Source organism: Schistocerca nitens, chromosome 7 (assembly GCF_023898315.1).
Source record: "Schistocerca nitens isolate TAMUIC-IGC-003100 chromosome 7, iqSchNite1.1, whole genome shotgun sequence".
NCBI lineage: Eukaryota > Metazoa > Arthropoda > Insecta > Orthoptera > Acrididae > Schistocerca > Schistocerca nitens.
In genome coordinates this window covers 370,423,783-370,567,961 of record NC_064620.1, presented here as the reverse complement: position 1 = coordinate 370,567,961, position 144,179 = coordinate 370,423,783, and the positions used below count along the sequence as shown (strand labels likewise).

Sequence of the window (144,179 nt, the reverse complement as noted above, 5' to 3'; positions counted from 1 at the left end):
AACCAAAAAACAATTTTTTTACCGCTTTCAATACAACCGCTGCCATAAAATCCACCGTTCCCAGTTTACAAACATTTCTTGTGTAACCTCGTGAATACTATTTCACAGCTTCAGTTCCTTTCACCTATTAAACAACCATTTCGGCTAGTTCTAACAACTTTAGCTTTATTTCCATTCCCGTTTTTCCCACATCACCGATCATTTTTTAGCAGCTTCCCACAGGTCTTAACGTTATTATTTCTTCATCAGACAATTGTTAGCCTCATTTTCATAATCTGCCACCACATAACCAGTCCGTTTAATACATTTACATGCAGTTTTTTCGAAATTTTCCCGAATTTCTCTACCCTTTAAAAAGGCATTTACATATGTCTGCCTGAGTCTGTATATGTGTGGATGGATATGTGTGTGTGTGCGAGTGTATACCTGTCCTTTTTTCCCCCTAAGGTAAGTCTTTCTGCTCCCGGAATTGGAATGACTCCTTACCCTCTCCCTTAAAACCCACATCCTTTCATCTTCCCCTCTCCTTCCCTCTTTCCTGATGAAGCAATCTTGGGTTGCGAAAGCTTGAATATTTGTGGGTGTGTTTTTGTGTGTTTTTTATTGTGTCTATCAACATACCAGCGCTTTCTTGTTTGGTAAGTTACAGAATCTTTGTTTTTTTATATATATTTTTCTCACGTGGAATGTTTCCCTGGACCGATTTCAACCAAATTTGGAATAAAAATAGCACACTTCACGAATATGAGCATCCTGGGTGTCAGAACCTCCGACCTTGCATAGGAGTAAAAATGTGGACAAAATGTGGTTTTTTCAGCTCCTGTCATGTAGGCTGCCATGCATGACAGGCATTTTGTGGGAGTAGTATCAGTCTGTTTCATTGTTTTGCAGGGGTTACATTTGCAGATGGGCATGGCTGGGGAAGGTTGAAATGGACAAAGGTGGAGATGGACAGAGAAAGGTGAGCAGGAGGGAATGGAGAGGGAGAGATGGAGGCAGAAAGGGATGGACAGAGACAAGAAAGCATCAGGGGATGAACAGAGAGAGGGGAGCTGCAGGGTATGGACAGAGAGACGGACAGAAGGGGATAGATAGTGGGGGGGGGGGGGGCACAAGGAGAGGACAGGCAGAGGAGGTGGATAAGATGGATAGTGAGAGGGGAGAGGAGAAGCTGGATAGGGAGAGTGAGGCAGGAGGAGACAGATACGGAGACAAGGCAGAAGGAGATGAATAGGGTGAGGCTGAAAAGGAGAAGGTGTAGAGAGAGGGGATAGGAGGAAACTGAGAGACTGGGGCAGGAGGAGATGGCCACAGAGAGATGGGGAAGAGGAGATGGATAAAGAGAAAGAGGTAGGAGGAGGTAATAGTCATGGAGAGGTGGGAGGATGAGATGGACTGTTGGGGAGCAGGAGGGTACGGACAGAGAGAGTGAGAGTAGGAAATGGACAGAGACGGGGTGGAGGAGATGGGCAGAGACATAGGGAGAGAGTGTGGAAGGAGACAGGCACTGAGTGGGATGAGGAGGAGATTGGCAGAGATGGTTTGAATAAATGGATAGAGAGGGAGAATAGAATGGACATAGAGGAGACAGGAATGAGGAAATGCGGGCTGGTTCCCCTTATTCTGCCTCAGTTACACTATGTCAGCGACTTCTGTACAAACACTTTCTCCACGTACGCGTACATAATAATTACTCTACCCCACAAACATAGGACTACACTCATCTGGTGTGAGATGTTTGCATATTTCATGACAAAACATTTATTTATTCATCAATATTCATGTTGTCCCCTCCAAAGTAATCCCCCTCAGATACAATACACTTGTGCCAATGCTTATTCCAATCCTTGAAACACTTCTCATAAGCACTTTTTGGTACAGTCTTGAGTACTTCCAGCAATGCAGTTTTTGTTTCCTCAATCACTGAAAATCTTCATCCATTCATAGGTCTTTTCAGTTTTGGGAACTGGAGAAAGTCGCAGCGGGCCAAATCTAGTGAATATGGTGGCTAAGGCATGATTGTCATGTTTTTTTTTTTGGCCAAAAAATCTCTCACAACCAACAATGGATGAGCAGGTGCATCGTTGTGATGCAAAAGCCATGAACTGTTTTTCCACAATTCTGGATGTTTTTCACACATTGCTTCTCACAAATGGTGCATAACATCAAGGTAATACCCCTTATTGACCGTACATCCTTGAGGCAAAATTTCATGATGCACTACATCATGGTAATTGAAAAAAAAAAAAAACAGTCAGCAAAACTTTGACACTTGATCGAACTTGGTGTGTATTTTTTGGTCTTGGCTGTCCAGGATGCTTCCATTTGGATGATTGGGCTTTGGTTTCGATGCCATAACCATAAACCCATGTTGTGTCATCAGCTATGACCCTTTTGAGCAAATCGGGATCATCATTCATGACATTCAAGAGTTCCTGAGTGATGCTCATGTGACGGTTCTCCTGTTAAAAATTGAGAAATTTTGGAGCAAAGTTTGCTGACACACGTCTCACACTCAAAACATCCAAAAAATTTACATAACACAAACCGACCAATACGCCATCCTCTTAGGTAATTCGACAATTTTCCTACACAATTTTCTTCACAGCTTCATCATTATCATCTGTTGTTGATGAGCTGGGGCATCCAGAGCAAGTTTCGTCATTGGCATCTACTTGGCCATCTTCGAAGAGCTTTCACCAGTTTTAAACTTTTTTGTTTTACTTAGAGCAGACTCACCATATGCCACTGTCAACATTTCAAGTGTTTTAGAGCACTTGATTCCATTCTTCATGCAAGATTTGATGCAAATTCTTTGCTCCATTTTATATTATAATCAAAAATTGCCGAGCACACTAAAACACGTCTAACCTTTCTATCTGTCAAAAACAAATGAAGTATGCTGTACAATTAAAACTGTGAACATATGTTCATGACATGTGTACCAAAATAAAAAAAAAAAAGATCAATAACTGAAAGTACGTTTCTCACACAATTTGAGAAGTCACCTTACTTTCTGAACGTCCCTCATATACAGCAAGTCCATAATTAAAGTTCCAGTTTCAAAATGCTCAGAATGACCTAAAAATTGAACAGCATATTATTGACACATGGAGAAACATCATGGAACAAAGAAATTTAACGAAAATTTGACCAATAGATAGAGCTGTAAGCATCAGAATATGCACACCAACAGACGCATGGCACATAGTTGTTCCTCAGTTTGTGTCTGAGACACCCAACATGACCATCACCGTGAAGGATCATAAACCACTGGTAAATATCTTTTACAAGAATTATGACTGTGTGCCAGTAGCTCTGCATAAGTGCCTGACACTCAAAGCTATGAAAAAAGGCATTGGCCTGGAGAAAATGATTACAAAATTCAAGAAGACAGGCTCTTTTGAAGTGAAATGTAGCAGAGGGAGGAAAGCAGCTGATCGAATGTCCATCAAAGATGTGACCACAGCATTGTAGGAGGGGTTGAACAGTAGTGTGCAAACATGCGGTGCACAGGGAATCACCCAAATGCTAACCATGCCTTCAAGTTCAGTGCGTAAAACTCTACGTAACATCCTGCATCACTGTGCATACAAAATCACTAATGTTCAGGAGTTGTTTCCTACTGACTTGCCAGCAAGACAAACGTTTGCCCTGGAATTTCCTGCTTGAATGGAAGTAGACAGTGAATGGCCATGGAATGTTCTGTGGACAGACAAAGCCCATTTCGATCTCCTAGTACATGTCAATATGAAGAACTGCAGAATACGGGCAATGGAAAATCCACATGTACATCAACTCATATCATTTTATTCTGCAAAGGGGACTGTGTAGTGTTGGTTGACAGCATCATTTATCATAGGGCCATATTTTTTCAAGGAGATGAACCTGTACCTTCACTGGTAAATGTTGTGAGAGTCTTTTGTGTACCAACATCATTCCAACCCTTCAACAGCGTAGCTGTGAGGATGGGATCATTTTTACACAAGATGGGGCTCCTCTGCATGTTGCACAGTCAGTGAAGCAGCTGCTGCAGAAGCATTTTGGAAATGCTAGAAATATCAGCCATCATTTCCTGGTCATCCATACCACCAGACTGTAATCCCTGTGATTTCTGGCTGTGGGGTTATCTGGAAGATTTTGTGTTCCATGCTTGAATTATGAATGTAGCTGAATAGAAGGTACACATTGTGCAGCACATTCTGAATGTGACCCTTTATTCTGATCTGTTGTGGAACATGCTGTTTCTCAGTTTCAATTTGTTGCAGAAAATGGTGGACAGCATATTGAACAAATCTTGCACCAGTCTCACAACAATTAGAAGCATATGTCATTTTGGTTTTTAAGTGGTTTTTGGCCCCATAAAGTTAACAACTGATGTTATTTTGCTTTTTATGTTGTTTTTGGCCTCAGGACTGTAGTGATCCTAATCCTTGAATGAGAGATATGACATCCTTAAATACACATGTCAGAGAAAAGATATTAGTGACTGAGAGTAGCTGATAAGTGGTAAGCATGCCACTTTTGGGAAGTGTTTTAATCATAGGAGCTGATACCACAGTTAAAATGCACTGACTGTAAGAAAATGAGTAGTAGCCAAACAAGCCTACCTGTTGAAGTGGTCATATGAGTTCCATGGAGTGTGCTGTGTGCAAGAAATAACTCCATGAAATCTAAAAACATGCATGAAACCTAAAATTTGAAATGTCAAAGATAACAAATGTACTGCAATTGTTAATTATCAAACTGAATATCAGATCTAAAAACAAAGATGATGTGACTTACCAAACAAAAGCGCTGGCAGGTCGATAGACACACAAACAAATGCAAACATACACACAAAATTCTAGCTTTCACAACCAACGGTTGCTTCGTCAGGAAAGAGGGGAGGAAAGGGAAAGACGAAAGGATGTGGTTTTAAGGGAGAGGGTAAGGAGTCATTCCAATCCCGGGAGCAGAAAGACTTACCTTAGGGGGAAAAAAGGATGGGTATACACTCGCACACACACCCATATCCATCCACACATATACAGACACAAGAAGACGTATTCAAAGACAAAGAGTTTGGGCAGAGATGTCAGTCGAGGCAGAAGTGCAGAGGCAAAGATGTTGTTGAATGACAGGTGAGGTATGAGTGGCGGCAACTTGAAATTAGCAGAGATTGAGGCCTGGTGGGTAACGGGAAGAGAGGATATATATTGAAGAGTTTAACTCTTTGTCTTTGAATATGTCTGCTTGTGTCTGTATATGTGTGGATGGATATGTGTGTGTGTGTGCGAGTGTATACCCGTCCTTTTTTCCCCCTAAGGTAAGTCTTTCCGCTCCCGGGATTGGAATGACTCCTTACCCTCTCCCTTAAAACCCACATCCTTTCGTCTTTCCCTTTCCTGACGAAGCAACCGTTGGTTGCGAAAGCTAGAATTTTGTGTGTATGTTTGTGTTTGTTTGTGTGTCTATCAACCTGCCAGCGCTTTCGTTTGGTAAGTCACATCATCTTTGTTTTTAGATATATTTTTCCCACGTGGAATGTTTCCCTCTATTATATTCATATCATTAATTTGAATATCAGATCTGTTATGTACATAGTACAGAGAGGAGATATGAGTTGGTAGTTGTCCTCATTTATCATGTATTGAGTTGTAATTTGGAAGATAATACAAGAAGGTGTATTGAATCTCATTTCTTATTTGTGTGGTGGAGTGAATGAGAATGAGAAGTTAATTTTCAGCAGCTTTATATGCAGCCCGTTGGGAGGTAAAGTCTGAGCCAAGTTGAAAGAAGAAGGCACACAGATCCAGGGCACAGACTAGCTGGAGCCTGATTAATAATACATAATAGTGACCAAATATTCAGTAAGCAATGTTCATTGTATGTAAAAGCAATGTTCAGGTGGCAAATTATTGGAGTGTTTGGTGCATGCAGTGTGTAACAAACCACTCTGCAGCTGAAGCCAAACTGAAACACTTCAGGACAAGTAAAAACCAATTTTTCCCATCTGATGTTGTATGATCTTGCCATGATGGATAGGCTTACCTATGTAACAGTGCTACAACTTTTAACTGCCAAAATTACACAGCTATGCACACTGAACAGTACAGATGGTGTAGTGTGCCATTATATTGTGATTCATCTGTCATTTGTAGCCAACCAGATTTACATCAAGACACTTACAGTGCCATCTATTGGTAAAATTATTGTTCTTTTTTTACATGACATTTCTTGCTGCTTCAATAATATGATCTTCAAATTTGATGTCATTCTGAGCATCATTTTGAAACTGAAAAGTTAAGTATGGACACCCTGTATATGTAAAGCAGATTTTAAGTGTTTATGTCCTGGATCTCCTCCCAAATCCCTGGATTGATTTCATCCTAATTTTGCACACAAACAGCAAACTCTGTGAATATCAGCACTGTGTGGTCAATAGCCTCATAACTCCAATAGGTGTGGAGATACAGGCAAACACATGCTAATAGGGGCAGTGGGGCAGGAGATGGTGGACAGATATAGTGAGGCAGAAATGAATCATTGGAGAAAGAGGAGATGGAGGAGGGGGACACAGAGTGGGGTCAGGGGATAGAGAGCAGGTGGGAGGAAGAGAGGGGGAGGTAGGGAGGGACAGAGGGGGAGACGGAGAGAGAGGAGATGGACAAAGAAAGAGCGGAGGAGGAGGAAATGGTCAAGAAGAGATGGGGAAGGAGGAGTATATGGGCAGAGAAGGGAGGGAAGGGAGAGGAGGAGATAGACAGAGAGAGAGGGGGATTAGGAGATGGGCAGAGAGATGTGGAGGAGTAGATGGGCAGAGAGGTGGGTCAGAAGAGAGATGTGGAGAGAGGAGAGATGAGTAGATGGGTAGAAAGAGGCAAGGAGGAGATGGGCAGAGAGGGCACTGACAAGATGTTAATTGAGAGAGGGAGTGAAGAGAAAAGGTACTGACAGAGAGATGGAGAAAGGACAAATAAGAGTGGGAGGCTGAGATGTACAAAGAGATATGGGGAGCAAGAGACAGACACAGACCACAGAGAAAGCAACATATGCTGTGAGGAAAAAGCTAGTAGAGAGAGAGAGAGAGAGAGAGAGAGAGAGAGAGAGAGAGAGAGAGAGAGACAGAGAGAGAGAGAGCGAGAGAGAGAGAGAGAGAGAGAGGAGGATGTGTGATGTTATGATGTATGTTTGTCTGTCCCAAAACCCCTGGATCAATTTCAATCAAAGTTCATGAGTATCAGCTTTGTGGGAGTCAGTACCTCCTATCTCCCCCCATAGAAGTGAAGATATGTCCAAAATGCAGTTTTTTCGGCTCCTACCATATAGGCTGCCACACATGACAGGCAAATTCTATTGGCATAGTATTGGCCTCTTTATTGACCTGCTTTCCTGGGCTACATGTGTGAATGGTCACAGTTCGGGTAAGGATGAGATGGACAGGGGAGGGTACAAAGAGAGAGATGGTGGATGAGGAGATGGAGATGAAAGAGAGAGGGAGGGGGGGTTGATGGACAGAGTGAGTGTGGAGGACGAGATGGGCAGGAAAATGGGGTGGAGGAAATGGACAAAGAAAGGACTGACAAGGGGATGAATAGAGGGAAGGGGGAAGGGAAGTACAGAGAGATATGGATAGAGAGAGGGGATGGAGGACATGGACCAAGAGAAGGAGATGGGCAGGTAGAGGTGAGAGCAAAGGGAAAGGAGGAGATGTGTACAGCATGTCAGGAGCAAGAGATGGTTTTCCATCCCCTAACGTGTAGGCTGCCCTGCATAAGATGTGTGTTGTGAGAGTAGTATCAGCCCACTTTATCAACCTGTTTTGCACGGGCTACATGTGCATTAGCACAGCTGGGCGAAGGTTGAGATGGATAGGGGTAGGGATGGACAAAGAGAGGAGTAGGCATGGGCAGTTAGGGAGAGAGGAGGAGGATGATGTGAACAGGGAGAGGAGGGAGGAGGAGATGGATAGTGAGATGGGAAGGATAAGATAGAGAGTGAGAGGAGGAGATGGGCAGAGAGCTAGGGAGGAGACTTACACAGAGAGAGGGAGGAGTAATAAACAGATAGAGAGGGGAGGAGAAGGCAGAGAGAGAGGGGGGGATGAGCAAGGATGGCGAGGAGCACATGGACAGAGAGATGGGAGGAGGAAAAATGCAAGAGGCAGGTGGAAGGTGTAGAGTGGTAGTGAGCAGCTGGAAAAGGAAGAGAGGGAGGAGAAGATGAACAGAGAGAGGGGGAGGAGGATGTGGGTAGAGGGAGGGAGAAGAAGATATGGTTGGCAGTAGAGGCTGGTGAGGAGATGGACAGAGAGGGGAAGGAGGAGAAGATCAAGGGACAGAGATTGTGGGAAGAAGGAGATATACAGATAGGGGTGGGAGGATGTAGTGAACAGAGAAACAGGTGAAGAAGTGGACACAGAGATTGAGGAGGAGGAGATATGTGCTTCATGTATTTATTGAACATGTATGCAGTGAAGCTGCAGGAATAGGCTAGTATATTACTGTTTTATTCTAATAAATTAACAAAGTTCTTTTACAAAAATTCCTCGTATATAAAGAAGGACAACATGAATGGTCACAGGTTTGTTTGAGTCATGCGAGAGCTTTAGTGAGTTGCTTAAGAACATGACCTAGAAGGTGCTTGAAGATAAACATCAAATATCCAAGAAAGCAAATTTGTAAAGATTTATAAACCAGTTTTAAGTGATAAGTCAAGGAATATATTACAACCCCTACATAGTATTTTGGTAGGGACCACTAGGACGAGATTGCAGTAGTTACAGCATGCACAGAGGCATTTAAGCACTCATTCTTTCCACACACAAATGAAATGGAAATAAGCCCTAGTAAGTGGGAATTGTCCTCTGCCTGGCACTTCATAGTTGTTTGCAGAGTACATATGTAGATGCAGTGTAGATGAAGATAGACACAGCTATATTTTTTCATTATTATTACTATTATTTCATCTCCCCCACCCCATATGGGTTGTCAGCAGATACAATCTGCTGCTCTTCTGCTACAGAGAATGACAATTTTAAAAACATAATATAAAAGCTCAGCATGGTGGGTGACAAAAATAAATGTTTTGTACAATAAAAATAAATATTGTCAGTTGCATAAGTTAAAATATAAAAGGTTGATTTGGTAATTAATTAAAATATAGACACAGATGAAAGGAAAATGAGTGTCGCACATGAATATATAAAAACATATCTAAAAACAAAGATGATGTGACTTACCGAACGAAAGTGCTGGCAGGTCGACAGACACACAAACAAACACACGAAATTCAAGCTTTCGCAACAAACTGTTGCTTCATCGGGAAAGAGGAAAGGAGAGGGAAAGATGAAAGGATGTGGGTTTTAAGGGAGAGGGTAAGGAGTCATTCCAATCCCGGGAGCGGAAAGACTTACCTTGGGGGAAAAAAGGACAGGTATACACTCGCACACACACACATATCCATCCACACATACACAGACACAAGCAGACATTTGTAAAGGCAAAGAGTTTGGGCAGAGATGTCAGTCAAGGCGGAAGTAGAGGCAAAGATGTTGTTGAAAGACAGGTGAGGTATGAGCGGTGGCAAATTGAAATTACCGGAGATTGAGGCCTGGCGGATAACGAGAAGAGAGGATATACTGAAGGGCAAGTTCCCATCTCCGGAGTTCTGACAGGTTGGTGTTAGTGGCAAGTATCCAGATAACCCGGACGGTGTAACACTGTGCCAAGATGTGCTGGCCGTGCACCAAGGCATGTTTAGCCACAGGGTGATCCTCATTACCAACAAACACTGTCTGCCTGTGTCCATTCATGTGAATGGACAGTTTGTTGCTGGTCATTCCCACATAGAAAGCTTCACAGTGTAGGCAGGTCAGCTGGTAAATCACGTGGGTGCTTTCACACGTGGCTCTGCCTTTGATCGTGTACACCTTCCGGGTTACAGGACTGGAGTAGGTGGTAGTGGGAGGGTGCATGGGACAGGTTTTACACCGGGGGCGGCTACAAGGGTAGGAGCCAGAGGGTAGGGAAGGAGGTTTGGGGATTTCATAGGGATGAACTAACAGGTTACGAAGGTTAGGTGGACAGCGGAAAGACACTCTTGGTGGAGTGGGGAGGATTTCATGAAGGATGGATCTCATTTCAGGGCAGGATTTGAGGAAGTCGTATCCCTCTTGGAGAGCCACATTCAGAGTCTGATCCAGTCCCGGAAAGTATCCTGTCACAAGTGGGGCAATTTTGGGGTTCTTCTGTGGGAGGTTCTGGGTTTGAGGAGATGAGGAAGTGGCTCTGGTTATTTGCTTCTGTACCAGGTCGGGAGGGTAGTTGCGGGATGCGAAAGCTGTTTTCAGGTTGTAGGTGTAATGGTTCAGGGATTCCGGGCTGGAGCAGATTCGTTTGCCACGTAGACCTAGGCTGTAGGTAAGGGACCGTTTGATGTGGAATGGGTGGCAGCTGTCATAATGGAGGTACTGTTGCTTGTTGATGGGTTTGATGTGGACGGACGTGTGAAGCTGGTCATTGGACAGGTGGAGGTAAACGTCAAGGAAAGTGGCATGGGATTTGGAGTAGGACCAGGTGAATCTGATGGAGCCAAAGGAGTTGAGGTTGGAGAGGAAATTCTGGAGTTCTTCTTCACTGTGAGTCCAGATCATGAAGATGTCATCAATAAATCTGTACCTAACTTTGGGTTGTCAGGCCTGGGTAACCAAGAAGGCTTCCTCTAAGCGACCCATGAATAGGTTGGCGTATGAGGGGGCCATCCTGGTCCCCATGGCTGTTCCCTTTAATTGTTGGTATGTCTGGCCTTCGAAAGTGAAGAAGTTGTGGGTCAGGATGAAGCTGGCTAAGGTAATGAGGAAAGAGGTTTTAGGTGTGGTGGCAGGTGATCGGCGTGAAAGGAAGTGCTCCATTGCAGCGAGGCCCTGGACATGCGGAATATTTGTGTATAAGGAAGTGGCATCAATGGTTACAAGGATGGTTTCCAGGGGTAACAGACTGGGTAGGGATTCCAGGCGTTCGAGAAAGTGGTTGGTGTCTTTGATGAAGGATGGGAGACTGCATGTAATGGGTTGAAGGTGTTGATCTACATAGGCAGAGATACGTTCTGTGGGGGCTTGGTAGCCAGCTACAATGGGACGGCCGGGATGATTGGGTTTGTGAATTTTGGGAAGAAGGTAGAAGGTAGGGGTGCGGGGTGTTGGTGGGGTCAGGAGGTTGATGGAGTCAGGTGAAAGGTTTTGTAGGGGGCCTAAGGTTCTGAGGATTCCTTGAAGCTCCACCTGGACATCAGGAGTGGGATTACCTTGGCAAGCTTTGTATGTAGTGTTGTCTGAAAGCTGACGCAGTCCCTCAGTCACATACTCCCGACGATCAAGTACCATGGTCGTGGAACCCTTGTCCGCCGGAAGAACGATGATGGATCGGTCAGCCTTCAGATCACGGATAGCCTGGGCTTTAGCAGTGGTGATGTTGGGAGTCGGATTGAGGTTTTTTAAGAAGGATTGAGAGGCAAGGCTGGAAGTCAGAAATTCCTGGAAGGTTTGGAGAGGGTGATTTTGAGGAAGAGTGGGTGGGTCCCGCTGTGACGGAGGACGGAACTGTTCCATGCAGGGTTCAATTTGGATAGTGTCTTGGGGAGTTGGCCCATTAGGAGTAGGATTAGGATCATTTTTCTTCGTGGCAAAGTGATATTTCCAGCAGAGAGTACGGGTGTAGGACAGTAAATCTTTGACAAGGGCTGTTTGGTTGAATCTCGGAGTGGGGCTGAAGGTAAGGCCTTTGGATAGGACAGAGGTTTCAGATTGGGAGAGAGGTTTGGAAAAATGGTTAACTACTGAATTAGGGTGTTGTGGTACCAGATTCTTCCCCCATGAACCATGGACCTTGCCGTTGGTGGGGAGGCTAGTGTGCCTCAGCGATACAGATGGCCATACCGTAGGTGCAACCACAACGGAGGGGTATCTGTTGAGAGGCCAGACAAACATGTGGTTCCTGAAGAGGGGCAGCAGCCTTTTCAGTAGTTGCAGGGGCAACAGTCTGGATGATTGACTGATCTGGCCTTGTAACATGAACCAAAATGGCCTTGCTGTGCTGGTACTGCGAACGGCTGAAAGCAAGGGGAAACTACAGCCGTAATTTTTCCCGAGGACATGCAGATTTACTGTATGATTAAATGATGATGGCGTCCTCTTGGGTAAAATATTCCGGAGGTAAAATAGTCCCCCATTCGGATCTCCGGGTGGGGACTACTCAAGAGGACGTCGTTATCAGGAGAAAGAAAACTGGCATTCTACAGATCGGAGCGTGGAATGTCAGATCCCTTAATCGGGCAGGTAGGTTAGAAAATTTAAAAAGGGAAATGGATAGGTTAAAGTTAGATATAGTGGGAATTAGTGAAGTTCGGTGGCAGGAGGAACAAGACTTTTGGTCAGGTGATTACAGGGTTATAAATACAAATGCAGGAGTAGGTTTAATAATGAATAAAAAAATAGGAGTGCGGGTTAGCTACTACAAACAGCAAAGTGAACACATTATTGTGGCCAAGATAGACACAAAGCCCATGCCTACTACAGTAGTACAAGTTTATATGCCAACTAGCTCTGCAGATGATGAAGAAATTGATGAAATGTATGACGAGATAAAAGAAATTATTCAGGTAGTGAAGCGAGATGAAAATTTAATAGTCATGGGTGACTGGAATTCGTCAGTAGGAAAAGGGAGAGAAGGAAACATAATAGGTGAATATGGATTGGGGGGAAGAAATGAAAGAGGAAGCTGCCTTGTAGAATTTTGCACAGAGCATAACTTAATCATAGCTAACACTTGGTTCAAGAATCATAAAAGAAGGTTCTATACCTGGAAGAATCCTGGAGATACTAAAAGGTATCAGATAGATTATATAATGGTAAGACAGAGATTTAGGAACCAGGTTTTAAATTGTAAGACATTTCCAGGGGCAGATAGGGATTCTGACCACAATCTCTTGGTTATGAACTGCAGATTGAAACCGAAGAAACTGCAAAAAGGTGGGAATTTAAGGAGATGGGACCTGGATAAACTGAAAGAACCAGAGGTTGTAAACAGTTTCAGGGAGAGCATAAGGGAACAATTGACAGGAATGGGGGAAAGAAATACAGTAGAAGAAGAATGGGTAGCTCTGAGGGATGAAGTAGTGAAAGCAGCAGACCATCAAGTAGGTAAAAAGACGAGGGCTAATAGAAATCCTTGGGTAACAGAAGAAATATTGAATTTAATTGATGAAAGGAGAAAATATAAAAATGCAGTAAATGAAGTAGGCAAAAGGGAATACAAACGTCTCAAAAAAGAGATCGACAGAAAGTGAAAAATGGCTAAGCAGGGATGGCTAGAGGACAAATGTGCGGATGTAGAGGCTTGTCTCACTAGGGGTAAGATATATACTGCCTACAGGAAAATTAAAGAGACCTTTGGAGAGAAGAGAACCACTTGTATGAATATCAAGAGCTCAGATGGAAACCCAGTTCTAAGCAAAGAAGGGAAGGCAGAAAGGTGGAAGGAGTATATAGAAGGTTTATACAAGGGCGATGTACTTGAGGACAATATTATGGAAATGGAAGAGGATGTAGATGAAGATGAAATGGGAGATAAGATACTGCGTGAAGAGTTTGACAGAGCACTGAAAGACCTGAGTCGAAACAAGGCCCCGGGAGTAGACAACATTCCATTAGAACTACTGATGGCCTTGGGAGGGCCAGTCCTGACAAAACTCTACCATCTGGTGAGCAAGATGTATGAGACAGGCGAAATACCCACAGACTTCAAGAAGAATATAATAATTCCAATACCAAAGAAAGCAGGTGTTGACAGATGTGAAAATTACCAAACTATCAGTTTAATAAGTCACAGCTGCAAAATACTAACGCGAATTCTTTACAGACGAATGGAAAAACTCGTAGAAGCAGACCTCGGGGAAGATCAGTTTGGATTCCGTAGAAAAACTGGAACACGTGAGGCATTACTAACCTTACGACTTATCTTAGAAGAAAGATTAAGAAAAGGCAAACCTACGTTTCTAGCATTTGTAGACTTAGAGAAAGCTTTTGACAACGTTAACTGGAATACTCTCTTTCAAATTCTGAAGGTGGCAGGGGTAAAATACAGGGAGCGAAAGGCTATTTATAATTTGTACAGAAACCAGATGGCAGTTATAAGAGTCGAGGGGCATGAAAGGGAAGCAGTGGTTGGGAAAGGAGTGAGACAGGGTTGTAGCCTCTCCCTGATGTTATTCAATCTGTACATTGAGCAAGCAGTAAAGGAAACAAAAGAAAAATTCGGAGTAGGTATTAAAATTCATGGAGAAGAAGTAAAAACTTTGAGGTTCGCCGATGACATTGTAATTTTGTCAGAGACAGCAAAGAACTTGGAAGAGCAGTTGAACGGAATGGACAGTGTCTTGAAAGGAGGATATAAGATGAACATCAACAAAAGCAAAACGAGGATAATGGAATGTAGTCAAATTAAAATGGGTGATGCTGAGGGGATTAGATTAGGAAATGAGACACTTAAAGTAGTAAAGGAGTTTTGCTATTTAGGGAGTAAAATAACTGATGATGGTCGAAGTAGAGAGGATATAAAATGTAGACTGGCAATGGCAAGGAAATCGTTTCTGAAGAAGAGAAATTTGTTAACATCGAGTATAGATTTAAGTGTCAGGAAGTCGTTTCTGAAAGTATTTGTATGGAGTGTAGCGATGTATGGAAGTGAAACATGGACGACAAATAGTTTGGACAAGTAGAGAATAGAAGCATTTGAAATGTGGTACTATAGAAGAATGCTGAAGATTAGATGGGTAGATCACATAACTAATGAGGAGGTATTGAATAGGATTGGGGAGAAGAGAAGTTTGTGGCACAACTTGACTAGAAGAAGGGATCGGTTGGTAGGACATGTTTTGAGGCATCAAGGGATCACAAATTTAGCATTGGAGGGCAGCGCGGAGGGTAAAAATCGTAGAGGGAGACCAAGAGATCAATACACTAAGCAGATTCAGAAGGATGTAGGTTGCAGTAGGTACTGGTAGATGAAGAAGCTTGCACAGGATAGAGTAGCATGGATAGCTGCATCAAACCAGTCTCAGGACTGAAGACCACAACAACAACAACAACGTATCTGTTATGATGAAATATTGAAGAAGTGTCGACGGCTTCCCACAGGTTTTAACGTCATTATTTCTTTGTCAGACTATTGTTAGCCTCATTTTCACAATCTGCCACCACTAAACCACTCCTTTTAATACATTTACACGCAGTTTTTTCGAAAATTTCCCGAATTGCTCCAACCTTTAACGCGTTTTGGCGGCAACACAACCACATAACCTTTGTGCACATCGTTGTCTACCAACCCAAGTTCACCACAGGATCAACATAGCCCAGCTATAACCAACACCTTTTCGCCTTTTTTCACACCAGATTTCCAGTTGCTTTCTAGTTCACCTTATCTCTCACCATATATTTTTATTTTCATTTTAATTTCAGCCTGATGTTACACTTTCCACCTTCTAGTACCATGTCACCCTCACAACATCCCCACAACGACCCCATTAAGGTTTATTCACATTCCCTCTGCAAACATGCCTTCGCCCTAGCCAGATTACACTACCATATTCTATTTTCTCAGGCTTGTCTGACATTTGGCATTACCCCCAAAGGCCTCACACTTAAAGTTCCCATCTCTGGCTGTAATCCTTCTTTCCATCAGTCCCTATACCAGTTCCAAACTGAACAATCCATTGCCCTCATCCACCTAATCCTTCACCTACACATCAACTCAGCCAATGAACACACCCGTCAACTCCTATCCTTAATAAAAGTCCTCAATCTTTCCTCTCCCACATCCACACAGACTGTTCAGAGCATCCTCCTACAGGCTAATCGCAAATTAGAACAGCATGCCACCCTCCCCCTCAAAAAACTATCCAATCTCCTGGTTTCCCACCTCCGGAAAGGCAACTCACTCACCCTTCACAAACTTTCCAGCAAACCTCAACCTCCTCTCATTGCACACAGACCCAGTCTCTCCCATCTACTCAATCTCCCACTTCCAGCTCCACTCCCCCCAAAACCTCAAAATTCCAATCAACACAATCTGGTACCACAACACCCTAATTCAGTAGTTAACCTTTCCTCCAAACCTCTCTCCCAATCCGAAACCTCTGTCCTATCCAAAGGCCTTACCTTCAGCCCCACTCCGAGATTCCACCAAACAGCCCTTGTCAAAGATTTACTGTCCTACACCCGTACTCTCTGCTGGAAATATCACTTTGCCACGGAGAAAAATGATCCTAATCCTACTCCTAATGGGCCAACTCCCCAAGACACTATCCAAATTGAACCCTGCATGGAACAGTTCCGTCCTCCGTCACAGCGGGACCCACCCACTCTTCCTCAAAATCACCCTCTCCAAACCTTCCAGGAATTTCTGACTTCCAGCCTTGCCTCTCAATCCTTCTTAAAAAACCTCAATCCTACTCCCAATTTCACCACTGCTGAAGCCCAGGCTATCCGTGATCTGAAGGCTGACCAATCCATCATCGTTCTTCCGGCGGACAAGGGTTCCACGATCGTGGTACTTGATCGTCGGGAGTATGTGACTGAGGGACTGCGTCAGCTTTCAGACAACACTACATACAAAGCTTGCCAAGGTAATCCCACTCCTGATGTCCAGGTGGAGCTTCAAGGAATCCTCAGAACCTTAGGCCCCCTACAAAACCTTTCACCTGACTCCATCAACCTCCTGACCCCACCAACACCCCGCACCCCTACCTTCTACCTTCTTCCCAAAATTCACAAACCCAATCATCCCGGCCGTCCCATTGTAGCTGGCTACCAAGCCCCCACAGAACGTATCTCTGCCTACGTAGATCAACACCTTCAACCCATTACATGCAGTCTCCCATCCTTCATCAAAGACACCAACCACTTTCTCGAACGCCTGGAATCCCTACCCAGTCTGTTACCCCCGGAAACCATCCTTGTAACCATTGATGCCACTTCCTTATACACAAATATTCCGCATGTCCAGGGCCTCGCTGCAATGGAGCACTTCCTTTCACGCCGATCACCTGCCACCACACCTAAAACCTCTTTCCTCATTACCTTAGCCAGCTTCATCCTGACCTACAACTTCTTCACTTTCGAAGGCCAGACATACCAACAATTAAAGGGAACAGCCATGGGGACCAGGATGGCCCCCTCGTACGCCAACCTATTCATGGGTCGCTTAGAGGAAGCCTTCTTGGTTACCCAGGCCTGACAACCCAAAGTTAGGTACAGATTTATTGATGACATCTTCATGATCTGGACTCACAGTGAAGAAGAACTCCAGAATTTCCTCTCAAACCTCAACTCCTTTGGCTCCATCAGATTCACCTGGTCCTACTCCAAATCCCATGCCACTTTCCTTGACGTTTACCTCCACCTGTCCAATGACCAGCTTCACACGTCCGTCCACATCAAACCCACCAACAAGCAACAGTACCTCCATTATGACAGCTGCCACCCATTCCACATCAAACGGTCCCTTACCTACAGCCTAGGTCTTCGTGGCAAACGAATCTGCTCCAGCCTGGAATCACTGAACCATTACACCAACAACCTGACAACAGCTTTCGCATCCCGCAACTACCCTCCCGACCTGATACAGAAGCAAATAACCAGAGCCACTTCCTCATCTCCTCAAACCCAGAACTTCCCACAGAAGAACCCCAAAATTGCCCCACTTGTGACAGGATACTTTCTGGGACTGGATCAGACTCTGAATGTGGCTCTCCAAGAGGGATACAACTTCCTCAAATCCTGCCCTGAAATGAGATCCATCCTTCATGAAATCCTCCCCACTCCACCAAGAGTGTCTTTCCGCCGTCCACCTAACCTTCGTAACCTGTTAGTTCATCCCTATGAAATCCCCAAACCTCCTTCCCTACCCTCTGGCTCCTACCCTTGTAACCGCCCCCGGTGTAAAACCTGTCCCATGCACCCTCCCACCACCACCTACTCCAGTCCTGTAACCCGGAAGGTGTACACGATCAAAGGCAGAGCCACGTGTGAAAGCACCCACGTGATTTACCAGCTGACCTGCCTACACTGTGAAGCTTTCTATGTGGGAATGACCAGCAACAAACTGTCCATTCACATGAATGGACACAGGCAGACAGTGTTTGTTGGTAATGAGGATCACCCTGTGGCTAAACATGCCTTGGTGCACGGCCAGCACATCTTGGCACAGTGTTACACCGTCCGGGTTATCTGGATACTTGCCACTAACACCAACCTGTCAGAACTCCGGAGATGGGAACTTGCCCTTCAGTATATCCTCTCTTCTCGTTATCCGCCAGGCCTCAATCTCCGGTAATTTCAATTTGCCACCGCTCATACCTCACCTGTCTTTCAACAACATCTTTGCCTCTACTTCCGCCTCGACTGACATCTCTGCCCAAACTCTTTGCCTTTACAAATGTCTGCTTGTGTCTGTGTATGTGCGGATGGATATGTGTGTGTGTGCGAGTGTATACCTGTCCTTTTTTCCCCCAAGGTAAGTCTTTCCGCTCCCAGGATTGGAATGACTCCTTACCCTCTCCCTTAAAACCCACATCCTTTCATCTTTCCCTCTCCTTTCCTCTTTCCCGATGAAGCAACAGTTTGTTGCGAAAGCTTGAATTTCGTGTGTTTGTTTGTGTGTCTGTCGACCTGCCAGCACTTTCGTTCGGTAAGTCACATCATCTTTGTTTTTAGATATATTTTTCCCACGTGGTATGTTTCCCTCTATTATATTCGTATCATAAATATATAAAAACAATTACATAGTTGCATAAGGTAAAAAGGTAAAGGATGATGTGTTGAGTGATTAAAACAGATACACAAATGAGTAAAGAGATGAAGTATGTCATGGGAATGTAGCATTTAAAGGTAGTGCTTAGGAGTGGTTATTGCGGGTGGATGTTTGGAGGAGGGACTGGGAAAGAGTGGAGAGGGGTGTGGTTCCAAACCAAGACTTAGGAAATGGTTGGAGAGGATTGCAGGGGAAGGGAGGCCCAACAAGAGGACAGTGGTTGGGAGCTCCTAGATCTGGTAGGATGAGTATATATCAGGGCAGATTTCATCACTGGGTAAGGGAAGGTGAATAAAGTTTCACTGGGAGAAGGTGCAAAGGGTTTGGAAGCGTAATGCTGGAGGAATGTGGTGGTAGATGTGTGGCAGAATAGCAGGATCAGTGATAAGGGGCAAAACTAGGGAGTGGATAATGTGGAAGATTAGGCTGGGGAATTTTATAAATTGGTAGAGGATGCAAGCGGAGGAAGGTAAATGGATCCAAAAGGCTAGGTGGAGAGCATGGCATTCAAGGATCTGTAGGACTTGGTAGAAGGAAATAGGAGCAGAAGTCCATGCCATTCTTGCATAGCAGTGGATGGGTCAGATTAAGGATTTATAGGTGTGGAGTATTGTGGAAGGTTGCAGTCCCAATGTTTGGCTAGTCAGTACTTTTAGTAATGTTAGAGCCAAAAACTTCTAGCATAAGAAATACCCCTCATTCAGCTAATGGCATTGTCAAAGAGGGCAGAGGAGGCAACAGAGATTCAGGGCACTCTCTTCCCCTTGGGGTGAGAAACTGTCCCTAAAGGCAGAAGAATCAGTAATGCTCAACAGCATGAAGATGCAGAAGATAATGGAAACCACCACATTAAAAACACAGATTGCATATCCACAGTACAAGTGGCCTGTAACTGAAAAAAGTGTCATGATGATCTCTCCATTGACAACAGATTCCGGTCTGGTTCCTCATTCAGATTTCTGGAAAGGGACTGCCAATGGGGAGGTGACCATGACAAAAACACTGAGTAACCAACAAAAGGATAGCATCCTATGAGTCAAGGCATGGAATGTCAGAAGTTCGAACATGGTAGAAAAGCTACAAAATCTGAAAAAGGAAATGCTAAGGCTAAATTTAGATAGTGGGGGTCAATGAGGTGAAATAAAATGAAGACAAGGATTTCTGGTCTGATGTCTATAGGGTAGTATCAACAACAGCAGAAAATGGTATAATGGGAGTAGGATTCATTATGAATAAAAAGGTAAGCCAGAAAGTGTGTTACTGTGTACAGTTCAGTCACAGGGTTGTTCTCATTAGAATCAACAGCAAACCAGTACTGACAACAATGGTTCAGGTACACATGCTGACATTGCAAGCTGAAGATGAAGAGATAGAGAAACTATATGAGGATATTGAATGGATAATTCAGTATGTAAAGGAAGATGAAAATGTAATAGTCATGGGGGATTGGAATCCGGTTGTAGGGGAAGAAGTAGAAGGAAGGATTGTGAGAGAATATGGGCTTGGTGCTAGGAATGAGATAAAAGAAAGACTAATTAAGTTGTGCAATAAATTTCAGCTAGTAATAGTGAATTTTCTTCAAGAATCACAAGAGGAGGAGGTACCGGTATGCTTGGAAAAGGCTGGAAGATATGTGAACATTTCAGTTACATTACATCATGATAGGCAGAGATTCCGAAACTAGATATTGGATTGTAAGGTACACCATGACCAGTTATAGACTTAGATCACAATTTAGTAGTGATGAAGAGTAGGCTGAAGTTTAAGAGACAAATCAGGAAGAATCAACACACAAGGAAGTGGGATGCAGAAGTACTAAGGAATGAAGAAATACATTTTAAGTTCTCTGAGGCTATAATTAATGTGATGAATAGCTCAGTAGCCAGTTCAGTTGAAGAGGAGTGGACATCTCTAAAAAGTGCAATCACAGAAGTAGGAAAGAGAAACATAGATACAAAGAAGGTAATAGCAAAGAAATCCTGGGTAACAAAAGAAATAGTTCAGGTGATCAATGAAAGAATGAAATACAAAAATTCAGGAATACAGATATACAAGTCACTTAGGAATGAAGAAAATAGGAAGAGCAGGGAAGCTAAGGTGAAATGGATGCACGAAAAATGTGAAGAAATCAAAAATGAGATGGTTGTTGGAAAGACTGATTCAGCATATGGAAAAGTCAAAATAACCTTCAGTGAAATTAAAAGCATGAGAGGTAACATTAAGAGTGGAATGGAATTCGATTGTTAAATGTGTGAGAGAGCAAGTAGGTGGAAAAAGGTATACTGAAGGCCTCTATGAGGGTAAAACTTGTCTGATCACATGATAGAAGAAGAAACAGGAGTCAATATTGAAGAGCTAGGGGATCTAGTATCAGAATCAGAATTTAAAAGAGTTTTGAAAGACTTAAGATCAAATAAGGCAGAAAGGATGGATAACATTCTGAGAGAATTTCTAAAATCGTTGGGTGAAGTGGCAACAAAATGACTATTCACATTGGTGTGTGGAATATGTGAGTCTGGTGATATACCATCTGACTTTCAGACAAGCATCATCCACACAATTCCAAACATTGTAAGAGCTGAAAAGTGTGAGAATTATCATACAATTAGCTTAACAACTCTTTCATCCTAGTTGCTGACAAGAATAATACACTGAAGAATGGAAAATAAAACTGAAGGCATGTTACATGACCATCATGACTTTACAAAAAATAAAGGCACCAGAGAGACAATTCTGACATTTCAGTTGATAATGGAAGCCAAACAAAAAAATTGGAGATATGTTCATAGGATTTCTCAATTTGGAAAAAGTGTTCGACAATGTTGAATGGTGCAAGCTGTTCACAATTCCGAGAAAAATAGTGATAAACTATAGGGAAAGACAGATAATATACAAAATGTACCAGAGCCAAGAGGCATTAATAAGACTGGAAGACCAAGAATGATGTGCTTTGATTAAAAAGGGTATAAGACAAGGATGTAGCCTTTCATCCCCACCATTTGATCTACACATCGAAGAAGCAACATTGGAAATAAAAGAAAGGTTCAGGAGTGGAATCAAAATTCATGGTGAAATGATATCAGTGATAAGATTCACTAATAACACTGCTGTCCTCAGTGAAAATGAAGAAGAATTACAGTATCTGCTGAATGGAATGAACAGTCTAATGAGTACAGAATATGGACTGAGAGTAAATTGAAGTAAGAGGAAAGTAATGAGAACAGCAAGAAACTTAATGTCAGGATTGCTGATCATGAAGTAGATGAAGTTAAGAAATTCTGCTACCTAGGCAGCAAAATAATCCATGACAGATGGAGCAAGTAGGACACAAAAAGAGACTATCACTGGTGAAAAGGGCATCTTTGGCCAAGAAAGTCTACTAGTATCATTCCAATCCCGGGAGCGGAAAGATTTACCTTAGGGGGAAAAAAGGAAAAAAGGAAAAAAGGACGGGTATACACTCGCACACACACACACATATCCATCCACACATATACAGACACAAGCAGACATATGTATGCGAGTGTATACCCGTCCTTTTTTCCTTTTTTTTCCTTTTTTCCCCCTAAGGTAAGTCTTTCCGCTCCCGGGATTGGAATGACTCCTTACCCTCTCCCTTAAAACCCACATCCTTTCGTCTTTCCCTCTCCTTCCCTCTTCCCTGAGGAGGCAACAGTTTGTTGCGAAAGCTTGAATTTTGTGTGTATGTTTGTGTTTGTTTGTGTGTCTATCGACGTGCCAGCGCTTTCGTTTCGTAAGTCACATCATCTTTGTTTTTAGATATATTTTTCCCACGTGGAATGTTTCCCTCTATTAATTTAATTATATAAAAATTTATACAGTAAATTCTTTGAGCAGTGATACAGAAAAAAATGATACATATTTTGTTAGAATCATTAAAGCACTATGGAAAAACAAATACAGAGCACACACATATACAGAGCCCAAGTTAAATAACATTTTTAGTCATGTTATGTCAACTTGCATTATATAATATTAAAATTTTACAATTTATTTATTTAAAAATTCATCTGGACTGTAAAAAGCTTTTTCTAACAGAAATATTTTTAGTGCTTTCTTAAACTTACCCTTGTTATGAATCTCGGTCTTTATTTCAGGAGGAAGAGCATTGAAGAGTTTTGTTCCAGGGTAGTGGACACCCTTTTGTGCCAAGCTCAAATTTCTATGCTTGTTGTGTATGTCATTCTTCCTCCTTGTGTTATGCTCTTGATAATTACTGTTTGGTTGAAATATCTCTATATTTTTACAAACAAAACACATGAGAGAAAAAATATATTGGTATGTAGTTGTGTATTTTTAAGTTTTCAAAAGCTATTTCTACATGGGTCTCTTGGGTGCAACCTGCATATAACTCTTAAAGCTTGCTTCTGAGCTATGAACACTTTCCTTGCTAATGGCTGGTTGCCCCAAAAAATAATGCCATATTCAACGAGTGAGTGATAATAGCCGTAGTATGCCACTTTTGCAGTGTTAGGTTCAACACATGTAGTGACAACCCGTAAAGCATACGTAGCAGAGCTAAGCCTCTTACAGAGATCAATAATATGTGAAGACCAGTTCATTTTCTTGTCAATGTGCACTCCAAGAAATTTTGTTGTTTCCATTCTTTCTATTGGCTGATTACCACATGTCACACTTATCTCTCTCTCTCTCTCTCTCTTTCTTTTCTCTCTTTTTTTATTTTTTTATTTTACAGAACTGAATAAAGCTGGTCTTATTGGAATTTAATGAGAGACCATTCACCTTGAACCAATTAACCACATCTGAGAGTATGTGATTAATGGATTCCTCAAGATTACTATCTGTTCTACTGCTCATAAAAATTGTGGTGTCATCAACAAACAATGTAAATTTACATGGCAGGTTTGTACATGATGGGAGATCATTTATAAAAATCAGGAATAATAGTGGTCCAAGAATTGAGCCCTGAAGCACTACACATGTAATGGAACTCCAGTCAGAATGTGAGGAAACTTCACATACTCCATCTGAGCTCTTCAAGACAACTTTTTTGTCTTGGAGATATGACTGAAGCCAATTGTCTGCAACACCACTTATTCCTACTAATTTTGCTTTTGCAAGAGATTCTAGTGATCAACACAGTCAAACGCTTTAGACAAATCACATAAGATACCAAGTGCTAGCATTTTTCATTAAGGGTTTCTAGGACTTCATTTGCAAGTGCATAGATTGCATCTTCTGTTGTATGGCTCTTTTGAAATAAAATTGGGTCTTGCTGAGGACTCCATTCGTCATGAGATGATCAGTAATTCTTACATGTATTAGCTTTTCTAGAATTTTAGAGTAAGCTGTCAGCAAAGAGATAGGTCAATAGTTATTTGGTTCCATTTTATCACCCTTTTTGTACAGGGGCTTCACAATGACATACTTAAGTCTATAGGGAACAACACCTTTCTGAAGAGCAGCATTGAAAATATGACAGTGAATGTCCCTTATTCACACACAAGAATATTTCAATAAATTAATACAAATATTATCAACCCTTGCAGAGTTCTTAATTTTTAGAGGCATGATGATTTTTTGAATTTCACCTACAGTGACAGGTTTAAGGTACAAGTGGTTGTTGGGTCGTATAGCAGTTGTAGAACTGAAACATACCACTTAATTGATTGAATACTTTATTGTTGCTAGAAATAGCTACACGAAGTGACACATTAAAAATCCACAGTCGCTTGATTCAACAACATGGTGAACACTAACACTAACCTACACAATTTTTCCAATGAAGTTAGTTCAAAGATGAGTTGGTCGATTGCTTGCGGTCGATAACCTCCACATACACTTCTGAAATTGTGTTTGAATATACAGCTTGACAAAGAGTTACAGCTTCATCAACAATGGGCTTGCAACCAATCTGTTGAGTTACTAATAGGAAGTGTTTATTAAAAATCTCAGCCACACTTTTGGGGTTATCTACTAGGGTACCTTCATACCCGATTTTATTTTCATCTTCTTTGATTGTTGTATCTCTTCCTGTTTCTTTTTTTACAATGCTCCAAATTGTTTTTATTTTATTATTAGAGTTATCTATTTTCTTCTCATGATAAAGGGCTTTTGATTTCTGTATTAGTTTCTTTAAAATTTTACAGTATAATCTATAGTGTTCCCTTTTTTCTACATCTTTAGATAATCTTATTGCACCATAAGTTTCCCTTTTGGTGTTACATGACTGTTTTATACCTTTTGTAATCCAAGGCTTACATACAGAACTGGAAGCACTGTTTCTGACCCATTTCTTTGGAAATATTTCTTCAAAAAGAGCACAGAATTCATTTATAAAATAGTTAAATTTAGTATCAACATTATCAAGGCTACATACTAAAGACCAACTGACAAGCAGTGAGACACTGTGTGAAATCTGGAACAGAAGAGAATAGAGGCATTTGAGAGGTGGCGCTACAGAAGAATATTGAAAATTAGGCGGACTGATAAAGTAAGGAATGAGAAGGTTCTGTGTAGAATTGGTGAGGAAAGGAATCTATGGAAAACACTGATAACAAGAAGGGACAAGATGGTAGAACATCTGTTAAGACAGGATAACTTCCATGGTACTATAGGAAGCTTAGAGGGTAAAAATTGCAAAGGAAATCAGAAATTGCAATACACCCAGCAAATAGTCAAGGACGTAAGTTGCAAGAGCTAATCTGAGATGAAGACATTGGCACAGGAGAGGAATTCATGGCAGGTCACATCAAACCAGTCGGAAGACTGATGACTGAAAAGAAGTCTACTTTGGACTTCCTTTTGAATGGTTAGTAGATGGGACTTCCTTGTTAGTTGGAAATCAAGTGTATGAGGTATTTTAGTGTATTAGTGAACTGGATAGGATGGTTGTAAACAGTAAGGTAAAAATTGTGGGGGTGGAAGCTGCAGGTTGTTTTGCCTATAATTATTGCCTGGGTTTTGTTAGTGTTGATTTTGCCACTGGTGGCACTAGAAGGTGAACTGATTGAGATGGAGCTGGAGGCATTGTTGGTATTTCTGGAGGTTAGGGTAGAGGGCAATGAAGGCAGTGTAATCAGCACACCAGAGGAGATGAATGGAAGGAGGGGGCTTTGATACATCAGCAGTGTAGAGGACATACAGTGAAGTGAGAGAATAGAACCTTGGGGAACACCTGTGGTGGGATGGAAGATATGGGAGTTGGTATTGCTGATGATGCCATAAGAGTGGCAATTAGAGAGAAAGGATGTGTTGACATGCACATAATTTATGGTAAGTGCATAGGTCTGAAGCTTAAAGAGGAACCTGGAATGCCGTACATAGTCATAAGCTATCTCAAGATCTAGGGAGAAATAATGGTGGATTTGCGCTGTTGATTTGGTGAGATGAGTAAGGTACACGAATTGGTCATTGAAGGAGAAATTGGGATGAAAGCCACATTGATGGACAGGAACGGGTAGCCATAGTTGAAGGTGTTTATGGATACGCCAGGATAAGGTGAATGCAAAAACCTTGCTAAACATAGGGATGAGGTTGATGGGATGGTAGGAGGAGCTGTCAGTGGCAGGTTTATTATGTTTGAAGAAGAGGAGGATCCAAGAGCCTTTCCACAGATTAGGATACAAAGCCTTGTGTAGGATTATATCACAAAGGACAGCTAGGATTTCCAGACAGGAGAGGGGGCATTCTTTCAGGTGTCTGTGGGCTATGCAGTTGTGACTGGGAGCTGTGTTGCGTTTGTGATGGAGTTTCTGTAGAATGTTTCATGTTTTTATTGGAGTATTGAGTTCTGCCAGTGGGATCTTGTAAGGTATTGGAAACTAGGAGCGAGGGGTGGGGGTTGGGGGCGAGGAGAGGTATTTTTATGTTCATGGACTGCCAAAAATAAGGAGTAATCAAAGTTGAGGGGCGTCTGGAATGGTGAAGGTGTCAGACAGGTAGGACGCAAAATGGTTGGCTTTGCTTAGGTTGTCAGGGAGAGGGTGATTATCATGCAGGAGCTGGCAGGAGGGAGCAGGGTTGTTGCCAGTAAAACAGTGAAATCACTTCCAGTATTGTGAATTGTGTGAATTGTGTTTTATTCATCTCATGATGTACATTTGCAATCCATTTGGTTTGCATACAGGAGACATGTCAAAAATTTATAATACAGTCACAATGATTTTTGCATTAATAAATAATTGCACTACAATAAATAATAACACTATAAAGAATATTTCTTGGAATATGTAACACATTTTATCCAGCTCAAATTTCCAGTTTGTTCTGCATGAATTCATCCACTGAGTAATAACAGTTCAGTGTCAGTAGCTCACATAGCTTTCTTTTACGTGACCTAAATTCATCTGCATCAACTTGTTCCCTTTTAATTTATTACAAATTTTCATTCCCACATATTGAGGTCCCTGGGCATACAGTCTGAGGCAGTGGGTGGACAGCATAAAATTTTCTTTGTTTCTAGTACCATGTGACTAGACAAAATGGTTTCCCTCAAATAATCCATGTCTGGTGTACAAAAATATAATAATCTCATATATGTATAAGGATGGCAGAGTTATATTTTAAGTTTTCTAAATAATGGTTGACATGATTCTCTGCGATTTGCAGTGCACATATTTTGAATGATTCTTTTTCTGTATTTTTAGTATCTGCACTATGTTTATCAAATGGAATGTGGTGTGTTATGGCGTTTGACAAGGTCTGATGCCAAAAGGTGACATCATGGTGAATATCATTGGGGTGTTGGAAGGATACAGGATGGCTTCTGAGTTGGGTAGCAATTAATTCCCTGCAGGCATCCAGTTTGGTATGGGAGTAGTCCTGAATGTGTTTGGGAGAAGCAGGAGGAGTGGGTGCACAGGTAGGGCACGTGCTGAGGGGGGTGGTGAGTAGGACAGTGGGATGATCACTTCCAGTCGGGTTCGGAACTGCTGTAGTAATGTGCTCAAGGAGGTTAGGAGAGGTGAGGTTAACATCAGCAGTGGAACTGCTTTTAGGTGGGTTTGCAGTGGGAGAAGAACTATATCACCATGGAGGGATTCAGTAAACTGATGTCACTGCTGGAGTTCAGCACGGAACTAGCTATGTATGTTAAAGGTTGAGAAGGCAATGTCTATGTGGGTGAGGAAGTCATATGGAATAGGATGCTGTGGTGAGATAAAAAAGGGTGGCGCAGTTAACAGTTATGGTTTTGAACAACGGAAACTCCAGCTTGGAATATCAACAATGCAAGAAAAAGATAAATTGCTACTTACCCTAAAGATAACACATTCAGTTGCAGACAGGAAGAACTAAAAGACACTTACACATTAGCTTTTTGCCACAGCCTTCATCAGAAAAAGAAAGAGAAACACACGCCATTCATTCACACAGGCAAGCTCACCTCATGCCCACATGACCACCAACTCCTGTAGCTCAGAAGCTCAGATTGGTCTTCCTTTTTCTGATGAAGGCTGTGGCCAAAAGCTAATATGTAAGTGTATTTCAATTGTGCCTGTCTGCAACTTAATATATCATCTTAATGGTAAGTAGCAATCTATCTTTTTCTTACATTGTTAGATTGTTAGTTACGGTTTTGAGGAAGAGATTGAGAATAAGGTGTTTGGTAGGATTGTTGTAGAAGGGTTGTGGCTGAACAGGGATGTTTTTGTGGTGACCAACAGCAGATCCATCTCAGGTCATGGGGAGTGGTTTATCTGTTCACTGGAGGATATATGGTAAGGAGTGGATAGTATGATGAGAATGGAGGAAGGTTTCATTCAGGATGAAAGCATCAATGTGGTGTTGGGAGAGGGTGTGCATGAAGAGATGTTTGTTCACTGAAAAGGAGCAGATACTGTGGAAGAGGATATTATACTGCTGTATCACCATGATTTAGGGAGAGAAAGGGTGGTGGGAATGGGTGGCTAGGGTGGGTTTAAACTAGGATGTCCAGACAGGTGAAAAGAAAGTGGACCCAGTTGCAGGAATAGAGATGGCTTGTGTGTTGAGGTGAAAGACAGAGTGGGCAGCCAGGGAGATTTTGGTGAAGGGTGTGTGGTCGCTGGGAAGGGTTGGTGTTTTGAAGAACTGTGGTCATAAAATGATTGATGTCTTCAGCTGTGGTAGGTGGGCAGAGGGAGTTGTTGGGGTGGAGGGGGTTGTCGATAGGGTCGATACGAACTGTCAGCTCAGATCTGGAGGCTGAAGGTTTAGTCTTGCACTTGGAAGAATAGGTTGGATGGGTTAGGATTCAGGTTTTACATGAGGGTGAGGAAGTGATTTAGGACATTGCTTGAAGGAATGGCGGGATTTACAATGGGTGCATATGGGATGGTTTTTACAGACAATAGTTAGGTGGTCATTTATCATTAGGCATCTTTTGCAGCAGTAGACATGAGAATGGGATTTGGATGGTTCAATGGTGAGTAACTATTTGTAGATCAAGGCCCCAAGGTGGAGAACGTGTTCAGTTGTGGATGGGGATTCAGTGAAGATGTGGATTTTGAAGGTTGGCCCAGAATCATTAAAGATACAGAGTGCTTTCTGAACATTGGCACAGTATTGTGGTTAGTAATGCAATGATACCAATGTATTATCAGATTGAGAAAAACCAATATAAGGTTAACATTTGTACAAGACATCTACTAGAGCTGCGATTTTCAAACTGTGTGTTGCAGCTCCCAGGCATGTCACAGTTTTATGGTAGAGGCATTGTGATGGTTTCTTGAAAATAATAATTGTTATTTTCTTTCTAAGTGAAGAAAGATTGTTTGTGCTATTAGTGATGTCTAATGAGCTGCCAATTAAGTGTTGTTACTATGGCAGAGTGACAGATGATGGTATGCGACATATTTGTTTTCATTCAGTAACAGTCACTCCGAATGTCACTTTTGTTGAGTGCAGACTATTTTTGACTGTTGTTTGTCTTCTGTGATGTCATTTGCTAGCATGTACATGAATGTAAGTACAAAATGTGAAATTTCAAATGTATCATGCAGTTCTAAAAACATGAACAGATGAAAAGGCAGGATGTATGAAACAGTTACTTAAATTTTGTTTTTCATGTACTACTGTTGGAAATTAATGACCAGATTGTGACATTTGTTTCAGAATGCTAGTTACTGAAAGCATGCTTCCTATTAAAATGAAACAACATTTCAAGTAAAAACACAGAATTTTGGTAAACAAATCATGAGAATATTTTTCCCACACATTAAAAGAAATGACAGAACAAGAAGAACTTTCACTAAACAAGCTATGATTCCTATAATGGCTCTTCTTTCATCTGACAAAAAATTGTCTACCTTGTAGTAAAGAGCAAGAAACCTTATGGCTTATGCCCATGGACAATGTGGGTGTGGTGTGTCACCATGCGAGCATGATACATGTGCAGCACACATTCTCTTATTCCCAAACATGACTGAAGATAATGACAGCTGGAGTTCAAGTTTGTAGCCACATTAGTATCATTTGCACTGTTGTAATTATTATAGTATGATAGTGCAATAAATACTTATGACGCAGTATACAATGCGCATAGTTTTTTCCCTGTGCAAGCAGCTTGTACTTCATGTTCCACTTCCTTCTGAGTGCAAATGTATTGTTCCAGCTTTGTTCAGAAACTGAAGGCAGATACACATGATCAGATGATACCAGCAGGTGACAGAAAATTGACTGACCCTCTGCAGTTCAATAGAGGTACAACACAATGACAGAGAAAGAAATAAGGAATAACCATTTCACTGCATAATACTGTAATGAGTACTGTAATGCTGCAATGTAATACAACACATAATATGGCAACAATTGCAAGCCATATGAGATGTATCAAATTTTGTGGTTCAGTTCAGTAGAAAACTGTGAAGGCGGAAGGGGAATGGGGGAGGACAGTAAATGGCTCACAAAAAGAATTAAATATGGTACCATTCTCATCCATTTAATTTCCTGCTCACAGGTACAGAACAGACATAAATTAATAAGCAAAGAACCTTCTTTCTTTTTATTAAACAGCTGTTAACTTAATACATGTTAGCTTATTGAGAAATGTGATGTTCGGAGATGGCCTGCCACACTCGCACTGGCAGACCATTGTCAGCAAAAACTGATGCAAACATTGAAAAAATCAGTAAACTTGTTCGACACTTTCCTTGTCAACTCCTGTTAACTCAGACACTGCTCTGATTGTTAAACGGCGATCTTGTCGAACAAGTTTACCGATTTTTTCAATGTTTGCATCAGTTTTTGCTGACAATGGTCTGCCAGTGCGAGTGTCATCACTGGTGTCTTCGCGGCCATCTTTAAATCGTTTAAACCACTCAAACACTTGTGTTCGCGATAAACAATCATCGCCGTACACTTGTTGTAACATTACAAACGTTTCACTTGCAGATTTTCCTAGTTTGAAACAAAATTTGATGTTAACACGCTGTTCTTTCTGTACACTCAACATTTTCCGACGCACAGACAAAACGTCAACTACTTAAAACAGACGCCACGGGCAGACTGAGTGCAGGAGGCAGATGAAACTCGAGCAGTAGGCGGAGCGAGAGTCACGTGACAGGCCACGCGACTTTCAGCCTTATTGCATTCGTTTTATTGTTTCACCAGTACTAGTCCGGTTTTTTTCTAGCCACACCTCGTACTCAAGAGATTTGTGAGGTCAGTTAGCTATGTGAAATCCAATATCCACTGGAGTTCATCAGACTGTTTTACTGGAATTCCTTTCATATCCATGAACATATTTCACTGCTGATGTCCCAAATGGTGCAATCTCAGTTTATTAAATGTTTCTGCAACATCCATGATGCCACTTATTTAGGCACATTTAGCCAGCAGATTAATGCAGTGTAAGACACACTGTATCACTGATATTTCCTGCTGAATAGCAACTTCTTTCACTTGTTTGTAGTATATATTAATGATATAACACAGCCACAAAACTCCAAACTAGTGAACTATGCTGATGATACATCTTTTATTAGCTGGGGCTGTACAGAGTGGACAGCATTCCAAAGCAACAAAGAGAACTTTGAAATGATCACAGAACATCTAACAGTGAATAAGCCTACACTGAATAAGGACAAGACTGTAATAATAAAGTTCTTGCTACATTTTAATAATACTCATACTCAATCACTTTCTACAGTTGAAACATCTGACAAACACAATTTTTAGGCATATTGATTGATGAACATCTCACTTGGAAAGAGCATATCGGCTCCACCTGTAAAAAGGTTTCTAGTAACATTTGCTTACTAAAACGTCTTGCAAATATAATAGCTCCCCTTGTCCTTAAACAAGTGTATTATAGTTAATACACTCACATCTGCAATATGGGATCAAGGTCTGGGGTGGAGCACCCACTGTCTATATGGATCGCATTTTCAGGCTTCAAAAGAGAGCAGTCAGGATAATTGCTAATATAAGCAAATGCCAGTCCTGTAGGGACTATTTCAAAAATTATAAATTACTGACTGTGTACTCATTGTATGTATTTAAGACCATAATGTTTGTAAAAGTGAATGAGGAAAATAGTGTAAAGAACAGTGACACCCATAATTACAGTACTTGAGCCAAAAGTAACTGTCATAGGATATGGACTAACAGGAAAGCTACAGACCACAGTCCATATGTAACTGGGAGACAATTCTATAATAAGTTGCCAAAAAATATAAAGCAACTCCAAGGCAATCTTTTCAAGGGATAGAAAGATGTTTATACTCATTAAAAGAATTCTGAGCTGCAGTACTGTTAGTTTGTTCTTTTACACACTGCAGTATATTAGTGGTGGTATTGTTATAATTGGTTTATTGATGTATATAATCATTATATGTATGGAGTGAGATATCATGTGCTAATGTGTTTATAATATTATTGCATGGAATGTTATACAATGTGCTACTTGATGTATATATTCATTCTTGGAATGACATGACATTGATATAATTGTACAAAAAATGACGATGTCCAAGACTGTAAAGTTAACATGGACAAATAAACATTATTATTATTATTGTCCCTTATCAAAGCGCCAATGCCAGACTTTTGGCCAATCATTGCAGATGCTTCATCTGTTGCAATCAATGGAAGTTTTTCCAAACAAAGATCACATTTGTCAATAATACTTCCTTAGCACGAACATGTGTCATTGACCATAGTTGTATTGTGCACTGGAACTGAATCATAATGAACTCAGTGTCAACACCTCTGATAAATACTGAAGCTAAGCAACATCTCTAACATCTACACTTTCACCCAAAGCCACAGAGAAAAAAAAATCTTTAGTCAAATTCTTCAGTTGCATTTCCACATCATTTGCCATTTCCTTGATAGGCCTGCAAACAGTTCTCCATGAAAGAGGAGCTGTTTCAAAAGCTGGAAGAGTTGCTTGACAAAAGATTGTTGTGGCAGCAAAAGAACACTCATTAATGAATTCTCCATCACTGAATGGGCATGCTGCTTTGGCTATTTAAAGAGCTATGTAACAGTTCCCTCTCAATGCACCATAATTGTGGGTGACATGGTTCTCTTCTGTAAGTTACAAAGAAGAGGTCAAATCAAGGGAAAAAGCACAAAATCTTTTATTATAAATAGTAAAATTTCCAAGAAATGACATACATTTACACGAACTTTATTCTCTCTCCATTTCCTGTTTTAGCTCAAGAAGTTCGGCCTTCCAGTCATCACTACCCAAAGTGATCATGAATTTCTCACAAAGGAGTTGAAAATTTCACTTTGCAGTGTCCTTCTTCCACATCTGTAAAATAGCACCACAAAACAGACACTGAGGGTCAGTTGGTGTTTCAATAAAAAAGTAATCTTCTTCTCACTGTTGAAGCCTAGAAATAAGAACAATTTTCATTCTGAGATTCCTCCTTAGCCATTTCCCTCTCACTTATTTTTTTAATTTATTGGCTTCTGGTTCATGCCCTTGCAGTTGTCTCAACAGTGGAAAGACAATATTACAGTGTGTTTGAGCTGACTTTCGTGTAACTAATACAAATTTAAAGACAACAGAACACCCAGCCCCAGAACAGAGAAATCACCAACACAGTTGGCAATTGAACCCGGGCCCCTTAGGTTAGGAATCTGCTGCACTGGCTCTGCAGCTACCAAGGTAGACCTCTCACTAATTTTGTCCGACCATGAATGCCAAAGAGACTCTAACACCAACTAAACTAATGACACAAAGTAAACAGGTCCACTTTGCATACATTGGCAATAAATGGGCAATAGTAGCAGAAAAGTGGAGGGGGAACTGGTGTCTAACAGCACCCACAGGTAAGCAGTGTGGGCACTCAGGGGTGCCTGCAATAGTGCTTTTTCCAACCCCAACCATAGAGGAAGCCATTTTACCTTCTGCTGTGGACATGGTACCAGTATGACAGGTGAATCAAGTGCCAAGTATGCCTTTGTCAGACAACCCTATTAGTTGTTGAATACTTGTTACGGCCGATGTCATTAATAATTAGTTGGTTGAAAACACTCAAATTTAATGGTGATTTCACTATTTTGTTGGATGAAACCACAGACAACCACAATCATGCTAATCTGATTTGTTATGTGTAGTTTACACATGACAACAAATTTCATGAACATATTCTTTTCTGCAGGAAAATAACTCTTGGAACAAAAGCAACAGACCGCTTTGAAACTCTACACTCCTTTATGGGAGGAAACAATTTTAATTGCGAAAATTTTCTAGGCTTGTGTATAGACGGAGGTCAGATATGGCCCACTGTTAGGCTGGATAGCAAGCTCTGATCCTTATAAAGGCTGTTTATGTTATTTGGACACACTGTTCTATTCACTGAGAAGTACTGACATTAAAAAACATGAGCCCTGTCCTTCAGTTAGTGATCGGAGTTCTAAACTTCATTAAAAATCGGCTACTTAAGTTGAGATGTTTTCAAAAAATGTGCATCAGTATGGGAACTAAGCTTAGGTACATAATTTATTACACTAATACTCACTGGCTCTCGAGTGGGAATGTTTTGAAATGGGTGTATTAGCTCAGGAATGAACTTTACTCTTATCATGTTCTAGAGAAACCTTTGAGCTATGAAAAGTTCATAGACAGTGACTTTGTTTTGAAGCTGGTGTATCTTTGTGACATCTTTGAAAAACTCAGTTTATTGGATATATCTCTTCAGAGTTATAATACCAACATTCTGCAACCATCAGACAAAATGTCAGCCTTTAGAAAGAAACTACAACCGTGGGGAAAAAGTTAGATGATAAAGATATACATTACATATTCCCTGCCCTTCACACAGTTCTGGAGGATAAATCTGAGTAAAGAACTGAAATCTGTGTTTGTGAATTTAACTGAACTCAGTGATTATTTTCTGAAGTACTTTCTAGAAGAAGTTGATCAACACAAATGAATCAAAGATCATTTCTGTACAGAATTTCCATCACCATTTACCATTGAGAACAAGAGCACTTTATTGATTTTTTTTCAGATTCCACACAGAAATAGAAGTTCATTCCTAATCGCTGCTTGATTTTTGGAGTTTGGTTAAGCAGGTAGCAAGCTCCTGCAAGTTTTGGTACCTTTTGCAACATTCTACTTATGTGAGGTAGGTTTTTCAGCATTGTCAGTAAACACAAAAGATAGATCTTGAATGAATTTGCAGAGAGACAGAGATGTGAGTTGCAGCTTCCTATCTTGTCCCAAGATTTGTAGAACTGGTGATGAAGATGCAAGCTCATATTACTCACTGATTTCATTGTAAGAATGAGACATAACACAACTAAAAATTAATTAAAATGTGTTATGTTGACAGTTAACAGAGAAATAACTTCTCTTACTCAGCTTTTCTTTCCCTTTAAAAAATAAGAAAAAAAAATTAAATTTACTTACTCCATACTTTGAGATGGATATCATATTCAGAAGCAGCTGTGGGCGTTCGTACTCAGGTCAAGGAAGCTGTGGACCCAACAAGTTTGAAAGTCACTGTTCTAGAGCATAGACTACTAAATTAGAGACAGAATTCAGGATGAGACTGCCTGAATGATAATGTGAAACAATATGTGTTAAGATTGTCTTTTTTTTTTCCAAAACTAAGGCCAAGTGACCTGAATCCTTTTACAAGAATTACTTTTAAGTGAAGCACAATGGAAATTGATAGGTTGTCAGGTGTAGCCTCACTCACAAGTAAACCTGAGTGTCTGTGCTGCTGCTGTTCTGTTGCCTGAATAATCTGCTGTTAATTTATTATTACAATATTGCACTTATTATTAAATTTTTTGCGTGAGTCAGAGCCATCATATATGAGTGATCAAACATAAACTGTTTGACACCCCCTTTATCATATATGCCACCACATGTGACTCTTGATTTACAGCCTAAAAGCTGTCATGTCTTATGTGAAAAATTACCTGCACATTATCAAAACAGAGGTATATTTTCTACATAACACATGCCTTTTATGGCAACAAATAAAAAAAGAACTGTTGCAACTTAATGTGGATTTGGATTTCTGCCCCTGTTTATAGAAAAGTACAGACTGACTATTCAACTATGGTGACGACCAACAAAAGTTTCCCTCTTACAAGTTGTGCTATGTGTGTACAGTGTGTCATGGGAGGAATGGCCAATATTCAGGGATATGATACAAAAAGTCTGTCTTCCCCCCGAATCAAGCAAATGTTATCCAGATAGCTGGCATTTTAGCTATGAACCACAAATGGAATAAACATTTGAAGAAATTTTGCTGTAATGATTGATATTGTAATGCAATTACTACAGTGAAAATGATTATTTTTGAATAATTTTGCATATACTATTCAATGATATCCTGTATGGTGAAACTGAAAAAAAAAGAAGAATGCACCTGGGTTGGATTTGGACCTAGATCATCAGCATGATAGCTGAGAACCTTAGCTGCTGTGCTATGCTCCCTTGGTCAAAACATGACTGACATTACAGGTATAGGGGTACACATAAAAATTCAGCATTGATTTTTTTTGGGAACTAGGGCTGTTGCATGAAAAGGCAAGAGCCAGGTGTTCAGGACAGGTTCATCTACAACATCTGAGACTCATCAAAATGCCTGATATACATGTCTGGTGGTTCTCTTAAAATGAGGCTGGAAAATATCCAACAAACAACCAAGAAAATTTGATGTAAATTCTGGTTGGAAATAAAGAGGTTGGCATAGGAAAAGCAGTTGTAGTGCACTATCTCAAACCAGTCAGAAGAATTTCCAAGGAAATTTTTTTCTGCTTCTATTATTTTTTCCATATTGTATATTCATCTGGATTTATTGTGCTGCTGCTGCTGTGGTCTTCAGTCCTGAGACTGGTTTGATGCAGCTCTCCATGCTACTCTATCCTGTGCAAGCTTCTTCATCTACCAGTACCTACTGCAACCTACATCCTTCTGAATCTGCTTAGTGTATTCATCTCTTGGTCTCCCTCTACGATTTTTACCCTCCACGCTGCCCTCCAATGCTAAATTTGTGATCCCTTGATGCCTCAAAACATGTCCTACCAACCGATCCCTTCTTCTAGTCAAGTTGTGCCACAAACTTCTCTTCTCCACAATCCTATTCAATACCTCCTCATTAGTTACGTGATCTCACTTCCATACATGGCTACACTCCATACAAATACTTTCAGAAACGACTTCCTGATACTTAATGTTAACAAATTTCTCTTCTTCAGAAACGATTTCCTTGCCATTGCCAGTCTACATTTTATATCCTCTCTACTTCGACCATCATCAGTTATTTTACTCCCTAAATAGCAAAACTCCTTTACTACTTTAAGTGTCTCATTTCCTAATCTAATTCCCTCAGCATCACCCGATTTAATTTGACTACATTCCATTATCCTCGTTTTGCTTTTGTTGATGTTCATCTTATATCCTCCTTTCAAGACACTGTCCATTCCGTTCAACTGCTCTTCCAAGTCCTTTGCTGTCTCTGACAGAATTACAATGTCATCGGCGAACCTCAAAGTTTTTACTTCTTCTCCATGAATTTTAATACCTACTCCGAATTTTTCTTTTGTTTCCTTTACTGCTTGCTCAATATACAGATTGAATAACATCGGGGAGAGGCTACAACCCTGTCTCACTCCTTTCCCAACCACTGCTTCCCTTTCATGCCCCTCGACTCTTATAACTGCCATCTGGTTTCTGTACAAATTGTAAATAGCCTTTCGCTCACGGTATTTTACTCCTGCCACCTTTAGAATGTGGAAGAGAGTATTCCAGTCAACATTGTCAAAAGCTTTCTCTAAGTCTACAAATGCTAGAAACGTAGGTTTGCCTTTTCTTAATCTTTCTTCTAAGATAAGTCGTAAGGTTAGTATTGTCTCACGTGTTCCAACATTTCTACAGAATCCAAACTGATCTTCCCCGAGGTCAGCTACTACCAGTTTTTCCATTCGTCTGTAAAGAATTCGCGTTAGTATTTTGCAGCTGTGACTTATTAAACTGATAGTTTGGTAATTTTCACATCTGTCAAAACCTGCTTTCTTTGGGATTGGAATTATTATATTCTTCTTGAAGTCTGAGGGTATTTCACCTGTCTCATACATCTTGCTCACCAGATGATAGAGTTTTGTCAGGACTGGCTCTCCCAAGGCTGTCAGTAGTTCTAATGGAATGTTGTCCACTCCCGGGGCCTTGTTTCGACTCAGATCTTTCAGTGCTCTGTCAAACTCTTCACGCAGTATCGTATCTCCCATTTCATCTTCATCTACATCCTCTTCCATTTCCATAATATTGTCCTCAAGTACATCGCCCTTGTATAAACCCTCTATATACTCCTTCCACCTTTCTGCCTTCCCTTGTTTGCTTAGAACTGGGTTTCCATCTGAGCTCTTGATATTCATACAAGTGGTTCTCTGTTCTCCAAAGGTCTCTTTAATTTTCCTGTAGGCAGTATCTATCTTACCCCTAGTGAGACAAGCCTCTACATCCGCACATTTGTCCTCTAGCCATCCCTGCTTAGCCATTTTGCACTTCCTGTCGATCTCATTTTTGAGACGTTTGTATTCCTTTTTGCCTGCTTCATTTACTGCATTTTTATATTTTCTCCTTTCATCAATTAAATTCAATATTTCTTCTGTTACCCAAGGATTTCTATTAGCCCTCGTCTTTTTACCTACTTGATGGTCTGCTGCTTTCACTACTTCATCCCTCAGAGCTACCCATTCTTCTTCTACTGTATTTCTTTCCCCCATTCCTGTCAATTGTTCCCTTATGCTCTCCCTGAAACTCTCTACAACCTCTGGTTCTTTCAGTTTATCCAGGTCCCATCTCCTTAAATTCCCATCTTTTTGCAGTTTCTTCGGTTTCAATCTGCAGTTCATAACCAAGAGATTGTGGTCAGAATCCATATCTGCCCCTGGAAATGTCTTACAATTTAAAACCTGGTTCCTAAATCTCTGTCTTACCATTATATAATCTATCTGATACCTTTTAGTATCTCCAGGATTCTTCCAGGTATAGAACCTTCTTTTATGATTCTTGAACCAAGTGTTAGCTATGATTAAGTTATGCTCTGTGCAAAATTCTACAAGGCAGCTTCCTCTTTCATTTCTTCCCCCCAATCCATATTCACCTACTATGTTTCCTTCTCTCCCTTTTCCTACTGACGAATTCCAGTCACCCATGACTATTAAATTTTCGTCTCCCTTCACTACCTGAATAATTTCTTTTATCTCGTCATACATTTCATCAATTTCTTCATCATCTGCAGAGCTAGTTGGCATATAAACTTGTACTACTGTAGTAGGCATGGGCTTTGTGTCTATCTTGGCCACAATAATGCGTTCACTATGCTGTTTGTAGTAGCTAACCCGCACTCCTATTTTTTTATTCATTATTAAACCTACTCCTGCATTTCCTCTTTTGATTTTGTATTTATAACCCTGTAATCACCTGACCAAAAGTCTTGTTCCTCCTGCCACCGAACTTCACTAATTCCCACTATATCTAACTTTAACCTATCCATTTCCCTTTTTAAATTTTCTAACCTACCTGCCCGATTAAGGGATCTGACGTTCCACGCTCCGATCCGTAGAACGCCAGTTTTCTTTCTCCTGATAACGACGTCCTCTTGAGTAGTCCCCTCCCGGAGATCCGAATGGGGGACTATTTTACCTCCGGAATATTTTACCCAAGAGGACGCCATCATCATTTAATCATACAGTAAAGCTGCATGTCCTCGGGAAAAATTACGGCTGTAGTTTCCCCTTGCTTTCAGCCGTTCGCAGTACCAGCACAGCAAGGCCGTTTTGGTTAATGTTACAAGGCCAGATCAGTCAATCATCCAGACTGTTGCCCCTGCAACTACTGAAAAGGCTGCTGCCCCTCTTCAGGAACCACATGTTTGTCTGGCCTCTCAACAGATACCCCTCCGTTGTGGTTGCACCTACGGTACGGCCATCTGTATCGCTGAGGCACGCAAGCCTCCCCACCAACGGCAAGGTCCATGGTTCATGGGGGGGGGGGGGGGATTTATTGTATTTTTATTAAATCACATTGTATGGTTTTTCGATATTGTGCATTACAGTATTTAATTTCATTGCATAGAACTAGCCCATTAACTTTTATTGCTCTGTATAATCATTACTGTTTGAAATTGTATGTTCATTTGATGGCAGATACACAACATTGAATTGTAACTGGATGAATAAATGAAATAAAATTTCCCAGTATATGGATAACTTATAGTGATCTGTGTAAAGCTATACAAATGCTTTGTTTGAATTATTAGATAACAATGACAGTGGAAAAGAAATGCATTGTAACTGGATGAATAAATGAAATAAAATTTGCCAGCATATGGATAACTCATAGTGTGCCATGTAAAGCTACATAAATATTTTATTTTAACTAATAGATAGAAAGAAGGATCACAGGTTTTACTTGAATCCATTTAGCAGTTGGATGGGCATGCATGGGTGCTTTAAGTGTCTGATGAAACCTTTCAATGTTTCCATTTGATTGAGGATGATATGCTGTAGTTTGGGTTTGGTTACAACCACATATTTTTGATTGTGCATGGAATAGCTCTGAGTTAAACTGTCTTCCAAAATCTGTCACTATTTGTTATGGTGTTCCAAATTTAGTGATCCATCAACTGAAAAATGCTCATGCTACTGTTTCTGCTTATATGTCTTGAAGAGGTATTACTTCTGCAACTCTGTCGATGCATTTTAAACAATAAGTATATTCATCTGAAGGAGGCATTGGTCCTATCACATCAAGGTGAATTATTTTCAAGCATTTATCATTACAGGGAAATTGTCCTAATGGCACTTGAAAATGTTTTGATACTTTAATTTTTCTGACAAGTAGAACATTTTTTATCCCAATTTTGGACATCCTATTTTATACTGTTTTTTTTTTAGTTCAGGAAATTTCTCTAAAAGCTTAGAAAACTGGCATGTTGCATAGAGTGAGCTTACTGAGTCTGTATCATTCACACTGGCTACTGCTGCTGACATTTTTAATTTAGTGATGTTGTCTACCAACTTTTTATTTTTGAGATCACCAATTAAATCATAATGATGAAGGAAATCAGGTCCCAACACAAATTTGGTACATCTGCTACCATGAATGGCCAATCAAAATTGCATTGAAGCACTAAATCAATGGTTAACAGCTTGAAACTGTAAGTTTTTATCTCTGAACCATTTGCAGCATAAAGACTGAAGTCAGAAGGTTAAACTTAATTGCTGTTGTGCCTACCAATCATAGTTTTCCTTGTTTGCCACTGAAAAGCCTGAACATATCATTCAGGCTTACAGCATATGCCAAATATAAAATGATAATAGCAGGATTTTCTGTTTGTACTGGATTTTTCTTTGCTTCTGCTTCTACTGTGTGATCTTTGCCTACTTGGTTTTCGCAGCATTTTATCTCATTTTCAAATTCTTCAATTCTTAAGAGGAGATCTTGGACTGACATGGATAGCAATGTTAATGGGATGGACTGAACTGATGCAATTTGAACTTCCTCAACATAGTGCATTTTGATCATATGATCTGCCATTTGAGCAATCTTATCACTGTTTTGTCAGATGTAGCTAAAATACTTCGAATGGTATTAGAAAGTATGTAAGGCCAAAGTGTTTTCAAGATCTTGTCTGACACATTAGTACCAGCATAGCCACACATTTTTCCTAATAATTGGCTAGGCTTCATATCACCCAGTTCGAAAGAACTCAAGAGCTTTTTTTTTAATTAGATGCTCTTCACTTTCTTTAAACATGGTCGAAAGTCATTCTTTTGCAAGAGAATATTTATTGTTCTCATCACTTGCAATTAGATTCCAGATATTTTCAACAAATTTTGGCTCCAGCTGAGTGAGCAAATAGTTAAATTTAGTCACCTCAGTAGCTATACCAGAAGGTTGACCTCCTCACCTCTGATGGCTCCATCCACACTTCTGTCCACATTAAACCTACCAACCATGAACAGGACTTGCATTTCAACAGCTGTCATTCCTTTCACACCAAGAAATCTCTCCCATACAGCCTGGCCATGTGGGGATGGCATATCTTCAGTGACAAGAACTCCCTTGCTCAGTATGCTGAGAGTCTCATGAAGGCCTTCACAGACAGGCACTATCCCCCAGACCCAGTCCACAAAAAGATCTCCCATGCCATTTCCCCTCACACCACCAATCCTCCCACCACCCCAAGAACCAGCTGCAAAGGAGTGCCCCCTTTGTCACCCAGTACCACTGTGGACTGGAACAACTCAATCACATCCTTCACCAGAGCTTTGATTACCTATCATCATGCCCTGAAATGAGGGGCATTCTATCCAAGATCCTTACCACCTCTGTGGAACACCTAGGTGGTATATGTGCCCAATCCACCAACCACCCAGCACTTCCTATTCTAGTCCTGTCACAGGATTATCCTGCACCATCAGGGGCCTGGCCACCCGTGAAAGCAGTCATGTCATTTACCAGCTCTGCTGCAACCATTGCACAGCTTTTTTGATTGGTATCACTAACAACCAGCGGTGTATGAAGATGAATGGCCACTGCCAAACTGGGGCCAAGAGAAAGTAGATCATCCTGTGGCACAATATGCAGCTAAACACAACATGCTTCATTTCAATGGCTGCTTCACTACCCGAGCCACTTGAATCCTCCCCTCCATCACCAACTTTTCTCAACTACACAGATGGGAGTTATCCTTACAACACCTTCTCTGCTCCTGTAATCATCCCAGCCTCAATCTATGGTAACATGTTGTCCCCACAATCTCCACCTAACAGTTCCCATCTCCTCTGTCCTATCATCTCCTCCTATTCTCATCTTCCACCCTCTTTGTTTGCTGCCTACTGCCAATGCCTCCACCCATATTTCCCTGCTCCTCTCCTTTTTTCCCCATCTCTCCACCCCACAACCTCCTGAAGCTGTGCCTGCCAGCATTCTGGTGCTTGCAAACTCCACTAGACAGTGTTCCTTTCTCTCCCCCCCACCTATACACTACCATCCCATCCCCTTCCCCACCCACTCCAGCTTGATGCTTCCATCCCACATGATAGCTGCATTCTGGCCCAAGTTGCTGAAGCTGGCAGTCGTGTGTGGTTGAAGTGTGTGTATGAATGGAGTACGTTTCCCTTTTGCTGATGAAGGCTGCGGCTGAAAGCTTTGTATAAGTGTCTTTCAATTGTGGCTGTCTGTCTGCAACTTAATGGGCCTTCTGAACACACTCACTCACTTGCTCCCATCTCACTCATGTTGACCCACACAATCACTCTATCTCATGTGCCGTAAGACAACAGAGAAAGGACTGAAACATAAATAAAACAACAGAGGAGTTAAAATAACAGCACAAGGAGATGTGACTGGCTGATCACTTTAAAAAAAAAAAAAAAAAAAAAAAAAAAAAAAAAAAAAAAAAAAAAAAAAAAAAAAAAAGGTTAGCCAGTCCATAAATTGCCTTGAAGGTGATAAAATTGAAAGTAAAACCAGAAATATGAGAGAAGAGCTAAAATAGCAGCATAGGGAAATGTTACTGGCTGCCACTTACGAAAAAATGTGGGTGAGCCAGTCACCTTGGTAACACATTAAGAACATCTCCATAAAATCTTAGGAAATGAATGTGACATATGATATTAATCTTAAAACTCTAATCACATTCCTTTGAATGTCACTTAAAGTAGGGAGCAGATCTCTTGGCAAACTGATCGCTGCCCTATGGTCTGAAAACAAAACACAGGCAACTAAAATGTGGCCCAAAGTAATCTGTATGTCACAAGCACCGTAAATCAAAGGGCCCTCTCACCAGAGCAAGAAGTCATGTATCAAAGAGCTGTGCCCTATACATAGATGAGTGAGAAGAACTTCATCTTGCCTGCATGACTGGAAGGAGGTATGTTATAGACACATTGTGGGTTTTACCATACATAGCTTATTTTAAGGCTACATATTTAAATGAAGCAAACCTGCCTTGACACACTCTGGTAGCTTCATGCTATTGAAAGTAAGGATGAGCGAGTGGGATTTGACCAGACTGCTGTCCACCATTTTCATGATATTCTGCATGTAAACAGTACCTTTTTGGGCACACTCAGTATACGGTTCTTCTTTGGGAATGTCCACTAGATCCCTGCAAGACACAATACCTTTCCTCTAGTTCAAGGTAGTGTGTAGTGCACTTTCAGTGGAATACTTCCCAAGGGTTCCTGCTTCCTGAAGGTTCACGTCACTTGTTGGGAGCTAGAGGTTTGGATCAACAGTGTCCTACTGTGCAACTGCCTGACAGATTTTTACATACCTGTCGTGTCCTGTAATCCCTTTTGAATGTAGAGGAGGGAAACTTTCTCAAAAATTCTCTCCCTTCATTTAACCATTAAAAACACATTGTGACCTACAGCATGCATTCCATTACTAAAGACTGAACTAGCCTGAATAAATTTAGAATTTGGAGAACTTCTCACATCAGGCCTCTTGAGTGACTGGATGTTGATATCCACCAGCAGGCCACCCGTTCCACTAAGAGATGGAGAAGAAAATTTTGAGGGTTTCACCTCTGTCCCATGAGCAGCTAGGGAAATAAAGGTACACACAGACAGAGCCCCACTTCCCATAGTAAGCCTTATATTACTGAGATGTGGCAATTACCCAGAGGTTGCCTGCTATTGACTGTTTCACCTCAACAGCCATGCTTCTTATCAGTGGCACTACACATTGAGATTGAGAGGTTTTTTCCATGATTACAATCTGAGCAGTCAAGCCAAGTTTCCCATTCCCTGGGGCACACAACGTTCCACCACTACATCATACAGTGGTCATTGAAGTGTGCCCAGAGCTTACAATGATGGGACGCAGTGTTTACCAGTTCCCAGCTCAGGAACCCCGGGTCATCAAGCATGTATCTGGCAAACAAATTCTGAGCCTGTGAGTGCTAGGGTCATCAGAGGACCCATTGATAGTGTTGTCAAAGGCCCTGTTGCTACATCCAAGTTCCTGAGATGGTGGTATCTCAGCCTGGATTAATGCATATTACAAGTATGAGGCTGAGGAAAGTCAGGTAGTGTATTTGTAAAATGACACACACCCAGCTACTGCTGTACCCACACTTTGATAATGAAAGTTTGATAAAAAATATTATGACTCATGAAGATGTCACAGCTCTACCATGCTCCATATATGAACCATAATCCACATGACACTTAGCACTCACGATTGGTTATTGCAACTGACAGTGGAGATCAATATCAGAGGTATGAAGAAAGGAAGACACTCAGGCAGAGAGCTAAAGCCAGAGCATTCTTAGCTGCAACAGGCAAAAGGTGTGCTTTTTGGTGCTGCACATTTTAACAATTTTGACCGAGATAAATGCATGCTGCAGTGTTCTTCTACAGCGCACCAGTGTAGAAGTTGGCACAGAAATAGCTAAGTGAAAAATCTGTGCATTTTGCACATTTATTTATTTATTTATTTACATAAGCCAACTTCAGGATTTTCCTTTGTGTGAGACTGTGCATACAAGATTCATGAGCCGATATGTAATTTGAGATTTGCAATACTGTACTGTTCGTGTCACTGCATAATCCTTCTTGAGTGTTTGTTTGTATTGTGATGTACTGTAAAATTTTGAACATTCGTGAGTGCCTTTATAAACTGATTCTGTTACTGTCAACTGTAGGCTTAAAAGTTGGTACTGTTTTAAAATTTTTGAGAATAGTAGGTCTATACTCATTCGTAACAATCATTCTCTAATTTCATTTCATAATTAAGTGAGATACAGATTAATTTTGAGAATTTTTGGACACTTGCAATACTATTATTTTTGTGAGTTACCGGTACGAGTGTTTCGGATATGTAACTCATTTCATAGCAAATCAGCTTTTGTGGTTCACAGTTACTGACAAAGAATAGATCACCCCTGAATTTCATTGTATATCAACACAAATCAACATGCATTTTTAAGAATTATCGGGACCTACCACTGTCCTGTGCATTATCTAATTTGTAGTGAATTGATGTTCGTGATTTAGTTAGTGTAGCAGATTTTCTAACATATTGAGTTACATCTAGTTTTCCCTAAAATAGAAGCAGCCACATATATTATCAACATTTATCATAAATTAACTCTGCTTTCAAGTTTGCTAACAACTATAATTAACCTAAAATAAGTTTTAGGAAACTAGTAATATTTACCACACATTTTTGTGTTGCCTTAAGAGAAATCTTGTTTTGTGTATTTGCTTCAATTCTTACAGGGAATTAGCAACTTTTTAGCCCAACAAATTAAAAGCCAACCAGTGGGATTAATTTAAAGTTATTTGTTCACAGCCCTGTAATACATCACACCAGCTAAAATGCAGGTCCACTGTGAATGCTGCTCTTGAATACGGAATGAGTTTGTTGACATCATAAACAGCTGGAAATCACACAGACTATTGTCAACTGATTGGCAGCTGCTGCTAGTAATTGTGTTGGAAGAATTCATAAGAATCATGTGCCTATGGCACTAGTACCACAGGTAACTCAAGTACTGTCTGCTGTTGTGGATCATGTACCTTCTACTGAAAATACAGGATCTATCATTATGCATTCACTTGACTGCAAGTGGTGTTTCAGTGGCAGAGCTTGGCATTCTGTACAGTGTAGACAGGACCAGAGAGGACTCAGGGTGTTGTACCAGTCCCCCTAACCAACAAGTTTGAGCTCCTTTCTTTCACTGAAACTGAAACTCAACCAGTGGGACTCAGTACAGCTGTTCAGGGAAAAGCTGTTTTGTCCAATGTCAAGAGGAGGCAAATGCAGAAGGGTAGGTGTCTACCAATTGCCAGTAGTTCAAACGTATGGCGAATTATGGTACCCCTCAGGGAAATGGCAGCAAGGGGCAGGAAAGGACAGCAGGCGTACTCAGTGTATAGCCTTGATCTAATAGCAACAAGTATACATGACCTCTTTGAAAATGTCCATATCAAAACCAGTACCAGTGACAATGATGCAGTTGTAGATCCAATTATTACCAAAATACGAAGGACAACTGAAACAAGCAGAAAGATATATGTCTTCAGCAAATAAAATAAAAAAATTAATAGTGTCATATCTCAATGAGAAGCTTGAAATGTTCAGCATAGGGCAGGAGTTTGTAGAGTAACTATGGCTCAAGTTTAAAAGAATAATTGCCCATGCACTGGATAGATATATGCCCAGTAGAATAGTTTATAATGGGAGGAACCTCCATAGTATACAGTCACTGCAAAGAAAGTTCTAAAGAAACAGACATTACTGCATAATACGTGTAAAACAAAGCATAGGGATTACTGCATAATACGTGTAAAACAAAGCATAGGGTTATAGATGGAGAGATGCTGAATGAAATGCATCTGGCTGCCAAGAGAGCAATGCATGAAACCTGCAATGACTCCTATAGCAGAATATTGTCAAATGATCTTTCACGAAACCCAAAGAAATTCTGGTCATATGTACAGGCCATTAGTGGCCCCCAATTTTATGTCCAGTCCATAGAGAATGAGACAGGAACTGAAACGGAGGGTAGCAAAGAAAAAGCTGAAATGCTTAACTCTGTTTTTAAATGTTCCTCTAGAAAGAGAAACCCAGGATAATTGCCCCAATTTAATTCTTGTACCACTGAAAAATGAATGAAACAAGTATTAAGTGTCAAAGGTGTTCAGAAACAGCTAAAATCGTTAAAATTGAACAAAGCTCCAGGGCACCAGAGAATCCCAACCAAATTCTAAACTGAATTTGCAGCTGAGTTAGCCCCTCTTCTCATTATAATCTATCATAGATCCCTCTACCAAAAAACAATCCCAGTTCTTGAAATAAAGCACGGGTCACACCCATCTATGAGAAGTGTAGTAGAAGTGATTCACAAAACTACCATCCAGTATCCCCGACATTGATTTGTTGTAGAATCTCATAACATATTTTGACCTCAAACATAATGATGTTATCTAAAACAGAATGACCCTCTCCATGCCAACCAGCATGGCTTCCGAAAACATTGATAATGTGAAACCCAACTCGCACTTTTCTCACGACTTACTGAAACCTTTGGATCAAGGCAAGTGGATAGATACAGTATTTCTTGATTTCCAAAAAGCATTTGACTCAATACCACACTGATGCTTATTGTCAAAATATGATCATATGGGGCATCAAGTGAAATTTGTGGCTGGACTGAGGAATTTTTGGTAGGGAGGACACAGTATGTTATCTTGGGGAGAGAGTCATAGTCAGATGTAGAAATAACTTTGGGTGTGCCCCAGGGAAGTGTCTTGGGACTGTTGCTGTTCATGTAGTATATTAATGACCTTTCAGGTAATATTGACAGTAACCTCAGACTTTTGCAGATGATGCAGTTATCTATAATGAAATACTACCTGAAAGAAGCTGCAGAGGTATTCAGACGGATCTTAAGATTTCGAAGTGGTGCAAAGTTTGGCAACATGTTTTAAGTATTCATAAATGTAAAATTGTCCACTTCACAAAATACAAAAGCATTGTCTCCTATGACTATCAAAAAGTCACTGTTGGAATTGGCCAATTCATACAAATACCTGGTGCAACTCTTTGTTCGGATACGAAATGGAATGATCACATAGGCTCAGTTGTGGGTAAAGCAGGTGATAGACTTTGTATTATTGGTAGAATACCGGGTGTGTGCTATCAGTCTACAAAGGAGAATCCTTACAAATCACTCACGCAACCAGTTCTAGAATATTGCTTAAATGTGTGAAAACCCAAACCAAACAAGACTAACAGGGGATATTGAACATATAAAGGAAAGGGCAACACGAATGGTCACAGGTTAGTGTTATCCATGGGAGAGTGTCACTGAGATAATAATGAAACTTAACTGGCAGACTCTTGAAGAGAGACATAAACTATCCCGAGAAAGTCTACTAACAAATTTTCAGCTTTAAATGACAACTCTAGGAATATACTACAACCCCACATGTACTGCTCACATAGGGATTGTGAGGATAAGATTAGAATAAGTACAGGACACACAGAGGCATCCAGAGAATCATTCTTCCCATGCTCCATTTGTGTATGGAATGGAAGGAAACCATAATAACTGATATAATGAGGTGTACTCTCTGCCATGCACTTCACAGTGGTTTGCAGAGTATAGATGTAGATATGTCTTTTGCTACAGACACACGGACAAAAGCTGGTACTCAGAAGTAGGTCTCATCATCGACAAGAAAATTAATTATTGAATTGTTAATACTGAAGTAATCTCAGAGGGATTGGCAAGATTAAAATTAAAAATAAATAAATGATACTCATTGGAAATAGTATAAGTTTATGCCCCACTAACCTCACATATCCCTAAGAGAAACCACATGTACTGGTTAAAATATCTATCTATCTCTCTCTCTCTCTCTCTCTCACACACACACACACACACACACACACACACACACACACACACACACACACAAAAAACTCCATATGTGCAGCGTCCACCATGAACACATCACATCTCCTCCTCCTTCTCTGTCAATTTGCTCCTTCCGCCTCTCTTTGTAAGTCTCCTTCTCTCCTCTGTCTGCCCATCTCTACTTCCCCTATCAGTCTGTCAGTCTCCACTTCCCCCACCTGTCTCGCCATCTCTCCTATCTTATCTCTCTATCAACATTCTCCCCCTCTATCTGCCCATCACCTCCTCCCCCTTTTTCTGCCCATCTGCTCTTCCTCTGTCTCTGATCAAGTCATACCCATCTGCTTGTGTAGCAGCTACTGGAACAAATTCCAATACTGCATGCACAACATGGCTGTTGTGCAGTGTAGCCTAGGTGTCAGTGGTTACCAACCCTTGATTTCCTCATCCACACCTCTATGGAAGCTAGGTGATTCTTATCCCAACAATACTTACTCCTAGACAGTACATAGCATATGTCCCATATTTGGTGAAATTGAATCCAGTGGTTTAGACATAAATGTGGAAAACACATACATAAATTTTATGTATGTATAAGATAGGTTAGCAGTTGCATATTTACTAGAATACTACATTTGTAACACCTGTTTATGATACCCAACTACTTGTTAAGTAATGCTCTTACTTGTCATGCTGCTAACAGGTATTTTCGGTCCTTAACTCTACATAGTTCGTATAATGCTAATGAAGTATCTCTTATTTTTCCTTTGAATTGGCAGGCATTGCAGGTTTCTTGCTTTCACTTAAATTCAAAGTGGCGGGAAATTGACAAGTTCATTACCCAGGATACCAAGGTAGATGGGAGCCCAAAGGAAATCAATTGAATAAGCAGCACAGGCAAGAAGCTCATGGATGGCACAGACCAAGGGTTGGCAGGAAAAACAGTAGGGAATAGCCTGAAGACCACTCACTGAGTCTGTACATAATAAAATTCAGGTGAGAGGGGATAATTTAATAAAGCAGAGGGCCTGGCATATGGGCACCAGTTCTGTGGTAAACATTCTGCACATGACAGGTAAGAGATGGTGCTCCACACCAGCAGAAGACATGAAGGCATAACCCACGTGACTGACAGGTTTAGAGCCATTGGTATAAAAAAATAATACCATCCTGAAATACCTGTAAGAGCACACAGAACAAACAATGGAACACTACTGGATCAATGGAGAGCTCCGGATGATGGAAGAGGTAAGGAACTAACCAAAGAGGGGAGGAGGAGTGTTTGTGTGGGAACATTGAGAATAGGACAAACAGGGAAGATGTAAATCAAGGCGGAGCCCAACCAGTAAACCTAAACAGACAGGAACCAGGCAGGCGACAAAACCACAAAAAAACTAGAACAAGAAGAGGGTGGGAGGGGGCAGTGGGATGAGTAAGGAAAGAGCAGATGGCGATGGCATGAGAAACCAGGAGCTGGGACCACTGAACCAAAAGATGCAGGGGGGGGGGGGGGAGGAGGGTTCCCAATGTCAGCCAAAATGCTATCGACATGGCTAGTGTCAAAGGCATACCATGATGGTGGACAAGATCCAAGAGGAGCAGTGTGTAAGGGGCAGCTGAGCCATAAACTTGACAACCCTAGTCCAGACAGGACAGAACTATGATCCAATACAGGCAGAGAAGAGTCAAACGCTCCTGCACCTCAAAAGATGTAGGCAAGGGAGCGAAAGACAATGAGCTTACAGAAACAATCTTCAGAAGGCGGATATGGGGCAATCAAGCAGGCTTGTTGTCAAAAAAAAAGACCCACAAAATGGAAGTAAGTGACCAGTTGTGGAGCATTAAGGTAGACCTCCAGATCAAGATGAAATGTAGTACAGTCACAGAAATGCATCACCAATGATTTAAGGGGGGGGGGGGGAGAACTGAAAACTGTGGAACTAGCCCCGATACAGAGATCATCCACAAACAAAGTGGCGGTGACTAATCGTCCAACGGAGGCCATGAGTTCATTAATAGTGATGAGAAAAAGGACACTTTATACGGGACCCTGTGGAGCACCATTCTCTTGGGTCTGCAGAGCTGACAATTTACCAACCTGAACTTCGAACGACTGGTGGGACAGAAACCGTCAAACAACCAGAGGGGTGCCCTGGAGACGCCACTCATGGAGTATAAGAGAGATGTAATGGCACTAAATCACATTGCAGGCCTTACAGCATTCAAACAAAACTGTCACAAGATGGTGGCACTGAGAATAGGCCTGCCAAACTGCGATTTCCACTCAAAGTAGATGATCAATTGGAGACAGTCCATCCTGAAAGCCACACTGGTAAGGGGATTCTAAAACTCAACTGAGCTGACGAACAACCATCTGTTCAAAGAACTCGCAGGAGATGTTGGTCAGACTGATCAGCTGTTAACTATCGAGGGATGACAGATCGTAACGGGCTCAAGGACAGGAGAAAGAATGGGCCCCAACAGCTCGGAGCCTCATGTGTACCATGCACTAACTTACAAAAGACCTGTGAGCCCCCTGGGGGAAGTTTTTCTTTTTGTCTTCATTAATTTTAAATTCACAGGCTCCGGTCTACTTTTTAAATTGTTATTTTGAACAGTAAATATAATTCAGTTTAAATTTTGTTTTAAGGTTCCAAACAATTTCTCAAATATTATTACATTTCAAATGAGGAAATGACAAATATAACACAACAGAAATTAATAATTTATTATTTCTACTATTTGTAAGATACATATGTGATCACTAAAAAGAACTGAAAAGTGCAAAAGCCCATCGTGTTCATATGATCTGTTTGTTTATTGGGACACAATAAAAATGTGAACTTGTAATCTGAGATTAGACTCAGAATATTAGCTGGTTCTACAGCAAATTATTGTGTCATGTAACAGACAGCTTACAGCAGTTCACACTGCTAAAGACATATAAAAATAATATTAGGGACATCCAGTTAAAAGTTTCCTTAGAACCATGAACAGAAAGAAAATCAACTAGCCAGGAACCCTTTCTAAAAGATACACCTACTACAGAACATATCACCAGACTTGGGTCTTTTTTTTTAAACTGCCAGATAAATTTCTGCATTATTTAGTTATAAATGTGCACTGATTCCAATCACAGGTGGCAGACAACAGCCCACTGTGAATGACTTTCTTCACTTACTGAAAGAAAACTGGAAGATATTCAGTAGCATATTGTGGATAGCCAAACTCTTCCCAACATGACACTTGTTAAAAATGAATGTGCACGCAGGTGTCTGCTCAGTATGGTGAATCAGTACCACAATGAGAAACTTGTCTTTTAATGGTCCATTGCAGTTTCTATTATTGTAACATCTGAATTTGGTAATTATAAGGCATTGGTTTTCAATTATACAATACTGTACCTCGTGGTAATTAGTGGCTACCCACCACACCTATCACCTTCATTTTACAGTTGAAAAAAATTATTTTCATCAAGAATGAAGATCTGCTCGTGCATGTCTGGCCCACATGCTGAAAATATCACAAATTTCATTCTTTGTAGCAGCCGGCATTTTCACCTGCTAAAACAGCGATACTACAAGTGATTCTTATCTGTAACTGCTGATGATAATAGCTACTTTCTCACGAGTACATGGCTTTCACATCTTTGATATGCTATTTTTATAGTGTTAGGAACTTACTTTCTGGATAACTCAAGTAATAATAACTGTTTTATTGTTTCCTCCGAGTCAAAAAGCACTCCAAATAAAAGTGCATCTAAAACCATCACAAATTACCAATATAAATGCATGTCCTACACTAAATTTCAGCTTTTAGCTTCCACAGTCAAATTTAATGTTTTTTACTGCTAAAAAATTTCCAGCTGTGGATATTTTGCATTGCTGTGAACAAACAGTAAATGTTACAGTATTGCTCACGTATCACAATAAAAATTTTAGACCATTATTAAAAAAAAAAACTTGATTTCAGGATTAAGTACAAGGCACCAACAGAACCCAAATGAGTGTGTTTTTCATTTTCCTGGTACCAGTTTAAATTTGGTAATTTAATTTCTCTCTCTTATCACCACTGGATCCAAAACTGGAAATCACTTGCATTTGATTGATCAAAGAGCAATACAAATCAGTGTGAATTTTGCAATAAGTTTTGGTGTCCCCAGTTTTCGGTTATAACCAACACTACTTCATTTGAGAAAAGGGGGGTTAAATGAAAATTACATTTTCCAAAAAAGAACAAAGAATTAAGAGTGTACTATTACTTCAAAGCACCAAGACTTTAAAGAATATCTTATGTCTCTTAACTGAGTCATCTCAGGATGGTTCAGAAAGTAAGATTACAACTCCTATGTAAGAGAAGTTTATTCATGAAAGCAAGAGATGCAATAAGTTACAAGAGCACTAATACTTATTACTTTTCCAGTCACCACAATTGTTTAACATTTGTTCCATTGTTAAATTAATTTGTGAAAATGGGCATAAAAGACATCGCATTCCAAGTTTAGGAGACACTTAAATTAATTTTGTGACTGACAGTTGAGTGGTAGAAGCTGGGCATCAACCAACCTTAACTGTTTCTCAAACCCTATGTGCTCACCATGTTGCCTGTTCTGCTGGAATGAAAGTTTGGTTCTAGCTGCCAGAGATGGTGGTCATGCATGAGTGAACGAATGTGTAATTGCATCTTCCTTTCTGATGTGGGCTCTGATCAAAAGCTAATGTATAACTGTCTTTTCATTGTGCCGCTCTGCAAATCAACCTGTCTACTTTACGGTGAGTAGCAATCTATCTTTTCCTCATATTGTTAATAATACCGTTTAATCACCAGAATATGGAAGTACGTTATTTTCTACTTGATTTCACACTTTTGTGCCAAGTTGTTTTAATATGAATGCTCGAATTTTCATGTGCGTAATAATTAGAAACAGTCAGGTATGTTTAATAAAAAAATTTGATTCAATATTTGTTATTCAACATTTGAATTTGTTAATTTATTTGGAATTTAAAGTAAAGTAGAAATCTGCTATTACTGAGATTCAAACTAATAACTTTATCATTACCAGACTTTCACACTACATACTCACTATTAGCAATTACTGTGTGTAAATACCTTTAGTTTTTTAAGATCCCACTGGTATCAACTTGATGGAGACATTGATTCATATGTAACCTTACTTAAGTGAATGTCATGATTGCCTTGAATGAACCATCTGATATAGCACACATTGTCATATTAAGGAGTACATATTTTCATGGCCTGACGTTTCCTTGCCACGTAGATATGTTATGCTTTATCATATTCCAGGCACCGATACCACATCTGTGTTCATGGCATTACACTCTCACTCTGTAAATCACTCTCACTATGTAAACTTCGAGTACTTGGCAATAAATTGCAGTTGGGACATTTCCTTTAAACCAAAGAACCTTAATACACATCACATTACAATAACCCACTATGTAGCCACCTGTCAACACCAGTGACAATGTTCTGACAATGTCTACAGGTGACAGTGAAAGCTTTGATCATCTCTTCTATCCAGACACCTAATTTAATTTGCACAGGTTATTTACATATCTGTTATCTTTCTTATTGAACCCCTTTCATAATAAAAGCTTATTCATTCTTCCTAGTGTCAAAAATGAAGAGTATAATGTATCTGCTACTTATTCATTCCCTAAATCAACAATTATACCAAAATAATTTTTAAGCTCATTCTGGTCCATGCAATTTGCTACAATATTTTTATTACTGATATGACAGTATGAGAGTTACATGAGATTATGTTTGTACAAATGTTTGGGGGAGGGAAAGAAAAGAAAAAAAATTTGAAGATCAAAAATATTGGGAATTAATTCAAAGACAACAATCTGTCTCATAAATCATACTGGAATAACTCCGCACAACTGCATGTGTGAACACAGAATATTCATATCTGCTAGGAAAATAATAACTTTTTTAAATAAATGCACATAAAGCAAATGTCAATGAACAGAAATAAAACTCTCATATACATGCATATGCAATAATGTACTGTTAATATAAATTTTTTAGCTGCCAGAGATTAACAGCAAATAATCTGTACATCTGATACAGCTCTATGGTTTTCTCTTTATAACATGCATTAAAACACACATCTCAACATATCCATCAATTGAAAAAAATCTGGTACTTCAATACAAATGATGAATGACATTCATTTAACACATCCTCCCTGGGATTCATCTTGTATTTTACTTTAAGATTTTAAAGTAAATATTAGTTTCTATACAATACACAAATTGTAATTACAATTTTCAAAACACAAATTGTATAAAACTATAATTTTGAAGTCAGCTGGAGAAGCAAGAAAGATAAGAATATGGTACAAATAAATAAGTCACCATGTAGTTACCACAAGAACCTGCTTGCAAATTACACAGCTTTTCAAATTCCTTGCCAGTACACAGAAGTGCTTGATCTACAAATCATAACATGGCACACAACTTTAATGGTAGCCAATATACACTTTTCCATTCCTTTCCCTGTACTTAAACATGTTACTCGTATTACACTTAAAGAGATTAAAGCAACATACTGTAAATCACTTTGGTAGGAACTTTTCCTTGCATCCCTTTTCTCCCAGAAGCACCAGATGTAACAGATTTTGGCCTTTCACTGTCCATTTCAGTATAAGGCAAATTGGAACACACAGGATGTTTACACAGATGACTCAATGGAAAGAAAATATTTACAAAAAAATCTGAGTAACTAAGAGTGCAAATTACAAATCAAGTTTGATACACAGAAAAATGTTGGAATGAATACATGCAACCTTCAGTACTTTCTCCTCTCAAAAATTACACTGAACAATCCAACATTATCAAATTTTTTGATGAACTCTTTCCTCAAAGGATCTCATCAATTAATTGCAAGAAAGGAAAGTTATTTTTGAAATAAAACTGTGTAATTTAGTTTATATAAAATTAGCGTAAGGGATTGCCCATTCTCACTTTGATAGCAAACTCAGAGTTAAAGACTGACTTGTCCTCACCACCAGATTTTACAACTACCTTTATGATTAATCACTTAACAACTATTCACTTGATATATGGACTATTAACATTGTAGGTAACTTCTGTATTTTTTAATGGGACAAATATAATGAACTTGTTATTCATAACTGAAGGCTGCACATTTTAATTTTCAGGCTAACAAGAAAAATTTTAATTTTTCCTAAAAGCTGTTCTTGAATTTTTTATCACTGAAGAACACAACACACACTGACCATTCTATAAAGACAATCTTTCCATCAAGTGTCAGTGTAATTATGCTCTCCACACAAAGTTCTACAACAGAATGTGTGTTGTCCAGAACACTGTTCATGAAACAAAATGATAGTGTTTCCGCATTTAAGCTGACATCCATCCATTCTATAAAACACACACTGCTGTAACCAGAAAGTATTGTGAGATCCTATTTTCCTAACTGTTGGAAATCTGTGTTTTGGAAACTTGCACTTCAATGAAGCTTTATTCACCTTTGAGAATAATTATACATGAGAACACTTCTTAATGAAAATAATACATTAAGGAATCAGTTTTTATGATTAACAAATTAGCAGCATCAATAAAGGCACAATAAGGCACCATGTGAAGAAATTTTATCTTCAGTGAGTACACTTTCTGTACATGATAAGAGGTGTTATCTTTTCCAACTACCCATCAAATACCACTCTTCACTGAGCACATGTTAATACAGTGCAGTTATCACATTCCAAAACAGATTTACACTTTTCACACTAAGAAATGCATGGCAATCTATAAATACAAAAATGACTCCAGTAAAAGACAGAAACACAAGTAGTTCACATGGAAATATATCTACTGAAAACATGTTACCTACCGAACGGCATTGTCATTTATAACTGTTCACATCACATTTAATCCATTCAGACAAGAATTTACAAAATGCATTGCAGACACACCTACATTAATAATACTTTATATTCTGTTCTCTAATGGTTTACTTGTGGCTCACATGCAGTTCTAAAAATACTTGTGCAGCAGAGATACATTTTATATAATTATTACGCAATAATAATTCAGATCTACACACTTATACATTTTTCAGTATTATAACAAACATACAATTTGTACAAAATTGGATCAGTCTCTTTCTTGTGAAATACACTGTAAAATACTTAAAACGAAATAACTATAAAAACTACAAACAATAAAAAAAAATCAACAATTTTTTGTACAGTCTCCGTAATGTGCCATCATTTGCAGGTAAATAAAAAAAATACCTGGATAGCAAAAAGCAGAAGTGGAATAATATCACAAAAGTCATGTACACAAAGACACATTTTCAGTCCTTCAGAACAAAAAAGGAACTACCGTGGTAGCTGCCTCAATGGACCAAGGTTGAACACAGTACCAGTGCTAAGACCCGTCATGCCTGGCACAGAACCAAGAACACGCCCACTGGCATCTACGGACATTAAAGGAAGTCCAAAATAGCCACCTTGTGGGCTATTTAGCTGGCTCAAGGGAACATAATGGTGCACCCCAAGATTTGCAAGTCTTGAAAGTGCACCGGCTTGCTTCAAGTCAACAACTGGTATGACCAGTTCTGTATTGCCTAATGATTCCTTATGGAAAGTCTGTCGATGTTGTGTTAGGCCTTGTTGCGTAGGATATTGTGCAGAACACAGATTACACCTAAAAAAGAAAAAAAAGAAAAATTTAAAAGAATGAAATTCAAATTTAGTTAAAAAATAACACTACATGAAAGTTATGAAATGCACATGAAAGTTATGGAATGCGACATAAGCAAAAATGATGTTGGATGTAAAACTTCCATGTTTATACTACAAACTTCACCCAAGTTTCCTAAACTTATTTCCAGTTATGAAAATATTCACGACATTACACTTGTTTGCACTAAAAGAAATAAAATCACACATACTACAAAATAAGTTAAGGCATCTATCCTGCTGCAATCCATCACCTGATACCTTTTGTCAAGTGAAGACTGAACCAACAAACAAGTTTTCCCAATGACTGTGGCAGGATTTTGTGTACATTTGTCATCAGTCTTATGACTAGTTTGATGCTGGTACCTACAACTCTCTCTCTTGTGCTAGTCTTTTCATTCCACAAAGGCATTTTGTGGTGTCACCGCCAGACACCACACTTGCTAGGTGGTAGCTTTAAATCGGCCGCGGTCCATTAGTACATGTCGGACCCGCGTGTCGCCACTGGCAGTGATCGCAGACCGAGCGCCACCACCCGGCAGGTCTCGAGAGACGGACTAGCACTCGCCCCAGTTGTACGACGACTTTGCTAGCGACTACACTGACGAAGCCTTTCTCTCAATGCCGAGAGACAGTTAGAATAGCCTTCAGCTAAGTCCATGGCTACGACCTAGCAAGGTGCCATTAACCATTTCAAGATAGAGTCTCACTTGTATCATCAAGAATGCTGTATACAAATGATGGATTAAAGTTAAGTATTATAGCAGCTATGTACTTTTCTTTATAGCATTCATTACGTCTCCTGTTTCAGACCTATCTCTAGCCTGCGTCAGTAACGCGTGCCTTTCGGCTACTTCAGTGTGGCGTAGTGGTCTTGTTACGCCACAACAGTTGGCGACGAGACAATAGAGTTTGTATTCATTTGCTTGTGTCATGGCTTCGCCACAATCTCCAGATGTACTGTCCGAATTTTATCGCTTGCAGAATCAGCAGACGCAGGCGTTATTGGATGCCCTTGGGCAGCTCGTCCAGGGTCAACGTGCACTGCAAAACGATGCGGCCGCCGCCGCTTCACCGCTACCGCAGCCACAACACGCAGTTGTACCGCCATTCCGTAATTTTCAGCCAGACCTGGAAACATGGACGGAGTGGTCACACCAATTTGGATTCCATCCCGCCGCCTACGGAATTCAAGGTAACGAGCAGCAGCCGTTTTTGCTTTCGTGTGTAGGTGTGTCCACCTACCGTGTGATAGTGAAATTGTTTCCCCGACGCGACGTAGCAACTCTGTCCTACGAAGAAATTTTGTCTGCTTTAGATGCCTATTTCAAGGAAACAGTTAATGTAGTTGCAAAAAGGTATACGTTCTTTCGTACAAAACGTACGGCCGGTCAGACTAATAGGGAGTGGGTTGCAACATTGCAAGGCCTTACAAGGGATTGTGCGTTTGAGTGTGAATGTGGACTCCCTTATTCAGATACAATGGTACATGATGCAATTGCACAGAACGTTTCTGATGTTCGCATACGGGAACAGATTTTGAAACTAGTTAATCCCTCGCTTCAACAAGTGATAGACTTATTAGATAGGCAAGACACACTTGACTTTGCTCAGCAATCATTTGAAACTTCGCCAGTCGTGTGTCACATTAACCGGCCCACCGGGCGCGCTGCACGGAACGCTAAACAGCCCTCGCGCACGTCCGCGCAGCTGCGGCCTAGCTCTCAAACACGTGTGCCGCGTCAGCATGCCAATGCAGTTCTGAAATCATGCCCGCGGTGTGCCACTCGACATTCGCGTGACAACTGCCCGTCACGCCAAGCTATTTGCTTTTACTGTCATAAGAAAGGACATGTTCAAAGTGTTTGCCAGAAAAAGATCAGATCAGACAATCACAACCATTCCAGACCCTTTGCTTCGCGCCGGAATCGAACCCAGAATACTCGGGCTCGTGAACCTTCGCCCATGGACATTCATGTAGTTAATTCCACCCCGTCCAGTGCCCGTGTTCGTCCCACAAAACGTGTGCGTCGACGTCGCCAGAAATCTCGTCAGGTCGCACGTGCTTCTATACCTGTATCAGTTCAAATTGCGCGTGAAAGTCGCTCTTGTCTTCAGCAGGACAATAAACTTTTTGTAGACTTGGACTTTGAAGGCAAAGTGATCCCATTCCAGCTTGATACCGGAGCTGCAGTTTCATTGATCAATCACGACACGTACAAACAACCGGGCAACCCTCCATTGCGTGCCGCACATGTTACGTTACATAGTTATTCCGGACAGCTTATCTCTGTGTTAGGACAGTGCAGCCTTCTTGCAACGTACAAGGGACAAACAAAACTTGTGTCATTTTACGTTCTTCGTTCTTCTACTGCAGTTAACTTGTTTGGTTTCGATTTATTTCAGTTGTTTAACTTGTCTATAGTAAATCAGGTCCTATCAGTGAACCAGACTGTGCCTTCCGCCAGTGTTTCTAGTCTGTGTGAAGAATTTGCAGACATTTTTGCACCGGGCCTTGGTTGCGCTAAGAACTATGAAGCACATTTGGAACTGAAAGTAAACGCGCTACCGAAATTTTTCAGAGCGCGCAATGTTCCCCACACATTGCGTAATGAGGTCGCAAGAACATTAAACGATTTTTGCTCACAAGGAGAGACTTTTTGTACGACGTGGTGTTTTGTTGTTGTGTTCTGATAATGATCAGTCCCGAGTCGTGGTCCCACGTTCGTTACGGTCCTCTGTCTTACAGCTTCTTCACCAAGGACATTGGGGTATAGTGCGAACGAAACAACTTGCTCGTCAGCACTGTACTTGGTTCGGAATCGATGCTGCGATTACGAATATGTGCTCTTCTTGCATGGCGTGTGCCGAACAACAATCCGCACCGCCGCGGAAATTCTTTGCATGGCCGAACGCCACTTCCCCTTGGCATCGCTTGCACATCGATTTTGCTGGTCCATTCTGGAATGCACGATGGTTGGTTGTGGTCGATTCTTTCAGTAATTTTCCTTTTGTTGTCCGGATGTCTTCCACAACGTCTTCTGCCACAATCCAAGCGTTGTCTGCTATTTTTTTGCATTGAAGGTCTTCCACAGACTATTGTTTCCGACAATGGCCCACAATTCATGTCTGCAGAATTTCAGTCATTCTGCAAGGCCAATGGTATTGAACATCTGACATCCGCGCCGTTTTCGCCTCAGTCGAACGGTGCCGCTGAACGATTGGTCCGGACTTTCAAGTCACAGATGTTGAAATTGAAAGAGTAGCATTCTCGGGAGGACGCATTGTTGCTCTTTTTGTCTTCGTATCGCTCTCAGCCCCGCGATGGTCGCTCGCCGGCTGGGTTGCTCCACGGTCGTCCTCATCGAACCTTGATGTCTTCGCTGCATCCGCCGCATCAGGTTCCTGTGCAGCGGCAGACTCCTGTTTTTGCTCCAGGCGACGTTGTATTCTATCGCAACTATCGCGGTTCACGGCGTTGGCTCGCAGGGCGCATTCTTCGCTGCCTCGGCCGCGTGATGTATTTGGTTTTGGGGGCCTTTGGTGAGGTGCGTCGGCATCTCAATCAGATGTGCCTCTGTCGTCGCCTGGGTTCTGCCGCTCCCCGTCTGCTTTCAGCGACAGTGCCGTCCGGTCAGCGCCCTGTGGACCCATCTACTGGCTCGCCTCATCCCCAGGTGTTACCGCCGCTGCCTTCCATTTTGCCTCATGGCGACGCGCCGCCTGTTCTCCCGCCGGCGCCGCCCGCAGTGGACGCGTCGCTGCAACCGCCTGGCGCCTCCCTGGGTCACGCGCCGCAGATCGCTTCCCGTGTCCAGCCGTCCTCCGCCATGGAACTCTTGCCCGCTCCGGACCAGATGTCGTCTTCGCCCGTCGGGTGCCCCAACCACATGGAGGTCGACCTTTCGGCCCCTCCTGTCTCTCTACGGGCGCATACACCGCATGTTGACGTGCACCCTGGACTAGGTTTTCAGGCGTTTCCTAGCTCCCCTCGGACCGAATGGCCGGGTGCGGGTGGCACAGCCTCGCCTGTTGTTAGGCTCCCCACCTCGTCGCATACGTCAACATGGGGTCCTCCCCACGGCGGGCGGAAGCCTTATCACACGACCGTCCGCCGATTTGCAGGGGAGGAATGTGGTGTCACCACCAGACACCACACTTGCTAGGTGGTAGCTTTAAATCGGCCGCGGTCCATTAGTACATGTCGGACCCGCGTGTCGCCACTGGCAGTGATCGCAGACCGAGCGCCACCACCCGGCAGGTCTCGAGAGACGGACTAGCACTCGCCCCAGTTGTACGACGACTTTGCTAGCGACTACACTGACGAAGCCTTTCTCTCATTTGCCGAGAGACAGTTAGAATAGCCTTCAGCTAAGTCCATGGCTACGACCTAGCAAGGCGCCATTAACCATTTCAAGATAGAGTCTCACTTGTATCATCAAGAATGCTGTATACAAATGATGGATTAAAGTTAAGTATTATAGCAGCTACGTACTTTTCTTTATAGCATTCATTACGTCTCCTGTTTCAGACCTATCTCTAGCCTGCGTCAGTAACGCGTGCCTTTCGGCTACTTCAGTGTGGCGTAGCGGTCTTGTTACGCCACAACACATTTATACTCAACATTCTCAATATTTGTTGGATACAGATTCCAATCCTCGTCTTTCCCACAAGTTTTTGCCTTCTAAGGTTCTCCTAGCAGGAGAACAATGGGAATTATTATTTTATGTCTTAACACTTGTCCTTACCATCCTGCACCTTCTACAAATTGATGTTTTCCTCTTTGGAGGACTGCACAGATACGAAAAATGTTTTCCGCATCCACAAGTTCCATTTACACATCCATAGATAGTTGACAGTAGACATGACACACAAAAAGAACCTCAACCATCTTGTCAACCAAGTCATTTTACCTTTGATAGTTCTACATCTACATCTACATTTATACTCCGCAAGCCACCTAACGATATGTGGCGGAGGGCACTTTACATGCCACTGTCATTACCTCTCTTTTCTGTTCCAGTCGCGTATGGTTCGCGGGAAGAACGGCTGCCGGAAAGCCGCCGCGCGCGTTCGAATCTCTCTAATTTTACATTCGTGATCTCCTCGGGAGGTATAAGTAGGAGGAAGCAATATATTCGATAACTCATGCAGGAACGCACCCTCTCGAAACCTGGACAGCAAGCTACACCGTGATGCAGAGTGCCTCTCTTGCAGAGTCTGCCACTTGAGTTTGCTAAACATCTCCGTAACGCTATCACGCTTACCAAATAACACTGTGACAAAATGCGCCCCTCTTCTTTGGATCTTCTCTATCTCCTCCGTCAACCCGATCTGGTACGTATCCCACACTGATGAGCAATACTAAGTATAGGTCGAACGAGTGTTTTGTCAGCCACCTCCTTTGTTGATGGACTACATTTTCTAAGGACTCTCCCAATGAATCTCAACCTGGTACCCGCCTTACCAACAATTAATTTTGTATGATCATTCCACTTCAAATCGTTCTGCACGCATGCTCCCAGATATTTTACAGAAGTAACTGCTACCAATGTTTGTTCCCCTATCATATAATCATAAAATAAAGGATCCTTCTTTCTATGTATTTGCAATACATTACATTTGTCTACGTTAAGGATCAGTTGCCACTCCATGCAGCAAGTGCCTGTCCGCTGCGGATCTTCCTGCATTTCACTACAATTTTCTAACACTGCAACTTCTCTGTATACTACAGCATCATCAGCGAAAAGTCGCATGGAACTTCCGACACTATCTACTAGGTCATTTATATATATTGTGAAAAGCAATGGTCCCATGACACTCCCCTGTGGCACGAGAGAGGTTACTTTAACGTCTGTAGACGCCTCTCCATTGAGAACAACAAGCTGTGTTCTGTTTGCTAAACACTCTTCAATCCAGCCACACAGCTGGTCTGATATTCCGTAGGCTCTTACTTTGTTTATCAGGCGACAGTGCGGAACTGTATCGAACGGCTTCCGGAAATCAAGGAAAATAGCATCTACCTGGTAGCCTGTATCTAATATTTTCTGGGTCTCATGAACAAATAAAGCGAGTTGGGTCTCACATGATCGCTGTTTCCCGAATCCATGTTGATTCCTACAGAGTAGATTCTGGGTTTCCAGAAACGACAAGATACGCGAGCAAAAAACATGTTCTAAAATTCTACAACAGATCGACGTCAGAGATATAGATCTATAGTTTTGAGCATCTGCTCGACGACTCTTCTTATTTCGATGTCAGCTTGTGGAAACAATTTCTCGATATGGTGCAGTTCTCGATATGGTGCAGTTCCTTATTGACGTGGTGAAAGTAAGGTGCAGTGAATGTCAGAGCAGGGGCTCTCCAGAGTGCTCACTGCAATGGCTCCCTCCAAGCATGAGATCAGTGATCATGTAAGGCATCTCTGACAGTTCACAAAGTTCACTGTGGCAGCCCATTTTATTGTTTGCAGCATGCAACAATGCTCCCACTTTTGATTGTTCATAGAGTGTACGATGCTCCACAAGCTGGAACAGCCTTTTCCAGAATATTATTACTGTCATGCATGTAAAAAGTTTAGATAGGCACTTAATGGATCATCATTATTTAGTGTCCTAGTATTTCATGAATCTGGTGGTGGTGGTGGTGGTGGTGGTGGTGGTGGTTGTTAGTGTTTAACGTCCCGTCGACAACAAGGTCATTAGAGACGGAGCGCAAGCTCGGGTTAGCGAAGGATTGGGAAGGAAATCAGCCGTGCCCTTTCAAAGGAACCATCCCGGCATTTGCCTGAAACGATTTAGGGAAATCACGGAAAACCTAAATCAGGATGGCTGGAGACGGGATTGAACCGTCGTCCTCCCGAATGCGAGTCCAGTGTGCTAACCACTGCGCCACCTCGCTCGGTATTTCATGAATCTGATTTTGTAGTTAAATGTCTTGGTCAGGAATAGCAAAGACACTAAAAATATCTCAAAGGAGGCATTTTTAAATGGTGTCGGAAAGCTTACTACATCTTTCAAAATTTTTTTGTCCACAGAGTCAATTAAATTGTCTTGATTCAACTCTAGTTGCTATATATTGATTGATTCAAATTTGTCTTATTTGCTGCCTCACTGTGTGTCTGTATCTCCACATCTCCTTTCTGTGACTTCTGCTGGTGGATCTGAAAGCCAGATCTTTTAAAAAAAGTTGTGACAGCCCAACTAGAGTTTATTAACTGCTGTGTGTCACTCGCATCACTGCTGACGTCTTGCTGAGTCGTGTGTTCTAGCGCAGTACTGAGAATGTGTGCTGAACAGTAGTCACTTACATTGACAAAATGCTACTACAATGTTTGGACCTCTGTTGGCAACAAACAAGATGTTCTGCATAGTGATGAATAAACAGAATGACGTGATATCTTTTCCAGTTCATGTTTAATATTTTCTTCACTTTTTTAATCTCTCTCTTGAAATCTCTGGTGCACAACACTCTACCCTTAAGTTTTCCTTCTTCAATGTTAATGTGATGTGCTTTCACTCCCATGTAGTTTATTTTATGATATGACTTTAGTTCCCCTTCTAGATAACTGAAAGCATTCATTATCTCTCTAGATACACGCAGACAATCAGCAGTTTCCTTTCACTTTCTTGAAATTGTGGTTGGATGAGGCAGCAATACCTTGGCACTCACTGCTGCGAACTTGGGAACTGCATTAATAAGGGACTGTGCTGTTTTGAAAAATCCATTTCCATGTCTTTACTGCCAAGATGGATGAGCTTTTTGTCGCAGCTGCATTTAAATTTTGTGGGATTTCCAGAACCTCTACGTCTCTCTTCACATTCATTTCACGGTTATTCTATTACTAGAAGGTGTTAACTGAAGGCAGCAGAAATTTGGCAACTCGTACTTCTCTGGTAGCTAGTGGCCTGGGCTGTCATCCAGAACAAGCTTTACGGACAGCACGATAGATCGTGGCAGTACGTACATAGTAACTAGGTGCTGCTCCCTTGGATGTAGCTCAAACGCTCCTTGCCAGAAGTTAAGGACGGAAACAGCCATTCTTGTTTAACCTGGGCCCACAGACTTCCAAGTTTTCAGGTAACAATACAACAGTGCAACCCCATTCACTATTTGCAGGTAACATAATTTTATGAAAAGCATTGATATTGTTCTTTAATTTTTAATTACATGGGGTGATCAAAAAGTCTGTTTGAGTGCACAGCTGCAGCGTATATGCAACATAGCATGACTCCAATGTGGGTATACAAGCACCAACAAGTAGGTAAGGGATTAGTGTGGCATTTGTATCCTTCCGATGGTGTGAGGTAAATTCAGAAACATAAACTATGGCAACGTTATTACCAAATGCATCCAAACAGGACCAACGTGCCGTTATTCTTTTCGTGACTATCAAATGCATAAACGAACATTGGTAGACAGCCATCAGAGAAAGAATAGTGTATATAGGGTAGCATGTCTGTTCACTGTGCAAAAACTGTGACAAGGGGCTGACACTTCATGATACCGCACATCGCCACATTGCAAATGTTGTAATGCAGAAGTTACACAAACTAAAGTGGGAGACACTTTAACACTCACACGTAAGTTCTGATCTCTTCCCAAGCAATTATCATGCATTCGAGCCCTTAAAAAGGGGCTTCAATGGTCAACAATTCCCATCAGGTGAGGACAAGCAGTAGGCAGTTACACACTACTTCATGCAGCAGGACACAGTGTTTTATTAAATGGCTAACTTTAACTTGGTGCATCAGTAGGATGATTATCAGAATGCTCACAGCAATTTTGCCTGATTGGCATACTTGAAATAGAAATTTCTTTGATTGCCCATTATGCAAAGCAATTATTATTGCAGGTATCTGTAGACAGGCAGTGGATATCTGTAACAGCACATGCTTGTGTCTATTTCCACAGACCTCTACCTATACCCCTTGCCCCACCAATTCTGTGGAGAATTACCTTATTTCTTTTATCTTGTCAGTTCACTTGATTTTCTGCATCCTTCTGTAACATCACAACTCAAACACTCCAATTGTCTTATTTTTCTGTTGTTCCCACAACTCATGATTCACTTCCACACATGCTATCCCTATACTCAGTCCAAAATACATTAGCAATTACAGCTATGATGCGAGTAGTGGGGTGAGGCTCACAGGGGAGGCACAACATACTCTCAAGCAAATCTTACAATAGCTGCTGTCACTGCAACCACTTGCTGTTGTTAAATCTCCACCCCACCACTACGGCACACCAAACTTTAACTACAATTCAGTTTCAGACTGTAGTGTAATGGTCTGTGACTTTGCTCATTTTCATTTCTTACATCTGTGGGAGTTAGTATTTTATATGTTGTTACTTTCATTTGGTGATACTGAACTTGGAAGCAAGTTCTTCAAATGCTACGAGCGGAAAACTTGAAGCCGTTCGCTTGGCCAAGGAACTGTCATATGAGGTAAATAGAGGAAATTGTTTATGCATTATGTGTCAACCCAGAGTAGAGAGGAAAAAAAAACTTGATGGATAAATATTTGTATTGATAATAAGTAGTCAGTTAAAACTGGTGTAGTGGTTACTGATTAAGCAATTTATGCAAGTATTGACTGAAATCAACTTGGTCAGTTGCCATCTCCACATAGAATATTGTATACCGCGGTACAGATAGTATACAGAGTGTTGGGCTAGAGGTATACACAACCAAATCCTTATAACAAAAGAATTCAACATTTTATGTTTTTGGGTAAATACGCAGTTGATAAGAGGTCCATTCTCCAAGATGTGGTCCTCATGAACAGCACTGAGCTGCACAGCGCATGTACGTCACTGACAGGGCACACCCACTCGACATATTGGCCAACTATGTAGTTCCACAGATGACTCCCAACTCATTTTTGAGCAAGATGGTGCCCCACCTCACCATCATGGGGATGCTACCACATTTTTTCACGAGACATTCCCTGAGTGTTGGATCGGAAGAGGGTGTGGGGGGGGGGGTCGGGGTCCCATTGCCTAGCCCCTTTGGTCTCCCAATCCGAGCCTACTGGACTTCGGTGAGTGTTCATCAAGGACACTGCTTACAGAACAAGAGCGCAAGATGCGGTAGATCTGAGACAATAGCTCTACGCGACAGTGAGGCCGCAGCACTATCATTCTTATGAACATATGGCAAGAGGTAGAGTACCATTTCGAAATTTACCTAGCTATAAATAGTGCCCAAGCTGAACTGCATGAACAGGCATAAAAATGTTTGGGCTCCTGTGTACAATGTTGGATGAATAAAGTTATAAACCTTAGTAGGTACTGAAATATAAAGAAATGCTTTTGTATACCTCTAGCCTGGACACCCTCTGTGGTCTCCTTGCTTTCTCACATGCTTTAATGCAATAGGAAATACAGAAAGCATACTCTATAACCTATTTCCTGCACTTTTACCACTCTGGCGGCCGGAGTGGCCGAGCAGCTCTAAGCGCTACAGTCTGGAACCGCGTGACCGCTACGACCGCAGGTTCGAATCCTGCCTCAGGCATGGATGTGTGTCATGTCCTTAGGTTAGTTAGGTTTAAGTAGTTCTAAGTTCTAGGGGACTGATGACCTCAGAAGTTAAGTCCCATAGTGCTCAGAGCCATATGAACCATATTTTACCACTCTCTTTGGCTACAAAGCTTTCTCTTCAATGTTTCTTACAACACTCATCTTGACTGTGCTTTCTGGTCTATAACCATCCTTTCGCCTGATTTTTCTTGTTTTTCAGTTTCTTTTGTATTTCACTGTTGGTTGCTTTTAAGCATTTCCTTCCATATGATGTCATTTTAATCCATTCTACAAGCAATTTTGTAGTAAGACAATGTTCCTAATAACTGATTTAAGAACACTATTTTCATGAATTAACTTTCATAATTTTCACGCCAAATGACAACTACTGTAGAATTACCTGTAGTTTTGATTTAATATAAAAGCTTGTTCTTTCCTACCTTATTTTACAAACTATAACATGCACTTGAAATCAATATAAAAATGTCCAGTGTTCGATTTAAAATTCCCACTGCTCTTAAAAATGGCTATATATTAAATGCCACGGGAAACCTCTCTGTATCTGGTAACATTGGATTCAACTGGCAGCAGCAGTGTATTGATGTGCCGAACACGAGATGCAAGGATTCACAAGCTTGCTAACACTGTATCTTTCCCTCCCCACCATCACAAACCCAGAACACTGTCTTGCCTATGATGCATCACTGCATTGTACAGTGCCAATGAACTTGAACTGGAAGTGGTTTGTGTTATTGGTACAGTACAATATTTCATAATGGAAAAAAATAAAAGGTATTTGTGTGATGCGGGCTATAAATTGAAAGTAATAGCATATGCAGAAGAACATGGAAACAGAGCAGCTGAGCAGTATTTCAGCCCTCCATCAACAGAAAAAAACGTTCACGACTGGCAGGCTAGTAAAGAAGACTGAGAAAAATTAGTAAAAAAAAAAAAAACCACCCAAAGAGGTGAAAAAATGGACAACAGGAAACATGGCAGACAACACAGGACAAGAAATACTAAGACAGAGATGAGACAAAACAAATTAAAATCACACAGAGTGTGATGGTGGTTGGTTGGTTGGTTTGTGGGATTAAAGGGACCAGACTGCTATGGTCATCGGTCCCTTTTTCCAAGTACTAAAAACAACCACAGGGAATAAAACCGATTAACAGAAGAGAGCACAGACGACACAGAACAAGAGAAACTGAGACAAAGACCGGACTAAACGAACTAAAATCACACCGAGTGTGATGGTGGTTGGCCGACCATAGAGATAAAAAGGAAAAGCCAACCACCTAGAACACATTAAAAACTCAGCTTAAAATCTTAGGCCAAAGGCCAGAATCAACACAAAACAATAAAAGAAAACAGAAACACTTAGATTAAATGATAAAAACCCCCTGCCTGAATAAACCGTAAAACTAAGCCAGCCATAGCAGGGTCATCAGTTAAAAGGGCAGGGAGCGTATCAGGCAGCACAAATGTCTGCCTGAGCACAGCTAAAAGCGGACAAGTTAATAAAATGTGCACCACCATCAAAACCGCCCCGCAGTGACAGAGGCGGGTCCTCACGATGCAATAAATAACTGTGTGTCAGTCGGGTGTGGCCAATGCGGAGCCGACAAATAACAACTGAATCTCTGCAAGTGGCTCGCATGGACGACTGCCACACACGCGTCGTCGCCTTGAGAGAACGGAGTTTGTTTGGCGTGGGCAGATTGCGCCATTCAGTGTCCCAAAGCGAGAGAACTTCGCGGCGTAAGACTGCCCGCAAATCAGTCTCCGGGAGGCCAATGTCCAGGATGGGTTCACTGGTGGCCTGTTTGGCCAGGCGGTCAACATGTTCATTGCCCGGGATACCTACATGACCGGGGGTCCACACAAAGACCACAGAGCGGCCACAACAGGCAAGAGTATGCAGGGACTCATGGATAGCCGTCACCAGACGAGAACAAGGGAAACACTGGTCGAGAGCTCGTAAACCGCTCAGGGAATTGCTACAGATGACGAAGGACTCACCTGAGCAGGAGCGGATATACTCTAGGGCACGAAAGATGGCGACCAGCTCAGCAGTAAAAACACCTCAGCCAGCTGGCAATGAATGTTGTTCATAGTGGTCCCCTAGAGTCAGAGCATAACCGAAACGACCAGCAACCATCGAGCCGTCAGTGTAAACAACGCCAGAGCCCTGATACGTGGCTAGAATGGAATAAAAGCGGCGTTGGAAGGCCTCCGGAGGGACTGAGTCCTTCGAGCCCTGTGCCAATTCGAGCCGAAGGCAAGGGCGAGGCACCCACCACGGGGGTGTACGCAGAGGTGCCCGGAAAGGAGGTGGAACAGGGAAAAACCCAAGCCCAGAGAGAAGCTCTCTGACGCGTACGGCGATCGGACAACCCGACTGGGGCCGACGTTCTGGCAGATGGACGACTGACCGCGGGAACAGGACACGATAATTTGGATGCCCAGGCAAGCTAAAAACATGGGCAGCATAAGCAGCCAGAAATTGTTGGTGTCGTAACCGCAGTGGAGGGACACCTGCCTCCACAAGTATGCTGTCCACAGGGCTTGTCCGGGAGGCACCAGTGGCAAGGTGTATCCCGCTGTGGAGAATTGGGTCCAGCACCCGCAACGCAGATGGGGATGCTGAGCCATAAGCCAGGCTCCCAGAATCCAGACGAGACTGGATTAACGCCCGGTAGAGCCGTAACAGGGTGGATCGGTCAGCGCCCCAGCGGGTGTGGCTCAAGCATCTCAGAGCATTTAGATGCCGCCAACACGCCTGTTTAAGCTGCCGAAGATGAGGCAGCCAAGTCAATCGGGCATCAAAAACTACACCCAAAAACCTGTGGGTCTCCACCACAGCAAAGAGGTCATTGTCAAGATAAAGCCGCGGCTCAGGATGGACCGTTCGGCGCCGGCAGAAATGCGTAACACGGGTCTTGGCAGCCGAAAACTGAAAACCATGGGCTACAGCCCAAGACTGCGCCTTGCGGATTGCGCCCTGTAGCTGACGTTCAACAGCTGCAATGCCAATAGAGCTGTAGTAAAGGCAGAAGTCGTCAGCATACAGGGAAGCGGAGACAGAATTTCCCACGGCCGCAGTGAGCCCGTTAATGGCTATTAAAAACAGGCAGACACTTAAAACAGAACCCTGTGGCACACCGTTCTCCTGGACGTGGGAGGAACTATATGAGGCCGCGACTTGCACGCGGAAGATACGATACGACAGAAAATTTCGGATAAAGATCGGCAGAGGGCCCCGAAGACCCCATCCACGAAGCTTAGAAAGTATGTGATGGCACCATGTCGTATCATACGCCTTCCGCATGCCGAAAAAGACAGCGACCAGGTGCTGACGACGGGCAAAGGCAGTACGAATGGCCGACTCCAGACTCACCAGATTGGCGGTGGCGGAGCGGCCTTTACGGAACCCACCCTGAGACGGAGCCAGAAGGCCCCCGAGTCTCCAGTACCCAATTCAAGCGCCGGCTCACCATCCGTTCGAGAAGCTTGCAAGGAACGTTGGTGAGGCTAATGGGGCAGTAGCTGTCCAACTCCAAAGGGCTCTTGCCCGGTTTCAAAACGGGGATGACAATGCTTTCCCGCCATTGCGACGGAAACTCACCCTCGACCCAGAGATGGTTGTAAAGGTCGAGGAGGCGTCGCTTGCAGCCCACTGAAAGGTGTTTCAGCATCTGACAGTGAATGCGATCTGGACCAGGAGCGGTATCAGGGCAAGCGGCAAGGGCACTGTGAAATTCCCACTCACTGAATGGAGCATTGTAGGATTCAGAATGGTGGGAGCGAAAAGAAAGGCTCCGACGTTCCATCCGCTCTTTAATGGAGCGGAAGGCCAGTGGATAATTGGAAGAAGCGGAACTAAGAGCAAAATGCTCTGCCAAGCTGTTGGCAATTTCGTCGGAGTCTGTACAAACTGCTCCATTCAGCGAGAGCGCAGGGACGCTGACAGGGATCCGATAGCCATAGAGGCGTCGGATCTTGGCCCAGACCTGCGATGGAGAGACATGGAGGCCAATGGTGGACACATACCGCTCCCAGCACTCCTGCTTGCTTTGGCGGATAAGGCGGCGAGCCCGCGCACGCAGCCGTTTGAAGGTGATGAGGTGTTCAATGCAGGGATGTCGCTTGTGACGCTGTAGCGCCCGCTGGCGATCTTTAATCGCTTCAGCGATCTCAGGCGACCACCAAGGCACAGTCCGCCGCCGAGGGGACCCAGAAGAACGCGGAATGGCAGATACGGCGGCAGTAATGATGCCGGTGGTGACCGAATGAACCACCGCATCAATGTCATCACTAGAGAGAGGCTCAATAGCGGCAGTGGAGGAAAACAAGTCCCAGTCAGCCTTATTCATAGCCCACCTGCAAGGCCGCCCAGAAGACTGACGCTGTGGCAGTGACAGAAAGATCGGAAAGTGGTCACTACCACACAGGTCGTCATGCACTCGCCACTGGATAGACGGTAAGAGGCTATGGCTACAGATCGATAGGTCAATGGCGGAGTATGTGCCATGCGCCACATTGAAGTGTGTGGAGGCACCATCATTTAAAATCGAGAGATTGAGCTGCGCCAATAAATGCTCAACGGTGGCGCCTCGACCTGTTGCCACTGACCCACCCCACAGAGGGTTATGGGCGTTGAAGTCGCCCAGTAACAAGAAAGGTGGCGGCAATTGGGCTATCAGCGCAGCCAGGACATGCTGCGCGACATCACCATCTGGTGGAAGGTAAAGACTGCAGACAGTAACAGCCTGTGGCGTCCACACCCGAACAGCGACAGCCTCTAAAGCTGTATGTAGAGGGACAGACTAGCTGTGAAGAGAGTTAAGGACATGTATGCAGACGCCACCGGACAACCTTTCATAAGCTGCCCGGTTCTTATAATAACCCCGATAGCCACGGAGAGCGGGGGTTCGCATTGCTGGAAACCAAGTTTCCTGAAGTGCAATGCAGAAGAAAAGGTGAAGGCTGATAAGTTGGCGGAGCTCAGCTAGATGGTGGAAGAAACCGCTGCAGTTCCACTGGAGGATGGTATTTTCCATGTCTGAGAAAGGCGTGACGGGACTGCGAAGGCAGATTACGCCGCTGGGTCACCTGCTACCTCCGACTGAGCACCTGTGCTAGTGCTTTCCATGGCGTCTGAGGGACCGGCGAGATCGAGGTCCTCAGCGGACGCCAGAATCTCCACCTCGTCCTCAGACGCAGAGCTTGTAGGAAGCGGTGGGATGGGTGCCACCGCAATGTCGTTAGCCTTGGGGACTTCCTTCTTTTTCTGTTTCTCTCGCTGTGCCTTCGGTGGTTCAGGCTTGGAGGGCTTCACCGGGTCAGTCTCAGGGACGGACGACGACCGTGAGGCCCTACGACCAGGGACTGGTGGTTGTTTCAGCCACTTGCGGGTGTCCGCTTTTCCATTGGTCGGAACTTGCGAAGGGGACCCCTTCCTGGTGAGAGTAGCCGAAGAAGTCTTACGCTTCTCCGGCTGGGAAGGGGGAACTGATGTCCCCGATGGTTGGGGGGGTGTTACTGCTGAAGTAGATGGAGCAGGAGCAACAGGGTGTGAAGTGCCCCCCACACTCAAGGGGGCTAGTGGATTTTGACCAATCATAGATCCAACTGGACAGGACGACACAGGAGATGGGAGAACCGTCGTAGCAGCAGCGGCGTACGTCGACGTCATTGGCACAGGATGGAGCCTCTCATATTTCCGCCTGGCCTCTGAGTAGGTCAGGCGGTCCAGGGTCTTATATTCCATTATCTTCCGTTCTTTCTGGAATATCCGACAGTCCAGCAAGTAGGAGGAATGGTGTTCTCTGCAGTTAACACAGATGGGAGGCGGAGCACATGGAGTATTGGGATGCGAAGGACATCCACAATCTCGACATGTGATGCTGGAAGTATAGCGGGATGACATGTGCCCAAGCTTCCAGCATTTAAAACACCACATCGGAGGAGGGATATATGGTTTCACATCACAGCAGTAAACCATCACCTTGACCTTTTCGGGTAAGGCCAAGATGAAGGCACCGGTGGCCACCTGATTATCCCTCGGACCCCGATGGACGCGCCGGACGAAGTGAACACCCCGTCTTTCTAGGTTGGCGCGTAGTTCATCGTCCGACTGCAGAAGGAGATCCCTATGGAATATAATACCCTGGACCATGTTGAGACTCTTATGCGGCGTGATGCTGACAGAAACGTCCCCTAACTTATTGCAAGCGAGCAACCTCCGTGACTGGGCAGAGGATGCTGTCTGGATTAGAACGGAACCAGAGCGCATTTTAGACAAGCCCTCCACCTCCCCGAACTTGACCTCTATGTGCTCCACAAAAAATTGGGGCTTGGTCGACATAAACGATTCCCCATCAACTCGCGTACACACGAGGTGCCGGGGTGAATATTCTCCACTGCCTACTTTAGCCATACGTTCCTCCCATGGAGTGGCCAGGGAGGGAAATTATGTTGGATCAAATTTCTTCCCGTTGAGGTTAGACCTCGATCGCTTAGAGACTGCTGGTGGAGGCCCACCAGCGAGAGATGATGTACCACGCTTCATTGCGGGTCATCCGCCCTGATGCCACCCACTCCGACCAGGGGCTCTCCCCATGGGCGCCAGCCAGCCACAGCAAAGACCACCTGGCAGGATGGCCTTTGCCGGGAGTCCCGATGCCCCAGAGGGATAAGCATCTACTCCTCGGCATACGTGGGGAGGTAGCAGCTCAAGCATCTGCAGTGCGATCCCTGTGTAGTCAGGGGGCTACCACCAAGAGGGTACATGACGACCCCACCACAATGGACTGGCTACCGTGCTGGATGTCGGGTGTCGAAATATCCATGTACATCAAAATGGCAAAGATGGAAGTGCACAATGGAGGGAATGTATGCTATCCAGAACACACTGCAGCGGATGTGGCCGGAAGCTCTATGTAAGTCCAACTCCATGAAAATATCAGGTGTGCCAGATCTTAGGGCAAGATGGATTTAAGATGCACCACGTAAGGCGTCCTTCCCCAAATGGTACGCACGAACGGAAAATTTGGAAAGGTATTGGTCAAACCCCTTAGGGAACCATCACATTAAAGGCCGAAACAGATGAGACTCCTTTTAGTCGCCTCTTACGACAGGCAGGAATACCGCGGGCCTATTCTTACCCCCGAACCCGCAGGGGGGTGTGCAAAATGAGGACTGAATGCAAAATGGCCAAAACTAGAAGATGATGTACTCAAATGGATTCAAGGACACCATCAAAATAGCACTGGAATTAATACAAAAATAATTCAAACGCATGCTCGTAAGCTACTGCTACAGTGCAACTTAACAAATTTTACGAGTGGAGTTGGTTGGTGCTATAGGTTTATCAAGTGTCATTTATTAGCAAGTCCACCAACACCAAAGTATCTTACAATGTCACAAGAGTATGAAGAGAAATCATCATCTCTCCATTGTTTTATTATTCAACATGCAAAGAAAAACAGTGGAACTAAGCAAAATAGCAAATATGGACGAAACTCCACAGACAATTGATGTGCCGAGTAACAGAGCTATTGCCGTGGAAGGTGCTAAAACTGTAAATAAAAAAACAAGTGGACATGAAAAATGCTCTACACTGTTGTCCTTTCAGGTTATACTGATGGTACTAAACCCAATGATCCTTTTCAAGCACAAAACAATGCCAAAACCTGAAATTCCAGCAAGTGCTGGTGTTCACATACAGGAAAAGAGTTGGATGGACGTGGCTGGTATGAAAATATGGCTTAAGAGTGTGGGAGAGAAGGAACAGTGCTTTATTGAAGAAGAGTTCTCTTCTTGTGCTAGATCGGATTAGTATTAAATTTGAAAAATTCTGTGAAAGATAAACTGACACGGGGAAATACGGAGCTTGATGTTATTACGGGAGGACTTACTTCACAACTGCAATATCTCAATAAATAAACCATTCAAAGTGTATATTAGAAAATGGAACAAACAGATGATGGATGAAACCAACATGAATTCACACTGAAGGGAGTTTTAAAATGACCTACAATCAAACAAGTGTGTCAGAAAGATCAGATGACAATTTTTCATGAGTTAAAGGTCAGTCTAGTTTTATAAACTAGATTCTTTTTTAGTCTGACTCCGCAATCTAATAATAAGAACGGTAAAACTGTAAGTAAAATATGGTACTTGGCATAAGACTGGTGATTATACACAGTTGTTGCAGGTGCACTGGGCAGAATGTCCCTAAAAACATCCTTGAAACATCTAAATTGTATTTATTTCCACTGGTGCCGCTTCCTTTTCAGAAATGCCCACTTTGCAAACTATTTGGGGACTGTAAGTGGTATGTCACTGAAGAACTCACACCCCATTAAAAAGATACTCAAGGAAAGGGACCAATGACCAGTTTGCAGTTTATCAGATAATGCCATAAATAAAAAAATTCCAGAAAAGGATGGTAAGTCCTACTAGATACCTCTTTCATAATGTTGTCCGAAGAGACACAGTCAACAACTTGGAAACTGTGGGCTATAAAAGAGCAAATAATTCTTGTTGTCAGAACTCCCAGGTAACAATCAGTGAAAGTTGACATAATCTGTCTTGGAGATGCTGTTTTACTGTATTTACCGAAGTAAAAGATGACCCTGAATATAAGACGATAACCTTTTTTTAAGAAGCTTCTTGGGCAAATTTTATTTTTAACATTATATGTGTAATCAAAATTACAAACTGTTTCAATGATATAAAGTATCTGCTTAAAAAGGTTAACATTACACGTACTCTAAACATGCCACTTATTGTTTCTCAACATTTTAACAATAAAATAAGAAATAAAATAAACAAAAAGAAATGGTGTACCGTAATTTTTATTTTCACTTCCTTGTTTTGGCTTAGTACCTTTGTGGTACTAACAAGGAATGCTTACCATCGCAGCCCCCCTCGGATTTAGTGGTAAGAGGGCCCAGTGAACAGCCTGTCAAAAACTGAACACAAATCAAGCATGAAGACAGGAAGAAGGTGTACTGGACCATGGAGGGGGAAAAAAAAAAGGAACAGTGTATGGTCCAAGAACAAGAAGTGCAATACAGAGCAGCCATAAAGGTAAATGGTGTAGTGGCTAAGTGGTTACGGTGTTGAACTGCAGTATTCAAACCTCCCTCGTGCCAATTTTTTTTTCTTCTTCGCAGTTTGCTTTATTCAAATTTGTGTGTGTGTGTGTCATGGTGTAATGTCCTTTTGCAACAGCGATGTGTAAGGTTGGGACCTATAATGACAGTTGATTCTGCACAACTACTCTCAGAAGAAAGTGACTTTTGAAATGGAACTGCAAACTTTTGATGACAAAGCAATAAGACAATCGAATCCTCCACTGGAAAACACATCTGGTGTGTCATACAAGTCATTAGTAGCTGTACATGTGTTTTATGATAGAAATCTCTTATCAACGCACCTAATTTGTGTGACTAGTGAGTGAGTAGTGAGATATGCCTCCTTGCCCGAGATATTCATATGAATGTGAATATGATCACTCCCAAGGAAATGATGAAAACACAACAGTTTGTCACTCTCAAGGGAATGTTGAAAACACAGTAATTGGTCACATAAGCTGCAACAAATGAACACAACAGTTTCACAATCAAACAGTTTCTCTGAGCTCTGTCAAAACAAATGTTTTTAATGTTTTTGAAGTTGCATTTTGTTCTGGAAGTCTTGACTCTTTAATTCCTTTTTTGTAACATAGTTCACTCCTGCTTATTTGTTGCTTTCATTTCTATGAGACATCTATGTGGTATTTAGCCTGCTCTCACTATTAATCACATTTATTTGCGATTATAACCTATTCTTACCACGTGACTCGTTTTCTAATAACCAACTTATAATATTATAACTACCAAGACTGCAAAAAGAGAACAAACATTTCAGTAACCAGATGGTTAGTTCATAATATTATGAGGGGTGGGGGTGGGGGGTGGGGTGGTTTGGCGTGAGGGATTTTTTTAACACGTCTCACCCGCTTGTCAGTCCAATATCACGACCACTTACCCACGACGCCGTTGCTGTTTCAGGCTGCTCTTTATCGCACTTCTTGTTCTTGGACTGCTCACTGATTCTATTTTTGCTTTTTTTTTTTTTACAGTTCAGTACAACTTCTTCCTGTTTCCATGATTGAACTGTGTTCTGTTTTTAACAGGCTACCCACTGGGCCATTGACCACTAAACCTTAGGGAGGTATGATGGGGAGTTTTCCTTGTAAGAAACAGGACTTCTGCTCAGGTGAATACTGGGTTATAAATACAAAAACAAATAGGAGTAACGCAGGAGTAGATTCAATAAATAAAAAAATAAGAATGCAGGTAAACTGTTGTGAAAAGTATAGTGAATACATTATTGTAGCCAAGACAGATACGGAGCCCACACCCACCATAGTAGTACAAATTTATATGCCAACTAGCTGCCCAACCAAAAGTTTTGAAGGCAATGCCATGCTATACTGTTTATAAATTAGTTTGAGAAATTAACTTCATTTGTGTGGCCACACTATCTATAGTTGCTTTATATACACTGATTGTATTTCAAATCTGTCTTTGCAAATACAGTCTGTTATGAAAGATATTTACAATTTGGCTTGCTTTCCGGATCGAAAAACAGTTAGTCACAAAATATGTTGGTTTTACTTATGGTATTTCATGTCTGTGTTTCACACACATCGGAACACCATCTGCACGCGCATTTTTTTTAGCTATAACTTTGTTTGGCACTGTTGATTGCAGCTTACTTCCAAACTGCTTTGTGACGCTGCATTTTTTTTTAATTATTATTATTATTTTTTTATTTTCTTTACATCAATAAAAGCACAGTTGAAACTAACAACAATGCAGTCATTTTGAAAACAATTTTATATTTATTAGAGGATAGGCTGCATGTTGCCTTTCATGCATATATTTTTGAATTTCTTTCTGAATTTATCTGATAATTTTTTTGAGGCTTTCATTCTTTGTCAAAGATATGTTTTAATTGATACCATAAGTAATAAATCAGAGGAGTTATAAAAATGGTTTGAAATAATGCTTCTGATTATTATGTAAATACAGATGATGAACTATAAGATTTTGTACAAATATTCATATATTTCAACTCGTGACTCATGCCAGCTTACAAGCACCCACCTTGTGTCTTGATGGCCATGCCAATTCTCCCAGCAGACATGTTAACTTTCAAATGATCATAACATTATTTTCAAAAAACAAAGATGATGTGACTTATCAAACAAAAGCACTGGCATGTTGATAGACACACAAACAAACACAAACATACACACGAAATTCAAGCTTTTGCAATCAACGGTTGCTTCTTCAGGAAAGAGGGAAGGAGAGGGAAAGACGAAAGGATGTGGGTTTTAAGGGAGAGGGTAAGGAGTCATTCCAATCCCGGGAGCGGAAAGACTTACCTTAGGGGGAAAACAATTTTTCCCACGTGGAATGTTTCCCTCTATTATATTCATAACATTATTTTCATACGCATAACAGACCCAAAGGAAAGTTTGCAAGCAACATCTGCATCTGAAATTCTACTTAATAGAAACTAACTGCTCATGTGAGAGATTTATATTACTCCTCCTAATTCACTGCTATTATCCAGAGAGAGAGAGAGAGAGAGAGAGAGAGAGAGAGAGAGAGAGAGAGAGAGAGAGCATGACACAGCTGCAATGTGTGCTTTATGTCCTTTTCATCGCCAAATATGCGTCATACTCATTGAGTATACACTATTAATGCAGGATAATGAGAAATATCATTAACATCAAACATTTGTACTGCGTGTGGGATTGGCAATGGGGTCATTTTCAAAGACATTGTTAAAATTTAACAAATACTGACAGAATTTACTAACATTCACACTTAATTTTGTGTCGTCAGTGAACATAAGTTTAATGAAAACTACATTTCCCGACAAAAAGAGTGAAATACCCAGAAGGGAAGGAGGAAGCAATACTAAACTTCTCCAGATGAGAAAGTATGTGACATTATTTCACTGATTACAAAATCAAGTCAAAATTACAAAGAACTTTGAAGTTTGAGCCCACTTATCGGTACAACATTGCACCCCATCATGCCTAGATGGATGTCCTGACTTGTTTGGAAAGGGTGTCATAAATATATTGTATTCTCTCCAGTAGCAAGCTGGAGGCAATCATTGTAACTGGTTCCTTATCTTCTGGAAACTGGCACTGGGCAGAGTTGGTGTGTCTAGTCTCACACATACTATATTGAAGAGAGATCTGGGGATGCTGCTAGCCATGCACGTATGTCAACATTATGCAGGCAGCTCACACACACACATGTTGTGAAGATGAGCACTGTCCTTTTGAAAAATGGCATCATAATACCAGTGCATGAGAGATAACATGAGATGCAGTGCACAAGAGATAACATATGAGATGAATGATGTCCAAGATGTACTGTTGTGCTGTCAGAGTTCCCTCAATAACTACCAGCCAGAATATTAATCTTTGTATGGCACATGTGAGTTTTGCACTTAGAAACTGCTGTATGAGAATGAGAAAAACATACATAATTTGTTTTCAGGTGAAAAATCAATGTTATATATAAATGAGACAGAACGGAAATCTATAGAAGTTGAAATATGACTCCAAAGGGAAGCGAAAAATTGAATTTAAAAAAATGCTATTACACAAAGAAAGAAATACATACAAAATATATAAATTACATGAATAACTAAATATTACACAGTCAATGTACAATGTAGCAACTGAAATGCAGTGATATTTAAATGGTACTGTCATGATTCTTTTAGTGAAATTGTATTTAGAACTCACCTGTAAGGCAATTTGTTAGGCGGACTGCGATGTGTGATGTTCATATGCTGGTTTAAAGTTTCCTGAGAAGCAAACTGTTTATCACATATTTGACATGTAAAACGTCCACCAATATTGGCACCCCGTCCACGACCTCTTCTCATTGGCAGATGGTGGAGAGCGGAAGGTGGATTGTCACCAGTCAGATCAACAGTGGGAGGTCTCGGTGGTCGTTCCACCTGTGATATTTGCTGCGGGCGTCCAGGACTTCGACCTTGAGGAACAGCGAAAGATGCTGTTCCTGCTGGCTGTGCAGGCCTTTGTCGTTGCCGAACAGGAGAGCCCCCTCCATTATCTGTACGAATGATTGAGATGGCTGCATTGAGATTGAGGGTAGGAACTTGCTGTTGTACAGTCTGTGCAACCGATCCGCGATTGCCACGCAATGGACTCGTCTGTGCCTGAACGTTTGCACCTCTAGATGTGTCAGCTGCTGGTGTCACTGTAATTCCTCTTGATGCCAGCACGTTCGCCACTTCATTTGCTTTGTTTCTTCCGCGTCCCCCAACAACTTGTCCTCCATTAACACCACCCACTTGTTTCTGTTGTCTAACTGACAATGTAATTGAATCAGTTAACTGGATCATTTCAGATCGATTTGTGTTATTCATACTCCCCTGTAACATGAAAATTGATATTACACTGCAAGCAAAATTACTGTTTTGACAAACATTATTACAATGTTATCGTTTCTTATTTCAGAGAATGTAATAAACATATTTGTAACAATAAACTAAAATACAGTACGGTCAACAAAAAGGTTTGTGTATGTGAACAACTGGAGAGTACTGCCCTCTTCCCAATTGGTACTTGGCTGTACAATAGCAACTCTAGGTTGTTTTTATGTTGGAAAAAAGTGCCAATAAATTATATGTAACTTAGTAGAAGACCACTAGTGCCATAATAGCTCTTCTTTAGACACAGTCAAGAGGTCACCAACCAAAGAAAAAAGAGGATTGCTAAATAGGAAAAAAACTATCAATACACACAGATAAGGATCACTTAACATGAAAAAAGGGTCCTGACCACAAGAGAAAGATTACAGAGAATGTAAAATGACCACAAAATGATGAAAAACATGACAGGCAAGCACAGAGCTAACACTTACATAACAGAATCTTACCAAAAGGGGAATTAATTTTATCAAAAGAAAAATTCACCCAAGCAAACTACACTATTATTAAGCTGAATTACAGACCAGTATGCACATCCATACTCCAGACGGTGAAATAGTAGTACTGGCGACAGGCTCATATAAAAACACAACACTAAACTAGTAGTTCCTTACTCACAGAGGTTAAAACAGATTGAGGAATGTTAAAAAGGACGGGCAGGTCAATCAGAGGAAGAAAAGGATCCTGTTGTGCCTCCTCTCATCCTCACAATAGACAAATGCTTTATTTATTTAGCTTATGGTATTTCACGCAATAGAAGTACAGACATAATAGACAGAAAATACACAAAACTGAAAAGAATTGACAATTTTCAAACAAAATACAAACATAAAAGAAATTTTGTCAAATCTAGATATTCATTCCATTCTAGCACCAATGCAGATTTTTCCATTATAAGAGCGCAAAGAGCTTTCACTATGAAGAAGTTTCACGGACTGTCTCTATGCACCACAGTCGAAGTCTGAATATATCAGTTTTCCTCAGTATCGATTCTGTGCACTTGCCATGCCAACAGCACATCCCATTTAATGCCATCTACTGTCTTTGGTTTCATTCAGTTACTGATATGCTTAGGTTCTAGTTCTGGAATCATTATTGTAGCAGTTCATTTGTTTTTCCATTCCACTCGTGCACCCAATGATCCTCTGTTCTATAACCATCTCTTTGAAGTTGTTTTACCCACAAACAGCAACATTGTAGGCACTTTAAGATGTCGGCAGTTTAGTTGTGGGAGACCTTCATGGGCTGGTAGACCTTGATTTCCGATTTTTCTAAATTTGCATGTGATTGCTACTTTTCTATGCACCTCTGGAGGTACCAAGTTACACAATACTTGAAGTCAAAATGAAGATGTGGATCCAATGGCACCACAGATCAAACTCACGGTGGTGTTCAACTGTTCTATCAACAAGCGTGGAACAACAACAACTCAACTATGCCAGCAGTTGCTTCCCTTGTAGTTCCACAAAGTTTCTGAATTATGTTATTTTGAGTTTTTTTTTTTTTTGCTGTGGTATTCTCAAGGTGTTTTCTGTAGCTGATAATGCAGTTGTATGTCACAGTTGGATACTTGGAATGTTTGTTATGATTCAGGGTATCACCTCCAAGCTTTCCACTTGTGCTTACATTTGCCTGTTTATTATTGCAATGTTATGTCAAGGCCTTTAAGTCATGAAGTACAGTAGAGCTTCAATTATCTGGATGGCTTTGAGGAAAAAGAAATTTGTTCCATACAACTAAAACTGTTGGTTCTGTTAAACAGTTACAACAGAATACCATACAATGTGCATTTCTTTATTGCTTTAAAGTCTATCCAAAGTGAAAGCGATACAAGACAAAATCTTCCACCGAACAACAAATACAGTATGCCTACTATTTATGTACAATGCACAAATTGCAGTGTTTGTGGTTTCTGCCATACAGTGTGGCTTACATCAGTTTGTATCAGAACCTTAAGATATACACTGATTTGTCATTGTGTTCTGTCTACCGTGTCTTTTCCTTTGTGTGTGTGTGTGTGTGTGTGTGTGTGTGTGTGCGTGCGCGCGCGCATCACCAATTTCAGACATAAAAAAGGCCACAAATTTAAAATCTGCCTCTGTTCTTGAAAATTAAGATGGGAGTTTGTCAAAAAAAGTTATGAATACAGCAGAAAACAAAGAGCTTGAAGAGGACTTATTCAAGTGGTTTTTTGCAGCAATGAGCATTAGGAAACCTCTTTCTGGGTCAATTGTTTGTAAAATCTTTTAGCTGAAAAAAATCAAAAGTGTATCTTCATTTAAAGGGAGCAATGGTTGGCTATGTTGTATTTACGTGCAGAAAAACTAACAGAGCCAAAAGCAGCAGAAAAGTTTATTGAAAACTTTAAAATTAAAGCAGAATCTTATCATCTTGAACTTTTATACAATTCAGATGAGACAGGCCTTATTTGGAAGGCTCTGCCTGAAACAACTTTAGATTCTAAAAGGGAAACTAGTGCTCCTGGCCGTATGGTTAGTAAAGACCATGTTACTGTGCTAAACGTTGCTAAGTCTATGGGAAACCACAATACCCTTTTGCTGATAGGAAAATCAGGCTTTCAAAAGTGTTTAAAAAAAGTCCTGTATTTTACAAGAATCAACCAAAGGCCTGGTTGGCAGCTGCTTTATTTTGTTAAGGGTACAATTCAATTTTCATACTTAAAAGTAAAAAATGGCAAAACGCCATGGTATTTGTGAGTCCACACACAAACAGTGTTTTAGAACACTGATCTGTAGTGACTTATGTTAAGGATGTTAACATTGGTAACAGTTCACATACTTTACATCATTTCAACATGTGCAGAGCTTTGCATCTGTTTGATGTTACTGTATTTCTACTGTGAAAAAGCTTAATTTTGAGGATGACTACTAAACATATCATAGGATTTTAAAGTCTGACATGTGCTGAACTAAAATCTTTTGCAGTGTCATTTTAAAACGGCGCAAAGGCTGAAACTGCAACCATGAAATAAATGATTTCTACAGTCAATGTCAAATATGCCCTTTAAAAAATTCTACACAATTGTGAACCCAGACCATAAGACGTTAATCGCTTGTTACTTCCGTGAAACATTTCTACTATAGCAGATCATCAATACAAATCATATGATATCCATGCTGCAAGCAACTGGCGAAACTTTACTGTTGCACTGAGCGCCCCCTCCCCCACTTCCTAACTTTGTGTTTCTTCCACTGACACTCTAGGACAATGAGAGCAGAGCTCGCTACGTTTGCAGGTGATACATTTGGATTTCACCTTTTGTTTCAGTCTACTGTAGCACTTTTGTGAAGTTTCATGTTTTAGTCTATTACAATGAAGCATGTTCACTACTACAAAGTTGAAAAGAAAAATGATTTCTCTCGGCGAGAAAATATCAAACTGTGCTGCTCATCTTTGATACGGGATCAACAAGATGCATGCCCGTTCACCAATCTTTTCATGCAAGCTGGCTTCCACTCATGCCTCAGCAGTGAGCAAAAAGCCAGCTCACAGCAAGTAATGCAAGAGCAGGGGATGGGAGGAGGAATCAGAACATGGCAACCCAGCAAGAGAAACTGCTCTCAAAGAGTCTATTCTACGACTGCTAATAGTTCTGCAGAGATGTATTTTTCACAGCATCTAATAAACGCTTTTTGATGCAAATTTGTTTCCTAAAACTATTGCACTGATGAGAAATGGCAATGAAATGTCAATTATCAATTACTTGCCTTTTAATTGATGAGGCAAAGAACACTGTGCAGCTAAGTATGAAACATATTTCTTTACTGCTGCAGCCTTACAATGAATGTAATTTTTGGACAAAGTTTAAATTGACATCAACATAATTTCAGAACTATTTTATTCAGACATTAAACATAGAAACATTCTATCTCACTGGATACTACCTAATTTGCTTTTCACTAAAGCGTCTATGTCTGGTATCACCTTCTAAACATCGCTAATTCTAAGATAAGCTTTTAAACTGAAGCCTGTCAGTAAATTTCTGTGGGGAGATTTCGTTCTCTCAATGTGACAAGAAGTTGCTGACACAAAAATTTAGGTCCAAACATTTACACAATTGTAGCTGTAAACTTTTAAAGTTGTGGAAATTTATCTTGAACAAAATTTTTATGCGAGTATACAAGATGTATTTGTATACGAAACTTATCATTGAACTAGCTGTCACACTGCAGATCTTTAAATTCTAACTATAGTTAGGTACCCTGCACTGATGTGTTATAAATTGATGCCGATTTGTGTGATCGCTCTTTAAGTTTCTACCCCAGCCATAATTCTACTGTCATTAATTGTAAAAGAGCTTCTCTCCACTTTAAGAAGTACTGCATCGTTAAGTACACACACTTGCGTTTAAAATTACGGCGAACTTCATGTATTGTTCTTTCTCTGAAGACAGCACATGGTTTGCACTTTCTCTCACTACACAGGTGGTAAGTGAACATGAGTGCTTGTGCTCGCCTAGCTACATCCTGGACTGAGACCGAAACAGGAATAACTTTTAGCTTGTTCCAGCAATAGAAAAACATTTTCTGGGGCATTTCATGGCCACTGTTATACTGTTGAAAGCTGTGCTGAATGATCTTGTGCACTTACCAGTAAGTGTATAAATTATCCAAGTTCAACCACACAAAGTTGCTAAAAAAATATTATATATATATATATAAACAAAGATGATGTGACTTACCAAATGAAAGTGCGGGCAGGTCGACAGACACACAAACAAACACAAACATACACACAGACATTGTGTCTGTATATGTGTGGATGGACATGTGTGTGTGTGCGAGTGTATACCTGTCCTTTTTTCCCCCTAAGGTAAGTCTTTCCGCTCCCGGGATTGGAATGACTCCTTACCCTCTCCCCTAAAACCCACATCCTTTCGTCTTTCCCTCTCCTTCCCTCTTTCCTGATGAGGCAACATCTTTGTTTTATATATATATATATATATATATATATATATATATATATATATATATATATATATATATATATATATATATATATATATATATATTTCAAAGGAAGTTGCAACTGTACTGCCCATTTCATGAAACACTGGGGATTTTTTCTTCATATCCACACTTCAATTGCATGGAAGCTTCCACAAAACTATGAGGAAAACTCATCAAAACTTCAGCACTTCAAAGTCAAATGGCGCACTGAAAATAATTACCTTCTTGATCAGATAAGTAATGCGGACCAAACTCTGGTGTATCTCAATATGCCAACAAATTACACAGCAGAAGCAAATGGAAGCAAAGGTGTCAAGACACTGTCCACAAATGGTTGAAAGCAGTGCATGTCTGTCATGCTTGCTTGTTCAACTGATAGCCATAAACTGTCACATTCATTGTTTTTAAACACAAGACGTTACCTAACCTCAGGTACTCCCAAGAAGAGTTATTGTACTTGCTAACGAAAATGATTGGTTCATAGAGGACAGGGTAACACAATGGATTAATCTCATATGGCAACGTTGTCCTGGTGCCTCACTAGGTTTGCAAGTGTGCTTGTACTAGATTCATACGCACGTCATACTACTCTGCCCGTAAAGAGAAAATTAGTAGAGGTAGAATGGACCTGGCTTTAATTCCAGGAGGGACGATGTCAATTCTACAGGCATTAAATATTTGTCTAAACAAACCATTTAAAGACACATTTAAGAATACGTACACACAACAGCTACTAAAAGAAGCTAAGCAATTAACACCTACCGAAGGTGTGTTACAAGTGCTAACTTGTCTTAATTTTGCAGGTGATCACTCTTGGAATTGTCTCTGAATAAAACTGTCCATCATACTTTTAAAAGAAAACTGTTGTTCTAATGTGCTTGATGGGACAGAGGACGATGCTCTCTATAAAGAGAGTAGAGACAAGGATTCGAGTGACGTGACTCGGAATCATCTGAGTAATAAATAAACACAGTACGTATCTGTTTATGACAGTTCAATAAAATTTATGTTTTGTACTTCCGTTTTTCATTTCTAAGCAATTTTATTTGTAGATATGCATCTGTATACCAAGATGACCAGACAGAACAGAACATTACCTGTACACTGGTGATGAGAGGTCCTGTTTCTGTGGGTTTTTGAATGGCAATCACATGACAGTCAGGGTCTTCATGCCTGTCTGGCAGCAACACATCTAATCTGCGTTGCTTGTTGGGTGAGGTACCTTGTCCACCTCCAGGTACTTGTCCAACTGTTCGTTTTTGGGCCATTGTCATTTGTGCTCCGCCACGAACAACAGTTGTTGCTGCCATGCGACTTCCAGCCTGTTGTACACGATGCGGCGACTGTTGCTGTTGCTGTAAGATTTTGTCACATTATTGGTAATTTTATACAATAAAACTTATTTGACATGGAAAAGGTGTTTCACGATCATCAATCATATTAATTTAAAGTTCATTTTTTCAGGAGACTGAGGCATTGAGATTATGTATTTAAAAAATGTTTGCTTGTTCTTGTAACACAAGTAGCAGCAATAGCTATACATAATCTTGCAATTTTAGTTTACAGGCGCACTGCAGGAAGGGAGGTGTGCACATACCAGCCGTTCTGCAGGCAGTCTTTGACAAAAGATTTTAATGGAACTATTCATTAGAAAATATGGATTCTCGCACATCTCATAGCTTCACTTGTCAGATCCTGGTGCACTATGGAGGGGAGTAATGAAGCTATGAGAGAATCAATTCCTGGCTTCTAACAAAAGCCACTCCTCTCAGATTGTTGGCAGCTGAATATGCCACATCTGTGTGGAACAATTCGGCCCACGTGAAACACACTGATGTGGCCATAAATGAAGCATCCTGCATCATATCACAATGTTTGAGCCCCCACACTGACAGGGACATCTATGCTCTCATAGTGAGTTTCACGTAATCTAATGAGAGAGAGAGAGAGAGAGAGAGAGAGAGAGAGAGAGAGAGAGAGAGAGAGAGAGAGAAAATTAAAAATCACTGTTATAGGATTCATGTGTGTTCTCTACTACGCAGGCTCTCTCATGAGATTTAGAGAAAACTATTTGGCAAAAAGAAAAATACAAATAAACAAACAATTGTTTTTCTTCTTCTTATTGTCTGACATCAGAGCCTGAAAATGAACTGGTTTTCTTTTCATTATTGCCCTTAGTTACTGTGGTACTTCGCAAATAAGTAAACCATCAGAAATATTTTGGCAAGTAATTGATGGCCAGTTTACGTTTTGTGGGTTTTAGGTTAGATTGCTGTATACGAAATATAGCTCATATATACAAATAGTTCTTTTACAGTGGAAGAAGCATGATACTTCTTTCCTGAGGTTGTCCGCAACGAGGATGGCAGCTATTCGCCACTATATTGCTCCCTGCTTAGCGGGTTGGAGATGTGCCTCGCGTTTTCTCTTTTTTGTACGCTGCTTATACAAGCTTGAAATAAAAAAAAAAAAAAACTTACTGAAATGAAAAGACACCAGGAGTCATAGCTGAGATGCCACTGATGAGGAATACGATGACAAACTTCACAAGTAGCAAAATGCCAATCTACTTGCAATGCTGCTCACAGTACAGCAGGGATCTTTACAATGACTAGGTAACAAGATGGCTACCAGAGCACCCTCAACATAATTAATGCCAGGAGACGGAGCTAGTCACTCTATTCTTCGAATTGCTGACTGCTGAAAGATCTCTGGTCACTAGACTCCCCACTGTGCCAAGGAATGATAAGATGGCAAGATAAGTAATAACACCATCTTCACTACAGATTCTTTGCAAAGTACTCAACTACACGAACGGATGAAGTTGGTTATTTATATTACCTTCTCTCACAGCAATGACGCCCGCTGTACAGTCCATGAACTTGGTGGCTAAATGCATGTGTGTAAGGATAATGTAGGGCCTTTATTTTAAAGGCCGAGTGTTATTTAGGTACGCATGGTATTCCAAGTAACAGCTCTTATGATTTTTTCATCATTTATTGAGCCCAATGTATGTTTACAGGAATCTCTGAATGCATAAAGACACTGGGTGCTATTTACTAACATCTTACAAATTCTTCTTTGTTAGCATCTGCAAACTAATTCCCTTGGGACAAACAGGGAGAAACGACCACAAAAATAAAAAAGGTGGAGGGTGTTGCACCAAGAGCAAAGAAGGAAAGAATGTTTAAGGGAATAGAATCATAGAACATACCATCACACTATAACCTCGAGTTTGTGGTTGCTGTTGCGGCTGCTGCTGCTGTTGTGGTTGCTGTTGCAGCTGCTGGGTTGGGATGGGTTGAAACTGTGGTTGCGGGTGGTACTGCTGCTGCGGTGCTGGCTGTGGTTGCTGCTGTTGCTGCTGCTGCGGCTGTTGTCCATATACCATTTGCTGGCCATACGGTGGTGGCGGCGGCTGTGGAGACAGCTGGTTGGGTGAATGTCCCCTATACAATTGGGGAGGTGTAGGACGACGAATGGCCTCTGGTGAACCTTGTGGTACATACTGTGTGTGGAAGATAAACTTTAAAATTGTAAAGACACAAATACACAACAAATGAAAAGTCTTGTATGAGTCTTACCTCTAATCAATGACCATGGGCATCTGACATATTTGTGGGCATATTATCAGACTCAGCTGCAGATTTTAGCGACCTCTTACCAATACTTCTAAAACTAACTACGTGTGTGCTTCATGCAAAGGGACAGCACGCTATCATACAAGCCTTAATTTTAGAAAAAATTTCACAAACACAAACGTGTCAAATGTTAGTGTGGGCTTACGTAGAGTCTGCTCCTTAATCTGAATAGTTACACAATGGACAGCTTAATTAAAACTTGATTGAAGCTGTTTCACATCTAGAGCAGCCCGCTATTCGCACCGTCAAGACAGTGCACAACACTGTATTGGATGATCAGCAGTTAAAAGTACATGAAAAACTGACTATATGCATATCAGAAGAAAAGAGTATTGTTTTGACCATTTAAAAAAGAACCAAGGTAATTTTATGTAGCAACTTGGTTATTGTAGAAGGGGTGCAGGTCCACCAGTTTGTGACAGGAACAAAACAGTAATAGATACAGTGCGTGGAGTAAGCTGGTGACCCAGCATCATTAATGGCAAAACAGTTTTCTTCTGCTGAAAGGCTTAGGTCAACATTTTCTGAGTGATCAAGCAGTGCAAGCAGAGATGGGGTTATGGCTCTGTCACAAAGTCAAACATTCTATAGTGATAGTATCAATGAACTGATCTCTTGAAATGTGTTTGTCCCCAAAGGGGCTATGTTGAGAAACAGATATGAATAATAAGGATGTAGACTGTGAATAAAATTTGTTTTATTTAAAAAAAACTTTCAGGAGTTTTCACATAAAACATTTGGAGGCATTATTTTTCAACATATCCTTGTACGTATAATCCTCAGTTTTTTGTATTTCTGGGCTCCTACCCTTTCGGACGAAGGAGGATGAATTTGTTGAGTAAATCCTTTCCACATTTGCCTGAACCAATTTATCAGAAGAATCTCAATCAGCTTGGCGTCTTGCAGATTTGAATGCAAATCGGCATCAATAAGCATAAATATGAGACCTATTCCGTACATCAAACGGGTAAATTCCAATGTGCAACTATCAGTTGGATGAAATAAATTTACAAATTACTGTACTTTTACAAAAATATATTAAAATGATAGCATACCAAATGCTAACAAAAATTAAACAGTTAGGCAGCTAAACTGACTAGTCTACTAATTTGCCCACAAAATACACATTTTTGATTAGAAAAGAAACAGAAAACTATTGCCTGATAAGAAAGACACTAAATCAAGACACTAAATTGCCTTTTTAAAGGTGCACTAGTAAGGTACCTAGGATGCAACATGCAAATTTATCAGACGACTCTACATGTCTAATACTATGATTTTATTCATACAACTAAATTAATTATCACTGTATTAATTATTCTGACAACATGCATGAACCTATCTACAAATAACCAACAATACTGAGAGTCTTATTTCTTTGCTTTTCATCAAATAAAATAGTTATATCTCCATTATGTGACAGTATGTAACACACATACAGGGTGTTTCAAAAAGGACTTAACAACTTTGAAAATTCATACAAATTAATTCATAGTACCTAAAGAGATTATTGTAGTGTCAATTTGTAGGGAAATACATCAAGTTTTGTCTCGCATGGCTCATTAGTGCCAAATCACACTATAAGGAGTGCTAGCGGCAGTTGCGTTGAAGATGGCTTCCTTCACTGGACCCGAGCTTGTTAGCTGTGTGTTTTGGTTTGATGAATCAAAGTCAGCCACAACAGTTCAGTGTAACATTGCAACATGTTCATGATAGCCCTAAACTGAAAGTCTTTTGTGCACTGAGCAAGAACGAAGCGTATGGCCCCTTTTTTCCCCATCAGAGAACTATCAACGGGGTAGTGTACCTGGATACGTTACAATTTTTGACACCAAAGATCGATGAGGATGACCAAGAACAAAACGATTACTTCAGGCAAGATGGTGCACCACCCAAGTACCTGGCTGACATCCAGGATTTTCTCAGCGACTGCTTTCCAGGTCAATGGATTGGCCGTGATGCGCCAACCGCATGGGCCCCATGTTCCCCAGTCCTGACACCACTCACTTTTCTTATGGGGATTCATCACTGACATTGTGTTTGTACCTCCTATGCTGGCTTCTCTACCTGAACTTAGAGCAAGAATTTACACCGCCACTGCAATGCTACAAAGTTTGGGAAGTAATTCACTTCCGATGGGATGTGTGCAGGATAACCAACAGAAGCCTTGTACAACATATTTAGTGCAAGATAAAAAAAAAGGAAACAACTTGCTGTGTTTCCCTACAAAATAACACAAAAGCCAGCTCTCTAACTTGTATCAATAAATTTATATGAATTTTTAAAACTGTGAAGTCCATTTTGAAATTTATCTGACAATGGAATACTCAGGATGTGATAATGGAAAGGACAGATTGCTGCTCACCATACAGAGGAGGTGCTGAGTCGCAGACAGGCACAACAAAAAGACGGCTAAAAATGTGATCTTTCAGCCTCGAGGCCTTCTTACACACACACACACACACACACACACACACACACACACACACACACACACACAACATAAAAAGTATTGTGTGAACTTCACCTCTCTGCATCAAATTTTCATTCTCTGAAGAACAAACAAAACGGGCAAAAGGGAAGTTTTCACATCTCTATCATATGCTGTATTATTTTCATTGGTGACAGAATGTCATTAATTTTAGTCCACTTTTAACACTCGTTTTTGTACTACTTTTGACGCAATGTAGTGAAACTTTATTGCTTTTAGTGATCCGCAAGAGAGTCTACACCCACAATCTGGGCGCACAGCTGTACAGTGTGCTACAGAAGTCGCAGGATGCCAGCACCAGCAGAGGCTCACATGGCTCACACTCTCAGATGCGCAAGCTGCCTCTCCATGCTGCACTCTACTGCCCAGCCAACGGCTTATGGAGTCAGGCTCGGCCAGCCTCACCCTCGGTCTGAAATCTACTTTTCAGCCAATGTGACAAGGACTAGTTGGGCAGCCACTCCGCGGCAAATGTTTCTTCTGCACCAATTTACTTTAAGTAATAATGCGATGCGTTCATTACTATCTGTGTGTTCTTATAATTATTACATTACCACATTGGTTTTGGCTACAGATGCCTCACAGTACACCTTTGTGGCTGTCCTCGCCAATCTGAATACAAAATGGTTCAAATGGCTCCAAGCACTATGGGACTTAACATCTGAGGTCAGGTCATCAGTCCCCTAGACTTAGAACTACTTAAACCTAACTAACCTAAGGACATCACACACATCCATGCCTGAGGCAGGATTCAAACCTGCGACCGTAGCAGCCACTGAACTGCCTAGAACCGCTCGACCACAGCGGCCAGCTAATCCGAATACAGATGGCTGGGACCAGCCACTGGCATTCCCACCCAAAACTCTCAGTCCAATAGAGGTCCATTACTCTGATGCCAAGAGGGAAGCTTTGGCCATTGCGTATGCAGTCACCAAAGTTCACATATTCTTGAATGGTATAAATTCCAACTCATTACAGACTACAAATCGTTAGTTTTGATATTCAGTCTGTCCATCTGGGTCCCTGATTAGGTGGCCTATAGGTTGCACTGGTGGGCGTTGTTTCTCTCCAAATACCACAATGACATCCATTTTCACCCCACTGTGCACCATGGCTGTGCCGACGCCTTATACAAAAAACCCTTCAGACCAGAATCCCAAGTTTGATAGACAGGGGCTAATGTATATACAGTAGAGGGCTTTCCGATAACTAGTACATGGGTCACCAGGGACACAGGGTCTCACCTTGTCCTCAAGCAGGTCATTCACCTCATATAGCAGGGTTGGTCATTTATTCCTCCAGGCCGTGCTTCCAATCTGCTTTGTAACTATTTTGTCTTGGGTCATCGTCTCTCGGTCTTAAATGGGTCATCGTTTTCCTCCTCTCCATGGACAACACAGGGTGGTCATAGCCAAGACTGTCGTGGGAGGTCTTACAGCTATTCCATGGGGGTCACTGGGGATTTTCCACAACAACACCTTTGCTCGCAGACGTGTGTACCGGCCTGGCATTGACCGAGACTGGAGCATTTGGTGGCTGTAAGTCCCCAGGATGCTAGTCAACATGTGGCTCTGAGGCTTGAAGTTTGTCCCATGGTCTCCAACAATCCATCCCTAGGAATGCATCCATATGGATTTTGTGGGCCCATTTCTGAATGTGTTTTATCTGACTGTCAATGATGTGTTTTCCATGTGTTGTACAGTGCTCCTCGGCCACTACTGAGGTTACGATTCAGGCTCTTTCAAAAATCCGTGGAAGATCTCCCAGTTACTCTCATTTCTGACAACAGACCTCAGTTCCTGTCCTGGACATTTTGGGATTTCTGTGTGCGGACAGGCATTTGCCATGTTCGTTTCACTTCTTTCCCCCACTAATCTAACGGGGAGGCCAAACATATGGTTCAGACCTATAAGACCCAGATGAAAAAGTATCTGCAATACTTTCCCCAAGAGGAGGCGTTACTATTTTTTTCTGACAGCATACCAGATTGCTCCTATTCAGCCCTGTAACCCTGCCAAGTTGCTCCACAGGCACCAGTCGCTGACACTGCTCCACCACCTCCATCAGGTTCTCGCCCACCATCAAGTTCTATTATACAGCACTTTCTGCAGGTACGGCGGTCTGGGCGCATGCTGGTTATCAGCAACCAGCATGCATCAGAATGGCTACTGTGTATATACTCTCTGGATGGGAGACCTAGAGGTCCAGCACCACCAAAAAAATCTGCTCAGAGTCTACAAACGCACCCATTCACACACAGCCTCCTCCTCCTCCCTCAGCTGCACGCTGCCTTCCCTGGTGCCCCAATAACAGGTGACTCATATATGCCAGAATTCCAGCCTCTATTTCTACCTGTGTCAGCGCTCCCCGATGAGTCTTTGACATCGCGGCATCTGCCAACTGCTCCACTGCCCCTCCAGCTGGAGGACACATCCCTTGCTGGTTCACCTCCACCTTCCCCACAGCCACCAGATGTCACCACAGATCCCAGCTCTGATTACCCATCGCCAGTTCTGTCGTCTCATGCTTCCACAGTTGGGGTAGTCTTTCCAATGGCCATTTCGCCCATATTCCAAAGTCTCCACTGACTGGAAGTTGCTCTCCTCTACCACCTTTGAGGCCTCCATTAACAGGGGCCCCCCCTTCCACATTGCGGCCCTGCACTTCTGGCCTCGGGAATCAAAGGTGCTTGAGCCCCACAGAGGGAAGGATGTAGTCACTCACATTAAGATTCTACACCCAAAATCTGGGCGCGTAGCGGTACGACATGCCACAGAGGTCGCAAGATGTCAGCGTTGGCAGAGGCCGCCGCTCTTGAATTTGCATGCAGCCTCTCCATATCGTCCGGTTGACAGCTTAAAGAGTCGGGTCCCACCAGCTTCGCTCTCAGTCTGTTGTTTACTTCAGGCAATGTGATTATGACTAGTTGGGCTGCCACTACGGGACAAGTGTTTTCTGCACCAAAATACCAGAAGTAATAAAGTTAAATATTTATCAAGTTAGTTGTTTGATTTTGTTGGCTTGCGTAACACTTGAGTCTTCATAAGTGTGCGTATGGATCTCCTTGTTCAATCAGTTTTAAGTCAGGTTACTACTAAGAAAATCAATTAGCACCACAAATGGGAGTGTGGAGGGCAGGACACCGACAGTCCGTGGGCATTTTGATATCTGCAGGTGAGGTTTATAAAACAATCACAATATACCTATGGTTTACAACAAAAACTGTCAGTTAGGCTCACTTGTACTGGAGCAGTACAAAAAACTTCAAAACTGGTGTGTGTTGAGAACAAAATTTTATACGCTGCGATAGCAAATATGACTACGAATTTCACAAAGAATGTTAAGAAAGGAGCGGAAAATATTTTTGCTTAATAAGATTGACAGGATACAAATTACAGAGAATCTGAATACTCAGCATAAAATATTCAGTGCTGAGGACGAAGATGTGGAGCACAAATGGGAAAAATTCAAAAACATTATTCAATATGCCTCTGACAAGTATGTTACCACGGTTTAATAGCCATGTTTAGAGAACTGCTACACAGACAAAGAGACTCAAGAGAGGTCAAAACCTAGCTGAAAACGAAAGCTGGATGAAGCAAATATGAGCATAAGGAGAGCAGTGGCAGAAATGGTCAATGACTTTGAAGTAAAATTATGTCAACCGATTTGAGTGAAATCTAAGAGGTTTCAGTCTTAAAATCAGTAACAGTTCAAAATCCTCTTTTCATCCACTAAGTGACCGTACCAGCACCATAATGGAAGGTACCAGAGAGAAGGCTGAAATACCGAATTCAGGTTTCCGAAATTATTTCACTGAAGAAGACTGCAAGGTTGTCCATGTTTCAATATTCTACAAGGATTATTCAACAGAACTTGCTCCCCTTCAAGCAGGAGTTTATCACAGATTATTGGAGAAATGAAGGGTATCTAGCAACTGAAAAGAAGTGCAGGTCATTCCATTTTTATCAAGAGTCGTAGAGCAGATGCATATAATTACAGGCCTACATCACTGATGCCAATTTGTTGTTGAATTATTGAACATGTTTTGTGCTCACATATTATTACGTTTTTGAAGAACAAATACCTTCTCCATAAAAATCAACATGGATTGTGAAACACAGCTCACTCTGTTTCTTCCTGAGATCTGTAGCACTGTAGACAACAGTGCTCAGGTTAAAGCCACGTTCACTGACTTCAGGAAGGCATTTGACACTGTCCCTCACTGCCGTTTAGTGAAAAAAATACAAGCTTAATAAGTATCGGACCAGATTTGCAACTGGATTGAAGACTTCCTTGCAAACAAAATTCAACTTGTTGCTCTCAGAGGAACAAAATCAACACATTTAAACGTAATTTCCAGGGTATCCCAAGGAAGTGTGATAGGGCCATTACTGTTTACAATGAATATAAATGATCTAGTAGAAAGTGTCGGAAGCTCATTCATCAGGCTATTCGCAGATGATATGGTTGTCTGTAAGAAAAATAATTTGCAGTTACCTGTAGAGGGTTGAAGATTGATGCAGGCTCTGGCAGCTGACCCTGAACATAAGTAAATGTAACATACTGTGCATATATAGAAAAGAAATCCATCGTGGGTACATATGAAAAGAAACCCACTACTGTACAACCACATTATTGATGAAAAATTGCTGGAAACACCATCTATTGTAAAATATCTAGGAGTAACTATACTGAGCAACCTTAAACAGAATAACCGTATAAAACAAATAGTACGAAAAGCAGATGTCAAATAGATTCAAAGGAAAAAGGAAATTTAACTCATCCATGAAGGAAGTGGCTTACAAGGCACTTGTTCAACTGATTCTCGAGTACTGTTCATCAATTTGGGATCATTACTAGTTAGCCCTGACAGATAGAAGAGAGAGAGAGAGAGAGAAGACCCAATGAAGAATGACATGTTTATTCACAAGATCTTTTAGACCACACGAGAGTGTTTCAGAGATGCTCAATAAATTCCAGTGGCAATGCTACAAGAGAGGTAATGTACATCACGAGGGATTTGCTATCGACATTCTGAGATAGCTCTTTCCCAGAAGAGTTGGACAAGTTATACTTCCTCCCTTGTGCATCTCGCGAAATGACGAGAGAAATTAAAGTTAATACATAAGCTTACTGACAATCCTTCCCATCCGCCATTCACCAGTGGAAAAGGGAATGGAGAATCAGTCATACCAGAAGCACCCTACACCTATAGATGTCTTGTGAAGTATGATGCAGATGTAGTTTGGGTGCTTTCTACTCACATGGCATTATTTAAGAGACTACCTGTCCACCAAGAAATGTTCTCCATGTACCTCACAAGATGAAGTTTAAGAATTGTCACTGGGTGCCCAAAAGTGAACTGCAGAGAGTATGGTTTTCAGTTTGCAATGTCTTGAAGCAATGCTGCTGTCATTATTTTGAGCTTAGAAGCAAGCATTATAAACAACAGGATTTCAATATATTAATCAAAATACAATTGAATGCAGCCAAGTACCACAATCCTCATGCTTCTCGAAGAATTCCGCAAAGACTGTACACTTTACACACATGGTTGGGTACTGTAATATTTACACTTTCGCCCAAATCGTTGTAGATGTCACACTTTCACTCTTGGAGATGTGAATACACTTTCAAGATTGTCATTTTGCAACAAATCATAAATGTGTGTAGCTATAGGTCTACAACATCTAAATAATTCTATACGAAAGCAAATAGCCGTGGCATCTTTCAGCAAAATAAAATACGTAATTGTTACGAAAGCAGATGTAATTTAAGGAAAGAAAAAGATTACCTGTTTACCAATCACTAGATAGGGATGATCAAAAAAATCATTTTCGAAATAACTCTCAAATACCCATTTTAATTTCATTCTCTCTTACACACAAGACTTTCAGTTTATGTAAATGAAGCAAAAGGTAATTGCATCTTGATAACAGCACTTTAATTGTTGTTTGTAATCTCAAGAGGGGCTTCCCTAGGCACAGGTTCAGGTATGACAGACAGTATACTCATTGTAGATGTAAATGTCTTACTTGAGACAGCCAAGTCTTGAAGGTGCTGTGTTACTATGACCAACTTAATTCCGTCTTGTCTTTGATTTTTTTGTGAAACCTAATGTAACCAAAAGAGTGACGTAATATACGTTGTCCCAAGGTTATGTGAGCAACAAAGTGAACACAGGTGTTATATTTCCCTTCAGGTGGAAATTTTCTGGAAGTTTACAAGGGTTTAAAATTAATTTCTGCACAGAAACTTCTTTTAACTATGCACTTCCAATTACTACATTACTCAAAATGAAACGTAATAGCTTACTTTCAATGCATTAGCAGCATGGATCTGGTTTCAGATTTTGTATTTACCAATATTTTTCAATAATTTAGCTTCAAAATATTGTACATAGCATCCATGAAGTCATTTTCCACGTGTTCTAGCAGTTAAGTAGGTGCAATATGCACAATTTTTAGCATTTTTCGAAAACTTCAGCACCTCAGCTAGATTTCAGACACATGCTTATTTTTAAGCTTGTGCACACATCAACTTTTCATTTCAAATGATAACTGGAAAACTTCCAGAACTGCACAATCAGAAATATATTCCTACAAACGTAAACTTCCAGAATATTTTCACACAGAGATAGATACATGTAATTTCAAAACTACTCACTGCAGGAAACTAGTGCCTCCTAGTTGTTTTATTGTGAAATGAATTCATCTATACCCACAAGCTTTGAAACATCTATTCCAGAAATGGACAATGAAGTGAAACTGACAAACATGAAACTGCGGGCGGAAAATCCCAGAAACCAGCCAAATGAAAAAATTTTTCCTGTCACTTAAAAAAAAAAAAAACGTGAGTACACAGTATGGTGGGAGGACATAATGTACAGTAACAGCTGACAAAAATTGTGAATTATTATGATTATTATGTTTATTATGCCATGTAATAATTGCTAAAACTTTCTCATTATGAAACATATGATTAAGTGTGTAGGAACCCCAAGGAAAATTGTATACTCCATATTCTCAAGTTTTTAATACAGTAAGAATACTTCAAAAAGAAAACTGATATATGTCTCTGTCTAATACGATCATGACGAGCAGTTAAAAATACTGTACACATTTTTTCAAATGTTTATTTTTCTTTATCATAATAAGCATTTACTAACAGTTATTATTAGCTACCTTAAACTGCACAATTTGAGTAAATACAGGATGCATCAACATGTGTTCCATAACAAACATGATTATTATTAAGCTAATGAGCTGCAATTAGAATAGCACGTATGAGACAATGGCAAGTGTGACAACACAAGAATCAATACCGATTTACTATTCACACAACAGGAGTTCATTCCTATAAGCATTCTAGGAATGATATACCAAGGATAAACAAGAATGGTGGAGGAAGCAAATATGAGAAAGAAACACAAATTGAAACAAAAATGGTTCAAATGGCTCTAAGCACTATGGGACTTAACCAAACTGAAACCTAACGACAATGACACTCCTCACACTGACATGATACGCACATTACAATTACACTACCAAAAGCCCCAAATAAAATGCGACAATGTTATGAACATCACAGCAGAGAAATGTGCTACTACTTACAGGAAGCTGCAAACGAAAATGGCTCTTTGATGTTTTTTCTTAAACCACTGTCGAATGATTTGTCTACACACAATAGTATAACAAATGGACACAAAATTATGACCATACTGAGAAGTAATTGGAAGAACTGAAGAAAGAAAAATGACTAAGTAAATGACAGCCACGCATGCATATCTGAATTATAAGACACAATAAACAAGACAAATATGTCATTGTCATGCTATGGTGTTAATGATGAAAAATCCAAACTTTCTAAAATGCAATACTTCTAAAACTAATTAAAGCCAATAAATGATCTGTCAGTTCAGCTATTATTGTACGATCTACTTCCTGTTTTCAGAAATGAGCAGCACTGTCCGTCATACCTTTTCTGAAAGTATCCTGGCAAAGTGAAGTGCAAAGATACAAAGCACTTAGTCATCAAAGTGAAAAATCTTCAATGTGCTGTAATAAAGTAGTTTGATCAGGTATGGAAACAAATGATAGTACTGAGAAAGTCAGTAACAATGCTGACACGTATTCGTCGGCTCTCTGAAATGAGGGTTGTGGCCAAAAAAATGAGAAAAGTGTTTAATAATCTAGTACACAATCCAGTGAGACAGCACAAAACATTTTCAGGCAAACATTATACCACAAAATGCTTCAAACTAAGTAGCTACACAATGATGGACCAATTAATAACACTCAGCAATTGGTTCCAATAATGGTACTGTTTCTGCCACACTGAAATTAACCGTCATACATTTTGAGTCCATGACAAACATGACACTTGTTCTATTAAGTATATCTCTTACTGCTAAATAACACTGGAGTGTGTGTTACCTGTCAAGGAGAAGTTTTTGAGTCCAAGAGGGCAAGTCATAGGAAAGCGTTTTGCATGTACGTGAGAGATTGTACAGACTGTAACAGTTTCTACAGGCAATGGAAATACTCTGAAGATGGCTGCAACGATCATGATAATTTTTCACATTCTGAATGGGCAGGCAGTTCTGATGACCAACAATTCCATCTCTGAGCTATGGCAGAGTACTTGAGCATACTGTATGATACACAAACTTTGTGGAAAAGTGTGAGCTTTCCAAGCCAGAGGTTCCACCCTCTGGCAGAAGGTTCAAATGGAGAGGAAGAAGGATGAAGGTGAAGAGTTCACAAACTTTACAAAATGGGAAGAGATATGGGAAAGTCCCATAGAATCCTGGGAGTCGGGGAGACTTACTGGACAGTATAAGATGGAAAGACTTGTTATTGGTACCAATACCACACGAAATTTGAAAACTTAGGAACTGAAAGGTGGAAGGTAGCATAATAAGCAAGACGGAAATTACGGAAAAAACATTGTGAACAGTCAATAACAGTGCAAAATATATATAGAGGGAAACATTCCACGTGGGAAAAATATATCTAAAAACAAAGATGATGTGACTTACCGAACGAAAGCGCTGGCAGGTCGATAGACACACAAACAAACACAAACACACACACAAAATTCAAGCTTTCACAACAAACTGTTGCCTCATCAGGAAAGAGGGAAGGAGAGGGAAAGACGAAAGGATGTGGGTTTTAGGGGAGAGGGTAAGGAGTCATTCCAATCCCGGGAGCGGAAAGACACCTTAGGGGGAAAAAAGGACGGGTATACACTCGCACACACACACACACACACACATATCCATCCACACATATACAGACACAAGCAGACATTTCACAAGCAGAAAAAAAAAAAATATATATATATATATTATATATATATATATATATGAAAGTGCTGGCAGGTCGAGAGAGAGAGAGAGAGAGAGAGAGAGAGAGAGAGAGAACAAGGGGATGGGCGAGGAGGGGGGGAGAGACACAGTTCAGATAATAAACACTAAAAACATCAATAAATATATAAAGGAGTGAGAAAAAGGAATAATTGTGAAAAGGAATGCTGAGACAAGACAAATTAATGCAAGTTCAGGACAGGAATGTGGTGGGAACAGAGTACATATTGCAAAGCCAGTTCCCAACAGTTATGACGGTAGCAGTACAGAGAATGCAGATGGGATGTGTGGTGAAACAGGAACAGAGTTCATGACTGTCATATTGTAGAGTGTGCCCTGCAACAGGATATTGTGTTCTGTCACCATACACTCTGTGTCTGCACCCATTCACTCTTACTGGTTGTATACAGCAACAAGGGAGGGGGAATCCGGACTTTTCCCACCTATCCCGGTTATAAACACACTTTTTCTCAAGTGGAAGTACACTATAACCCTGGTGAAACTACTTTTTTCCAAATTAACTGACAACATACTTTCCATCGGAGCTGTAAAACGTCTCAATCATTTGAATGGTGAAGGTTTTATACACATGCATACAACTTCCCGCACTTTAAGACATGAAATGCAGCGAAAGAGAAATCGAGTTTCTACATCTACATCCATACTCCGCAAGCCACCTGACTGTGTGTGGCGGAGGGTACCTTGAGTACCTCTATCGGTTCTCTGTTCTATTCCAGTCTCGTGTTGTTCGTGGAAAGAAGGATTGTCGGTATGCTTCTGTGTGGGCTCTAATCTCTCTGATTTTATCCGCATGGTCCCTTCATGAGATAATACGTAGGAGGGAGCAATATACTGCTTGACTCTTCGGTGAAGGTATGTTCTCAAAACTTAAACAAAAGCCCGTACTGAGTTACTGAGCGTCTCTCCTGCAGAGTCTTCCACTGGAGTTTATCTATCATCTCCATAACACTTTCGCGATTACTAAATGATCCTGTAACAAAGCGCGCTGCTCTCCGTTGGATCTTCTCTATCTCTTTGGTTTGTGGGCAACACTTAATTTTTTGTTATTCCTAATCTCATAACCCCCCCATGAACCGTGGACCTTGCCATTAGGGGGGAGGCTTGCATGCCTCAGCAATACAGATAGCCGTACCATAGGTGCAACCACAATGGTGGGGTATCTGTTGTGAGGCCAGACAAATGCGTGGTTCCTGAAGAGGGGCAGCAGCCTTTTCAGTAGTTGCAGGGGCTGATCTGGCCCTGCTGTGATTATACTGTGAACAGCTGAAAGCAAGGGGAGACTACAGCCAGAGGGCAGGCAGCTTCACTGTATCGATAAATGATGATGGCGTCCTCTTGGGTAAAATATTCCGGAAGTAAAATAGTCCCCCCATTCGGATCTTCGGGCGGGGACTACTAAGGAAGATGATGATATTAGGAGAAACCAAACTGACGTTCTAAGTATTGGAGTGTGGAATGTCAGATCCCTTAATTGAGCAGGCAGGTTAGAAAATTTAAAAATGGAAATGGATGTGTTAAAGTTAAATATAGTGGGAAATTCGTGAAGTTCGGTGGCGGAAGGAACAAGACTTCTGGTCAGGTGAATACAGGATTATAAATACAAAATAAAATAGGGGTAATGCAGGAGTAGGTTTAATAATGAATTTAAAATAAAGTAGGAGAGCGGGTCAGCTACCATGAACAGCATAGTCAACGCATTATTGTTGGCAAGATAGACGTGACGCCCACGTCTACCACATTAGAACAAGTTTATATGCCAAATAGCTCCACAGACAAAGAAGAGATTGAAGAAATGTATGATGAGATAAAAGAAATTATTAGTTCTAAGTTTCATTTTTCTCATAATTTATTTTCTTTAAGTATAGTTTCTTTTGTTAGATTTCAAATAGTGAAGGGAGATGAAAATTTAATAGTCATGGGGGACTGGAATTCGATAGTAGGAAAAGGAGAAGGAAAAGAAGTAGGTGAATATGGAATGCGCATAAATAATGAAAGAGGAAGCTGCCTGGTAGAATTTTGCACACAGAATAACAATCATAGCTAACACTTGGTTTAAGAATCATGAAAGAAGGCTGTATACATGGAAGAGGGCTGGGGACACTGGAAGGTTCCAGATACATTATATAGTGGTACGACAGAAATTTAGGAATCAGGTTTTTAATTGTAAGACATTTCCAGGGGCATATGTGGACTCTGACCACAATTTATTGGTTATGAACTGTAGACTAAGACTGAAGAAACTGCAAAAAGGTGGAAATTTAAGGAGATGGGACCTGGATAAACTGAAAGAATCAGAGGTTGTAGAAGGTTTCAGGGAGAGCATTATGGAACGATTGACAAGAACGGGGAAAGAAATACAGTAGAAGAAGAGTGTGTAGCTTTGAGAGATGAAATAGCGAAGGCAGCAGAGGACCAAGTAGGTAAAAAGACGAGGGCTAGTAAAAATCTTTGGGTAACACAAGAGATATTGACTTTAATTGATGAAGGGAGAAAATATAAAAATGCAGTAAATGAAGCAAGCAAGAAGGAATACAAATGTCTCAAAAATGAGATCAACGGGAAGTGCAAAATGGCTAAACAGGGATGGCCAGAGGACAAATGTAAGGATGTAGAGGCATATATCACTAGGGGTAAGATAGATACTGCCTACAGGAAAATTAAAGAGACCTTTCGAGAAAAGAGAACCACCTGTATGAATATGAAGAGCTCAGATGGAAACCCAGTTCTAAGCAAAGAAGTGAAAGCAGAAAGGTGGAAGATGTATATACAGGGTCTATACAAGGGTGACGTACTTGAGGGCAATATTATGGAAATGTGAGAGGATGTAGCTGAAAACGAAACAGGAGATATGATGCTGCACGTAGAATTTGACAGAGCACTGAAAGTAGGAAACAAGGCCCCAGGAGTAGACAACATTCCATTAGAACTATTGATAGCCTTGGGAGAGCCAGCCATGACAAAACTCTGCCATCTGGTGAGCAAGATGTATGAGACAGGCAAAATACCCTCAGACTTCAAGAAGAATATAATTCCAATCCCAAAGAAAGAAGGTTTTGACAGGGGTGAAAATTACCAAATTATCAGTTTAATAAGTCACAGCTGCGAAATACTAACTGAAATTCTTTACAGACGAATGGAAAAACTTGTAAAAGCCGACCTTGGGGAAGATCAGTTTGGATTACGTAGAAATGTTGGAACATGTGAGCCAATACTGGCCCAACAAATAAATTATCTTAGAAGATAAATTAAAGAAAGACAGAAAGTAGTTTACGAAGAGGCAACCTACCTTTTTAGCATTTGCAGACTTACAGAAAGCTTTAGACAATGTCGAATGGAATATTCTCCTTCAAATTCTGAAGGGGCATGAAATGGAAGCAGTGGTTGGGAAGGGAATGTGACAGGGTTGAAGCCTATTTGCGATGTTATTTAATTTGTGTATTGAGTAAGCAGTAAAGGAAACAAAAGAAAAATCTGCTGTAGGAATTAAAATCTATGGAGAAGAAATAAAAATTTCGAGGTTTGCTGATGACATCGTAATTCTGTAGGAGGCAGAAAAGGACCTGGAAGAGCATTTGAACGGAATGGACAGTGTCTTGATAGGAGGATATAGGATGAACATCAACAAAAGCAAACCGAGGATCATGGAATGAAGTCAAATTAAATCAGGTGATGCTGAGGGAATTAGATTAGGAAATGAGACACTGAAAGTAGTAAATGAGTTTATGAGTTTTGCTGTTAGGGGAGCAAAATAACTGATGATGGTTGAAGTAGAGGATATAAAATGTAAACTGACAACAGCAAGAAAAGCGTTTCTGAAGAAGACAATTTGTTAACACCGAGTATAGATTTAAGTGTCAGGAAGTCTTTTCTAAAAGTACGAGGTCTCCTATTTTTCTGTAAGTCCAGAACTCTGTTTGTGTGGCATTTGGTCACACTGTTATGAAAAGTGCTTCACGCACTGTGTGAAGCGTTGTCTTGGCTTGGTAGTTTGAACACAAAGGGCACTGTGCCAATTGAAATCCATCACCAATTGACGGAAATGTATGGTGATTCATGCATGGATGTCAAAAATGTTCCTAAATGGTTTAGAGAGTTTGCAGCTGGTTGGGTCGAAAATCACGGCGAACAAAGGAGCGGGAGAACGTCAATTTCTAGGAGACAGTGTTGAAGGCTGAGCAAAGCATGCTTGAAGATCAGCGGATCACCCTGGATGATCTCTGCACGTTGGTTCCTGAGGTTTACGAAGCACTGCTCACAGAATTTTAACGGGAACACTGAACTACCAGAAGGTGTGAGCAAGATGGGTGCCACGGATGCTGACTAAAGACCACAAGCGGCAACGAGTTGATGTTTCCCGTGCATTTCTTCACTGCCTTGCAGCACAACAGGACAACTTTCTGGACTCAATTGTCACGGATGATGAAACCTGGGTATACTACTTTACATCTGAAACCAAGCAACAATCACACCAGTGGCGGCATCCTTCTTCACCAAAGCTGCAGAAAATCAAACAAAACACAGTCTGCCGGTAAAGTCATGACAACTGCTTTTTGGGATTGGAAAGGGGTATTGTTGGTCAACTTTATGCCCACTGGGACCACAATTAATGCTGACAGGTACTGTGAGACTCTGAAAAAACTCAAACGGGCAATTCAGATCGGGAGAAGAGGTACGTTGAGCAAGGGCGTACACATTATTCATGACAACGCTTGCCCACACATCGCTTGGCAAACTGCTGCTCTTCTGCAACAGTTTCAGTGGAACATAATCACCCACCCATCCACTCACCCTATAGACCTGACTTGGCACCCAGTGACTATCACCTGTTCCCTAAGTTAAAAGAACATTTGACTAGAAAGCAATTCAGCTCCGATGACGAGGTGAAAGAAGAGGTTCATAACTTTCTGAATAGCATGGCGACGAGCTGGTATGACATGGGCGTACAAAAACTGCCACAGCGTTTACAAAAATGTGACGACAGAAATGGTGACTATATTGCAAAATAGCTAAATGTTGAAGCTGTAAACTGATGTAAACCATTGTAGAAAAAAAACAGGTCTATGTACTTGTAAAAAAAATAGGAGACCTTACTTTTGGGATTACCCTCGTATTTTTATGGAGTGTAGCCATATATGGAAGTGAAATATGGACAATTAATAAATAAGAAGAGAATAGAAGCTTTCAAAATGTGGTGGTACAGAAGAATGCTGAAGATTAGATAGGATAAAGTAGCATAGAGAGCTGCATCAAACCAGTCTCTGGACTGATAACAACAACAAAAACAACAATAATAATAATCTCGTATCTGGCAACGCTGGAATAAGCGCTACATTGGGTTATTGTTTCTGCTACTGGATAAGTGCCACATTAGGCCATTGTTTCTGCTACTGTCTTTCCCGAGAACAATATATGCGTTTGGAAAACTATTGTTGTCACTAATATTTCTTGTGTTTGTTTTATGCCACCCAATGTGAACACTACTGTGAATAATTACCTTCACCATACACCATGAATCACATGCTTCAAAATTATGCTACTGGCTGGAGGGTTATCTGGTACACACCCCCTGCCACTGCACACCATCCCATCTCCCACATTCTTATGTGCACACCACTATTGTGCTGGTGTGGCAGAAGAACATAATGCATGAAGTCTGGAAGCAGCCTACATCCAGCAATGGCTGTCAAAAGTAAATTATGATGATTACAGTTTTTAATCTTCATCATTCATCCATTCCAGACCCATTATTATGGGACATTCATTTGTTTGCTCAAATTGACCAATTCTGAACGATCAATATTTCAGTTCTGATGTTCACTCTGAACTGAAACATTGTCTTTGAACAAGTTATATGAAAGCTGCAGCATTATGGGAAAGATGTGCTACTTTACTCTAAGGGACAGATGCATTACTTTGCTCTAAGGGAAAGATGCATTACTTTGCTCACCTGTTGAATTATCTCAAAAAGATTTGTATAACTTACTTTGACAAAACTATTAAAATTTTTTGCTGTGTGTTACTGATTAATCCAACCGCATATTTATATTTCATCTGTTGAGCGAAACCTAAGACTACAATGCGCTACTCTACAGACACTGTAAGCAGACGATTCTTCCAACATTGAACTGGCGAGATCTTGTCAGGACAATCAGTACTATAAATTCCACAAGTCTTTTCAAACTTTGCAGGTTCTTCCCACTAATTAAATGAAGATAAAAATTTCTTGAAATTCTTTAACATTGCAACACATTTCTGCTGATTTGCAATTTGAGAGGACGTAACTGATGAACAGTTATCGTTAACATCAGAATAAAGTTATCACAGCCCATAATGTTGTTACACATATACCATTGTATCATAAATGTACAGAGCCTGATACCTGTTGTTGTGAAGCAGGCAGAAGCTGCGGTGGCTGAGACATGGAGACAGGTGCAGGAAGACGCTGAACTGGCTGGGAGAGCTGCTCCACCGGCACAGCGTGAATGTACTGTGGTGGCGGAGGTGGAGGCGGAGGACCCCCGTGGCAAGCATTCTGATGCGCCAGGAGTTCGTCTGCCGTTGCTAGCACCATACCCCCACAATCAGAGTGCGTGCACTTGTAGTGACATGCTCGGGTTCGGTGATCTTCCAAGGCAGAGTGATCGGGTGCACGCTCTCCACAGACATCACAGTAAAATGAGCCAGAAGACACCTGACTACTTCCGTCCCCAAGGCGTTCCAGTGAGATGTACTCTGACCCCAGACCGAGACTTTCCATACTCCCTGCTTCCGAAACAGCCACGGGAACTGCAGTTTTTTCTGCCGGTGGCTGCTCACACAAGAAGCCTCGCAGCAAGGGATCGGAGCTGTCACCTCCAGGTGGGACTCCCACCGCATCGGGAGGGGGACCACCCAGGCCCAGGATGGATCCAGCATTCTCGTCACCCTGCAGGTATGGTTGCAGCTGTGAAACGTTTTGTGCAGGTGCTATTAGTAAAATAATAAAGTAAACTGAATTGAAATAGGCATAACCACAGTCACGTATGTCACTGAGTGCCATGCACAAGAAAATGATGAAGCAAATTGCAAAGTAAAGTTGTAACCATAAACATAAAACTAGCAAAATCTCAGTACTGATTAAAAAAATTGAATCTGGTGTTGTAATGAAGCTAAATGTCAAACACAAAACAAATAAACAAAAATACACAAGAGTGATATGATCACAAAACATCACTATGTGTTTTCAAAAACAGAACATAATTAAAAGTACAGTATAACCCCAGTTTCGTAACATTAACACTTTTCAATTTCCCACAACACAGCTACTGATTTAAGGTGAGCTCATTTTCATATAAATTTAATGAGGTCACATCCCAAAGAAAATCAGAGGCCATGGCATGTTATTTGCATGACACAACAAGTATATGGATCAGTGGTAGGGAAAGGACTAAGGATCTAAAAGCATCAAGTTCAATTTCAGTCGGTCCTACGATTTGTACATCTTTTTTAATGTCTTTCACCCCTGAAAATGTTAATTAACCTGAAAAATTGTATGTTGTGTCGTGGTTTGGAACCTACATTTAACTAAGTTCTCCTACTCGCTACTTAAGTTAGGTCAAAGGTTGGAGTAAGGTAATGGCACACATCTCCAAGAGGACCACGCCTAACAAAGCAGTGTGGTGCTCAAGCCAACCTTCAGGTTAATGACAGCGTTAGTTATGACAATATCCTATTGAATAGCTACCAGTAAATCTAATCATCCAAATGACACAATTACAACTGCAAGCAAAAGACAAGACTGGCATAAACACAACTGGTAAACAATCAGGACTGCAGCCTGAAGCTTCACACACTACTAAACTCGAGAAGGTTGGGTGAAAACTAGTTTCAGAACATCTGAACCACCACAAATTCAAACAAGCTGGGACTAATCCTGGATTCTGTACAGATAGTCATTTAGCTTTAGCCACCCACAGAAAACTTTGATATCAATGTTTAGTGTCCAAACATTTGGAACAATGCTTGCCCAATCAATACTTGCTGCATCCCTGACTATAGCAATGAAGTCAAAAACCAGATCAAATACTTGTGTTTGCTAGGAGTGTGCAAAAGGGGAACTGTGTCAAAATGAAACTGACTACAGGTATCCTGGTTGTGACAACTATTTTTTTTTTTTTTTTTTTTTTACAGCTGCATATCATACTGTAGAAAGTTATAATGTGTGTCACTACCCATTGCATGCAAGTTTTCCATAATGCTCTGTTTAATTCCAGAAGTGATAAAAAAGATTAAAATCACAGTAAAAACAGGTCTGGTCTATAAGGACGGCAGTCAAGTGGAGTCGAACCCATTTAACATAAAATTTTCCAGATGCAGATCAGCATCACATGCTAAAATAACTGTCACTACATACACTGCATATTGTATGTACCAGCAGTCCATCGATAGGGTTGCATTTGTTTCTTTAGCGGCAAGCAGTCACAGTTGCCTCAAAAAGGCAGTGCGTATAGAATGTTGGAAGCAGGACTGCTCATTGGAGTAAGGAGTGGAACATGAAGCTAGAAAATAATTTGGGGATTAATGCATGTGAGTGCTGGGCTATAGTACAGATGACAATTTAGTGCACAAATTAAGCCAAACTGTATGTGCTATAAACTTATATTCATACACATTTGCTGAAACCAAGAAAGCTGTAATTATGCTTACAAACAGACTGCCAGTCAATTGAAGTGAAAGTAACTCCAATTTATGTATGAAAATAATCTGTGCAGCCCTGAGAAAGAACTGTTTTTGAATAGATCTGAATTTTTCCAAAATTTTGTTATCTTTATAGGTATGGCAACAATTTATTCCCTCTGTGTCTAACTACACTCTGTGTTGAAACATTTCCGTGTATCTACAACAGTGCCATGGAAGATGAGACTGTGCTGGAGCTTCTGGCGACAGCACAGTCCACTGTCAAAGCATAAACTTGCAACCAACAGCCATTATTCCAGATAGGCCATGTACAATGGTATGAATAAAACTGGATGTTTTGAAAAATGTAACTGTGGCTGTAAAGTCAGTTTTATTCATCCAGTGACAGTGATTTGTAAGACACTGCTCTACATGCAAAAAATTTTATGTTAACTGACTGACATACATGGTAACAGGTGGTGGTATGATTCAAGGATTTTTCCCCTTCACTGGTGAACATTGCTGAGTGCAGTTCCTTAAATTGAAGGCCTTCATTCCGGTTCTTCAGTGAATAATGAAATGGACACAGTGCCCATAAACAAATTTTACAAAAAGTTGAAAATTGTCTGCCTTCACTGTGACTGTATGGAGTTAATTTGCTTATCAGCAATGCTTGTCCACAGACAGTGGATTTTCAATGTTTTCAGGCTTTCAAGAACTCGCTATGCTAGGCAAACACACAATGCCATGGATTTAAATATTCAGTCTCCTCAAATTTTCAGCAACTTCATGTTTACACAAATGAGAAATTTGATAGTGAGTTATGCAAACATTTGGATCAAAAAGTTCCCAGAAATTTCAACAAACTTAGGCTTTGTTTGCCTCCATGTATGCAGCATAATAACCTGTTAAATGTATGTGTGAGTGAGCAATATGAGTGTTTTAATCCACAAAGACGAACTACCCACTATTCTCACTACTGACATCCTCACTCATGGGGACCAGAAAATGTAGCATCTATTTTTGGCAAAATTCACTTTTTTTTGTGCTAATTTCACACCATTATTTAATTCACATTTTTTGTCTGTAAATGATTAGACACGTACATTTAACAGGTTATTATGCTGCATACATGGGGGCAAACAAAGCCTAAGTTTGTTGAAATTGCTGGGAACTTTTTGATTCAAATGTTTGCTTTTGAAAAAAAAAAAAAAAAAAAAAAAAAAAAACTAACACCGTTTTCTTCTCCGAAACGGCCTTAGGTTTCTTCAACTGGTTGTTCTGAAGCTTTCAAAAATTAATGTTCTGTTGAAAAGCAACATTTTCCCACCAGTTAGCTGAATGCGTCTCCGATTTAGGGTGTTTCTGGACGTTATTTGTCTTTTCTTGCCCAATTTGATGATTTCAAAATCTGCAGACTATTAATTTCAACCTTTCATGGTCATTCAGCGTGCAAGTAGAACTGAACATACGGTAACTCTATTTTAACGGTAGGGGAAGAATTTCAGCGTAGTCAAAAATGTTACAGATTTTGCTTTCCAATTGCTATAGCAGCAGGTGGCCCTGAGTGTGAACAAAGTAGAATTCTGACCGTCAGATGTGAGAGGAGTGGTGAGTGGAAACAAGCGCCGCCTCAGGGGACGGCAGCCTACAGCAGAACTGAGATGATGTTACACTGATCACCAATCTCTTACGGTGTTGTAAGGGTCATAATCTAAATCCGTGATGGACCTGGATTAGTAGCTTCACGTATTTCAAAATAAGAAAAGAGAACAATGAGCAATGCACGACACTAAGCAACCGGGAACAGGTACAGGCCAGACTTCTAGCAGTATTTGACAAAACCACAGTTAAAAACCTCAGTCACCCAATCTTCCATGTTAGAGGTGTCCACATTATACCAGCTTTTGAGCTTTATTTAACAAACACACACGTTTCTTTGTTATAAAATTCTACATCACACACCTGATTATTACGTACTATGCGGCATCTTAAATAGACCATTCAAGCACTCACAAGTGGCATGGCATCAGATCATTGAGCGTATTGGTATGTCGCCGCGTTTATATACATTTTATTTTGCACAGAGGTTTTTATGCACATTACTTTTTCAAACTGGGCTTTGCCAGATGGTTTACCACACCAGTAACAGATAATTGTTCACATTTTCCACATTTATATGCAGAAAATAAGACTATTTCAAACTATCTATAATAAAATAGTTCATCTAGATACAATGCACAATGAAGTAGTGTTTATTAAGTAATTTCATGTTTTCGTATTTTGAGGCAGAATTCACATCTATTTCGCATTTACCACAAAATGCAAATTTTTCCAGTCCCTACTAATCTGTGCCCCATAGAAGTCACCACCCATTCTCTTCAATGTATTCAATGCACTTTCATTTTTATTTGATAAACCGCTCCTGGTGTGCATTAACAATAACTTGCACAAATATACAGTTCACAAAAATGCTGCACAAATTTTGATACAAACATATAGTAGCCCAGGAGCAGCAGCTGCACACACCAAAAACGTGACTGAGTTAAGAGAGAGAGTCAACAGCCCGAAGATGGGTTTGAAGACCACAACGGTTTACTATGTAAATTTTGTCACAAAATGAAGACTATAACAAAATCAAGACAATTTTTGAACCCTGAGCAGAAGTCCACTGATATATCATGTTGATAATCTTGAAAGAGACCTCAAACATGCTTTGAAGACAAATAAACATCATAATCATGAAAATCTTACTGCAAATAAACAGAGTACTTTATGACCCTCTCCTGTCATTAACTCATGCCTGGCTATCGATTTATATACTTATGAAAACTGGACCTACCTCAAAGAGACACATAATGTTAAATGAAAAATACAGAGTCCCTCATTCCTAGTTACAAAGACAGTGGCAGTATTGTCAATATTTGTTTACAGATTGTAAAAACCAATCTCTCCTACCTTACATAAAGAAAATCGAATGGACTCACAGTTAATAATTGTCAAATGCCTGTGGTTTAACTGCAGTAAAGATGAACTTTTTTACATCCCCAAAGTTAAGTAGTATGTTTATTGTCATTAGAAAGTGACTGTTTCAGTTCTGTGACAACTCGCGTCTACTCTATGTTTCACAAAATTAGTAATGTATAATGGAGAGTTATCTACTTCATAATCTTTTATAAAAGGGTTCTGCTCCAAATTTGTCCCAGAATGTTTTAAAACAAATAAACAAAAAGCATTGTCAATAACGTAAATGCATTGACAGGATGCATACACAGACAAGGAAAACAAATTTACGAATAAAAAAACATTTTTCCCACATGAAAATACGATTTTGCAAGTTATGTGACAATATACTTTCCCCTAGATCTATAAAACTTATGAATCTTTTAATTGGTAATAGTTTTCTACACCGGTGTAGAGCTTCCTGACACTTTAGGAACAAAAGCCAGCAAATAAAACAAGACATTTTGGGAAGATCTTTGATGCGCAGCAACATGTACACTGCATATTTTCATATTACAAAAGTACAAATACAAGTTCCACCAAACACAGCTTGTCAGTTTTCGAAGCACTGAAATTGAGATAGCCATGCGCTTTTGTCAGCCAATCATAGCTCACGTCACATGATCTCACCAGCCAACAGCTGGTATTCACAGCATAAGACATGTGATGTTTTCAGACACAGCAACATCATTGTGTTAAGTAGTGCAATCACACAACATGGAAAGTTAATGGTTTAAATTGATTTATGTACAGTATAGCTACAAGAGAAACTAAGTTTTCACATGCAGTATCGGTCTTTCTTGCATGTGTTAGCCTTTAAGATAAATCAAACACAAATATGCCAGTAGAATTATAAATAATGACATAAATGTATGGTCTTCTGGCCCTGAAATTTTTCTATGTGGCTGGTTCTCAGAGTTCTAAATTTTGCACGAGGGTCAAACACACTGTCATTTAAGAAATTCATCGCATGTTCCTACACGTAACATAATTATTCTACATGGGTGGTCCTCAAAGGCTTAAATTTTGCATAATAGTCAAATACACTGTGATTCACGAAATTCATCGCACATTCCTACACATAACATAATTAATCTTGTGCAAAAGGAAATTTACTTAGGAAGTAATGCTTCTCACACTACCATTCGCAGTATTTTCCCCACGACCAATTTACATAGTTGTAATGTCACACTCACTGAAAGCAGTTCCTTTTATGAAGTATTGCACAGTCTTTGCCCTAAAGCCTTTGACATAGTTGCTGTCAGCAGACGCTGGTGTGCACACAGTGTTTTGTTGTTGTAAATGGCGCATTTCCTTTGCACTTTAAATTTTATTTGCTGTAGTATTATTCTGCAGTAAGCGCTTAAAGTAAAATTCTTGTAGGAGTGTCAGCTCTTATCAGTCGAAATTACAATTCAAAGAACTCCTCAGGAGCTTCCCACATTTGCTGGCTGCCCCAGGCATGTACACCCTCTCTGATATTCTGTTCATTCGTTCATTGAATTTTCATCTAGAAGACCAGTGATGAGTATTTGCTATGACAAAGTATGACACTCTTAAAAAACAAAAACCACCGTGACAGGTGTAAGAGTACTGCCTAAATGTTCAAAAAACATGATAAAACTCAGGTGACGGAGTGGGGAGGGGGGGAGGGGAGAAGGATAAAAGATGGGAAAAGTGAGGGGTGGACAAAATGGATGAACATTCAAATAAAAGAAAAAGACCAGTATATCTTTCAACACCTAGGTTCATTCTTTTGGGTAAGATGGAGACACGGTATTAAAAATGGGAAAATGAGCAGTATGCTCATAGCCCAAGTTAAGGGAAACCACTGCAGCTAGGGGGAAAAATTAAGGACATAAGTGCCAGTGGGATGTTCCAGTAAGAGGACACAGTTCTAGAAATAGATGATACAGAATCAGTGGCTGTAGAAATATTGCCACTTCTCAACTATATTGTAACTGACCGGCCTGCTTGTTACTTTTCTTGAACTTCTTTTCTTTCCTCAGAAGAATTAAATTTAGATCTGAAACAATGTAATATTCAAAAATTTGAAAGCTTCGTACATTTGATGAATGCATCAACTTATTCCTTCCCTTTAGTGTTGTACTTAATCTTATTTCCGGAGGTAATGGTTTGATCACCACATCTCTTTATACTACATGTTTAAATTGGAGGCAATAATTCCTCTGGCCTGCTAACTAATTTGTTCGCCAGTTTAAAGGGATAAACAGCTTTGCATGCAAACCAAACTACGGTCACAAAACCTGTGTTTTACTGCAGCATGAGAAACCCCATAAAAAAAAGAAAAAATGAAACCAATAGCATCCAATTAGAAGATCAGAGTAAGTTTCTGGAGCTAGTTATTTCACCTAAATATCTTTGAGTAATAACATGAAGCCCTATGAAATGGGATCAAACACTTTAAATCAACAGTGAGGAAAGACATTCCGATTTGCTAGAAGGGTTCTGGGCTGTATCATATCTGCAAAAGCCAGATAAAAAGACTAACACAGCCGGTCATAAAGTACAAGTGCACCATTTTGCCTCCTTATCAACTAAGAATGACACAAATACTCACAGAACTTACGAAAATCTTTAGAAGAAAGGTGATAATGTTCTCCGAGAGATCTTTCATGTAGATGTGAAGAACCAGTATTCAAGGAAAGGAGTGCAGTAATTCTAGTACTCCAATACCACACCTCACTAAAAGACCAACAACAAATAAGATAACAGGTATTTGTCCTCGTACTGAATTATATACCCGTGAAGTACCTTCTGCCATACAATGTACAGTTGTTTGTAGGTATTCGTGTAATGTAACATTAACAGTTGAAATGTAATGCATTACAATCATACTTCAAAGTCCCAATCTAGCAAGTTTTTGCTACATTTCTACAAAACAATATGAAATTTTTAGCTTCTGTAAACAAAATCTCTTGCCTACTAAGAGTTTTCAAAACTCCTTCATACCGAGATTTCAAGAAATGGAAGTACTGAGTTATTTGCTATTTCCACATACTAAAACAGGCAATCCATTGGTCAAAGGGATGAACTTCAGCAGGATATTGCAGATTACAGTCAACACATTGGGCCACGGTTGAGAATGATGCTCCATTGCACAAGAAGGCAAAGTGGGACAAAATCAAATCCTTACAGGCTACCCCACAGTATACTGCAGCACCAGAAGTGCCAAAATGACAGTAAATTAATTCAGCTTGTTTAAAGATTTCAAGGTTGGCAAGACATAATAAACAATGTAAAGTGAAAAGAGAGGATTTTTTTTCTGTCCAACAGCCATGTGGTCACACATGTATAGGAGTGCAGTTTATCAGCTTTACTTTAGTAAGAAATGGCTCAAAAACTACAACTGTCAGCCAATAAATATGTAGAAATAAACTAAAAATCCATATTCAAGGAGAAACAAAAGTTTAAAAAAGAGATTGGAAGAAACTTTTGATTAAAAGTACATGCTGACACACAATAACAAAGAGAAAAACACAACTAAATGTAATATTTCGTAATTTACCTGCATCATTCCCTGCTGGCCTTGCTCCGGAAGCATAAGTGGATCCCTCTCTTCCTGTGGCTGTGAATTAGAAGAGAGGCTTTCCATACCAGTGGAGGACACATCTGCCCAAGAAAAATTAGAATTGGTATGGTGACTGTCTTCATTAACAAGGCTTGGTGGGCCTTCTCTACAGTTCGAATTTTCTTCGGAAACAGTGTCATGATGGCTGTCACCACTATTTGTTGCGTCACCATCACAATGTTGTGAAAGGTGCTGCTCTCCATCTGGTAAGTTTGGTGAGGTACTAGGAAAATCTGGAGAACATGACTGTGAATGGTCAGCCAGTGCCCCATTATTTACTTGTACCATATTAGGAGAAAATGATCCTTCTGGTGGTACAAAATCGTCAGTTTCGGCCTCGTTGGACTCTTCGGTAGTGTTCCGTGTGGATGTGTCCTGCGCTGTCCCTCCCTCCTCAGGACTCGCAGTTTCACTGCGAGGCTGTTGTGGATCTTCTTGTGCCTGTTCAGCTCCTGAGCCTTGCTCAGGAGCAGGCACGTCTTCCCCTGGCCCCTCCACACCTGTGGGTGTTCAAATATTATAAGCTAAATAAAGGAAAATAATATTGTACACGAGCAGTATTCTGTTCATACTACAGCAGTAATAATATGAACGGTAATTACGATAATAATGATATTCATATGGCAATGTGAGCAGAGGATAAACTTTTAACAATGCATTTGTTGGTAGCAGAAAACAAAATTATTGAGCCAGTACACAAAGAATTACACGTACCACTTTTTCATCGTCTCAGAAGAACTTTCAAGAAAGATAATGGCATACATTATATAAACCCTCACTGTATTACCGAGAAAGGTGGCACAGTGGTTAGCACACTGGATTCACAATCGGAAGAACAACGGTTCAAACCCACGCCCTGCCATCCTGATTTAGTTTTCCATGATCTCCCTGAATTGCTTCAGGCAAATACTGGGGTGGTTCCTTCGAAAGGGCATGGCCAATTTCCTTCCCTAATCCAACGGAACTGATGACCTCGCTGTTTGCCCCCTCCCCCAATGTAATCATACTATATTTCAAAAAGCTATTTCATCAAATTGCATGAAACTTTCCCAAACCTTAATTCACAATTATGTTCTGAGAATGAACAACAAACAGATTTCACGATGTACCAGTACCAATATTTACCTGACACTGAATGTTTCTCCACTTCCTGGCTTGAAGACTCCTGCTCCGTCTTTATGCGCTCAAGTGGACCACCGTTTAAAGCAAAGCATTCACCTGGACCTAAGAGAACTGTCCTTGGGGTGACAACTTCAAATGAACGCTCCTTGTTCCCAGATTCAGCAGAAAGCTTTAAAGTAAGTTTAAGTGGAGAGTTCTTGCTTTTGATCTTTGGAACAATGTAGGAGCTGACGCTCTTTACGGCAGCTGGTTTACGTGGCGTGGTGACTGCTTTCCTCGAAACACTCCTCCTAAAATCTGAGCGACCCAGACGCTCTACCACTATAGATGGTGTACTGACATGTCTTAAAAGATGCTGCTCAAACTGGTAACGAGACTTGAAGTCCGTATAATTACATGCACGGCAGTAGAAACGACCAACACACTGTTCTTCTGCAGTATCTTCTCCCTCACTTACTCCACTGTCAGTGAACTGGTCTGAAGCAGCAACATCTGCAAAAAATGATTTTGTTGTTGTTAATAATCAATGAAAATGAGATACTGAACATGTGTAATAACAATTGAAATAAATATTACATTTTATGTTATTTTAAGTGTAAAGAAAAATTGTGTGTGTGTGTGTGTGTGTGTGTGTGTGTGTGTGTGTGTGCGCGCGCACGCGCATGAACAACTTCAGTCACCAGTTTCATTACTTTTTGACAGTTTTTTGGTTTTTTGGGCACACTGATGCACCAACATAAACAGCATGAACTACATATAAAGATGAAAAACTATTTACATAAAATCCAGAACAGCATTCTATACAGTTCAACACATGGAGCTTGTGCTTGTATATTAACACAGAAATGTTAAGCATACATAACCTTGACCATTTCACAAAGTATATATATTTTTTTGTTCAGTTCAATCTCCATTAATGCGAGAAGTTCAATCCCCATTACTGTGAGAATTCTTTCCTAGTTGAGGTAACTGCATGTTTCCACCCATGAGGACAACCAAAATCTTACTGACACCTTGGAAACAATAGGTTCCTATTCACCACTTAGAAGAAGTGAATTGCAGAGGCACAACGAAAAAAAGACTGCTAAAATATTAAGTTTTCGAATAAAGTCCTTCTTGCAAAATAGAACACCCCCCCCCCCACACACACACACACACAAACATCACCACAGCCTCTGAGTGCTGGCGGCAGTGGCTATGTTTGTCCGAGTTGTAATTTTTTTGTGGTTTTTGTGTGTGTGTGTGTGTGTGTGTGTGTGTGTTTTCTACTTTCGAAGAAAGATTTATTCAAAAGCTTAATATTTTCACAGTCTTTTTTCACTTTGCCTGCCTGCGACTCAGCGCCTCCTCTATGTGATCAGTAGCAGTCTATCCTTTCCATATTCTTGTTATTCCATCCAGGACTTTTCATTGTTTGGAAGTTTTATTACAAGCAGGAATAATGGCTCTCTTTTCAAAAGCAAACATAAATCTCTGCAGGAGTTTTGCCTGTGGAGATAACTCATTATCTGCACCTGCCAATGACAGTCAAGTAAATTACAATTTGTGAGTGGTTTTTCACTGAACTGAATCTCCTCCCCTGAACACTACTAAAAGCATTAATTGTCAGTCCTGTGGCTTCAGAATAAGTGTAATACCCTCCCAGTCTCATCAATCATTTTCTCACATATTATGGTGTACTAAGTAATGACACCTACATTTACAACTGGCAGCTTCCACTCTTAAAGGCCCTGCAGAATTACTGAGCTCTGATCAATGACAACAATTCATCAAACGAGAAAAATCCCATTTCAACTTTTTGGTGTATGGTTGAGTTTGATGATTTGAAGTTACCAATACTTGTTACCAGACAAGTGCATATTATGCATCGACACACATTCCCATCGTGGCTTTGGTTACCACTAAGCATAAATCACAAATTCACTTTGTGAAAGTAGGGCATTCTGTGTAACACACTAAATGATTACTCCCGCAGATTGGCATTAAGATTTCATATAGTTCAGATTATCCACAAGGTCTTCCAAGACCACCAAAGATGGCTCCTTTCTTTGATTTTACATTTGTTAGTTATATTTGGACCCGTGTAAGCCAAAGCTACTTGTTCTTGGAATGAGTCAGTGTGTAGTTTACAGAATGCTCATTTGAAAATTTATAAGACAAAGAGACTGAAGAATTAATGAGGTTAAAAAAAAAAATTGTGAAATACTACACAAATAAGTAACACATTACAGAGGAAAGTATCCAACTGCTATGATGTATACAATACCAGTGTGCCACAAAGAGATCTATCAACTTAAATTTAAAGACTTTGGATCTTATAACACATTTCCAGTTCTAATGGAAGCTTACTGAAAATTAAATCTTCTGGGCAACGTACACATTTCTCTACAATTATGACACACACACACACACACACACACACACACACACACACACACACACACACAATACCACCACATATGTAGGCCTAATGTCAAAGACTGAGCGAGGTGGTGCGGTGGTTAGACACTGGACTCGCATTCGGGAGGACGATAGTTCAATCCCACTTCCAGCCAGCCTGACTTAGGTTTTCCATGATTTCCCTAAATCACTCCAGGCAAATGCTGAGATGGTTCCTCTGAAAGGGCACAGCCGACTTCCTTCCCCATCCTTCCCTAATCCGATGACCTCGCTGTCTGGTCACCTTCCCCCTAACAATCCAACCCCAGCCTAATGTCAAGCTCAACAGTAGTGAATTCTTGTGAGGCACTTCCCTGCCTGTTGCGATTTTTGATTGTCTTTAACTCTTTTAAAACTGTTTCATTTACAGTCACAATCTCCAACCATTCTGTCATAACTCTGCTTTTGATTTAACTTTCAGGTTCTCCAGAAGACTGTCAAATTAGCATAACTCTCTTGACATTGCTGTGCAGAAGCACTACCCATGATTAGCAAGGCATTTGCATTAGTTACCTAATACCTAATTCAACTAAATCCATAACTATGAAACACTACAGAACAAACCGTCTCTTCACCTCCGGTTTAAATAATAATAATTATGGCACACTGTTACCAAATGGTAGCTTCTAAAACATATCACATAAAACTATAGGTTGTAATGTACCAACAAATGAACCCTGCACATAATGTATCTGGGAATGATACTGATTTTTCACTAGCGCACTGTGTACCAGACCTGCTACAGTCTTTACACCATACCCACCAAGCATTTCTCGCATTTTTTCCTGTTTAAGATTGTACTGAGAACATCAATTATGGCAAATGGTGTACAAGCAATCCTAAATAAGGTCACAAAAAATTTAGCTATAGTCTTGTTGAATGCACCAGCTTGTAACCATCACAATAAGTCTAGCAAATCCAATGAAAAGTGTGGATGACTCACATAAAAAAAGAAATACTCTTCCAATAAAACTTGTAATTTCGTCCCATACAGGTTCAGCATTTTAAGTATTTGAAAAGGAGCACTACGTGATATTCTCATTTTACTATTTCACACGCCCAAAAGTTTTACACCTTTTACATTATCTGTTAACAGTTTCCTCTTACAGCCTATAGTATATAAACATATTTTTGAAATTATCAAGCTAAATGCATTTCACCTGAACACTTCAGCACTAACAACCAACACGAAACATCAATAATTATTTTCTATGGTGACAGTGCTACTCTCAGCTTAAAAACACTCGCATAAAATGAAAGAACAGCATCCTTCAAACATATTAATGGTAGAATGAAAAGCCAGTCAAGTACCAAATGTTTACTTTTTATTCATTCGATGACAGTTTTGAGCAGAGACTCACTTTCAAATTATCATAAGAAAATTAAAAATGGCATTTCCAAAGACGTTAAAAAATATGCAATGAACATTAACAGTGCATACAGATAAAAATGCTAAAAATTCATATTAATGGTTGTTGTTGTTGTTGTGGTCTTCAGTCCTGAGACTGGTTTGATGCAGCTTTCCATGCTACTCTATCTTGTGCAAGCTTCTTCATCTCCCAGTACCTACTGCAACCTACATCCTTCTGAATCTGCTTGGTGTATTCATCTCTTGGTCTCCCTCTACGATTTGTACCCTCTACACTGCCCACCAATACTAAATTGGTGATCCCTTGATGCCTCAGAACATGTCCTACCAACCAATCCCTTCTTCTAGTCAAGTTGTGCCACAAACTCCTCTTCTCCCCAATCCTATTCAACACCTCCTCATTAGTTATGTGATCTACCCGTCTAATCTTCAGCATTCTTCTGTAGCACCACATTTCGAAAGCTTCTATTCTCTTCTTGTCTAAACTATTTATCGTCCTGTTTCACTTCCATACATGGCTACACTCCATACAAATACTTTCAGAAACGACTTCCTGACACTTAAATCTATACTCGATGTTAACAAATTTCTCTTCTTCAGAAACTCTTTCCTTGCCATTGCCAGCCTACATTTTATATGCTATCTACTTCGACCATCATCAGTTATTTTGCTCCCCAAATACCAAAACACCTTTACTACTTTAAGTGTCTCATTTTCTAATCTAATTCCCTCAGCATCACCCGAATTAATTCGACTACATTCCATTATCTTCGTTTTGCTTTTGTTGATGTTCATCTTATATCCTCCTTTATGACACTATCCATTCCATGCAACTGCTCTTCCAAGTCCTTTGCTGTTTGACAGAATTACAATGTCATCGGCAAACCTCAAAGTTTTCATTTCTTCTCCATGAATTTTAATACCTACTCCGAATTTTTCTTTTGTTTCCATCACCATATTAATGGTGTTGCTCAGAAATGGAGCAAGGGTACATCCACGTGTGGTACCGTATACTACCACTGATGGTGACTGACTAGACCTACAACAACTGATGCCAGCAAATATTTCAAACACAACAGACAAGAAAACTACATTTCTAGTGACTGATGAAACAGAAGTAAAAGCACGACCAGCAAATAAATATTACACCATTTCTAATCACAAATACGAAAAATAAATAAAGAAACGAGGGAACAGGGGAAGGAACGGGGGTGGCCTCTGTCATGCTCAGGCAGAAAAAAAATTATTACAAGCTTACAACAATCATTTATGTGGTTGCAATTAATACAATTATAGTCGCTTCTTCTAACAATTACAGATACCATGTGAAATAAAGGATAGCTGTCAATCATATAACTCGCAAAGGAAAAATGAAAACTGAATTCGAGAAACCAAGATTCAGGTTAAAACATGCGACCACCAATCAAAAGACTATGATAATCAAGCATAATGCAAAATTTTGTAGTCATGCTGAAAATTTGCCTGCACTAACACTACAGGCTTGTTTTAAATTCATCAACGATTATTTTACCATGCGAAGGGGGGCGGGGGGGGGCAATACTGCTGACATGCAACAATACTTCACCGGTGAAGATACTGTTTTAATTAACTGCATCCAGATATAACTATACTATTTGATTTATATTTCTGTTGTCACATATACTCCAATGTTTCAGATTGTCACCTATCTATAGAAGTGGACGTTTTTTGTTTCAAGAGGTTGTTTTCCCCCGAAGAGTGACTTTCTCAACGTTAACGCTGTACATGCCACATACGAAAATGTTCACCGATCTTCCCAATGAAACTACGCACTGTGTACATGTTAATCCTTGAAAAAGCAGATAAGTATTTATTTTTAAATAATGATTATAATACAATACCCTTACACATTGTAAACGTAAATGATCAATCCAACAAAGCTACATCCATGCACTGTTGACGCGAGCCATTGTCAGTCTTCTACGTGAACATTTTTCCTTCTGTTTCCCCCACAAGTTAATTATTGATAATGCCGAGTACCGTACTACAATCTTCGTGATTTTCATTGAATGTTTTATTATGTTTATAGCTATGAACGAATCTCCGTTGGACTGTTCGGGAAAATTCGAATTAAAAAACAAAACAAGCTTTTAACCAGAAATAAACTACGATGATACCTCGTTAATCACTATTGCACTCGACCTTCTACAGCGTAAACCACTCACCAGTTTTTGATGCTGCAGGTATGTTCATGGCAAGCCTCCTACAACAGTAAAAAATATATTAGAGAGATGATTGCATACTCACCAACTCGATAAGTATAATAAAGTACACTAAACATTTCAAAGAAGGGTAATTAAACAATCACCCGTTGCCATCTTGACTGTATAAACATGATCTTCATTATTCCTAAATCGAAGCACTGCCTACATTTCTCTTGTGCCGGCATTTGAAGCAGCACTGTTACACACGTATACAACTACCACGTTCACTTGGGCACTGCGGCCGTCAACACTCATCTGGATCAGTTACCAATTGTTTACGTCAACAAATTCCTTATACAAGTCCAAACATCGTTCCTCAACTTACGCACGTCAATCATAAAGATGTAACAAACATGGTGGTTACATTCTTCCAATGGCGTTAATCTATGGAATAGCTATCTATTCTTAACATCGGAAGTTGCGAATGGTATATCTTCCGACAGTCGAACAACTTCATGGACAAACTACGAACGCTTTAACATGACAAAAAATAATAAAAAATGCGGGAAATATGAATATATGGAAAACTTACCACGTGACACCAAAACCATTTCCACATCGAAGCGCAAGAAATAAATTTGTAGTAATATGTACTAAAAAGTTCACACCGTAGTTAAAGAACTGACAACACTGTAAGTCTTACGTCACCGCTTCAGGATTAGTGTTTGTTAACGAGTGCTTAAGTAAGTACCTTGACTGATGAGTCACCGCCCACTACCACTTTCCACATACACTAAACTTATCCGCTCCTGTTCCTGAGTGTGTACTCCCATGAACCGTGGTGTACTGTGAAATGCGGCTGCAGCATGGGCTGCGGAGAGGGGGAAGTGAAAATGGTCTCTGCCTGTAAGGCCGAGATTGGCGTCACAGGCGCACCAAACACAGCCGTAGGAGCGGTAGCCAGAACCCGACTGAAGCCGAACGCCGCCATGTGCCGAGCGAACCCGAACCAAGCAGGATTTGTTGAAGACTTGGCAACAGCAGCAGCAGAGCGCCAGTTCTCTACTCCCCCCCACCAGATGCACTCGTGGGTATACAGACCAAGGGAAACAGCTGTTAGTTAGCCATGAATAATTTCCAGACGACAAAAACGGAAGAGCGTTTACATAACACACTTGTTGTTTTTCCTATAAGCTGCAACGAAGAGAACATCGGAAGACAGAAAAAGTGAGCTGAGGAACGAACTTCGTATCCCATTGCCAAATGGCAAATAATACGGCTGATTAAGCACAGCAGAACACGCATGTGTTCCATTTATAATAACGAGTTGGTGTTCTGATTCAGACTTCTATAACGGCAAGGACTGCCCTCAAATTACATTTCAGTCATTCTAATTTAAGTTTTCTATATTTTTTCTAAATCTGCGCAGTCGAAAGGCAGACTTAACGAGGTGTGTCCGACTTATTCTACCATTCTTGCCTAAGCCGAGTTGGAGTTCCGTATCTAATGATTTCGACGACGTGGAAAGATTATCCTCCCTGACTCTTGGTTCAATTACTGTACATGAAACGATTCAAGGTTTTGATTAGGTAACTAAATACTGCGTGCATACTATGACGACTGTTCCTGACCGATATTGTTCTCACGTTTTACGGAAGAAATAAATGACATCAAGATAAATATTCAGAACCAAACTTATCTTTGTTTGTGTATTACAAGGTTTACTAGCATCGCAACAAGAGTCACCGAAATGTCCTTACGATTTTCCATGAGGTCGTTCCACAGTAGTCACACAAGTCAAAGCCTCCTCTGTTGTTTTCCATGTCCTTTCTGCATATACTATCTCATTCTCCCGTTTACGCGTAAATATTGACACCTCTGTCTGCGCCACCCTCCCCCCCTGCTCCCACGATAACTACCGTAATTATAAACATCACTTTCAGTTTCTCGTGGACTTCGCAAGTTGCCCGTCCGTTTCCCTCCCCTCCCGCCAGCCTATCAACTACCTCCCCTCGCTCATAATAGAAGGGATACCGGTTGCTAGGCAACCACTAACGAGATTCTACTGCCGCTCAGCGCATAAACGTACCAAGCGCCTCCGCCCAACGTTGCTTCAATGTAGCAGACGCATAAAGAAATAATGAAACAGCGCCCAATAAAGAGAGAGCTGTCACTGCACTGGCGCAATAAATATGAGTTTTTGGTCTCGTTGACAAAGGTTCTTTCTTTCATTGGAAAACATTGAGTGGATAAATTAGCCCGATACCGGCAGTGCTTGGTTTTGCACTTGGAGGAACGTGATCGGCAGGGTTCAAAGACACCCGTTAAGGGGAACCGGAAACTGGACATGGAGCCGTGCAACATGGCAGGTATCTTCTTTCTACTGCCCCCCTAATTTTAGAAACAAGTAATAAATACTAGCGATGAGCAGGAGACACAAGAAGAATGGCGTATTTCGTCCTGTAGATCTATCGACCATCGATTGTGCACATCTAAAGCTATACCAATCGGATCACTGTAAAATATGTGGCGAAATGCACCTTATACCATATAACGTAATAAGATTCTGTTCCATTCCATTGATGGATAGAATTTGGATGGATGCAGGAGCTATATTTCGTGCTTTTTATGCATTTGCCAGTGATGAATGGCATTTGACAGTGTAGGAATTACATTTAGTAACATTATTTTGACTACGCCTGCAGTGGTATAAATGATTTTTTCACGAGATGGCAAGCACCTTTTTTATGCATCTGTGAGTTACTTTTTTAACTGTACATGCAGTGCTATAAAATAATTTTTCGTGACATGGCAGACAACTTTTTTATGCATCTCCAAGTTAATTTTTTTTCTTCATTCCTTTGACAATCTCCAGAATGTCAAACAAACCTTTGCCGCCCTCTGTTGTGTATGCAACCTTTGCTGCCCTTTGTTGTGTATGATGTTCTACATGCCCCACTAGTAAAAACTTGGATAGAACTGTACAAAACTTTACGCAATTTCGTTTTGTAAATGAAGAGTAGTTTTATAGTATCATACCAACGGAAAGCTCATAATTTTTGTGTTTTTCACATTTTCTATGGTTGGCTGGGGCTGGAGGTCAAAATGTAAAATAACTCAGAAAAATCATAGTGATAGGAGAAGAAAAATCTCCTACAAAATAAAAAAAATAGGATGCTATGACTGGAGCACCACACTCCAAAAACAAGGAAGGTAACAACTAACTGATCAATAGAACTGTAGTACTGGAACCATCACATTGCAAATTCATGAACAGAAGAACCAGCTGGCACAATATTAAATGTAATAACTGAACCATCATATACAACACCATACAAAGAATATGAACTACATTAAAGTAGAAAGATGCAACAATTAGCAACTTCAAAATTTGCACAAATAGAAAAGAAACCAACATAGACTTCACAGACTTTAGCAAAATATTTTTTATTGTGCAGCCAATGAAAGAGAAGAGGTACAAGATAAAAAATTTTCAATAGAATGTAATTACACGTTAGTCTACAGCTACAACAGATTTACAACAACTTAGGAGTCATCAAAAGGTAAATAACATTGAAATATTGTACCAAAACATTAAATACCTAGCAACAAAAAACTTGAAGAGCTCCTTAGTGAAATACAACCAGATGCATTATGCTTTACAGACTAAATGCTAAATGAAGCAGAACTTTGCAATCTACTAATAAGAGACTATGATCTGACTACTTATTTCTGCTGACTAAAATATAAAGGTACAGATGTTGTGCAGACTAAAATACACTCCTGGAAATGGAAAAAAGAACACATTGACACCGGTGTGTCAGACCCACCATACTTGCTCCGGACACTGCGAGAGGGCTGTACAAGCAATGATCACACGCACGGCACAGCGGACACACCAGGAACCGCGGTGTTGGCCGTCGAATGGCGCTAGCTGCGCAGCATTTGTGCACCGCCGCCGTCAGTGTCAGCCAGTTTGCCGTGGCATACGGAGCTCCATCGCAGTCTTTAACACTGGTAGCATGCCGCGACAGCGTTGACGTGAACCGTATGTGCAGTTGACGGACTTTGAGCGAGGGCGTATAGTGGGCATGCGGGAGGCCGGGTGGACGTACCGCCGAATTGCTCAACACGTGGGGCGTGAGGTCTCCACAGTACATCGATGTTGTCGCCAGTGGTCGGCGGAAGGTGCACGTGCCCGTCGACCTGGGATCGGACCGCAGCGACGCACGGATGCACGCCAAGACCGTAGGATCCTACGCAGTGCCGTAGGGGACCGCACCGCCACTTCCCAGCAAATTAGGGACACTGTTGCTCCTGGGGTATCGGCGAGGACCATTCGCAACCGTCTCCATGAAGCTGGGCTACGGTCCCGCACACCGTTAGGCCGTCTTCCACTCACGCCCCAACATCGTGCAGCCCGCCTCCAGTGGTGTCGCGACAGGCGTGAATGGAGGGACGAATGGAGACGTGTCGTCTTCAGCGATGAGAGTCGCTTCTGCCTTGGTGCCAATGATGGTCGTATGCGTGTTTGGCGCCGTGCAGGTGAGCGCCACAATCAGGACTGCATACGACCGAGGCACACAGGGCCAACACCCGGCATCATGGTGTGGGGAGCGATCTCCTACACTGGCCGTACACCACTGGTGATCGTCGAGGGGACACTGAATAGTGCACGGTACATCCAAACCGTCATCGAACCCATCGTTCTACCATTCCTAGACCGGCAAGGGAACTTGCTGTTCCAACAGGACAATGCACGTCCGCATGTATCCCGTGCCACCCAACGTGCTCTAGAAGGTGTAAGTCAACTACCCTGGCCAGCAAGATCTCCGGATCTGTCCCCCATTGAGCATGTTTGGGACTGGATGAAGCGTCGTCTCACGCGGTCTGCACGTCCAGCACGAACGCTGGTCCAACTGAGGCGCCAGGTGGAAATGGCATGGCAAGCCGTTCCACAGGACTACATCCAGCATCTCTACGATCGTCTCCATGGGAGAATAGCAGCCTGCATTGCTGCGAAAGGTGGAAATACACTGTACTAGTGCCGACATTGTGCATGCTCTGTTGCCTGTGTCTATGTGCCTGTGGTTCTGTCAGTGTGATCATGTGATGTATCTGACCCCAGGAATGTGTCAATAAAGTTTCCCCTTCCTGGGACAATGAATTCACGGTGTTCTTATTTCAATTTCCAGGAGTGTATAAAGGTACAGCTGTTGCTATATTGATAGTCTACACTCTACAGGATACTGAATACTGGAAATATATAAATCTTCCAGCATGCATCAGAAAAGATTCTGAAATTACTGGAATAATGAGTGAAGAACTAACAACTTTCTGAGTACACATGTCACCAGGTGGTAACGTAGCAACATTTCTGAAAAAGGTAACGAAATTATTACTGAAGTTTACAACAAAGGATGTAACAAGTGGAGACTACAACACAGATATGGGTAAGGAATCAAAAGACAAAAAATAATTAAAAGAAATATTATTACAGTGTAATATAAAAAAATAAGAAATATACCTACAAGAATGACTGATTAGAGTCAGACTGTCATTTAACGTTATCATTAATATTGAAAATAGTGAATGTTAAGCAAAAGTTCTGTAAGCAGCAATCTCTGACCGTCAAGGATAATGTTACATATCTACAGAAACAGAAGCTCAAAAGCAGAAATAAAGCGAGATACGAGAGAAGTCAAGATTGTAAACCTAAAAAACACAAACATTTTAAAAATAACATTGAGGAAAGAAGATAGGACTGAAACAATGCAAGCACAAAGCATGAATGAGATGTACGATGCCTTTTACATCACTTCAATTCAGTCTATCCCAAAATGACCTATCAAATAGAGTAAGGTCTCAACTGGCAATGGATTACCAAATAAATAATTGAACACAGAATTAGAGTGAAGGAACTCAAACAGGGAACATGGGAGACATACAAACAGTACCAGAAGTCAGGCAATCAATAACAGAAGCAAAAGTCAGTTCAATAAATGCAGCCATACAAATTCAAACCACAAAAGTGAAACACAATGACACATAATAACACTTGAAGATGTAGCCAAAAGAGTGTATGTACCTGAATTTTATTAAGTGATAACTGAAAACATTACAACTACAGACAGAACAAGCACTTCACCTCACCTGGGCAGCCATCCTACCCAATGCTCGTGGAACCAGTAACAGAACTCAAGAAATAACTCAGAAATTAAAATCCATGACATCTGTTGGAGATAATGAAATATGAAATCATTTAATAAAATATGTGAATGAAGAAATAATTGAATCTCTTTTGCATATAGCAAACAGGTCATTCAGGAAAGGAGTATTTTCATAAAAATTAAAAATAAGAAAAGTAGTATGAATGTATAAGAGATGTGACAAAGATAACATGAATAACCACAGACCATTATCTTTATTCTTTGATTTCTTAAAAATACTAGAGATGTTCGTGTATAGTAGGATGGCCACATTTCTCAAGAAAAATAAGATTCTGATTCCAGCAGAACATGGTTTCCAAAAAGGAAAGTCTATAGAAACCACTATCTCAAGTCTAACAGAATCTGTTATAGATGCATTAGACAAAGGAATCTCTGTATCTGCTGTGTTTCCTGATTTGTCTAAAGCTTTGGACACAGTCATCCATAAAGCACTGACTGAAAAACTATGGCACATGTAGACTTACTGTGGAATGGATAAAATAATATGTTGGTAACAGAAAGCAAAATGTGACAGAATCTGGATGCAGATCTGATATCAGAAATATGAAGTGCAGTGTACTCCAAGAGTCTGTACTTAGCCCACTTCTGTTCAACCTATATATATATATATATATATATATATATATATATATATATATGTATTATGAAGAAAGGCCTTTAGGACCATTTTGAGCTAAAAAACAGAGTCATGCAGAACTGCCTTCTGTACTCTAAAAATATTGACTTCTCTAGCCATGTACATATATCGAACCATAATTCATTAATCAAAGGCAGTATATTACTAGAAAAAATGCAGTTGCTCATTCATATGACTACAAGAAATAAAGGTCGGTGAGAAGTATACCACATAGACTGCAAACTGCTGAAAAAGGCCCTCAATATTCAGTTGTATGACTGGTAAAGCATCTTTTTAAGAGTCTACGTGATAGTATGAGGGAAAGGACATTGCAAACCTTATAAAGGATTATGTGATGGAAAAAGAATTTTATATTGCAGAAGAATATCTGTGTAAGGGATAAGGAAAGCTGTTATTACTTGTAAGAATGTGCTGTGAATCAATTGAAAATATTGTAGTATGATGTGTGTAAATAACATGTAGTTTGTGGTTTTATATTGTAATAGACAGGCTAAATATTTTAAGATTTTAGGCCAAGTTGACCTCTTATATATTACAAGCACAGATTCTCTACATAATGTAATCAAATGAGGCCAAGTTGACCTCTTATATATTACAAGCACAGATTCTCTGCATAATGTAATCAAATGAGACCAAATAAAAATCAATCAATCAGTCCATCAATCCATCAGTCAATCAATCAATTACATTTCATCACAAATTGTACAGAACAGAATCATCTGGGCAAAAATTTGGTTCTCCCAGAAACACAAATGGTGATTCTTTCATTTAGGCCTGTATATAGTATCTCCTGCTATTAATAAGCCTGTAGTAGATAATTACGCATAAGGAGATGTCACAGATGAAGAAAGAAACGATGAGCATTTCTGAAGCACCATATTTTTTAGTGATTGACTGTAGATCTGAAGATACTGAAGGTATTTTCCCAGTAGTTGGAGAAAGAAGACCGCCCATCTCTCTCTACTATGTCCAGATGGTTCACAGAAATTCAGATCAGTGACTTCAGCTTTCAGAGAACTTCTTCTTAGGATGTCTTCATGTAAGTGACATTGAAAAAAGTGTGGCTGTAATACCATGTACACTATCGGGGCTATTTCCTTTTGATTTGGTTCAGGTAATTGTGTTTTTTCCTAGGTATATTTTATTACACCTGCACTAATTGAGACAGCTTAAAAACAGCAAGTTGGAATCAGAGTATTTTGTACTACATGCAGATATATTTCTGTGCCACTCAAATTTTGAAATTCCGAAATCACTAAAATTCAAGACTTGGCATCTTAAACAAAGTAATATTGTAAAGGTATTTCTTCTAACTCCAGTAAATGTGATTATTCAAAGAAATCATGGAAATTATGAAATTTTAATGTTTGTGATAATAGCTTTAATATGTAGGCCTCTGTGGATAATGTCCTTAATGAAAGTTATTCACTCGACGTATGTGGCAGCAAACAGTTCAAATTTCGTTCACTAATTTTGCCAAGTATCTTCAGCTATGAATCCAAATCAAACTCTCAATGTATTATTATCAATGTGTTTGCAATGAGTGTTTCATTCAATATTCACCTTTCTTTAAATTGTCAGTAATGAGATGATTAATAATTTTGCAAATATTAATGTGTCCCACAGAACTGCTAGTAGGAAACATACACTCACATTGGAAATAATAACAACAATGGAATGAACTAATTAATACAACACCAATCATGAAATATAAAACTTAATGTGATTATGAAGCTAAAATCTTGAAAAAGTATTTAAAAGGAGAGTGCTAGTGTTCATACCTGTGTTAATAAGGGGAGGTTGATGGACGAAAATACAGGTGGTGAGGCAAACATGGATACATTCTAGTATTTGCTCAAAATATCTTGTCCTCGAGAGTTACACTACTGTTCTAAAGTACCGCCCACTCTTGATTGCACGATTGCAATGATGTTCTTTTGTCATTTACACATCTTCTAGCAGAAATGTACATGTATTTACTTTTTGGGGGGGGGTGCCTCGCTACAATGCCTAGCAGAAATGTGATCTCATACTGCCAATTATTGCCTCAGAAGTGTTCTGTGTTAACTGAGGTTTGGCGTTTGCTAACTATGGTCTGCTGAAAGTATTGCTGTATTTTTTAAATTTTCTTCCTACTGAGCATACATGCATTTACTGTCATGGCGAAAACTCATGAATTAACCCCAAGAAAGAAAAATGGCATTGAGGTTCTAATCAAGGAAAGCTTAAACAATACTAAAACTGCAAAGAGATTAAATAGTTTGAGATCAGCTGTTAGTCGAAATCTGCAGAAGCTGATGGCCAAAGGACATATGGAAAATTTGCCATGAAGTTGGCACCCACGCATTTCTTTGTCCTGAGAGAACAGAATACTTCGACTAAGCCAGAAAAACAAGAGTGCTACTTCAGTTGAACTGGCAAAAGCATGGCAAGAGGCAATGGGAGTTAATTCGAGCTCATCAGTTGTTAGGAAAAGATTCTGTGTAATGGGAATGAAGGCTAGAGTTGGCAAGAGAAACAATTTTTTTTAGTGCTGAAATGAGGAAAAAGGGTCTTGCATGGGCCAGATTGCACTTAAGCTGGACAAAGAGCAGTGGAGAGTTCTGGTATTTTCAGATGGAATCCCATTTTCCATGGAGAGTCAAAGACCACAGCTCATCAGCTGTGAACTCAATAAAAGGACAGACCCTGACAACCTTGTGCAAACCATGAAACATGCTCCATCAGTAATGGTGTGGAGAGCAATGACATACCAAGATGTTGGAAGGTTGTACTTTGTTCAGGGAATAATTAACAGTGATTCGGCACCCAGTGATATGCACTGCGTCTGAAGTTTTCCCAGATGTCCAGTGTGTTTTCCAACTGGATCTGGTTCCATGTCACACATGAAAAAGGTGAGTTTTGGTTATTTTATCTCTGTAGTACAATTTCCAGGGTTGCTGCTGTAACATATCAGCCAACTCTATCATTTCAGATTTGTTCTGTCATGAGTAAACTGAGTATCAGAGAACTTCCATGGCCACGAAATTCGCTAGATCTTAATCAAATTGAGAATTTGTGGTAACTGGTTGGGAAAGAGGTTCAGAAGAAGAAGGCTACAACAAAATAGGAGCAGTTGGAGGTGACATGGCATGCCACTGCACAGACATGAACGTCCTATTGGTATATTTCCTCGAATTAAAATATTAGAAACAATCTTGTCCTTCATCATAATGTTCACTCTCACTTGTAGACTATCCTTCTTTAATAAATATTTGAAATTTGAAAGACTAATGGGTTTTTTGAAGTCCTGTATCAAAATTCTCAGGGATGTATAGTACTTTAGAACAGTAGTATATATGTATTTGTCAGACACTAAAGGAGTTAAACCAATTTATCAAAAAACTTGTCTCTGATGTAGACGAGTTGTGGTTAATTTAATGTACTATCACAGTCTACTGACTTAGAAGGAAATATGTAATATTTTCTGCATAAATAGACATTAAAAATCCATAGAGCACTTTGGTCTGGAGTTTAGCTACTTTGACTACAAATCCGAACTACTGAGTCGCTGATTCAGTCTCAACCATTACATATTTTTCATTGTGTGTGACAACTTGTTATATAAGGAGTGACCCACATTCTGTCAACAGTCTTGTCAAAAGAATGTGAAGGAGAAAACAGATGATCAGATCAGCTTCTTGCCCTTGGGGCAGAAAACTGTGCCTAAAGCAGGAAGGTGAAACAGATATTTAGAATTCTGTCATTGGTCACAAGCACTTTTTCTTCAAGATTACAATACTAAAAGACATATGTGGAATAGACTGTGGTTCACAAAGAGATATCAACTGTACTATATCATGATTCTTAAAACATTTAGGAATAAAATTAGGGCCTGTGAAGTGTACCTCATTCCAGATGCTCAAGCTACAACCCAGTAGTAATGAACAGCAGACTGAAATTCAAGAAGAAAACGAAAAAAAATATTATATGATGAAATGGAATTCTGAAAATTAATGACAGACTGACAAAAAGATGATATTCTCTAAGGCAATAATGACTGCTCTACTTAAAAACTTAGTGATTAATTCAAAAGGAGAGCAGTGCAAACTAATAAAGAATAAAAGAATTACAAAAGGACACTACATAAAGGAAGCATTCAAGCTAGTGGGTGGAAGAAGAAACTGTATGAATCTTAAGAATTAGAGAGGATACCAGAATGGGTGAGAGAAACATGTAAAGATATCGAAAAAGATAAAATCTAGGACAATTCGACACAACATATAGGAAAATTAAATATAACTTTGGAGAAGTAATATGTCAAGGTCTTACATGACCTCTGAAATTATGATGGAAAACCGCTTTAAATGTAGAAGAAATGGTAGACAGATGACAGGCATACATCAAATTCAATGATCTGCACAATGAAGTGGAATTGTTCTGAAGTGTGGTGGGAGAGGGAAGTTGATGTGAAAGAAATAGGTGATCCAGTAATATGGTGACAGTTTGACAAAGCGCTGAATGATGTGAGGTTAAACAAGTAAGCACCTGTCGATGACATACCTTCAAAGGTAGTGGAAATGCGAGAGCTAGGCTATAGGAACTGGGATGTAATTTGAGATCTGTGAAACAGATGACAGTGTAAGAGCGCTGGAACAGAATTATCATCACATTACCAAAGAAGATGCATGATAGAAAAATCTGTAACTATTGGATGATAATTCTGACTAGTAAACATCTGAACTGCTATCAGAATAATATGTATAAAAATAAACTTACCACACAGCTGACATATTAAGTTGCAGAGAGGCACGATTAAAAGACACTTACACATTAACTTTTGGCCACAGCCATTGTCAGAAAAAGAAAGAGAAACCTACACCATTCATTCACACAAGCAAGCATATCTCACACACACATGACCACCAGCTCTGGCAGCTTGGACCACAATGTCATTAGGCAAGTGTGTTTCTCTTTTTTCTGACACACGCTGTGGCCGAAAGCTAATGTGTAAGTGTCATTTAACTGTGTCTGTCTGCAACTTAATGTGTCATCTTTGCAGTAAATACTAATCTATCTTTTCCTTACATTGTTAACATTCGAATCTGGAGTTTCAGCTGTTAGTATTGAAAGAAAAAGTGAAGACATAGTAAAGAAAGATTGGTTTGGTTTACGGAGGAAAAGGGTACCACAGGAACAATTTTGATATTGCTCTTAGCAATGGAAGGTAGATTCAAGATATGTATGGAATGCCTTCCTAGTACAAAGTACTTCCACACCTAGACGAAATCTTTGATAACAGAAGGTGTTATAAGATGTTAAAGTTCATAGAGGATTGGGACTAAAGTACAGAGACAGACAAAAAATCTAAAACATCTGCAAAACCCAAGTGAGAGTCATAAAAGTGGATAGTCATGAAGTACTCACGTTTAGAAGGCCTTAGGGCAGGGGCTTGGCTTGTTACCACAGCAGTTCAACTTGTATGTCGAGTAAGCAATGGAGGAGTTATAACAATAATTCTGCATAGGTCAATGCACCGGTGTAATATTTTCAATTGGATTCCATTTCAGTGAGTCGTGTATCCCTAACTAACCTTCTTCAGTAATCCTACCAGAGAAAGGGGACCTACAGTCTGATGTGGAATCTGAGCCACATTTCGTTCCTGGCAAATATTCACATCATTGACATGTGAAACCTAGGTTGAAAGTAGGCTGAAATACTCCACAGTCTGAGCAGCATTCCTTGCCATAACCTTTCAGCACTTCTCAACTAGACCAACAGACCCCAACAATGGACTAGTTGGAAGCAAATTGTGGACGACTGCAAGGGGGACAGACAGCAATGATGAAATTTGCAGAGGATATAGTCCTTCTGGAGGGATGTACTGGTATGGACCCCACAAACTCCAGCAACATTTCAGAATGGATTGTTTGAGTGTTTTACGTGCAGTGTTGAAAGGAGTAGATACCACACTCAGCACAGAATATGAATTAACGATCTACATCTCTGTAAACCACTGAGAAGTGCGTGGTCAAGGGTATGTCCTACTGTAAGTGTTAGCAGAGCTTCTTCCCATTCCATTCACATATGGAGCACAGAAAGAATGATTGCTTAAATGCCTCTGTGCTTAATATAGTTTTCGTGACGTGGGTGGGAGTGATACATAGAGGGTTAACATGTACTGCTAGATTCATCACTTAAAGTTGATTCTAGAAACTTTCAAAGTAGATTTTCTTGAGACAGTTTGCATCTATCTTCATGTGCCTGTTTGTTCAGTTCTTTCAGCATCTTCATGACACTCCCTCATGGATCAAATAAACCTGATACCATTCGTGCTGCCTTTTTTTATACCTGTTGAGCATTCCTTATCAGTCCTATTTGGTATGGACCCCACAAACTCCAGCAACATTTCAGAATGGATTGTTTGAGTGTTTTACGTGCAGTCTCCTATCTAGACTAGTTGCATTTACCATCTGCCACCTGCTTTACCTATGAATGAGATTATATACATTTTATACCCCCACAACGTGTTACATCCAGGTGTTTGTATGAATCGACTGATTCTGACTGTGACTCATTGATATTATAGCCATAGTATACTACATTTCTTCATTTTGTGTAGTGCCCAGTTCGAAATTTCTGAACGTTTAAAGCAAGTTGCCATTCTTCGTATCACTTTGAAATCTTACCAACATCTGACAGAATATTTGTGCAGCTTTTTTCAGACGGTACTTCGTTATAGATGACTGCTTCATCTGCAAAAAGTCTGAGGTTAGAGTACATGCAGGAAATGGTGGCCAATGTGCAGTGACCAGTTTTTGTCCAAAGTGCTGGCCGAGTTCATTCATTTGTTTGGCAAGGGAGGCCGACGTGCTTTCCCCTTTTCAGCCAGTCAGCAATGAGCTGCATTGACAGAACCAAGGTGCACGCCTTGCAAGCTTTCTCAAACAATAGTATAGAAACAATTTGGTGAAAAAATTCATTCTTGCATTACTCATAGCTTTATGTCTCAGCTTTGTGATAATATGCCTTTCTTTTCTTTTCTTTCTTTTGCTTACGCCACAGTCCCGCAGCGATCACAGGGTCGGCGTGGTTAGAATGGATTTGGCAAGGTTAGTCTTTAGAGGTGACCGGATGCCCTTCCTGCCGCCACCCCGTACCCCTAGGGATGGAATCAGTGTACCCCAGCTGTCTGCATCTAGTGTAAATCGTGAAATAGTGCAAACGTGTTTCAAATGTCTGGGAGGTGTGTAACTGAGGCGGAACGTGGGGATCAGCCTTCACCTAGCGGGATGTGGAAAACCGAGTAAAAACCACATTCAGGCTGGCCAGCACACCGGCTGTCATCGTTAATCCACCGGGCGGATTCGATCCGGGGCCGGCACGCCTACCCGAGTCCAGGAAGCAACGCGTTAGCGCTCTCGCCTACCCTGGCGGATCCTTTGGGATAACATGCCTATCGTTTCTTTAATGGTCATAGTTATTGTGATATTTCCATTTAAGTAAGGCACAGTGCAAAATTCTAAAAAGTTTGCAATGAAAAATAGGGGTCGCTACAACTTTATATTTTGTGCATATTACATTAATATGTTACTGCACATGAAATTTAGCTAGGATACTGAGATTTTCACTAGACTTGAGTGGAGGTCTCTATATGTCACAATGTTGAGAAAAATGATCCGCATGTCGCGCACTCATTCACAATCGCATGTGCCAGTGGTAAAGCCAGAATGAAATATCCACAACATTTCTCGCATTTCACAAACAGTTTGAGGTATTGAAATGAGCTTTTGACAAATGATAGCACACAAAGAGGAGAGTATTTTTTCATATGGTTATTATGTAAAACTTCGTTATATACCATGTTAATCCACTAACTACAGACTTTTTAGATGAAAGAATGTAATTTTAAGGGCCATTGGCAACTGGTGAAATATGAAATGCTGTGGGTTTTGGAACAGCATAAGTGAAGACATTACACATTTATTTTCAATAGGCTGTTGACTTTACTTTTCCTCAGTTCCTTACTTAATAAACTTAATAAACCACAGTTACAGAATTCTCCCGCAACTGTGTCTGCACACATTGTTAGTGAGGTGACATTGTGTAAATTCCACTGTATTTTGCGATACGAACCGAATTTTACCACAGCAATAAGAAAAATGTAAGTTTTGTTCAAAATCATGACACTTCTCTGAAAGTTAAAACTGGTTAAAAAACCAGGAGAAAATAAATCGCTACTTTTGGTGCATTTTCAGTGAGACCAAAGCAGCGGTAACAGTAGATGTTTTTGAATGGTCACCATGCAAGTGTGAGCGAAAAGGGGCTGCACTCACTATCTACAAAAACTGTGAGTGTAGGCTTCAGTTTAGAACAGCGCTTCCCCGTCCAGCATTTCCCTTACAGCTGCTCTCCCTAGGTGCTCTGACAATTGCGCATCTACTGACCATGTTATTCTGTGTAGACTCTACTATGAATATTGGCCACTATGTCAGTAATACACAACATGAATAGCAAAGGTTCCAACACACTTCGCTGGAACACATCTTACGACGCTCTAACGAAGATAACTTTCTGCATCTCTGTACCAAAAAATTCTCAATGCAGTAAGAAATTTCGCTTGACAATGCCCTCATCCAGTTTATGATTTAGGCAGCCCAATCGCTGTTTCTGATCAGCTGAGGTGTAAACAGCTTCAGTCTAATATTTCTACTTATCTTTCACTGTACGAAAAGTACTCCGTCCATATCAGCCGAAATTTTTTAAAAACAAAACGAAACCTGACAGCCCAAGCACGTTTCAAAACCGGTTGAGTTTACATGGAAGCGAAAGTCGATTGTGGAATTGGAAAACAGGAATCGATTTTTAAGTGTCTACTTGACCATCCAGAAGTGGTATTGGGAAATCAGATTACGAAATTTGGTTCTGGGACCCCACGTAAACGGGGTATGTATGCAGAAACTGGAAGGCAGTTCTCACGGTCGCTCTCAGCCCGCCAGAGAACTCGGTATGTATGCCACCCGTCAGTTTCGTGGCGCTCTGGCAGTGAACTGTGTCTAGGCTGAAACAGGCACTGTGCTCTCTTGCGCTGCCCTGCCCTGCGCCCCAGTTTGCGCTGTTCTACACTGACGGGAAATATCGTTAACACCAAAAAAGAGTTGTGTGACATAAACTAAATTGGTAGGCCTGTTTCCTCATCTGAAACATGATGTCTATTCAAATGCTAGAAACGCCGCTTTAAGGATTTGCTTTAAATACACGCCGTAACGGTCGTGAGCGTCATTTTCCTTTTGACATAGGTGTATATGCGAGTTCATTGTGTCAAGCGAGAATTCATTGAAGGGGCAGGGCGGAGGTCTGCTGTGTTTGCTGATGAAAGCTACGAGGGGCGTTTGAAAAGTCCGTGCAAACATAAAAACTGCTTACGTGTTTGGGATAAACCTTTTTTATTTTTCTACGTGGTCTCTTTTTAGACTTATACACTTCGTCCGACGCTGTTCTAATCTGTTGATCCCTTCCGAATAATAGGAATTGTCCAAGTCTGCAAAATAGTCATTAGTTGCTGCTATCACCTCCTCGTTTGAATAAAATCTTTGTCCCGCCAACCATTGCTTCAAATTGGGGAACAAATAGTAGTCTGAGGGAGCCAAATCTGGAGAATAGCGGGGATGTGAAACGAGTTGGAATCCTATTGCCATTAATTTTGCGACCACAACTGCTGAGGTGTGTGCTGGTGTATTGTCGTGACGGAAAAGGACTTTTTTGCGGTCCAATCGTCGCCGTTTTTCTTGCAGCTCGGTTTTCAAACGGTCCAATAACGATAAATAATATGCACCTGTAATAGTTTTACCCTTTTCCAGATAGTCGATGAGGATTGTCCCTTGTGAATCTCAAAGGTCGCCATACCCTTTCCGGCCGAAGGAATGGTCTTCGCCTTTTTTGGTGCAGATTCTCCCTTGGTAACTCATTCTTTAGATTGTTGTTTGGTCTCAGGAGTATAGTAGTATTCCCATGTTTAACCCACACTGACGAAACGACTCTTAAAGTCCTGCGGATTCTTCCTGAACAGCTGCAAACCATCCTCGCAACATTTCACACGATTCCGTTTTTGGTTAAGCGTGAGCAATCGCGGAATCCATCTTGCGGATAGCTTTCTCATGTCCAAATGTTTATGCCAAATATTATGTACCCGTTCATTCAAGATGCCCACAGTGCTAGCAATCTCACACACCTTACCTCTTCTGTCATCCATCACCATAGCATGGATTTTATCAATGATTTCTGGAGTCATAACATCCACAGTGCGTCAAGAACGTTCAGCATCACTTGTGCCCGTATGGCCACTCCGAAAATCTTGAAATCACTTATAAACTGTTCTAATCGAAGGAAATGTTTGTCAAGCTTCTCTTTAGTCTCCTGAGGCGTTTTGCCTTTCATGAAGTAATATTTAATCACCACACGAAATTCTTTTTCGTCCATTCTTTGACAATCACTCGACTTCCTTGATTCACGTGAATGCCAAACACAAAGAACTAGACCAATATGGCTGAACCTTGGTGTGTGTTCTTTCCAAAGATGCTACTAACAAAACATGTCCTCGATACGCGCCGGTCGTGCCATCTCTCGGACTTTGCACGAGCTTTTCAAACGCCCCTCGTAGTTCTGCCTCAGTGCCAGTGATGGGTGTGCGTTGGTCAGGAGACCAGTTGAGGGCCTGCAACCAAACCTGTCTGCTTGCTAGACACACTAAGCTGAATACTTGTTGTGGATGGCGCTGCAGTTATTGTCTGGTGATGTCTCACGTTATCTTGTTGGAAAACTTTCGTATGACAGCAGGAGCCCTCTCGTGGTTATCTCACGCACCTTGACTCCAGATTTTTGCGTCAGTCTAGTGATTCGACCTGTTGTGTTGCTACCCATGAGCAGCATTCCAGGGGGAGTTTTCCAACAAGATAACGTGGGACATCACAGGACAACAACTCCAGCGTCATCCTCAACAAGTACTAACCGCCCCGGTGTTGACAGACCAAGTGCAATAAGCACCCGGCACCTGTACAACACAATGCATGCATGTTTGCATTCTTGCGTTCAACATGCTGGCGGTTACATCGATTATTAATGTACCAGTATTCGCATTTGCAATGGAATTATCTCAAGCTTACATTAACCTGTGATCTTGCAGTGCTAATCACTTAAATTGTTATCTGGAAAAACGTATTCCCAAAATTTCACTACTCTACATTACTTAACTTCGTGGTGCTGCGATTTTTTCCGCTGCCCGGTCCTACCTTTCATCGGCTGGGTCAAAAAATACACCTGCCCTAACCGCCATGCTGGAGATAAAAGCTGTTAACAGAAAATAGTTCAAAGTACACGTCTTTACGAAATATTAATCTTGTCAATGGTAACTGAAATAAATTTTCTTGAAATCTGGTGGCTGTAATTCAGGCTGTTCAAAATAATAAACGTTGACCAGAACTTATCTTCATTTCGCTGCTTTGCTGCAGATGATGTTTCCTGTAAGTTTCTCAAGTAAAAACGGGCAAGAGATGGTTCTCAAAAGACGGGAGAATCAGTTAATGTTTCAGGGATACAATTTATTACGTTACAGAGTGCCGCTCAAGATTATACATCATACTGGGCCTCCCACACATTTCTCGCGGGTCATTACGTATATACTCTTGCTAACTATTAATGTATTGTTGCGTATAATAAATTCACTGATTAAATTAGCCGGCCGAAGTGGCCGTGCGGTTAAAGGTGCTGCAGTCTGGAACCGCGAGACCGCTACGGTCGCAGGTTCGAATCCTGCCTCGGGCATGGATGTTTGTGATGTCCTTAGGTTAATTAGGTTTAACTAGTTCTAAGTTCTACGGGACTAATGACCTCAGCAGTTGAGTCCCATAGTGCTCAGAGCCATTTGAACCATTTTTTGATTAAATTACAGAAGTTATTGGTAATTAAAAATATTGATTATCCAGTGGTTACAACTGTAA

General features: G+C 40.8%; 1 protein-coding gene across 5 annotated transcripts; it reads right to left on the bottom strand.

Moving 5' to 3' along the window:
• Positions 1-54,075: 54,075 nt before the first annotated feature.
• Positions 54,076-126,279, bottom strand: LOC126194736 (histone acetyltransferase KAT6A-like). Of its 5 annotated transcripts, none has more exons than XM_049932992.1 (9): positions 125,930-126,279; positions 125,359-125,396; positions 119,350-119,838; positions 118,162-118,724; positions 109,354-109,917; positions 90,666-90,959; positions 88,549-88,806; positions 81,769-82,424; positions 54,076-58,374 (listed from the first exon to the last, which is right to left on the bottom strand). In XM_049932992.1, the coding sequence occupies exons 2-9, from the start codon at positions 125,384-125,386 to the stop codon at positions 58,047-58,049; spliced, it is 3,180 nt and encodes a 1,059-aa protein (XP_049788949.1). In that variant the 5' UTR covers positions 125,387-125,396; positions 125,930-126,279; the 3' UTR covers positions 54,076-58,046. The 5 variants fall into 5 exon arrangements, with proteins under 5 accessions (XP_049788949.1, XP_049788950.1, XP_049788948.1 ...); XM_049932993.1 differs by having other exon boundaries at positions 126,089-126,279; XM_049932991.1 differs by lacking the exon at positions 125,930-126,279 and adding an exon at positions 125,502-125,737.
• Between the last annotated feature and the right edge of the window lie 17,900 nt (positions 126,280-144,179).

What these genes read in the sequence shown, in the direction of transcription:
- LOC126194736 (XM_049932992.1), bottom strand. Translation starts at nt 125,386, where the DNA reads ATGAACATACCTGCAGCATCAAAAACTG. An exon ending in CTCTCATCACCAGTGTACAG is followed by an intron (nt 82,425 to 88,548) that starts GTAATGTTCTGT and finishes TTCATGTTACAG; the next exon opens with GGGAGTATGAATAACACAAA. An exon ending in CCTAACAAATTGCCTTACAG is followed by an intron (nt 58,375 to 81,768) that starts GTGAGTTCTAAA and finishes TTTCTTTTTTAG; the next exon opens with GTGTAATCTGTGTTCTGCAC.